This window comes from Balaenoptera musculus, chromosome 3 (assembly GCF_009873245.2).
Source record: "Balaenoptera musculus isolate JJ_BM4_2016_0621 chromosome 3, mBalMus1.pri.v3, whole genome shotgun sequence".
NCBI lineage: Eukaryota > Metazoa > Chordata > Mammalia > Artiodactyla > Balaenopteridae > Balaenoptera > Balaenoptera musculus.
The window spans coordinates 80,644,889-80,789,067 of NC_045787.1; the positions used below are offsets into that span (position 1 = coordinate 80,644,889).

General features: G+C 36.1%; 1 protein-coding gene across 1 annotated transcript; it reads right to left on the reverse strand.

Annotated features, from left to right (window-relative positions):
* Positions 1–10,328: 10,328 nt before the first annotated feature.
* Positions 10,329–115,957, reverse strand: ST8SIA4 (ST8 alpha-N-acetyl-neuraminide alpha-2,8-sialyltransferase 4). The gene is made up of 5 exons (XM_036848398.1): positions 115,524–115,957; positions 109,127–109,258; positions 100,218–100,475; positions 77,477–77,770; positions 10,329–14,685 (listed from the first exon to the last, which is right to left on the reverse strand). Exons 1-5 carry the CDS (start codon positions 115,634–115,636, stop codon positions 14,403–14,405), a joined length of 1,080 nt encoding a protein of 359 aa, XP_036704293.1. The 5' UTR covers positions 115,637–115,957; the 3' UTR covers positions 10,329–14,402.
* Between the last annotated feature and the right edge of the window lie 28,222 nt (positions 115,958–144,179).

Genomic DNA, 144,179 nt, shown 5'->3' on the forward strand with positions numbered 1-144,179 from the left:
AGCTTCAAGATTCATTTGAAAGTTACTCTTTTGGAACCTGAGTTCAAAACAAGGCTAATCCCCATGACTTCAGCTTGTCCCCTGATTTAGGAAGGAGGGTCTTACTATATTTTTTCACATAATTGTCCATATTGTCAAAACCTATAGGAGTATGAACATCTGATGCTGGGCACTGGGATTAATGCAATGTATTTTAGGTCTAAATTGGAACCAGATGACCTAGATGTATTTCTCATACTTCAGATCATCCTGCAAATCCCAAGACAGGCTAGGCTCCTTGGTGCAGGAGGCGCATCACGAGGGTGGGGTAGAGATGAGGGCAGGAGCTAATGTCCATGTGTCCAGGCCTTCTTCCCAGAGCTGGAATCAAGGTTGAACACCTAGTATCTGACTTTTCGGGAAAGTCTGGAGCCCAAGGGGAGGGAGCACTAGCTTAGCTGTGAAGGTGCAGAGCAAGGAGACCAGCATCCTCTCCCACCAAGCCCTGGAGGGCCGGGTTTTAGAATGAGACACTGCCAGGAACCCCTGTGTCCTGGTGCAGCTGCAGAGTCAATATGCACAAGCAGCTTCTGCCTTAAAAGGAGTCCACAACCCCTTCCCTTCAGATGAAATGATATGCCTTCTGGGTCATCTGCAGGTTGTTTCTAGTGTTTTTCTTACTCAAAATTGCAAATAAAAGAATTTAGATTTAAATATATGGTAAAACATTTTTGGTGCAGACAGAAAGGACAGAGTGTTTATGGCCTGAGTGTTGTGGCCAATGCTAGTTTACTCAGTATGAAAACAACCAGCCTCATGGGAACACAATTTTGTTTAAATGATTTGATGATTGATTAAACAAATGTTAACTCATCTTGAAGACTTATTTTGCTTTCTTACAATTTTTTACTACATAGTAGTGTTTCTATTTTTTATTGTATATGTAAGGACACTATACATTTTTAGGGGTAAGTTCTCTAAAGAATGTACTTCTTGCCTGGCTAGAGCTAACTTATGTTCCTCTCTCAAGCTACAAAGATTTTCTTTGTGGATAACCTGGTGATATTAACATATAACACCAGCAAAAAATTTTGAGATCTTGAGTTGATCAAATTTTGAGTTGCAGCAATTGGTGGTATGAGAACAAGCTAATGCTGCATGAAAGAAACAGTTAAGCAACTTCTCTTGAGAATACCAAGATAACATAAAGGATCTGGTCAGTACTAATTGATGGTTAATAATTAACTCATTTTCACATTATTAGTGTACTTACTATTTTTTATTCATCAAACACTACAGTGAGAAAATAATTTCAAACTTCAAGCATTTCCATCATTAATTGCCATCTTTTTGTAGAATCAAATACATCCTCAATTGTAAAACTGTAATTTTAGGTGAAAGTAAAACAAAATAAACAAAACAAATCTTACAATTCATCTGTAAACACATAACACACAGAACCGATACAGAACTGATACAAAACAATCTCTGTCCCCAAGCTGTCAACAGTTTTGACAGCTTTCAATAAGTAATAATAATAAAGTTTGGACAGTGCTTTGATATGGGAAATATAGTTTGATGTTTGAGCTGAGGCCCAAATGAAAAACAGTTGCTAGTCAGAGAATATGTAGTGGATACCAAGAAGGGGGTTCTAGGTAAAAGTAATAGAGTGGAAATGGAAAAAAAGGATGGTGTTGAAAAAATATTGTATGGCTAGAACATACTGTTTGGCCCATGAAGTTTAGGTGTCAAGAATGCAATTAAAGAGAGAAAAAGATACAAATTCCTGAAGGGTTGATAAGGAAAGAGTGATGGAAAACCACATTTAGATCTATAGTAGCTATCATTTCATGCAGTCAGGCTCCTAGTCACTCTGAGGGCATCTTTTCCTTGAGATACCCCTTTTCCTTGGAGTGAATGGAATTAAATGTTTGTGGTAAGAGGAATGTTTGCATGGAGGATCAACCTGCAGTTAAAAGAACTTTTTGACTTGAGACTTACAGATGGGCATGTGGAGTACATCTTGACACAGGCAGAGAAATTTCGGCTTTGCATCTAAAGCTGGAGGGAGGATGTCATCTGAAAATTATTCTTTCATTGGAGTATTCCAACAGATAGGATTTTAAAAATTTACATTCATACAATAGAACACTAAATAGTAGTGAAAATAACTCATAATAGTGCCTACATGCATCAACATAAATATAGCCCATACCTATCATGCTTAGAGAAAAATCCATTGGTAAATTGATAAAGTATGATTCTACTTTTACTCAGATTAAAACTATGCATAATAAACCATATATGATTTAGTGATATAAACATGCAGTAAAATTATCATGGGAAATCAAGGGGTCTATATTCTATTTTGTTATGAACATATGTTAATATATATGTTAAGGTTTCTATTAACAAATAAGGTTATTTGTTATGAGAAACTAGTTCCTTGGCAACATTTCTAATATCCAGTGCCCTCAGTACACAGTACATCACAAATTCTTCTCGCCAGTAAAATTATTTTCTATTAATTATCACATCTTAGCATATCTAGGTGTCTGACTATACGAGGGTATGATTATTCTCTCTGGTTAACAGATAGTTTGAAAAGCAGAGATTTCACAGCAAGTGCAACAGCCAGGCCAGGCCACGCCAGGCCTTTTGTCTATAGCCTTGGGATCTTTCCTGAATAGGCACAACCCAATTATTGACTGTGAAAGTCCCCCACAATTTATCATAGAAGGACTGTCTGGAGCTGTGCTCTCCAAGTCAATAGTCATTAGCTCTGTGTTGCTATTGAACACTTTAAAAGTGGTTCAGGAAAATCTATGAGTTCAATATTTTGGGAGGCGTCAACCTATGTGTCCCTGATGTTTTTCCCAACCAGGGCCCTGATTTTGATAAAAACAAGCTTCCTTAGTTGAGAGTTTTACCTTCTTTGCAGCTGGGGTAGTCAGATGATTAAGTTTTGGACCAGGTCCTCAGCTTTCTCTGACTTCAAAAGAAGAAGGCAACTGTGTGATCTCCCAGGGAGTCCCTTTCTTTATCTTTCGTATTACTTTTCAGTTGCCTGTCAATTAGCAATAGCTTTTTATTATGTTTTTCTAGGGCATCAGTTATGGTGCTTAACAATAGCCATTCAATCCCATTGTCCTTAAAATGACCATTTCCCCTTTACCTGTTACCTGAGGTAGTATACCATCTGAATTCACTGGGTGGCCCAGAATTCCATATCAACTACTTTATTTTTATTTATTTATTTTTTGGCCTTGCCACTCAGCATACGGGATCTTAGTTCCCCAACCAGGGATGGAACTCGAGCCCCCTAAAGTGGGAGGGCGGAGTCTTAACCACTGGACCGCCAGGGAAGTCCCATATCAACTACTTCTAATGAACTGTTGTTTATCCCTCAACTCACATCTATGGCCTCTTAGGGAGTTGCCTATGACCAAGTGACAGAGGGGGAAAATTCTGGTCTGGTTCTCAGATGGGTCAGCTTAATAGCTTGATGTGAGCTGAAAATGTGCACCTGCTGTACTTCAGCCAGTCTAGGTATGGTCCTACAGGACAATGGTGAGAGAAAATCCTTCCAGTGAACAGAGTTGGGAGTAGTATCCTTGGTCATTCACTTTGTTGAATTGGGACCTAGACAGACAAAGATTGGAAGACAGAAAAAAGGAAGTCTGGAGTATTTTATGCAGATGGATTTGGGGAAGGCACAAAGTCTGTGGATTATTGTGCATCTCATATTAATGTCTGACAGAGACATAAAGCCTCTATCACAGAAGAGATATTCAACTGCTAGGTGGAAAATATGGCCCATCCTGCTGATGTCTGTAAGCTCGTTTCTCAGCCAGCACAATGTTTGCGCAACGGGCCGATGAACAGATTGTCCATGGTGGCTGAGATGGAACTGTGCATGGACCCAACAATGTGGGTTCCCTCTCCCTATGGCTGATTAGCTATTGCCACTGCTTGGATGGATAACCTGTCAATGGCAGCAACCAGTGCAGGCCCTCAAGTTGAACAATTTGGAAGCATGTTGAAATTAGACCCCTTCAACCTTGGAGGAGGCAGCAATTTAATCCCACCAGAAATGACACAATTTTGGATATGAATTTGCTTTCCCACACACAGTACTTCTGCCAACCCTACCATCCAGGCTCTTACAAAATACCTAATTCATTGGGATGGGATCCTGCAAATTTCCTCAGATGAACAAGATGATTTTATGGCAAAAAAAGGTGAGGCAACGGGTGACTTACCATGGAATCTACTTGTCTCATTATATACCTTATCACCACAAAGTGCCAAACTAATGTGGTAATGGAACTACCTCTTAACTGTTCAGTAAAATGACAGCTCAGAGCCAGAGCAGGTTTGGTATGCTGTTCTTTAAGATGTGCAATATCCATTAAACTAATGTCCAATATTTGGTGCTGTGTCCCTAATATCTAGAATATCAGTTTCATAACCAACTAATAAAGGTACCATTGGCTCCTCTTCCCATTACCCTTGTCAATCCATTTTGAAAATTGTGTTTCATGTTCTCACAGTTTAGACTCTTTTAGCTTATAAGCCTTGATTTCTACTGTGGGAATGTTTTTTCCAGGGGACACAGTAAAGATCTCAATGAACTGGAAGCTAGAATTACTGCCTTATCAAATTGGGCTGCTCATGCCAATGAACCAATAGGAAGGGAAGAGGTTCTGATGCTGGCAGGGTATTGACACTGATCATGACAAAGAGTTAGAGTGGGTGCTATTTGATGGGGAAGAGGGAGGGCATATCTGGGACCAGGAAGATTCACTGGGTGTGTCTTGGTGCTTCGGGGCCCAGAAATAAACCTGGGTGGATGATTGCAGCAATCAGGGTCTGCCACAGACAAGTCAACTAAGTGCTCAGACTCCTTGAAGATTTGGGTCACACCTTGGGCAAGAAACCCACACTAGCTGTAGTGAGGGAGCTCTGGGAAAGAAGATGATGAACACCAATTATGACATGGAATGATTTACAGATGATGGGACTATAGCTGCCAAACTAATCCTCACGTATAAATTCTTCTGTAAAGTTTACAGCCAACTAACAATTTGGAGAGTTGGTTATGGATTGGAATGAATGGAGGGCCCAAGCCCATGCAAATGGTGCCCTGGAAGGACTATAGTAAACACCTTGTGTAGTATCTCATTTCTTCTCTGCCTCACTTCTCATTTCAGTCACTAATTCAGCAAACAATATTGTGCAGACATGTCAAGTGTGCATTGTCCACCTTGCATGCTCCTTGGGTGCTTTTCTAGCATATGCTTCGGGACACCTGTGGGAGCTAGCTTAGAATTCACATGTGCAACTCAGAAGTTCAGGGAATTTATGACTCATAAAGAAACTCTCAATGGGAGGTAGGATCTGATGGGTAATTGGTTCCTCTTTACATCCCTTGAATCCTGAGATCCTTATCATAAATTTCCTCAGATAGTCCAAGTGGGATTGCACACTCAGTATTCACAGACGCAGACAATCTGAAAACATATCTTTATATAGGCTTTCTCTCCTTTACTGTTACGCTTTCCCTATGTCTTAGCCCACTCAATATGCTATAACAAAATATAATAGACTAGGTGGCTTATAAACAACAGACATTTATTTCTCACAGTTCTGGAGACTGGGAAGTCCAAGATTAAACCACCAGCAGACTGGTGTGTGGTTTGAGGGTCTGCTTCCTGGTTCAAAAACAGCCATCTTCTTGCTGTGTCCTCACATGATGTAGGAGGTGAGGGAGCTCTCTTGGGTCTCTTTTATTAGGACACTAATCTCATTCATGAGGACTCCACCCCCAGGACCTCATCACCTCTCAGAGGCCCTCCACATACCATGACATAGGGGATTGGGTTTCAACATAGGAATTTTGGAGGGACACATATATTCAGTCTATGGTACCCTGGTTGCACAATTCTGCTTCCTGGAAGCATTTGCCCAATAGCCTATTTACATTAAAACCCCTTTGAGTTGTGTTTTAAAAGGAACTTATACTGTGAATATGACATACATATGCACATCTTTCTATGAATAGATTCCTTAATTTTATTATCTCCACATGTCCATACATCTGCCACTTTACAAAGCATTGGAATTGATAAGCTCTCTAGAGGTGTGGTGATAGAAGAAGATAAGAAAAATCTTACTGAAACACGTTTTAGGTAAGGACATAAAAAAGGAGCTCACAGAGAAGAGAGAAGGCATGGTCATTGAATGAGAAGTAGTATTAGAAAGCTCCCATTCCACATCTTGGAAAGTTTGGGCATATGGATTTTCAAATTCTGGAATCATCACAAAATCAAACTTAAAAGTCATGGTAATTTGGAAACATGTATTGAAGTGACAGAAATAAATCACTTTAAAAAGTCATTACTTGGAAGCAAGCACAAGATGCTTTCTTTTATGTGCATTCCTTCAAGTTGGAAATACAAAGTAAATATTAAGACAGAGACATTTGGAAGTGGAGGGTTTTGTATAGTGGATAGTTTCAATAGGTCTGCGGTTACTTGGTCTTGGTAGTAAGTGCTTGGTTTAGGGTGAATTTCGGCTTTATTAAAACTTGTAATTCAACAATGATTCTGGGGAAGTATGGTCAGGAGCGGGGTGGAAATTGTGTAAATTCCATAAGCAGGGATTGTTGAATATTTCAGTTTTTTAGGATAATAGTTTCTCAAACCCTACTCATTAGATTATAAAAACAAAAAAAGAAACAACAACAAAAAAAACCCCACTGGGTCTTCTGTGTTAATGGAATATTGTTTGTCTTGATTTTACCACCTGACTACAAATCACCTTCAAAGTAGCCTGTGTTCTCTGCCTGGCCCCTTCTGTACTGACCAAACTCTCTGGGCACTCTAGGAATAGGACACTTGCCACCAAAGGATATGATTATTTATTTTCATGTTTGTCTCTTTCATCTAAAATTTGATAACCATTAGAAAAGGTATTCCTCATGTTTCATAGAATGCCTAATAGGTAGTATTACTTTGCAAATGTTGACTAAATGTAACCATTTTATAAGATAAATTATTTTTAGATTTTACATGCCATCAAGATTTGCACATACATATTAAAAGAGTTGATAAACTCACATAAGAAAACATGCCATCAGTGCCTATAGAATTAAATAAAATTACCCCATAAATGAATGCCCAGTATATTGATAAAGAGTAGGACTGTGAACCATGAATACAGATGATTATTCTAACAACTCACAAGAACACTAACAATTACAATGTCCGTAGAAAAGCAGAAAGTATTCGTACTTTTCTTTTACTAAGCCTATGTTTTACCTTTGAGAGCTCAGCAAATACAGTCTTAAAATAAAAGCCCGTATTTTAAAGAAGAAAAACCTTGACTTATTAGGAGAGCCTTCAGAAACATTTCTTCATATATGTACATGGTAAATATTACACATTGGAGCCTGCATCTACCCTGCTATTGTTCTCTACCTGAGAGACAAACGATCTATTTGAACACAATGACCGTCTGCCCAAATCACGGAGATGGACAAACGTAGAATCCAAAGCAGCACAACTCTGGTGGTAGTGATCTTTCCTGGAAAACATCTGCTAGCAGCTGAGTGTGTTTACATTTTGGCAGCACTGGCAGATGTGCTCATAGACAGCCCATCTGTGTGGTGATGGAGGCTGGAGCGAAGGAAGCTGGGTTGGACAGACAGCAGAGACACAGCTTACTATAATACACTGAGTTGTTCCAGAAAATGCAAATTAGCACCTCATAGCATGTTTTTTCCTTCCTGTGCTATTAATGTTTTAAAGCTAACTAATTTGTGTATTGCCCAGTATAAGCAATAAAGTTTAGGTTTGGGACTGCTCTTAGGAATGTAGTCATGGTATGATTACTATTTTAGAAAAGGGAGTAATTGTTACTGTAAAAATTAATGTAAAAAGTTTAGAGAATAAATATATGTTTAAAATATTTTCCTATTTGAAAATATTATTCAAAAAATATTTTGGCCTGTGGGAAAAGAAAACACTGAATAAAGTAAGCATCGACCTTTCTAACTGAAGCTTCTTATCTGTTCTCTTCTTTTGTGTTGTTTGCTGTATTCAGAAGTGTTATCCAAAATCTGTTCTGAAGAACATAATTTCATACTTAATGGAAGTTATATACAAAATTATCCATGACTTTTTAAACAATAGAAATTTCTCTCTTTATCTCAAGATTTCTCTGATCTTTTTCTATGTTAATGTATTTTCTGAATCTCCAAGGAAGAGACATACAGACTTGTCATCCACTGAGCACATTTTTGTGGAGCATGTCCTGGACCAGTGTTCTCTTGTGTTCACTTGAGAAATTCCACTTTGGCGACTGAGTCAGAAATCAGCAATCTGGAAGCAAAAATATTTTAAAAAGAGATATTTATGTTAGCATTAGATTCTTTCACATAATTTGTTGACTGAGATTCCAGAAATTAAGTACCTAAGTGACGGAAAGCTATCTTTTAAGAATGGATTGAGTAATACTTATAGTCTTCTATCTGAGATTATTTATCTATTTATTTGTTTTGCTTTCATGAACTCATGCATGATGAAGCCAGTATATAGGGGAAATCATTAAACTGCTCCTTAATTTGGAGATTAGGTTACTTCCATTCTCAGGAAAAGAAGGAAACTAGTAAAAAAATCAATATAAAATGGATGAACTTAGTCATCTGCAGAATTTCAACCTTAAGATATTTCTGTAAATATCATCTAATGCTAAATTGCTAATGGAGATGAAACACCCAGATTCAATTAAAATGTTTGTATAGAAATCTCATAATTAGACTCTAAAATCACTGCAGTATGATCAATTTTGTGATACATAAAGTCACATTCTAACATAACAGTAATCCAGCTTGCATGAAAAAAATACAGGAAGAGTTTGGAGCAAGAATTATCAGTGTTTATGCAGCACCATCCAGGAGACACTGCCCTGGAAGGCACAGTTCTTCTTGTTATTAGAGATAATCATTTGTTTTTCACTTATTAGACTGCCCCAAAGTCTATATTATATACCCTGCCTATAGACTTACCTCAACTTTTAATCTGTGCTCCATAAATAGTGACTTATTTGCAAACTAAGTTTCCCAGGAAACTTCTTGCCAGTTAAAAAGTATTGGCATCAAAATCTGATCATTAAGAAGGTGGACGCTGAAGTCAGACAGACCACTTGGATTCAAATCCCTGTTTTCTCACTTCTGAGCTTCGTGACCTTCAGCAAATCACATAATCTCACATCTATAAAAATGGGATATTACAGCTCTCATCTCACAGGCTCATGATGAGGTCTGATTTTATCCCAAGAATACATAGGGATTCCCCACTGTATATGGATTTTTGAAAGTAAAAGTTAATTATGCAAATACAAATAAGATTGATATTCATCAACCATTGTTAATGGTTCATTGTTGGTCTCTAGCAAATGTTTCAAAATTACAAAAGGTTAAAAGTGACCTCATGAAAACAAAGTTAATTTCTGGAGAAAATAGTGCAGTCTGAAAACATAGACTAGTCAGTTCTAGAAAGCCACGGAAGATTTTTTTTTTAATTAATTAATTTATTTATTTTCGGCTGCATTGGGTCTTTGTTGCTGTGCGTGGGCTTTCCCTAGTTGCGGCGAGCGGGGGCTACTCTTCGTTGAAGTGCATGGGCTTCTCATTGCCGTGGCTTCTCTTGTTGCAGAGCACGGGCTCTAGAGCACAGGCTCAGTAGTTGTGGCGTGCAGGCTCAGCTGCTCCACGGCATGTGGGATCTTTCCGGACCAGGGCTCGAACCCGTGTCCCCTGCACTGGCAGGCAGATTCTTAACCACTGCGCCACCAGGGAAGTCCCCACGCAAGATTTAAATATGCGGTTTTCAGAATCATCCCCTGGAAGGTGAACTGCAAAGAGCAGCAAGTGAGTGTAACAGCGGTCAACATCACAAGTCACAGGGCAGCCATAAGAACGTGCAGCGTGCAAGGAGCCACTGGCTTCTTCAGCCACGAAGCTGGAGTGACCCACTGACAACAGTCAGTGGGAATACAAATTGGACATAAATGACTGTAACTTGTGTAACACTCCATTCCCTCAGCCACAAACAGAAGGCACTACACAGAAAACTGTCAAGGATCTCCTGATGTGCATGGGCTTTTGATATTGCTCATATTGCCAGGTATGCACTTTAAATAAATGACTTGCCAAATTGCCAGTGGCTGGGGCTGAGGGGGAGGGAAAACAGAAGCGCTAGCTAAAGCTTGTTAAAGCTTTACACTACCTTATGTTGACATGTAAAGTGGAACAGAGGTGTTAGATATAAGAGATAAGAGAAGAATTGAAAAACAAATGGGGGTTTAATTTATTTTACAGTTTCACAAATGATAAAACAGTAACACCCAATTGCTGTACATAAACAAAAGGGAAACAGTGTTGAACAGAATGAACTTGACAGAATAACCCTCATCTTTCAATTCCACAAATGATGTAAGAAATACTCAGTAGCAATTATCCTGTGCAGCAATACTATCTCTGTAAACTCTTTTTTTTTTCCCCTGCTATATACATTTGAAACACTTGTGCTTTTGCCTACACAAAGAAACAGTATTTACTAAAAAGTGCTACTTAAATGGGGAGACACAGAGTCTGGAACCACAATCTGAAAACTGCAATTCGAATACATTGCCAGCTTGAAGACTTTTTTTTTAATTTTTTTTTTTTTTTTAAGATTTGGATACACTTATTGTAACTCTAGGTATGAACAGTGTAGAATTCAGTTATAAATAGATCCCTTTAAAGCAGGTTAGCAACTGAAGTTTCAAAAGAACTTCTTTATTCTAAAGTGGTCTTATCTCCAGAGTGCTTCACAGTGCAGGCCCCGAAGACATTAGCATAACACAAACCTAGCGTGTGTATATTACAGACTAAGTGTGTATACACACAGACACACATATATAACATTGTATATATGCATCACACATGTCTATTTGTACTATGTAGATATATCTATAACACATATATAATAAAATATCTATTTCTAGGTGGGCTTTATTTGGATTTTCTTCCATCAGATAGGAACAATAACCGTCTCTCGCTCAATCTGTCAAACGTTGGTATATTGATGTCTGATGGGGAAACAAACTTGCAGAGGTAACAACTAACTATACATAACTCTTCCTATACCCCTTCCACAATTATAGATACTCCAACAATAACCACATGAAAACAATTCTTTTATGGACCAAATACCACACTGTGTGCATTATGACTAACTGGCTCAATTAGAAATAAATTACTTTGTTCACCCTTTTCCTGTGTAGTAGCTTAATCACTAGTTGGTATGTACACTACCTATAGCATTATTTAAATAAATTGTTTCTGTAAGCATATATGTAGAAATTCCCATTAGCAACTGATATATATTTCATATGATATACAATACATAAAGACATTTGAATGCCCAGCACCTTCTTTCAGACAGAAAAACTTCCACAGTCATTTCATCAGTCTTGTGGGCTGAATCATTAGATTTGCCCAGAAAAGTCTGTTACTGATTTATTATTTTTATTCCAGCAACTTAATGTTAAGTATAGAACAGGCTGGGTAATAATGATGAAGATGTTTCCACGGCCTCTTCATGTCAACAGCACAGTAACAACCATGTTCTCTAAAGGACAGGAATATTTCACAATCAGCTGCCTGAGCATTGCCAGGTACAGGTGTAAATCGTGAAAAGGAAATAAAATATTAAAGAAGTGAACGTATGATAGTCTCAAAAGGAAAAAAAACCCCAGATATTTCAAGTATGTATTTATAATTTGATTTCATCATTATCCCTTTTGCCCCCTGATCGGTTAAATCTCAATTCTTTTTCTTATTCTTGCTCTTAGCCTTCAGTGATTTCCTTGCCCTATCCCCATAAGAAGGCCACAGTGGATCGCGAAGGGGAAGGGGAGATGGAAAGGTATACAACAGGGAATGAATTGGTCTTGTACAGTTTGTCTTCTTTGAACACTAAATGCCTTTAATTGAATTCATTCTTGAGTATTGAAAGTTCCCTGAGATGAACAAAAGTAGTCTCAGTCGATACTGAAGCCCTTTTTATATGCTGAGCATTTTCAGAACTGGGCAATGTATTTAGAGAACACAAAGCATAGGGTAACAAAGCAATGTGAAGCTAAAAAGGCACTACTCAATGCATCTATGAGATAAACAATGCACAGAACAGTGAATGTCTGGGATGCTTTTGCTGTGGCCTTAAAATTGTTTAAACACATTTGTTGAAAATGCAGTAAAAATGGCAAGGTACCTTGCTGCTGCTTTTTAAGACATACTTTTAATGAGTTCTGACATGTATTTTAGCTGTAAGAATTTACTTGTGACTTCAAAATTTTTATTGAATTCAAATTAAAGGCTACTCAAACAAATTGTCTGCAAATAGTCCAAATTAAGTAATTACCTACTTTTGATTCATTGGGTAAATCACTTTTCAACTTTACATTCAAAATATGTATCTAGTACTTTAAAAACTTCCAAGAGGTAAGAGGTTCAATGATAAAAGTACATCATAGTCTATCCATTTTTAGCTATGTGTCTTTATGGATTCTATTTTATGGATTCTATCTTGTTTTCTTAGAGACACATAAATTCTCAGGAAATATAATCTTCTGTATCTCAAGGTTCTATCATATTTTTAAAAAGAATACCACATATTATTAATATATTGAGAACTGTAGTACTGTGAATATTCTTTTTCTTGATAACATATATATATATATATATATATATATATATATATATACTTTATGCTATTAATTCTTTTTCAGACCGTCTTCCCTAAGAAACAAAACATACATATTCCTCATGCTATTTCTTCTTTTCTCAGACTGCCTTCCCTAAGAAACAAGAAGTAATCTATGTTGTTTCAGGTCAAGAGGAGAAATGGGAACGCAGTATTTCTGCTTTTTAAAGAAACAATTTACCATCATAATTACCTACCAGCATAGTAATTACCAGAAATTGGCCTATTGGTCAATTCTGTTATGTGTTAAAATGTTTAAAAATCTCTTTATAAATAATTTCATGTGTTTCTCTGAAAACACATTAATGTGATAATGTGAATAAATTTAACTATAGAAAAAATATTGGTCAATTTAATTAATCTGAAGTACAAAATACTGATGTACAGTTTCATTGTTAAACCTCTTAAAATTAATCATCTCCGTGACGAAAACAATACTCTATTAATCATATTATTTCAGCACTAAGAAAATTTAACAATAATCTAGAGAGCATGCCAATCTTTCCATTTGAATAACAAGGGGGATATCAAAGAAAAGTCACATTTTAGCCCTATCAAACATTTATTCTAATGGGCAAAATGCTTCCACAAAATCATTATGAAGTGTAAAAGCTGTGGAACCTTCCTTCAAATAAAAATAAAGTTTGAATTTGGAAAGTTTAAAATACCTAGAGACAACTTTCGCTTTAGTAGCATAATAATATATTAATATGTTATTTTCATGAAAGGAAAATGGTTTGTTGTGTAGACACATCAGTATAATCTTTGGTACCAAAAGAACATTTTTTTTCCTGCTAATTTTACCATCTCAAATGACAGAGTTTATCTTTCCTTTAGAATGGCTCAAAATTACTGAGTGATACAGTTTATCTGGTACCTTCTACACCGTTGGGAAAAAACCTGGAGGTTTAGAGTTGTGCAAAATAAAACTTTTTTTACAAAGTCATTGTGTGATAACACTTTAAAAATATAAGAACTTTAAAAATGATCACTTGAAGGTTATTTATCTCATTCATTTTTATCTCAGAAGGATTTTCGAAGCACCCCAATACCCAAACCAAAAGAGATTCCAGAAGGCAAACAAGAACAGAAACAAAAACATAAAGTTCATGATCAGACTCAGAATCCTGACTGAAGGCATTTACTTGAGTTGTTTAATCTTATGGATTTCACTGCTCAAACTGTTTCCATCTTGATTTCTGCTGACAGGACGGTTCAGTTTCCCCAAGGGCTGAGTTGTGTTCCTGGGTTCCTCTTCTCATGTGCTTGGCGTTGCAGTGGCAGCCCAACAGTGATGAACATTTTTGATTCATTAACTAATGACGAGTGCATTGTTGGATCTTGTAAACACTACTGATTATACATTCAAACTGTGTTCTTAGTGGAAGTGGCACTTACTAGGACCCTTGAAGTCAAAATACGTAATTTTCAGAGCACTTTGCAGGTATTTCATCAGTTGGTAGTGCATCTCTCATGAACGTCCTTTATCACCTTTCAGATAAGTGGTGGATGCTGAAACCCAGTCTTGTTTTGGATCCTGTTTTCAAATCTTAGGAAGCATCTTCAGAAAAGAAGTGCATATTCAGTCTCTTTGTATGTTTCAGATGTGCTTTATTGCTTTATGCACTTTCCTGTTGTCAGTTTCAGAGCTCCTCTATTATGTAGCACATTTAATGTTTTGAATTCTAATGGCATTCTATGAGGGCTTGCATTGGAAAAGTACCTGTATTTTAAGTCATCATAGTAATGATATTTGACAGCTTTTCCATTCAAATCCTTAGGGAATGGCCAGAATCCATACAGGTGAATTTCATCACAGAACCTTGTGGCTAGGGTATACATGAGCAGACCTGTGCTGGGTCTTTTGATGGGAACTTTGTTTGTCAGCCAGTAACTGGGGAAAAAAACATACACACAAGAGAAGAATTTAGAGAAACGTTCAACATACCCTATAGCAAGTACACTATGTATAATTAAAGTAAATGAAATTTGAAAAGTAACTGTATGAATGACATTCAAAAGATTGCTGAAGAAATAATATATTTCTTAAGAATTTAGAAAGTTGAATACATTTATTTTATTTTTCTTATCCTTTATTTTCTTGCTTATTTTGCGGTCATATGAATAGCCAAGGGACCCGGAATGTGAGTAAATATTACTGTGGAATATTGTATTCAAAAAGAACTAGAACAAAACATTTATATAACCTACAGAGTAGAATCTTCTCAGAAAGGGTTAAATATGACTGCAAAAGGCACAGTAATTGGGCAGTGATTAAGTAATTTTCCTAGAAAGAGAGGATTTGAAACTATGCCTATAGGTTTTCAAAATCTTTAATATTTCAATTAAAGATCCAAACAAATAAATGCTTTGCCTGTATTATACTAACTGATTTATTCAACCCCAATTTCTGTCACATTTTACTAAAGCTAATGAAGAATATTGCCTCAACCCACAGAACAACATAACACAAATAACAGATATTTGTAAATAGTTCACCACTTATGCCATTTAAAATTTTGTTAGATAGGCAAACATATTTCAATGCTGATAAGTATTTTATACTATTCATTAAAAAAGGCAATAAAATACTCCAAAATGTTTGATCCACCACTGTTGCCAAACTTTCTTCACCTGAAAAACATGCACACTCATAAGTTAATCATTACCTCTGGCAGGGAAGGAGGTCGCCAATACTTCTTGGCACATTCATTATCTTATGTGGAATCAGCTAAAAGTTAAGGAAGAACGTGGATTTTCTCTGACATTCAAAGTTGTACAGTTATAAATAAAGTTAATAAATTGTTTGGGTTTTTTATTTTTGTTTTTATTATCTCCTATTCAGGGAAATATATACCTGGTCATCCAAATATGAGGGGAAGATTGTTCAATTCTGGTCGTTGCTGTGCTTAAATACTTGTCTCAGATTTTACATAATATTATTTTCTTTTTCTTTAAAAAAATTAATTTATGAAGCTTTCCAGGCTGGATCAAATACATGTAGACTACTGAATATGAAAAAAAACTAATTTTGTTTTATTTCATTTGGTTAAAGAAATATTGGTTAAAGAAATATTCAAACCTCACTACAAACATCCAAAAAAGGGAAAATATACTTAACCATTATTATCCCTGTTTTTTTTCCCCTTCTTTTTCACCCTTCCTTTGAACCAGGTTTGACCTTTCACATTTTTAATTTTTCTTGTTGGGTGAAGGCCATGTGCTGAATGTTGTGAGCAATGTGAAATGCATTATGAGCCTTTTGTTATCATAAGTGTTTTGAGAAAGCGTATTCTCAGTAAGGAGGATTCATAAGGAATTGTTAGAGAAGAACATCTAAGAATTTTCTCATAACCCAAAGGTATGAGCAAAAGCCATAGCACGTATATTGTTAACATCTTGAAGAAATCACAGACATAGATTTCATGCAAGAATAGTAAAACCACAGTCTGAAGGCTTTGAAGAAACTTTGACACAGCCTGAGGCTCTCTCAGCTCTGAGAAAGCAGGTGTTCTTAACATGAAATGGTTATTATAGGAAAGTTTTGTGAGCATGATTTGTGTGTGGTTACAAATGCCAGCTGAGGCAGTTGGTTAGTTTAAAAAAGTGCATTTATTTATATACTTTTAAAGTGAGTGAAGCAAATTCATACTCAGTCAAAAAAAATGATTATTTCCATCAGGGAATGTCAATTATTGGAAATAGTTTGGTAGTATGAAGGTCATGCTGAATTATCTTATTTCTAAAGTGGGGAAAAAATAGCTAGGAGAATATAACGTAATGCTATATCATTTGTATGGTACTCCAAGGTCACATTATATGTAATTACAAGATCACATTATAAATAAGCTTTGTGATGTGTGGCTTATAACAGTTTGAAAAATTTCAAAGAAAAATAAACTACCCATTTGTCAGGATGTTTTTGGAGAAACAATGCAAAATAAATGGCTCTTATTGATTTCTAAAAAGAAATCAGAGGAAAATAGGCCTTAATAAATGGCATCAATATTTAACAGATAAATTGAAATAAAACCTTAAAGCAGGTCAAGAACTACCGTCATAAGTAGTAACATTCTGTGAAATTAAAAAAACATAAGGAGAGAGGAGCTTCAAGATGGTGGAAGAGTAAGACGTGGAGATCACCTTCCTCTCCACAAATACATCAGAAATACATCTACATGTGGAGCAACTCCTACAGAACACCTACTGAATGCTGGCAGAAGACCTCAGACTTCCCAAAAGGCAAGAAACTCCCCACGTACCTGGGTAGGGTAAAAGAAAAAAGAAAAAACAGAGACAAAAGAATAGGGACAGGACATGCACCAGAGGGAGGGAGCTGTGAAGGAGGAAAGGTTTCCACACACTAGGAAGGCCCTTCGCGGGCAGAGACTGCGGGTGGCGGAGGGGGGAAGCTTCGGAGCCACAGAGGAGAGCACAGCCACAGGGGTGCGGAGAGCAAAGCGGAGAGATTCCCGCACAGAGGATCGGTGCCGAGCAGCACTCACCAGCGCGAGAGGCTTGTCTGCTCACCCGCCGGGGCGGGCGGGGCTGGGAGCTGAGGCTCGGGCTTCGGTCGGATCGCAGGGAGAGGACTGGGGTTGGCGGCGTGAACACAGCCTGAAGGGGGCTAGTGCACCACAGCTAGGCGGGAGGGAGTCCAGGAAAAACTCTGGAATTGCCGAAGAGGCAAGAGACTTTTTCTTGCCTCTTTGTTTCCTGGTGCGCGAGGAGAGGGGATTAAGAGCACCGCTTAAAGGAGCCCCAGAGACGGGCGTGAGCCGCGGCTATCAGCACGGACCCCAGAGACGGGCATGAGACGCTCAGGCTGCTGCTGCCGCCACCAAGAAGCCTGTGTGCGAGCACAGGTCACTCTCCACACCTCCCCTCCCGGGAGCCTGTGCAGCCCGCCACTGCCAGCGTCCCGTGATCCAGGGACAACTTCCCCAGGAGAACACACGGTGTGCCTCAGGCTGGTGCAACGTCACGCTGGCCTCTGACGCCGCAGGCTCGCCCCGCATCCGTACCCTTCCCTCCCCGCCCCCACCCGCCTGAGTGAGCCAGAGCCCCCGAAGCAGCTGCTCCTTTAACCCCATCCTGTCTGAGCGAAAAACAGAAGCCCTCAAGCGACCAACATGCAGAGGCGGGTCCAAATCCAAAGCTGAAGCCCAGGAGCTGTGCGAACAAAGAAGAGAAAGGGAAATTTCTCCCAGCAGCCTCAGAAGCAGTGGATTAAAGCTCCACAAACAACTTGATGTACCTGCATCTGTGGAATACCTGAATAGACAACAAATCATCCCAAATTGAGGAGGTAGACTTTGGGAGCAAAGAATATATATATTTTTCTCTTTTTCTCTTTTTGTGAGTATGTGTATGCTTCTGTGTGTGATTTTGTCTTTATAGCTTTACTTTTACCATTTGTCCTAGGGTTCTGTCTGTCCGCTTTTTTGGGGTTTTTTTTAACTTTAAAAAATTTTTTTCTTAATAATTATTTTTTATTTTAATGACTTTATTTTATTTTATTTTACTTTATTTTATTTTATCTTCTTTCTTTCTTTCTTTGTATTTTTTCTCCCTTTTAATCTGAGCCGTGTGAATGAAAGGCTCTTGGTGCTCCAGCCAGGCATCAGGGCTATGCCTCTGAGGTGGGAGAGCTAAGTTCAGGACACTGGTCCACAAGAGACCTTCCAGCTCCATGTAATATCAAATGGTGAAAATCTCCCAGAGATCTCCATCTCAAGGCCAAGACCCAGCTTCACTCAACGACCAGCAAGCTACAGTGCTGGACACCCTATGCCAAACAACTAGCAAGACAGGAACACAACCCCATCCATTAGCAGAGAGGCTGCCTAAAATCATAATAAGGCCACAGACACCACAAAACACACCACCAGACATGGACCTGCCCACCAGAAAGACAAGATCCAGCCTCATCCACCAGAACACAGGCACTAGTCCCCTCCACCAGGAAGCCTACACAACCCACTGAACCAACCTTACCCACAGGGGACAGACACCAAAAACAATGGGAACTACGAATCTGCAGCCTGCGAAAAGGAGACCCCAAACACAGTAAGTTAAGTAAAATGAGAAGACAGAAAAACACATAGCAGATGAAGGAGCAAGGCAAAACCCCACCAGACCTAACAAATGAACAGGAAGTAGGCAGCCTACCTGAAAAAGAATTCAAAATAATTATAGTAAAGATGATCCAAAATCTTGGAAATAGAATAGAGAAAATACAAGAAACCTTTAACAAGACCTAGAGGAACTAAAGAGCAAACAAACAATGATGAACACCACCAAAAATGAAATTAAAAAGTCTCTAGAGGGAATCAATAGCAGGATAACTGAGGCAGAAGAACTGATAAGTGACCTGGAAGATAAAATAGTAGAAATAAGGACCACAGAGCAGAATAAAGAAAAAAGAAAGAAAAGAATTGAGGACAGTCTCAGAGACCACTGGGACAATATTAAATGCACCAACATTCGAATTATAGGGGTCCCAGAAGAAGAAGAGAAAAAGAAAGGGACTGAGAAAATATGTGAAGTGCTTATAGTTGAAAATTTCCCTAATATGGGAAAGGAAATAGTTAATCAAGTCCAGGAAGCACAGAGAGTAACATACAGGATAAATCCAAGGAGAAACACGCCAAGACACATACTAATCAAACTATCAAAAATTAAATGCAAAGAAAAAATATTAAAAGCAGCAAGGGAAAAACAACAAGTAACACACAAGGGAATCCCCATAAGGTTAACAGCTGATCTTTCAGCAGAAACTCTGCAAGCCAGAAGGGAGTGGCAGGACATATTTAAAGTGATGAAGGAGAAAAACCTACAACCAAAATTACTCTACCCAGCAAGGATCTCATTCAGATTTGATGGAGAAATTAAAACCTTTACAGACAAGCAAAAGCTAAGAAAATTCAGCACCACCAAACCAGCTTTACAACAAATGCTAAAGGAACTTCTTTAGGCAGGAAACACAAGAGAAGGAAAAAAACCTACAATAACAAACCCAAAACAATTAAGAAAATGGGCATAGGAATAAACATATCGATAATTACCGTAAATGTAAATGGATTAAATGCTCCAACCAAAAGACGTAGACTGGCCGAATGGATACAAAAACAAGACCCGTATATATGCTGTCTACAAGAAACCCACTTCAGACCTAGGGACACATACAGACTGAAAGTGAGGGAATGGAAAAACATATTCCATGCAAATGGAAATCAAAAGAAAGCTGGAGTAGCAATTCTTGTATCAGACAAAATAGACTTTAAAATAAAGACGATTACAGAGAAAAGAAGGACACTACATAATGATCAAGGGATCAATCCGAGAAGAAGATAAAACAATTGTAAATATTTATGCACCCAATATAGGAGCACCTCAATACATAAGGCAAATACTAACAGCCATAAAAGGGGAAATCGACAGTAACACAATCATAGTAGGGGACTTTAACACCCCACTTGCACCAATGGACAGATCATCCAAAATGAAAATAAATAAGGAAACACAAGCTTTAAATGATACATTAGACAAGATGGACTTAATTGATATTTATAGGACATTCCATCCAAAAACAACAGAATACACATTCTTCTCAAGTGCTCATGGAACATTCTCCAGGATAGATCATATCTTGGGGCACAAACCAAGCCTTGGTAAATTTAAGAAAATTGAAATCATAGCAAGTATCTTTTCTGAACACAATGCTATGAGACGAGATATCAATTACAGGAAAAAATCTGTAAAAAATACAAACACATGGAGGCTAAACAATACACTACTTAATAACCAAGAGATCACTAAAGAAATCAAAGAGGAAATCAAAAAATACCTAGAAGCAAATGACAATGAAAACATGATGACCCAAAACCTTTGGGATGCAGCAAAAGCAGTTCTAAGAGGGAAGTTTATAGCAATACAAGCCTATCTTAAGAAACAAGAAACATCTCAAATCAACAACCTAACCTTATACCTAAAGCAATTAGAGAAAGAAGAACAAAAAAACCCCAAAGTCAGCAGAAGGAAAGAAATCATAAAGATCAGATCAGAAATAAATGAAAAAGAAATGAAGGGAACGATAGCAAAGATCAATAAAACTAAAAGCTGGTTCTTTGAGAAGATAAACAAAACTGATAAACCATTAGCCAGACTCATCAAGAAAAAAAGGGAGAAGACTCACATCAATATAATTAGAAATGAAAAAGGAGAAGTAACAACTGACACTGCAGAAATACAAAGGATCATGAGAGATTACTACAGGCAACTCTATTCCAATAAAATGGACAACCTGGAAGAAATGGACAAATACTTAGAAATGCGCAACCTTCCGAGACTGAACCAGGAAGAAATAGAAAATATGAGCAATCCAATCACAAGCACTGAAATTGAAACTGTGATTAAAAATCTTCCAACAAACAAAAGCCCAGGACCAGATGGATTCACAGGCGAATTCTATCAAACATTTAGAGAAGAGCTAACACCTATCCTTCTCAAACTCTTCCAAAATATAGCAGAGGGAGGAACACTGTCAAACTCATTCTACGAGGCCACGATCACCCTGATACCAAAACCAGACAAAGGTGTCACAAAGAAAGAAAACTACAGGTCAATATCGCTGATGAACATAGATGCAAAAATCCTCAACAAAATACTAGCAAACAGAATCCAACAACACATTAAAAGGATCATACACCATGATCAAGTGGGGTTTATCCCAGGAATGCAAGGATTCTTCAATATACGCAAATCAATCAATGTGATACACCATATTAACAAATTGAAGGAGAAAAACCATATGATCATCTCAATAGATGCAGAAAAGCTTTCGACAAAATTCAACACCCATTTGTGATAAAAACCCTCCAGAAAGTAGGCATAGAGGGAACTTTCCTCAACATAATAAAGGCCATATATGACAAATCCACAGCCAACATCGTCCTCAATGGTGAAAAACTGAAACCATTTCCACTAAGATCCGGAACAAGACAATGTTGCCCCCTCTCACCACTATTATTCAACATAGTTTTGGAAGTTTTAGCCACAGTAATCAGAGAAGAAAAAGAAATAAAAGGAATTCAAATTGGAAAAGAAAAAGTAAAGCTATCACTGTTTGAAGATGACATGATACTATACATAGAGAATCCTAAAACTGCCACCAGAAAACTACTAGAGCTAATCAATGAATTTGGTAAAGTAGCAGGATACAAAATTAATGCACAGAAATCTCTTGCATTCCTATACACTAATGATGAAAAATCTGAAAGTGAAATTAAGAAAACACTCTCATTTACCATTGCAACGAAAAGAATAAAATATCTAGGAATAAACCTACCTAAGGAGACAAAAGACCTCTATGCAGAAAATTATAAGACACTGATGAAAGAAATTAAAGATGATACAAATAGATGGAGAGATATACCATGTTCTTGGATTGGAAGAATCAACATTGTGAAAATGACTGTACTACCCAAAGCAATCTACAGATTCAATGCAATCCTTATCAAACTACCACTGGCATTTTTCACAGAAATAGAACAAAAAATTTCACAATTTGTATGGAAACACAAAAGACCCCGAATAGCCAAAGCAATCTTGAGAAAGAAAAATGGAGCTGTAGGAATCAGGCTCCCTGACTTCAGACTATATTACAAAGCTACAGTAATCAAGACAGTATGGTACTGGCACAAAAACAAATATAGATCAATGGAACAGGATAGAAAGCCCAGAGATAAACCCACTCACATATGGTCACCTTATCTTTGATAAAGGAGACAAGAATATACAGTGGAGAAAAGACAGCCTCTTCAATAAGTGGTGCTGGGAAAACTGGACAGGTACATGTAAAAGTATGAAATTAGAACACTCCCTAACACCATACACAAAAATAAACTCAAAATGGATTAAAGACCTAAATGTAAGGCCAGACACTATAAAACTCTTAGAGGAAAACATAGGCAGAACACTCTATGACATAAATCACAGCAAGATCCTTTTTGACCCACCTCCTAGAGAAATGGAAATAAAACCAAAAATAAACAAATGGGACCTAATGAAACTTAAAAGCTTTTGCACAGCAAAGGAAATCATAAACAAGACGAAAAGACAACCCTCAGAATGGGAGAGAATCTTTGCAAATGAAGCAACTGACAAAGGATTAATCTCCAAAATTTACAAGCAGCTCATGCAGCTCGATATCAAAAATATAAACAACCCAATCCAAAAATGGGCAGAAAACCTAAATAGACATTTCTCCAAAGAAGATATACAGATTGCCAACAAACACATGAAAGGATGCTGAACATCATTAATCACTGGAGAAATGCAAATCAAAACTACAATGAGATATCATCTCACACCGGTCAGAATGGCCATCATCAAAAAATCTGGAAACAATAAATGCTGGAGAGGGTGTGGAGAAAAGGGAACTCTCTTGCACTGTTGGTGGGAATGTAAATTGATATAGCCACTATGGAGAACAGTATGGAGGTTCCTTAGAAAACTAAAAATAGAACTACCATACGACCCAGCAATCCCATTACTGGGCATATACCCTGAGAAAACCATAATTCAAAAAGAGTCATGTACCAAAATGTTCATTGCAGCTGTATTTACAATAGCCAGGACATGGAAGCAACCTAAGTGTCCATCAACAGATGAATGGATAAAGAAGATGTGCCACATATATACAATGGAATATTACTCAGCCATAAAAAGAAACGAAATTGAGTTATTTGTAGTGAGGTGGATGGACCTAGAGTCTGTCATACAGAGTGAAGTAAGTCAGAAAGAGAAAAACAAATACCGTATGCTAACACATATATATGGAATCTAAGAAAAAAAAAAAGTTCATGAAGAATGTAGGGGTAAGATGGGAATAAAGACACAGACCTACTAGAGAATGGACTTGAGGATATGGGGAGGGGGAAGGGTAAGCTGTGACAAAGTGAGAGAGTGGCATGGACATATATACACTACCAAACGTAAAATAGATAGCTAGTGGGAAGCAGCCGCATAGCACAGGGAGATCAGCTCGGTGCTTTGTTACCACCTAGAGGGGTGTGATAGGGAGGGTGTGAGGGAGGGAGATGCAAGAGGGAAGACATATGGGAACATATGTATAACTGATTCACTTTGTTATAAAGCAGAAACTAACACACCACTATAAAGCAATTATACTCCAATAAAGATGTTAAAAAAAACCAAAAAAAAATCCAAAACAAAACCAAAAAAACCCATAAGGAGCTAATCCAAATGCCATCAGTAAGACTTTACTATGTGCTTATATAACTTTAATGTCATGCTTGAAATTGTTTAGGGCAACCTAAATTATCAAGATACAGTATTTCCCTAGGAACACAGTACAATTTTAAAGTATCTGAGAGTGTCCACTTATATACAAGCTGACATTTAAATACTATAAATTTCTTGTGAAGAGTTCATCAAAAATAGACTATTAAATTTTTAACCCTAATTAGGAAAAAAAGATGGAAAACAATGCATTGATAAAATAATGAACTATTCATACTCTAATTCAGTACAAGCTGTTCTAATTTTTATTTCAAGTTCATATCTGTTACAGTTTAAAATTTAGCAATGTTTTCAATTTAGCAAATAATATAGTTTCCATTGTATGTATTTCTTTTTATAGAAATCGATGTTTTAAAATTATAAAATCCATGCAGGCTCCCTGTAGAAGATTTGAAGCAAAGGAAATGAATGAGGAAGAAAACTATTACCTAAAATGCAACCACATAGAGATAATTACTGCCACAATGTGCTGCATCCTTTTGTTTTCCTAGCTGTCTTGGATCTTAATATATATTACAATCATTCATAGATATACATAGAATATTTTTCATCAGCTAGGCTCAGTTTTACTTCAGTTATTATTAATTCCCTCTCTCCCTCCCTTCCTTTCTGCTTTAATACTCTAATAGTCTGTCTTGTTGTATGAAGCAAACTCACCCTGTATTTGCTATATAACTTTTTGAACATTTCTAACTTTTTATAGATGCAATACTCTCCCTAGGTCTGTCTCACTGCTTCCCAACAAGGTGTCTTATCTACTCTTCCTCCAGCACATCAGTCCCATTTCTTGTTTCAAACAAACTCAACTTGGAATGCCTTTACTCACCAAATTGGTGAGCTATAGAAGGCCATATAGATGGTCACAAGATGTGGGTGTGAATCTGTAATATAATGCTCATGAGTCATTGGGAAAACTACTTCACTTCCTTGGAACTTGGTTAATAATATTTAACATACAAGATTGTTATGATAAAGTAAAAGAGACTGTAAGTATGTAAGAACATAGCATAAAGCTTGACACATAGTAACAGTAGTTGAACTTCAACATACCCCACACAACCCATTCTTCAATCCCACTCACACATCCTACTTTTCTCCTGGCACCATCTATAACTACATATTGGTTGGACAATTGTGGTCATGTCATTTCACCTCAGTGGTCTGCTTCCTTAGGTGAGAAACAGAACCATCTGACTGTATGGCTTTGGGGCTTCCTCCATCTATAAGATTCTATTGCTGTTTCAAATCTTCTCTCCACGAAACTGCACGCTTCCTGAAGCTCTGTGAAACTCTCTTGCTACTGCTCTGTTTCCTCCTCCCCATTCTGTTCCCTTTACCTTCTTTTAGTTTTTAATATACTGCAAAGCAAAGGTACTTGGTGACAAATTGATATTATAATGGGTAATCACAGGCAGGCATACAAAATGGAGTTAGGAGGCCATTGAGGATCTGGTCTCAGACACGTCTCTGCACCACTGAAAACCTGAACTGTCTTTGAACTGTACCAGGCCCAAGCACACCACCAGCCGTATTCAGAACAACACCTGCATCACTGATGAACATAGATGCAAAAATCCTCAACAAAATACTAGCAAACAGAATCCAACAGCACATTAAAAGGATTATACACCATGATCAAGTGGGGTTTATTCCAGGAATGCAAGGATTCTTCAATATACGCAAATCAATCAACGTGATACATCATATTAACAAATTGAAGGAGAAAAATAACATGATCATCTCAATAGATGCAGAGAAAGCTTTCGACAAAATTCAACACCCATTTATGATAAAAGCCCTGCAGAAAGTAGGCATAGAGGGAACTTTCCTCAACATAATAAAGGCCATATATGACAAACCCACAGCCAACATTGTCCTCAATGGTGAAAAACTGAAACCATTTCCACTAAGATCAGGAACAAGACAAGGTTGCCCACTCTCACCACTATTATTCAACATAGTTTTGGAAGTGTTAGCCACAGCAATCAGAGAAGAAAAAGAAATAAAAGGAATTCAAATTGGAAAAGAAGAAGTAAAGCTGTCACTGTTTGCAGATGACATGATACTATACATAGAGAATCCTAAAACTGCCACCAGAAAACTCCTAGAGCTAATCAATGAATTTGGTAAAGTAGCAGGATACAAAATTAATGCACAGAAATCTCTTGCATTCCTATACACTAATGATGAAAAATCTGAAAGTGAAATTAAGAAAACACCACCGTTTACCACTGCAACAAAAAGAATAAAATATCTAGGAATAAACCTACCTAAGGAGACAAAAGACCTCTATGCAGAAAATTATAAGACACTGATGAAAGAAATTAAAGATGATACAAATAGATGGAGAGATATACCATGTTCTTGGATTGGAAGAATCAACATTGTGAAAATGACTCTACTACCCAAAGCAATCTACAGATTCAATGCAATCCCTATCAAACTACCACAGGCATTTTTCAAAGAACTAGAACAAAAAATTTCACAATTTGTATGGAGACACAAAAGACCCCGAATAGCCAAAGCAATCTTGAGAACGAAAAATGGAGCTGGAGGAATCAGGCTCCCTGACTTCAGACTATATTACAAAGCTACAGTAATCAAGACAGTTTGGTACTGGCACAAAAGCAGAAATATAGATCAATGGAACAGGATAGAAAGCCCAGAGATAAACCCACGCACATATGGTCACCTTATTTTTGATAAAGGAGGCAAGCATATACAGTGGAGAAAAGACAGTCTCTTCAATAAGTGGTGCTGGGAAAATTGGACAGGTACAAGTAAAAGTATGAAATTAGAACACTCCCTGACACCATACACAAAAATAAACTCAAAATGGATTAAAGACCTAAGTGTAAAGCCAGACACTATCAAACTCTTAGAGGAAAACATAGGAAGAACACTCTGTGACATAAATCGCAGCAAGATCCTTTTTGACCCAGTTCCTAGAGAAATGGAAATAAAAACACAAATAAACAAATGGGACCTAATGAAACTTAAAAGCTTTTGCACAGCAAAGGAAACCATAAACAAGACCAAAAGACAACCCTCAGAATGGGAGAAAATATTTGCAAATGAAGCAACTGACAAAGGATTAATCTCCAAGATTTACAAGCAGCTCATGCAGCTCAATAACAAAAAAACAAACAACCCAATCCAAAAATGGGCAGAAGACCTAAATAGACATTTCTCCAAAGAAGATATACGGATGGCCAACAGACACATGAAAGAATGCTCAACATCCTTAATCATTAGAGAAATGCAAATCAGAACTACAATGAGGTATCATCTCACAACGGTCAGAATGGCCATCATCAAAAAATCTAGAAACAATAAATGCTGGAGAGGGTGTGGAGAAAAGGGAACACTCTTGAACTGTTGGTGGGAATGTAAATTGTTACAGCCACTATGGAGAACAGTATGGAGGTTCCTTAAAAAACTAAAAATAGAACTACCATACAACCCAGCAATCCCACTACTGGGCATATACCCTGAGAAAACCATAATTCAAAAAGAGTCATGTACCAAAATGTTCATTGCAGCTGTATTTACAATAGCCAGGACATGGAAGCAACCAAAGTGTCCATCAACAGATGAATGGATAAAGAAGATGTGGCACATATATACAATGGAATATTACTCAGCCATAAAAAGAAATGAAATGGAGGTATTTGTAATGAGGTAGATGGAGTTAGAGTCTGTCATACAGAGTGAAGTAACTCAGGAAGAGAAAAACAAATACAGTATGCTAACACATATATATGGAATCTAAGGAAAAAAAAAAAAAAAGGTCATGAAGAACCTAGTGGCAAGATGGGAATAAAGACACAGACCTACTAAAGAATGGACTTGAGGATATGGGGAGGGGGAGGGGTGAGATGTGACAGGGTGAGAGAGTGTCATGGACATATATACACTACCAAGTGTAAAATAGATAGCTAGTGGGAAGCAGCCGCATAGCACAGGGAGATCAGCTCGGTGCTTTGTGACCACCTAGAGGGGTGGGATGGGGAGGGTGGGAGGAAGGGAGATGCAAGAGGGAAGAGATATGGGAACATATGTATATGTATAACTGATTCACTTTTTTTTAAAGCAGAAACTAACACACCATTGTAAAGCAATTATATTTCAATAAAGTTGTTAAAAAAAAAAAAAAGGAACAACACCTGTCAGCTGCAGCCTTACGGTCTCAAGGTCTCTCCCTGTAACTATGCAACCATTTCGGATTCTAACCAATCTCTTTACTTAACACATACCCTTATTTCTTCCCAGCTCCAATTATAATTACTGATAAACAACTCATGTAACTAACTGCAACCTTGCGTTTTTTGCCTTTATAAGCCTCCCCTATTGTATAGTCTTGTGGAACACAATTCAAGTGCTTCTTGAATATATGTCTCCTGGGCCACAATCCTAACAAACCCCAAATAAACACCTTTTTATTTCAAACAGGTCTCCATTTCTAAAATTTTGCTTAACATACTTAATAGATGCTTTTTAATTTTAAAGCCTGCAATATGTTCAATTTTATCTCATAATAAATTAAATAATCACCTTATGAGCCAAAAATAAATGATTATTTCAAGAAACCCATGTTTTAGAAATAAAAGCAAAAAATGTTATATTCAAAAGTAGTAATTAATACACTGATGACAGCTCACACTCAACACATTGGCACACAAGGAATATTAATTTGTATTTATGTTGAAACAGAAGAGCCAAAACATTTAGAAGTAATATAATATTTTTTCCTCTTAAAACATTATTATTCTTCTTAAAATCAGCCATGAAAATGTCTAGAAGAATTTGAATACAGAGTATGAAATCCCACTGTGCCAAGAGTTTTAATTTAGTATTTATACTATATGCAAAGTTTCCATTCATGAGTCCAGAAATTCTTTTCTCTGGGATGGGAGATGGAGCACACAGCATGTTGTGCCTGTGCATTCTTACTTCCGAAGGAGTCTTCTCTATTTTTCCTCCCATATTTATCTTCCCACAACCGAGCTTTGTGCTTGGCTCCAGAGGAAGAGTCTGTTAAAGGTAAATAACATGGCTTCTGTTTGTAAAATAGCTACAGAAATTTGAGATATTATAAAAGAATTAGCTTTCTATAATACATCTTTGCAGAAGATGTTTGCATCTTCCCAATTCTACACTCCACCCCTCAAAACTAATTCTTTTATAATATCTGAATATTATATATGAGTATTATATTCTGGGATTCTGTCTTCCACATTTGTCAATATGTTGGTTCACTGATAGGAAGAGAATGTGTGTACAGGTTATAAAATGTAAAACTTAAAGGCAATCATCCCTGGCATATTGAAATGGAATATCTCTGCTGTTTTATTTTCAACTGTTCAAATCGTCCTTTCATTGTATTCCCAGTCTGCGGTATACTACATAACATGAATTCATTTTTAAAAGTGCATAAAACTTACTTTTTAAAAAAAACTGTTGTGGTAACATTCATGGTACCTTTTAAGATTATGAGATGGCTTATCTTGTCACAAAACTAGGGTTGGTGATAATTTCTTTAAAAAAAAAAAAAAAGGAACTTCCAGCACTGTATTCACTGAGAATAATTCAGTCCACCATGAGTTATTCTTCTGTTATTCCAGAGAAGCAAAAAGTGATAGATCTTACATCCAATTCTTGTGTGAGGAAACAAAAGGACAGAGTAGCATATTTAATGTGATTTGGCAAGCTAGGAGTAAACCCAGGAGTAAAAACATAAGCAAGGGCTTCCCTGGTGGCGCAGTGGTTGGGAGTCTGCCTGCTGATGCGGGGGACACGGGTTCGGGCCCTGGTCTGGGGGGATCCCACGTGCCGCGGAGCGGCTGGGCCCGTGGGCCACAGCTGCTGAGCCTGCGCGTCTGGGGCCTGTGCCCCGCAGGGGGAGGGGCCGCGATAGTGAGGGGCCCGCGCACTGCGATGAAGAGCGGTCCCCGCACCGCGATGAAGAGTGGCCCCCGCTTGCCGTAACTGGAGAAAGCCCTCGCGCGAACCGAGGACCCAACACAGCCAAAAATAAATGGATAAATAAATAAAGTAGCTATAAAATAAAATAAATGCTTATAAAAAAAAAAAAAAAAAAAAAAAAAAAACATAAGCAATTTATTAAATGGTAGTATTAAGAACTCTACGTATGTAGTTTTTTCCATTTAATCCTCACCACAAACCTCTGAATAGATGTTATTTCACAGATGAGGACACCAAGGCCTGGGGAGGTTAAATAAACAGATTAAGGTCATGGAATTTGTAGATGATGCGACCAGGATTTAAGCCCACATCTATCTGGTTATGATGATTTCAGTTTTAACTAAAAAAGAGTTGGATTCCTTAGCTTCTACAGAGCATTCAGCTTGGAAGAGAAAGTCCTCAGGACTATTTGCAACACAGAGTTCACATGGGGAAAAATAAACATCTGTATGGTGTTTGGTGACTAACAGTCTAGTGTCAATAATGATGTGTTTTATGCACAGAGCTTTCTCGGTTTTCTTTGTTTTTTTCAAAGGTAAATAAGAGCTGACCAGTATAAAGGACCCACTTTTCCCATGAACACTCTCAAAAGTGTTTGAAGTCAGAAGATGATTTTGTAGTTTCAACATGTAACTTACTTAACCACATTGCAAATGCCAAAGGCAGTGACACTGAATCAAAGGGTAGGGATTTCCATGCAGATTTGAATAAGGCTTCTTAAAGTATTTTGAAGTGTCATTAAAATGAAAGCAGGAATTTGTAACCTCAAAAGGTCAAATCTATCAATATTTTTTTCTGTGTGTCCTTTATATGCAGAGCTCTGTATGAAGTAGGTGACAAAAAGAAGACAGAAAATTCTTTCTGCTGAAGCCCTTCGTAGTCTACATACAGAAGATGTTTTATGCACCTTCATAAGTCTAATTTATCAGAGGCATAGAGGACTCACGGCATGGGAAAAGGAATAGAGATACTACTTTAGGCCTAAAAATCTCTACATTCTATTTGGTACCTATTTATGTTACTTGATGTCTACTATAGGAATCAGGCTTTGACCTTAACTCTGAATTCATCCTGCTTTTTATCTGACCAGGTACATGGTCAGGTTGAGGGTAGATTTAGTGTTAAGAAACTCTAGATCTACTTACAGTATATTGGTTTTGCCAAGTCTCATATTTTATTAGTGAACATATAACTCTCATTGTAGTGATATTAGTAATTCCACTTCATACAGTTTCAAAGTACTGTCACATGATCCTCATAAAATCCTGTGATATATGCTATAGTATATATTACCATCCCCACTTCACAGAAGGTGCAGTTAATAGCTCAAGAAGTAAAATAACTTGTCCAATTTTGCTCAGCCAATGCTGGTGTTGTACACTGGCATGTTGGTAAATGTTTTAAAGCAGACGCTGGTTCGGGGAGAGAGAGTATTTTTGTAGCATTTGCCAATTTCTGTGGTGTAAATATTCCCATCAGGGCTGATTTCAAGCGACTAACCTGACATCAGTGAGCACTGAGCTGGGGAGGGATAGCAAAATCAGCTCTTGCAAGCCAATACAAGCCAGCTTCAGTACACTACTGGCTGTAGAAAAGAGACAGAAAATATTCCTCTTGACCCATAGTTGCAATCAGTTTGCACAATAAAATTCAACACTAAAGACCTTGCCTTAGAAAGATTCCCAGGTAGTTGTTTATTTATACCCTATTTGCAAAGAGAGAAGATGGGGTATAACTTGCATCTTTGTAAACGTAACTTCACTGCATTAAGAGAGAAGTTTAACATTATTATAGAATGAAAATAGAAAGAGAAGAGTATTCTCTTTCTATTTTTATTTCATAATATTTGACTCAGTGCTGGAGACACAGTAAGTACGTAATAAGTGCTTACTTAATTTATTCTTGCTGGCATCTTAGAGATTTTCAGTGTTAATAAGGTGGAGCATACTCATGGCTTGGCCATCTCTTAGTGACAATAGTCAACAGTGGGAAAGCACTGGAAAAACTGGAGTCTTGGGGCTTTGCTTTACCTTTAGCGAACTATGTGGTTTTGGGCAAACCACTTAAACTTATTCGGCCTCAGTTTACTCACCGAAAAGATGAGATTCTAAATATGGTTTCTACTACTCTCATTTATAAAAGGTCACAGATAACCTGAATTCTGATTGAGGAACATGAGTGTTTATCCAATTGTAGCAGCAGTCCAATCTTTATGTTTTGCTTGTAGCTATTAACTATTCCTAACTTTTATAATGTGTCATCTTATAGAACATGCAGCCTTTCCCTTCAACAACGTTATAGAGCTGTTTGATAAAACTCATCCCTGCTGAAAAACTTAACATCATGTCTAGTTTCCTGTAATAGTTGTAACTAGAGATGGTAAGATTTTATTTACTTTCAAAATCATAGCAAACTGATATTTGATTATCTAAAAATTATAAAATTATCCATCACAATTTCAAAGGCAAAGCTAATGGAAAAGAATATATAATATTATAATGATATAATAGGAAAAATGAAATCTTGCTGAGAAGTGAGAACAATTAAACAGAAATAAACAGAGGGAATCCTCTTGACTTTATCTACCATGTCAGAAACTTGAATGGAATTTAAATAGATCACTCCGAAACTATATCATATGCTGGTTAGATTTTGGTGAAAGAGAATTAATAAAATAATTATATAGATGTTGTCTACCTGGATTTAATAAAATATTAAATTTGGGGACTTCTTGAAGATAATGCTTAAAAACTTGAACTGGCACATGAAGGCTATAGCAAAAAAATAAAGTAGACATAATGCCACAGGCTTTAATGAGTTTCTCTTTTAACCCAATTGAATTCTGAAAGACAACTGAAATGTATAATGTAAACTGCCAGAATGAGGAACTGGTGATGTCCAAATATTGGCAACATAGAAGGGGGATGGGTCTTTTGAAGCATGATGAAGGAATTAAATGAGGTTAATGTTAAAGAGCTTTGTGAACGATCCTTTTTATGAGATCGGGTTACTTTTTGAAAATAAAAAATTATGGAAACCTTACATTTTTCCTATTAAAATTAAAAGGAAGCAGTGAAATCATTTATCATAAGACATGGAGTCTTACAAGAAAAGAAAGAGGAATTAAGAGCAAGTAGAGTAGGTAATCCTAATGCTTATCAAGAATGGCTGATGAAAGATATTGGCAGATGAAAATATTAGCAGTATTTTATCTATGTAATTTTTCCCTTTACATAAACATTTATTCTAAGGAGGCACTTAGAGATTATACTTCCACACTCCCCAGCCAACATAAGGGCAGTTTCTCAATAGAAGTCAATTTTACTATAATAACAAAATGTAAATGACCCTTCTAATGGCCTGATGATCTTATTTTAGCTTCATCTGGACTATTTACAAATGGATATGCCCAGTTTATATCAATAAGTCAGGTTACATTAACCTTCCAGATAGTTGTGCTAAAATCTATTTCAAGAGGAGTAAGGACCAGCAAATGCGATCTATAATCCATTCACTAATAATGTGATCTATAATCCACTCAATAATGAAAAATGCTTGCTAGCAAAGTGTACAAACTAAACATCAGCCAAAGATCAGAGTTCTCCTCAAAGCCCAGTGAAGAAACAGAATCAAGACAATCATAAACAAGTTCAAAGTAGTTATTTTAAGCTTTCTCAGCACTTATCAAAACAATAACATTTGGGGAGGTTAGTCAAATATAGATTATTCTCTTTTTTTATTCTTGTCATAAAGTGTGTGATGCTGAAGAGACTGCCCATTTAGAAAACAGTCTTGTCCTTGCCATGAATTTATCACTCAGTAAAGGGCTTTCTATGAGCATATAAGTCAAGAAAGGGGCTTCCAGCTGAGAGAAAAGCCCCATTAAGGAATATTGCCGAGACAATGCCATGGATGCAGGCATTGGGATCTGTATCATATATTAAAGCTACCTGTCACTAGAAATATTATTGCTGTAATTCTGTTCCACAAGGTTAATTAGGGGATAATTTAAAATTTTTATCTTTAAAACTTTGAAGGCCAATGGGTGGTAAATAATATTTTTCATTATGTCAAATATTAATAAATATTTGGGCTTTTTTTCCCTCCAGTCATCAATGTGCAGTTGATGAAAAGCCAATCTAATCGAATCAATGCTAATTTTCCTCCCTTTTCTTTTTTTCAGTCTCACTTAATGCTGATCCCTTCAACATGTTTGTAGGCAGAATCAATTTATAAATCACAATTATTAAATAGTTGCTGAATGGAAGACCATTAGTAGATATTTTAAAAAATAACGTTCTTCTGAGGAAATAAAACAATCAGAAACCCAGCTGTAAAGACAATTACATTATGTAAATACTATTTTTTGCAATGGAAAAGTATGGAAGTGAAAATAGTACTACAAAATCAGGCTATTGTGTAACAAAATTGTATTTTGCCTAAGACTTGCCCCTATTATGATGTTTGTCATAATATTCAGCTAAAATGCAATGTTGAAAAAGTGAAGTTGGACCCCTCCATCATACCACACACAAAAGCAGAAAAAAACAACTCAAAATGGATCATATACCTAAATCTCTAAAACTCTTAGAAGAAATACAGGAGTAAAATTCCATGACCTTAGGCAAGGCCTTGTTAGGTATGATACAAAAAGCTCAAGCGAAGCTCAAGCGACAAAAGAAAAAATAAGTTGGACTTCAAAATTTAATTTTTAATCAAAATTAAAAATTTTTGTGCTTCAAATGAAGCCATGAAAGTTAAAAAAAAAAACCCACAGAATGGGGGAAAATATTTGCAAGTCATATATCTGATGAGAGACTTGCATCTAAAATACATAAATAACTTCTACAACTCAATCATAAAAAGACAAAAAACTCAGTGTAAAACATGGGCAAAGGGATAGACATTTTTCCAAGGAAGACAAACAAATGGCCAAGTGCACCTGAAAAGACAGTAAACATCACTATCCATTATGGAAATGTGAGATAATTTTTGCAGCAACTAGAATGGTTATAATAAAAAAGACAAATGATGATAATTGTTGGTGAAGATGTGAACAACTGGAACCCTCATACATTGCTGGTGCCTGTGTCTGAGAGTAAAATGGGGTAGCCCCTTTGGAAAACAGTCTGCAAGTTCCTCAAAAGGTTAAACATAGAGTTATCCTATGACCCAGCAACTGCACTCCTAGGTAAATGATTCTCTCCTCAACCAAACTTTAGTTAGATTCCTCAGAGCCCTTCTCTCAACTAGGCCTCTACTTTTTGGCCTTCTGTGTCCATCCTTTCTGAGTCCAGTTTTAGCAAAAATCCTGCCAAGTTAGTTTAATGAGAATCCCTCTACCCTTCATATTTGACCACCATTGATATCTGATCAAATTTCTCATACCCCAACTTTGATGTCCAAGTTCTTGGCCTATATTTAGCAGAATCTCGTTAAGCCTGTTCAGTAAGAATCACCTCCCCCACCCCCACGTCTTCTCTTAGAATTTTCCATCCCTTACTCTGCTCGTTGGCTGTAGATCTCTACTTGTTTTTTGCTGTATTCAGAATTGAACTCAGTTCTACACTGAAGTCTCTTTTCCCTTGCTGCAATAGTTTCTGATTAAAATCTGTCATTACCACTTTTGGCCAGTGCCTGGCTCTGTTTCTCTTTCATAATTATCAAGAGAACTGAAAACATACAATCATACAAAAACTTGTACACAGATATTTATAGCAGCATTATTCATTATAGACAAAAAGTGAAAACAATCCACATTTTCATCAACTGATTAATGGATAAGTAAAATGTGGATATATCTATACAATGGAATATTACATGATAATTAAAATGAAATACTAATACATGCTACAAGGATGAACTTGAATACATTATGGTAAGTGAAAGGAGCCAGTTACATAAGAGCAAACATTACATGATTCCATTTATAGGAAATATCTGGAACAGACTAATCCATAGGGACAGGAAGTAGATAAGTGGTTGCCAAGAATTGGAGTTGAAGGTTTGGGGGGGAATAAGGATTGGCTGCTAATGCTGGGGTTTCTTTTCGGGTGAAGAAAATGTCCCAATGTTGATTGTGATAATAGTTGCCCAGCTCTGTCAACGTACTGATTTAATTGTATACTTTAGAGAGTGCACTATATGGTATGTGAATTACATAGCAGTAAAGCTGTTATATTAAAGAAAATGTAATACCAAACATTTATACCTCACATTGGTATGGAAATAAACTCCTAAGTCAAACATGTTATTTTCCTTTAATGTTATAAATTATTCACAACTCCCAAAATTAAAGAATAGAGAATTATAACGCTACAGGACCTAAACAACAAGTAATTTAAAATTAGGCTATCTATCATCTATTTATCTATCTATCTATGTCATCTATTATATACATCAGTTGTATGAACCATTTCTTCAATATTATAGCATTTATCAAAACAAGAAATGGAAAAAAAATGCAGAAGCAAGTATGAAACTGGCCTTATTATGTTGTACAACTGAGCAGCTTTGGTACAATGGAAAATCCTAGGACTCAGAATGGAGTCAGCTATCAGAGTGAGCTCTGCTCAAATTAGAATTCCCTTTGTGAGACTTGGTTGCTCCTTGTCATTTCTGTTTCTGTTTCCTATTCTAAATTTGGGCTAAAACATCTTATCTTCTGGGAATACTGGAGGAATTGAATATGATACAAATAAGACTTCACTGTGAACTATTAAGTTACATACAAATAAATCTTAATATATTATGTTGATGCAATTTCATTAGGTAAGATCAGTCACATTACCTATGCACACACCTATGTCACACTCAACTAGTGAATCTGAGTTCAGTTTAGTTTAGTTCTTTCTTTGTTTAAAGAACTTGTTGAATTATTGCCTGTGTTATGCAACTAGGGCTTAAAAATCATCTAGCAAAACAAAATAAAACAAACGAACACACAAACAAAAAACCCAATAGTTACTTCTTTTAAACCTGATAAATTTTAAGAGGCAGGGAGCAATGAGCATTAGGTTTCCATCTAGAATATGAACTATACAATTCGACTGAATATAGCAATCATGAAATTCACATAAATTTAGAGGCACTGCCTAAGACAAACATTTATTTCATACGATTTGTTTTCTTTTAGCCATACTGATATAATAGAAATTCAGGAATGAGAGTCACAAAACTTTCTTTCCAGACTCTTTGAAGAAGAATATAAGTTGATGGAGATAATTAGCTCAGACTTCATAACAATAAACTTATCAAGAGGGTGAAACATAACTCTCTTTAAAATGAAAATGTAATTGAAATGGCTTTTTGTTGTTGTTGTTGTTCAAGAGGAATATTTCCATAATAAAGCATCTTAAATCACTTGTCTGATGATTGATTCTACTTGGGAAAAAAAATCTGAAGATAAGCAATCTGTGGGAGTTGGCTTACAAAGCATGTGTACAGTATTCTTGACCATCTGCTTTTCTTTGTGTTAGAACATTCACGTAATATTGTTTTGTATGCTGACTTGAATTTCATTTATAAACTTCTATAATGCATGAAACACACATAGAGTGCAGAAAGCAAGAGATGAATCCGGGGAATATACAGGTTTGGAAAAGGAGTATGCACTACTTGAGAATAAATTACATTTAAATTTTGGAATAAGAGTGATCAGGCTTAAAATATTGAGAAATCTCACACTGAATCTCTCATGGTCTTGCTTGACAAATAAAACATCTCTGAAATATCTCAGTTGCTATCTTACCATTCATCCTTTCAAATACAGAGATAAATGAAATGAAATACCAAAAAGGCTGCAAATCATTAAAATTCGTGGGCACTCTGTAAGAGCTGTCCAGAGGGTCCTTCATTTTGTACAGGCATAAAAACAAGCCTTTTCATCTTTGGTCTAACAATTGTGTATGAAAGCAAACTCAGGAACTCAGGGACAGAGCGATATATCTGAGGAACATTAAATTATAGACTCTAAGTGAAAAAAAGGAGCCAATGCAGGCCATTCTGGAGAGTTCCCCAATTAAGTAAGAAAACATACCTAATGAGTTCTTTAAAACGGCTGCCTACATGAGACACTCGGTAAATAAGATCTTTACCCAGCTTATTAGAACCAGTGATTATTCACTGAAGAAGGGGAAACAGGTAGATTTCTGGAGTGAAGTAGAAATAGAAGAAGATTAATAAATACTATAGTCTTTTTGATTGGGTTTAAGTCATACTATTTAATTTACTTTGAAATTGCAAATATAATTAAAGGGCATGAAAGTTTGTGGTTTTCAAAGGCGACAAAGTTTAAAAATGTTTTGAGGATGGTCTGTAAATTCTACCTAAAATATTTTATAATATTAACATTAAGCTTTCTATGTCAGGGATGTTGAAATGTAGTAATAAGCACAGACACAAAAAGTGCATTGATGACTGTCTTTAATAGTTCACATTTTGGTTATTAAACTCTGTCTGTAGCATGTGAAGCTCCCAAATTCTTAAGTGTTTAAATATTTTCAGTTCTCTAATCTAGACCAATTTCTGATTAATTTAGTCTCACAGACTTTAAAGGAAGCTAAAAATACTCATTATGATTGTTCTTTTGGAAAGAGCTATCAGGTCAGAGACAGGATCCGGAAGTACAAGTCAGTGACTGAATTCTAGACATTAAAAGGGCTTTTTAGGCCTGGCAACCGATTATTATATTGCTTGCAAGTAGATTATCAATATATAGATAAATGTGCATTTTAGAGCTATCGAATTAAGAGCTACCTGTCTTAGGTAGTTTTTTAAAATCATTTTTTTAAAACAAAAGTGTATTTAACTAATTTATAGCCTGTAGATAGCTTTCCCTGAAACTGAATTGCCAGTAAGGCTCAATTTAAGTTGACTGTATGAAGGTCAAAAACATAATTTTAATTTGTATAGTTTACTTAAAATATAATTTGGCAGAATAAACAAATCCTTGCCAGGAGAATAATTCATTTCCTTTTCTATTAACATTTCATCAGCACTTTCTGCATTTCTAGAACTCTAGTTCTTTGAAGAGTATTTTGATGAGAGAGAAAAACAGGCAATTTTTACACTAGTTAAAAACACTCTTTTCGAAATGCAATGTAAGTTTGGTTGGTTTGGAATGACTTAAACCTATTTTTTTTATATGTGGTTCTACAGATTAAAGAAATTGGAACTCCACTGCAATGCTAAGTGATGTTCTTCCAGTTTTCAGTCACACACTGGCCAGTTTCCCTGTTGACTGTCTCTTGTCCATATTTAAGAGCTGACTACATATTCCAATGTGGGAAAACACTGTTCCTTTTCAAACTAAAGTTTTACGTTAAGTTTCAATTTCTAGCTGATTCATCAAAACGAAGCTGGTTCAGAAAGGGGAAAACTTATAAACTGCTTACATCTGTTTAACCTAAAACGTTATTCATAATCTGCCAGTGATGATGGCTAAGCCCTCTGGGGAATATGACAGGTATTTGGGGGGAAAAAAATCCGTCACAGTGCAGTGAAGAAATGACATGTATGAAAGTCTCAAGGTTACCTCATAGTTCAGTGATGGCTTTCAGCCCTGAATTTATATACACACAAACTACAAACATTTATCTGCTAAACAATTTTACATAGTAAGCATGGACATACTTGTTAAATAAAATAACGAGTTATTGGAAGCAAGAGCTTCTGAAATAAACAAGTGAAACAAATTACTATAGGTTATGATTGGGAAATAGGACATTTCATTCTAATTAATAAAGCGAATCTTTAAGTATAATATTAAGTATGGCTATATAATATATATAGCTATATGCTGCACATTACATTTACATATATAATTATATATAATACATTAATATGTAGAAATACACATGTAAATAAACATATATACATATATACATAAATATATGTAATTATCACTAGTTTGGTATGCAAATATGTATACACACAAATATCTCACAGGTATATTAAATTCAGAATACACAGTTGACACTATTGCCTTAAAATCAAAAATAGTTTGGAATAACAAGTTTTTTGAACTGTAGTGTTAGTTGAATCAAATGTTTCTCTCCTTTCCTTTTTGCTATTGGAATGAAGTTAGCTGGCTGACAATACAGATCTGTATAATTCTGGATAAAACTTTGGCATTTTTGTTATGAGACTTGTTTCAGCCAGTTTTATCAAGAATTCATAGCTGAATTTGGTACCTGACTTTATTTCCTACTTTTCAGAAGCTTTAAAAATGAAATAAAGAAAAGAAATTTGCTCTAACGTTGATTTACTGCCACCTATTTGGACACACCTGAGGGACCATGTATGTTAATTTCCTATTAAGAAAATACTTATATAATCACAAATCTTACTCTCTGAACTTCTGTTGACATTAATGGTACAAGTTAGAAGTTTTCAAACCCTATTATACATTTTGGTTTTAGTGCTATAAATTGATAAAAATGTTGAATAAGTTCAGTATCAAGGAATAAATATAAAATAATTCTTTTAGATCTGGGTTACGGAACCATCTCTCCTTCAAACATTTCTTTAAAACACCTTGGGGGATCCATAGCAATTTTATCTTCATTGAGGAAAGAGAAGGACAACAATGTATATTTTAAATCTGTCTGGCTTCCAAATACTCCCTACCCACCTCAAATATAGACCAAGAGAAATACTGAACAAGTTTGCCTCCAGAAAATGCTCAGCAATCAAAGATGAGAAGAGGTACTGGGGTCACTTCCACTCATCTGCATATTTAGTGTAGACCATCCTGTTGGAAAAAATCACATTCAAATGTGACTGAGCTGTGCATTTGTATTCATTCCACCATGGAAACAGTTTGAATGCTTTTCTCTGGAGACTTATGTATCTCAGTGACAGCTGCATTGCCACAATATGCTGAAGTGGCTCATCTTGACAGGTCATATCCTGGATTTCACATTCTGAATGGCAGCTGGGATACCAGAGAGTTTTCTCACAATGGGTAGGCCCTGTATTTAATCAGGCCCTCCCTGGCTTCAGCGACAAGCTGCACGTGTGGCTACAGGCCATTCTGATAAGTTCAAGATGTACCTTTGTCACTCCCTAAATAGCAGTGACATTCACGGCAGCAATTTCTGCAGCTCTGTAAGAACCATGCTAAGTGCCTTTTAAGATCACAGATTTCCCGCGTCCCCTTGTAGCACTTTTCCCTGATGCCACATGCAGCATCAGCCCCATGCACACTGTTGGTAAACACTGGTTAAGTGGTTCAAGTTTCAAGCTGAAATCTATATCTACATCCATTTATCTGTGTCTATACAGATGTATAAACTGAAATAAAAAATCTTAACTTAATTCTGGGATATCTTGCCAACCAGAGCAAATCTGTGATCGTAACAACAAAACATGAGTCCACTCCCATTCACTGGAAGGTGAATTACCTGTCCTAGGTGAGTCCTTGCTTCCTTATGGGGGTGAGTGTTCACTCCTTGAGTTCATTACCAACTGGGGCCTGCATAAACCAATCACGGTGCAAAATCCTAATGAGCTGATACATTTAATATGTGCTGAAGTAAGGGGTATCTCCCTCAGCTTTTCAGTCCCCCCCGTTGTGCCAGACAGGCAGCTTTTCAGGGCATTCTCCCAGAGCACATGAGAGAGCAAATCTCTGCTACTCCTTTTGCACACTTGGAGCTCCACTTTTCACTCCCTGAGGCCTCAAAAAGCAGCACCTCTTTGAAAACCTTTCTGAAAGCAGCTTGTAATGGAGTCAAACATTTTTCTGTTAGATGGGAACATAGGTTGAATTTCAGATTTCTAAGCACATCTTTGCAAAAAGACTCCTTTCAGGCCAAAAGCCTAGACTGTGCCCTAGATTTTCTCACTGGCGGGACTCCAGAGACATCTAGGGCCATGTTTCATGATTAAACCTGCAGTTCACCTGTGGAAAATCTAGGTGAAAGGTTCCAGCATTCTCATAGAGGAGGATCAGCAATTTGCATGGGGTGTGGAAGATCCTTAGTCTGCAGGTGTCAATTCAAGTCAACAGAGGTTAAGGCCTTCGGTTAATAGCACTCCCTAACTGAGCAAGGGATGAGAGCTTGTGAACCAAGGGCTCTGGCCCAGCACTGTCTCTCTCTTCCCTTCAAAGCAATCACCTTTAGGCTTGATGCCCTACCCTGTCTTTTTTCTTCTCCTGGATTAGAAATTAAACCTTAATCTTTTTTCAAACATAGGTACGTATGTCCTGTTTGATCCATTTTTCTTTACTCCTCCCAGCTACTGCCTAAATGCTTTGATAAATCTTTTCATTTACTCGAAGTTTTTCTTTGCCTTAATTGTACTTTAGAGTAATAAAGAAATGGTTGAAAAACAAAGGCTACTGACAGTGATAGATCTACAATAGGGAAAGTCATATAAGTTAAACAGAAAATGGACATAACGAATTACCTGTGTTCTTAACCTCTAAGATGCTTGAACCTATCTTTTAGAATTACAACAACGTTTCCACCTAGCAGCATAGTCTCTGCTAAGCAAAACTGATTTTTCTAAAGTACAATTCAATAGGATAAAGAGATACAAAATCTTATCTGTTTATTATTTATGCTGTACTATTGAGTTCAATAGTGATATTTTTGCAATCTTTGGCCATGACTGTGAAACATTAACGATAAGGGGGACGTGTAGCTCAGTCTAAGAGTTTAGCTCTTTATAAAAATTTTTAAAATGTTGGATAAGACTTGTTCCAAGGGACAAACAAGTGAAAGGCAGCAGAGTTTAGCAAGATGTATCACTGTGCAGTAGTTACAGGCACACTGGAGCCAGGCTGATGGGGTTCAATGCCCATTGCTAGAACTTACTGTATGAGCTTGTACAAGATGGTTAACTTTGTTGTGTCTTACTCCATCATCATCACTCCATCATCAGTAATATTTACCTTATAGGTTTGTTAGAGAGACTAAATAAGTTAAAGTTTGTAAAGTAGCACAAACAATGCCTGGCACATAGTACTATACTACTTATTGTTGAAAATAATAAAAACAAGAAAGCAACTTTTTAAAGCTCAATCCATTTTTAAGTTAGAAACTGGGAATATGCAGCAGATATCTATATAAAACAAAGACTTTATTCTTCTGAATCCAAGAAACCCCTTCTAAATCTCAAGAGACCTGTTTTATGTCTTGTAATATCTCCGGGTGGTAATATATTGTAATAATGTTTGTGAGTTTAGGCAAGCAGTCAAGGACACTTCATCAAGAGTGATATGGAGAATCACTGTTGCGTTATTTAGACAAAGATATCCTCTAGAATGATTGCGTTATATTTGTCTACGTGTGTGTACGTGTGTGTGCGTATGTGTATAGACATGCAAAAAGTATATGTGTGCAAATATAACTAAAATTGATTTTTAAAAGAGATACAGACAGGGGCTTCCCTGGTGGCGCAGTGGTTGAGAATCTGCCTGCCGATGCAGGGGACACGGGTTCGAGCCCCGGTCTCGGAAGATCCCACATGCCGCGGAGCAACTAAGCCCGTGCGCCACAACTACTGAGCCTGCGCGTCTGGAGCCTGTGCTCCCCCAACGAGAGAGGCCGTGACAGTGAGAGGCCCGCGCACCACGATGAAGAGTGGCCCCCGCTTGCCGCAACTAGAGAAAGCCCTCGCACAGAAACGAAGACCCAACACAGCCAAAAATAAATAAATAAATTAATTAATTAAAAAAAAAAAAACTAAAAGAGATACAGACAAATGATTTCTACAGAGGACTAAGTACATAGTCATATGTATTTACATAACTGTACTTGCATATGACTTCAAATCTATGTATTATTTTTTATTACATTTGCTTAGGTTGTAACTATAAGTAGTGTTTCAAGAACAAATTGCTTAAAAGATAGTATGACCAGCACATCAGTTCTTAAAATTTAGACCCAGAGTTTCTCAAAATAAATCCTACTGTAAATACATATAGAACTGACTTTGAGTGTCCACTGACCACCCCCTTTAACGATATAAGTTGAAACTGAAGTTCCTGGTTTTACCAGTGGATCATTAGTTACATTATATAAATATATTTATATGTTATAAATTACTTTTAGAAATATTTCTCTTTTTTGCATTTATGCTCCAGTCCTTCAGCAACCACTTAACTTTGAAGGTCTACTATCCGCCAGGTACTCTGCTGGGGAGCAAGTGCAGAGCAGGATGTGCTCTTATCTTAAAAAAAAAAGACTTATAAAATCCACCTATTAGGAGGATTAAATGAAAGAATAAATGTTCAGTAAATGGAGTTATTCTTATTGCTATTGTCCTTCCTCCTGTGCAGAGACACACAACTCTTCTCCAGCGTATTTTCCAATCTGCATCCTGCTTCATCGTATTCTTTTGTCCTTCATTCTCCACTACTTCTGCTCTACTACTTAACCTTCCACTGGAGCTGGAGTCCAGTTATTAGCTAGGCAGAGTGCTCCTAGATGGGTCAGATGTGATTATTTCTGAGGGGACCACCCCCAAATATTATTTTAGTTTTAAAATTCTCATCTGACTCGATCTAACTTTTCTACATTTTTTTTTGCAGGGGGGATAGATGGGTGACATAGGAGTTCAGACATGATAGGCATCTGTATATGCAAGTGAAAAATATTGGAGTATACTCTCAGGATCTAGTACCATAATTTGGTCTAAAACACTGATTCTTGAAAACACTTAGCATTTATCTCTGAGTTCTAAACAGAAACTAGTTTTGTTTAAATACAACACTATTCCTATTGGTCTAAATAGATACCAATTATCAATAACAGAGACTTCATATCTAGATAAGTTAAATATGTTGTGTTCATTCATACTTGAAGTAAGAGCTCAGATACAAATCAGTCCATGCTTTAGGTTTTATCATTTTTATTTTAAACTTAACTCCACATGGACTAGTTTTTCCTTTCGAGGTTCTGTAGGCATACCACAGTTTTTTCAATCAGACCTAAAATGTGCTACTGTATATCTGGGACATATGTCTGAGGGAAGCCTTCCCAATTCTTAAAAAATATTGAGGATATTTCTGTACCACAGGTGTTTCATTACTAAAGACATTTCAGTATCACAGATGTTTCATTTTCAAATATGCTTTGGACCACAGCAACTATAATAATAAGAAGAAAGATTTGCTATTCCCTTCAATGAAGTGAAGGAAATTGTTCTTACTGTCAGAGTGTGACTCGCCCTTTTCAGTTAATGTAGGTTAGTGCACTAAAACGTATCACAGCGTTCTAAAATATAATATACCCTTAGCTAACTTCCACATCTTTCTGTTTCCTTCTCTTCTTGTTTTTATTGGCCTGCTTTAGACCATCAGTAATTCGCACACAGTTTAACAAATTAGCCTTTAAAATAATCTTATACGCCCTCGTTACCCAATACAAGACTAATTTTATGAAAATACAGCTCTGATCTTATCACTTATTGCTCACAAACCTCTCCTGATTCTCTACTTTCAAAAGAATAAAGTTCCTTGTTACATGGTTCAAAGCTTTCTAGAATCTTACACTAGTCAAACTCTTTAGTAAACTGTCTCACTCTCTTACTCAATTATTCTCTCACTGTTCTTACTCAGTTATTTCTACTCTAATGATTTTGTTCATCTCCTCTCTGTGTCAGGCAAGTTTCTTTTACCCTGCTAATCTACCATCTCCGATTAGGGAAATCCAATCCACATTTCAGGGCCCAAAACGCCCCCTTTTAATGAAATAGCTCATGATTTACATTGATGAAAGTAATTATTCCCTTTACAATACATTGTTACATTCATGCATTCATTCTGTATTTAATCAGGTGCTAGACACTGTGTGATGAATTCAAAGGTGAATAAGGCAAATTCTCTGCCCTCATATTACACAGGCATTTATTTGGTTGTATTTGTTGTTAAGTTTTATATACTGTTTTTGGTTACTATCTCACCTTACCCAGCAAAATTGAGAACCCCTGGAGGGCAGAGATCAAACGAATTGATCTTTATATCCCTGGGTCCTAACAGGGAACTTGCATTTGGAGGAAGGCAGTAGATCTTTCTTGAAGTGAAGTGAATTCCTAGTCTGTTATGGACTTCTGATTCATGATAAATGACACACGGGCTTCTTGGTGATTCATATTACTACAGCCCTGGTGAGTGGTCTCTAAAATAATCTTACTGGTTTTATTAGACTCCAAAGTGAATACCTAGCATACTAAATTAAATTTTTATTTTAATGCATTTCTAGTGTAAAAAGGCACTAGAGAGTACAGATTATGAAATCAAGCTGCATGGCTTGGATTCTGGCTCTGCCTTTTACTAGTTGTGTAAACTTGGGCAAGTTACTTACTTACTCAGTTTCCTTATGTGGAAAATGAAAGAAACAACAGAACTAGCTTAGTGGGTTGTTTACAAAGTGTGAAAATCACTTGTAATAGTGACTGGTACATAGTGTTACATGAGTGTTACAATATCATACAATGAAATGACTGCAAAAAGGCATCTGTCTTTACACATGTCATTTTCTCTGCCTGAAGCACTTTCCCCCCATTCCTTACATTAACTAAAACACCCATTTCTCCAGCAGGTCTTTTTCTTTTAACAGAGCTCCCATTCTCATTTCTTTCAGACGTGATCCTCCCACAGCACCTTTACCTCCCCCATCATAGAATTTGTTATACTGTCCTGTAATTTCCTGCTACTAATATAATCATCCAAGTGAAGGTGAGAAACGTGTTTTTAGTCCAAGTTGGAACCCCAGACCTGCAAAGTACCTGGCACATAGCATATGTTCAATAAAAGTTGAATGAATGGGTGAAATTACTAAAGAAAACTGAAGTTTAGGAAATCATCTAAGTCAAGTGAGTACTAATATAATAATAAGGGATATTAGTATAAAATGCAATCTAAATATATAAACATATACAAAATGTATATGTGAATATAATATTGAGGTCTATTTTTAATAGAATTAGAGAAGTCGAAAAAGGAAAGAATAATAAGTAGAAATAAAACATGAAATCCTACAGTGACAAAAGGAACAACTGTTAATTTGTGGGGATTAGAAAGAGTAGAATAGCTTAGGATTTAGCATTTCTTAAAACTTCACTTGGATATTAAACACAGTAACCTCATGGTTGTCTATCTCACATAAAAAAGAAATGTCCTTACTTTTGACAACGCCTGTAATTTGGTATCTAATGGGGACATTAAAACATATTTACTGGAAGGAATTATTGTGACTTACTTTAATTTGATGGTTTTGAATTTCTGAATGCTTACAAATTTTTTTTCTCCTTCTCAAGTTGTCACACTTGATGAAATTGACCTATCTTACTTGAATTAATTTTTTCAAAGCCATAAAACAAAGAAAAATGGGAAGAAGTCTTTCAATTTATATTCTTACACTTATGGCTATAGCACTTTTGCATCCCAAAAGGGATACTAAAAGATACTAACTTGGTCTTTTCAATTTGTACACAAAGTTCTCATCACAAATCCTAAGAGACCCATAGGTTTAGATCTATTAGCAAGTGGTCATTTCATTAACTACACAAAGTGACATTTCTCTCTTAGATTATGTGTTACAATAAGAACTATATTTGGTCTTTGTCCCCCAGTTCCTGGCACAGAGCTCCTAAACCTTGGAATTTCCTGAGTGATAGGAGTGTCTTTTGTTCTAAATAAAGGTTACTAACATTAGTACTAAGTTTGTACTAAGGAGGTGACTTAAGGTGAGGCCCCTAGATACCTCATGACTAGTGCTGGTGATTAGAAAGGCCAATTCATTAGAGGGTGAAAAATTTCCACCCACCCCTGACCTCTAGAAAGGGGAGTGGGGCTGCACTGGGGTATAAAAGGTCCTGAACAAGGCTATTCAGAGAGCTCCCTGGCTGGTATACAGTCCAAAGTGCTGAAAGCCCCCAGGTATCCCAGTTTTCCCACTCCCCACCCCATACCTTGCCATATGTATATCTTCTATTTGGCAGTTCCTGAGTTACATCCCTTATAGTAAACCAGTACTAGTAAGCAAAGTGCTTTCCTGAGTTATATAAGTTGTCCTAGCAAATTATCAAGCCCAAGGAAGGGGTTGTGGGAACCCTTGATTTACAGCCAGTCTGTCAGAAATACACATGGCCAGAGACTTGTAATTGGTGTCTGTAGTGGGGAGGCGTGTGGAACTGGGCCGTTCAGCTTGAGGGATCTGATGCTAACTCTGGGTAGATTTTGTCAAAATTGAATTGAATTGTTGGACACACAGTTGGCGTCCAGAGAATTAGAGAATTGGTCCTTGGTATCAGAAAACGCTCCAGAGATTATTGTGTGGGGAGACAGTCAATTGTTTATGGAAAAGTTAGATATTCTGACAGCCAATGTTAGATATTCTATTTATTTTGAAAGATGTTGCCATTTCCCCCAAACATAACCAGATTATGTGGCTGAAGAAATAGGAAAATACATGGGAAAAGCATTAATTAAAAAAAAAAATGTCTTTCAGTCACAATAAATGTGGCCAGCTGAAATCGGAACATGTATGTTACAGAAGGTAAACACTCGACAATTTGCTTCATGCAGTATTGAAATTACTGGTATTTGAAATATATTTCATATTTATTCTGACCAAATTTTGCACCAGAAGTTTTACTTGTCACTCATGTGAAATGTTTAAGATAAAGTTTAAAATGGAAAAAGACATTATGGATGCTGTGGTTGCCAAATAGTATTTCAGAAATAGCGTAGTAAAAGACAATAGAGATTTACCAACAACTAATGCAGAGCTGTTTCACCTGCCAAGTTTAGAATAGACATATTTCCCCTTTTAGTATGCAGTAGACATATTTATCCATTATTAATATTCACCAGAATGGAAAGATAAACATCAGTTAACTTCAAACCAAATTGATGGAGATAATAGAAGTGAAGAGGAAGATAAACTCAGACATCTGGAGTACAGTACATTCTGACATCAGGGTAAGGCATAAGATGTAATTACTGGTCACCTATTGGTTTTTTTTTAGCCAAAGGTTTTCTTTATGTCAATATATTTTATTAGAAGCACGTGCTCTTAATTTAAATAAACCAACAGAAAGAAGGGGAGGTTGCCAGGAGAGAGGGGGAATATCTGAAGGGAGAAATAAGCTTTTCTGCATGGCAAAGGAAACCATAAACAAAGCAACAAGACAACCTACAGAATGGGAGAAAACATTTGTGAACGATGCGACCAACAAGGCCTTAATTTCCAAAATACGTATACAAACAGCTCATACAACTCAATCACACACACACACACACAAACCAACCCAATCGAAAACTGGACAGAAGACCTAAATAGACATTTCTCCAAAGAAGAAATACAGATAGCCAATAGGCACATGAAAAGATACTCAACATCACTAATTATTAGAGAAATGCAAATCAAAAGTACAATAAGGTACCACCTCACACTGGTCAGAGTGGTCATCTTTAGAAACTCTACAAATAACAAATGCTGGAAAGGATGTGGAGAAAAAGGAACCCTCTTACGCTGTTGGTGGAAATGTAAATTGGTACAGCATTTGTGGAAAACAGTATGGAGGTTCCTCAGAAAACTAAAAATAGAACTACCATATGATCCAGCAATCCCACTCCTGGGTATGTATCCAGACAAAACTCTAATCCAAAAAGATACATGCACCCCTATCTTCACAGCAGTACTATCTACAATAGCTAAGACATGGAAACAACCTAAATATCCATCGACAGATGAATGGATAAAGAAGATGTGGTACATATATACAATGGAATACTACTCAGCCATAAAAAAGAATGAAATAATGCCATTTGCAGCAACATGGATGCAACTAGAGATTATTATACTAAGTGAAGTAAGTCAGAATGAGAAAGACAAATACCATATGTATCCCTTATATGTGGAGTATAAAATATGACCCAAATGAACCTATCTACAATATAGAAACAGACTCATGGAAATAGAGAACAGACTTGTGGTTGCCAAGTGGGAGGGGGCTGGGAGAGGGATGGAGGGGGAGGTTGGGGTCAGCAGATGTAAGCTATTATATATGGAATGGATAAACAACAAGGTCCTACTGTATAGTACAGAGAACTATATTCAGTATCCTATGATAAACCATAGAATATTCTTTTCCGTGATGGAAAAGAATATAGAAAAAGAATGTATATATATACGTATAACTGAATCACTTTGCTGTACAGCAGAAATTAACACAATATTGTAAATCAACTATACTTCAATAAAAAAAGAAATAAGCTTTTCTTAATTACCCAAAGGGTAATTTATTGAACTTGTTTTTCAGTGATGCATTAATTAGAGCCAAGCCTTGTTGAGTACGTATAAAGTGTCAGGCACTAATCTCTATGCTTTACATATAACTCAAATGATCCTCTCAGCAAGCCTATGAAGTAGATATTCTTAATAAGCCCATTTTACAGATCAGAAACCTAAAGCATGATGAGCATGAAGAACTGGCCCAAAGTAAGAGCTGGTAAGCTGTGGAACTGGGAAATAATAAATGATCTCCCTCCAGAGTCTGTGCCCTAAGAATTATGTTGAGCTGAATCTTAGTAATGCTATTAATTTGGCCATGCCGTTTTTAGTTACATGAATTCAATTTGAAATTAAAAAAATAAATTACTAAAAAGTAAAATGTGACTGAGGGTCCAATACTCCATGTTGTAATTTTCGTGGGCATTATTCTGAGATTAGTTATTAGGCATGTTGCATTAACTAATAAATATTGCAGAGAAGTAGAAACACTTCTAAAATCTAAAGTAGAAAAAAAAGGTTAACATGCTTTTCTCAGTTAAATCGATGGTACTCCTTACTAAGTATAACCTGGAATTAAACTACTTTCACTTTTCTATGGCAAATGTTAAATCCCAAGTTGACTTCTTAGCTTGTCAAAGTTATCATTCTCTATCTCTGAAGGGGACAAATAATTTTAGGAATAAAAAATAATTTAAACAATCAACTTGAATTGTGCATGATTAGAAAAAACATTTCTAGAAAGTATTTTATCATCTCTGGATTCTGTTTCTACTTAGATTTGGCAGAAATAACACTGATACTTGGGAAAGAATAAAATCCATCAGAGAAAATTGCTACTGTTCTGTGCTGACGTTAAAATGGAATACTTTGGAGACCAACTTTCCAATTCCCAGGTAAAAACACTCCTATGTCAGTTATGATCACTATTGACTTTACTCACAGGAGCTCTAATGGAAGTTTAGGGAATTTTCTCGTTAGTGCTAAAACACACACACACACACACACACACACACACACACATGCATATTCACTATACCTGAGGGAAATAAGAGGCCATTCTGATTATTAGCTCTACTTTCACTTGTAAAATCTGAGTCATTGTAAGTGTCAGAGGTACTTCGGGAGTCAATGCTGAATTGGTTTACAAAGAAAGAAAGAAAAAAGATAGGACAGATATATGATAGATAGGTAGATACATAGATACATGATAGACAGGTAGGTAGGTAGTAGATAGATTCCTGCAGCTTTATTTTCCATATTTTCTTCAAATTTGGGGAGAACACATAAAACAAAATCATAAGCCAATTTATATCTTAGTCTTATGCACCCATTTCTATACCCAAATTCTGTCTTGAGGAGAATTCTAAAATATTAAAACATAGGAAATTTTACTTTTATTTTCTTTTTTTTTTTCACTGCTCACCCCAAACTCAAAGTCCTAACCTTCTCCAAACCACTGGGAAAAAGAGATGATTTCCTTTATGTGATAGGTGAAAAGCTATAAATAACAGAAGATAGAGTTCAACAGCTGTGCCAAGTGATTCTCCCAGCACAACACACACACATACATACACACACGTGTGTGCAAACACATGTTCTTCCATTTTGCCAGTGTTCTCACAGACAAAATAAAATAAATGGTGTTCACAGGTCCTGTAAGCAGCAGGAACCTTTCACTAGGATTTAATTGTTCAAATCCAAAACTTATTTTTCTTGCTTTTCCTAAATCAAATACTATATTTGCTGTTTCTTATTGCTTCTCTCAATCAGGTAAGACAATTAATGGAAACGAATGGCACAGATTTGCTGTCTATAACACTTACTGGTTCTGTGGCAGTGGACAAGCCATCTCCCAGCACCAGCAGTGAAATATTGTAGATGCAATGGTTACAATGGAACGACATTCAACCATGGAATGAATTTAAGAGATGTTAGATGCAACGTCCACTATACTATTTTGCCTGTACAGCTCTATAAAATCAGTTTTCTTGACAAAAATCATCCTCCTCAATTATAAGATTAAAACTGCTATAAAACAGAGTAATGATGAATTCTGTATGATCTCAAGTATTGCTGTAAAAGGTTTGGTTCTAATTCTCTTTGCTGAGATGCTTTTTTCTGGAATAAGGAGGAAACAATATTTCAGTTTCTTAACCTAAAACATCTCGGAAATAAATAACTAGGAGTTATAGTAAAATGTAGAGTAAATGAAATATTTTTCCTATAAATCTCAACTGCTACTTTGCACACATACGTTTTTTCTATTTAGAAATGAATCTTAATCTGTAATAACAATTAATTCAATTAGTTCAATAGAAAACTCCATTAGAGTTCTGGAATATCTAGTACCTAATATAGAATTGGATGCACATTAACACACACATATATACAAACGTGTAAATATATAAATTTGTTATAGTGTTTTAATCATGTGTTATCAAGTATTAAAACTTATTTCTGTTTTCTTTATAACATTTTTACCAAAAATTATTTTTTCTTCCTATATTTTTAGTTATGACTAAAGGAAATGACAATAAAATTTTACTTTCTCAGATAGGTTATTGTCATTTTTACATATTATTTTTGTTGTTAGGTTATGTCATTAAGAAATCAAAATTTTCCAATTATGTAAGTAAACATATTTCTTACCTGTGAGAATCAATGTCAAAGCTACCAAGTTTCTAGGATAAAATGGAAAATTTTAACTCTTGTCAAAATGCTTTCAAGCTTTTATAATAGAGAAATTAGAACATAAGAATTTTGCCATATCATAACTATCATTAATAAGATTAGGAGTTCTTCCATTTTAGAAAAAAGAACAATATGTAGGTAAATAATAAGTTTAGAGTACATATTCATTTCTGAGAAGCATCATAAAATTGAATGCCATTCAAAGCATTTAGCCAGGCCAAACTCAATAGCAGGGAAAAGAATTTGAGTACTTTTTGTTTTGTCAGTAACATTCAGAGACTCCACTTTAGAAATTACCATATAAGTGATCCATTATGCATGCTTATATTTGATTAGAATAACAAACCAAAGAGATGAATTATATAAAAGTGATTGATTTTTCTTTTATATATATCAGTGCTGTCAGTGCATTTGCATTAGCTGATCTAAACAATGATGACAGATACAATAAAAAAAATATTCTAGTAAGTGAGATGGACATTCCTGACAGAGTTACCAGTGTGATAGAAAGGATTTTGTTTAATAAGCATGTATTGTTAGTGGCCTGAATTTCTCTGTAATATACACAAGATTCTCCTTGAATCATACATGTATTCTGGTTTGCTGGAGGTGGCTCTTAATGATTCACAAGAGCCATTGTTAAATTTTCTTGAATTTTATGAGCTGGTTGATGTCTCATAAGTAGCCTGAAATTCAACATGGTGGGAGTGTTTACACTATGGAAATCAGCAAATGCTATAATCCAGGTTTGTCTGTTTTCCTAGAGAGCTGATTATTAAACATTTATTAGCACACACTGCCTGAAAAGAACCTCTATTGGTGAAATGCTGAGTAATTTTCTGCAACTATTTCACAACCAGTTTCTTAAGACAGTGAAAAGAACATGACATTTGGTATCAAAAGATGGATGTTTGAGACTAAACTACTGTATGTACAGTCTCAGTAAGTCACTTCACCTGCCCAAATATGCATTAATGTCATTATTTTTAGTGAGACCTTTGATTAGATGATACGCAAAGTTTTCTCCAGTTCTAAGACTGTCTGAATCAATTGCCATATATGTGTATACCTCATTCTCTTCCCCAAGAGTAGAACAATGAAACTAATGGTTAAGAGCTGGATAAAGCAGAGAACCAAGATAAGTTAATCAGGGTAACTGTCAGGATGGAAGAAACAAAGGGGTGTGTGTCTGGTGAAGACTGGATAACAAAGCCTAGACACAGAAGACAGGACAACTCAGCTCTGGCTCACAGTTATCTTGAAGAAATGAAGATCCAGTATTGCCAGATCTTCTGATATTTAAAGAATCAACAGAAATTGAAATTTTTATTTGAAAGCTCATGGCTCTTAACTATTAGCAAAAAAATTCATTTTTAAATATCTGTGTTGTTAAACAAGTCAGTGGACTGGTCAGTCATCAGTTTGATATCCTTATTCCATAATCAGGAAGAGGAACAGAAACAGCAATAGCGTGTTTCTACAAGAGAAATGAAAGGAATCAGGTATTTTAATGAAAACCAACATTATATTACTTATGCCACTAACAAAGAGATGAGTGCCAAATAGATGCCGAAAACAATATATTTAAAAGAATCTGTCTTGACCAGAAATAATATCTAAATTATACTTTTCTCATTCCAGTCCAAACATTAGTACCTGATTATGTTGGGAATACTACAGGGAGCACTAGAGAAAAAAACCTGTTAAATTAAATACTAAAATAAAACAGTATAACAAGTTGTTTGCTTATTTACCTATAAGAATGCAATTAGTTTAATCTGAATTTAAAATAAACACTTAAAATAAAGACTTGAGTCCAGAGATTCAAGTCTAAGTCATCAACATTGTAGCTAGTTAGAATATATTCTCTGGCACTTTCCTCAGGTATATCTTCATGAACATTTGCTTTGTATGGACTAATAAATGCGTACAATAGAAAACATAATTGCCACTAGGTAATTTCAGCAAATTGTGAAACAAGTCATCCACATTAAGCTTCCCAGGAAAACTGTTTAAACTATGTTGACAAAGCTAGTTCCTAAAACAGATTTTTTTTATTCCTATAGCCTTTCACCAACTTAGAATGTGTAAGAATTGATATTTAGTTATAATACAAATTTCACTGGTTCTCTGGACAAATAATTTTAAAGTTCCTTATTGTATTTCAAATTTCACTTAAAATAAAATATTTCAAATTTAGATGGTTTGAGTTTTACAAATAATATGGCACACCATCAATCAATTTTCTAGAAGAGATCTTGATTTTGCTCTGCAGATGTCAGCTGAAAGCCTGAGTAGATAAATGAACTTAAATTTAATGAAATGCTTCAGAACCCTCCTATAAGATTTGTGTTATCTCTTTTGGAGTTGGAAAAAAATTGGAATTCTATTTTAGAATTACTTAAAAACTTGTGCCTGAAGTTTGGGGTATAAATCCTTAGCTAGACACACAGTTTATTTGGTTGTTTCCTCTTGTCTATGAAAAATAATTTTCTTTTATCTCTGGCCAGGAAACACAGGCCAGAAACAGCTCAAGATCTGTGATAACATATAAACAGGAATGAATTCACTTTCTGAATATCATTTTGGTAAAGAATACAAAGCTACATAAATTAATAGGTTTTATTATATTGAAAAATCATACATCCAAAAGGAATGATAAAGTGGCACAAATATTATCATACTAATATAAAGCTACACTTTTCTATAGAGATATGGGTGGAAAGTGAGCTACTGGCATCAGCAGTTCTGGCTCTGCCACTATCTGCATGTCTAGTCTTGGATCAGACTGGCTCTCAATAACCTGCTTTGTAAAATAAGGGTTTTAGCTTGATTATGTCAAAGGATCACTACAGTCTCTTCAAGATATATTAATTAGCTATGCAAAACATATTTATATATTTTAAAAATTATATCCTTTAAATATTTTCACTACACCTCAAATCTTTTTTTAACTATTCCTGATCCCGAACTTTATATTATATATGGTTTTATCAGTGAGACACAGCAAAATTTTCTGGTGTGTGAAATGACAATCTTCAATGCTTTTCAAATGGGTTAAAATTTTCTAAGCAGTTATGAACTTCCTTGCACCTTTTTTAACATTTTCAAATATTTTCTACTTATTTTAGGGAGGAACATAGTGCTATTTTTAAAGAAATCCAAAGCAAAGGATATAGTTGCTTGATGAACATACTTAAATACATGGCGATTTTAGAGGTCCCTTTAGGGTTAAAGATGGGGGATTTTCAAAGAAACTACAAAACTTGTTTTCAATGTATTACTACAATGAAATGAAGAACAAGCTATGAAAATGTTCCCTAATATCATCAACCATCAGCTTGTTTAGAAAGTCCCCAATCAAACCTAAGTGTTAAAAGGTCCAGAACACTGAGTGACGATGCCAAATTCCCCAAGCAGTTCATGTCATCGTGAGTCACAAGGCTTGAGCAATGCAGTCATTTCCTAGCACACTAACTGCTGGAGAGGAAACTGCATGTCTCCTTCATCTCCTGGCCAGTCAGGGCAGCATCACATTTGAATAGTCTGGTCTGCCTTTCAGTCTCCTTCCCAGAAAGCCTATGCTTGCTCTTGTGACTTTCCTGTCCCCAGGTTTCTTAAGGATATAAGAAAGCCAGTCTCCAAAGTTTTCCTATTACATAGATCCAAAAGAATAAAGTGAATGAAAATAGTGGTGTGTCACCTTTTTTTCTTTTTTTTTGTTATTGTTTCTTCCTCTTCTATTCTCCAGTAAATCCCTGCCATCCACCTAATCTATCTGCAGTCCCAGTATGCCTCCTCCTCATCATATTCAGTGTCTCACATGCTGTGAAAAATCCAAGGACTTAGTTCCTGTGCACACCAAGTAAAATGAGAAAACCAGAACAAGGGAAATGTCAAACCCACCAAATATCATGGTGGACAAAGAAGAGAGATTCATAAATCCATCTGAATAAAATTTTGTTCTGTTACCTTGAATTATTTCTAAACAGGTTACTCATTTTAATAGTTGTATACCTGTTTCATCACCTTCCATCCCTTTCTAGAATAAATTTTAGCATGTGGAATAATTGTTCAGATCTTGAAGCTTTTTGTAAATTGGGATTCTGATGAATAGTCTTTTATTAAAAATCAAGCCATAAGGTATCGAAGTCATTCTGTTTAGTTCTTTCAGAAGAGGACTATTATGCAGTATTTAGCTATGATACAATTAGAGAACAGGCACTGCTGTGAGTTCTTGGTCTATACTCCTAGCTAACCTTTAATCCAGCTTGGAAACTGTTTTGTGCATCTCTGCTCAGTGATCCCGCTCAGCTCATATATCCCACTGGAGATATTCCAGGCATTTGCCAAATCCCTTGGGCTAGCATTTCCAAATTACCTTGTCTCTTCCTTATATGAATCTCTGGATTATGAAGGAAGGGATTCCATCACTTGAGGAAGCCCATGCTCTTGTTACTTTCCCTGCAGCTTCAGACCTAGCCCAGCTCCTGGCACAGGATGCATCTATAAGTGTTGAAGGGGTGAACATGCAGAAACACATCTATTCATATTTTCCAATTGTGGAATTATGTAATTTAAAGTATTTTGCCACTTCAGTATAAACTTTTTAATGACAAACTTCGTACTTCATTTTTTTGTGCACTCTGATAGGAATGCCATGCTTTCTGCATTACTAAAATATTTGTATGAAACATATTCTGTGTTAATTATTTCCCATAAAATAATTAGCTTACTAATTTGGAGACTGACAGCAATACTGTTGTAGGCATCTGTTCTAGGGAAAAAAGAGAGACAGTATTTGCCAGCTGAATGAACTACAAAATGTGCTTAGCAGCACTGATTCTGCCTAAAAATGACTTTTATTAATGGAGACCTGCTGACGGATTATATGACTACAACACTATGAATTCACAAAGTATCAATTTATTTTTTGTTAATGGTGACTACCAAGAAGCAAAAACAAACGTGAGAGTTTTGGGAAAGTGCCCATATTCCACCCCAACACTGTTCCTTTAATTTTTATTATTTTAAAATAGATGCTGTCAAATATTTATGACTGTGCAATTTTCCCAAGCACTACAGAGAAACAGATATTTTAATGCAAGATCAGGTTGTCATATTGCAAAAATTTTATATAAGGCTATAAAATAATTTCTGCAGAAAGTTTGCAGAATTCTCTTGAGAAGAGTAAGATGATCAATGGAATAAAATGCAAAATTATAACTTTAGCTGTAAGTAATAATTTTACTTTAAGTAAGATCCATTGGAGCAAAGGGAAAAAAATGAAGTTAAATTCTATTAGACTAAATCATCAAAAAATATTAGTAGTGTAATACAGAATCCCTTGCATTTTAGATCATGTAAGAATATCCAGATGTCATATGATTGTTTTAGCTATTTAATTTCATCCAAGTTTGAGACTGGCACAAATATCATTGGATATCTGAAACAAGGAAGCTCTAAATCTGAACTCAGTTGCTTGGTGCTACAGCTTTATTAATTCTGGCCAATTTCTCTGATTTTATTGCAAAGGCCAAGGAAACTCAGTCCATATAATTCATTCAGTGGAATCTATACAAGCTAAGTATCCAAGAATTCCTAATTACTTTATTGCACTATTACTTTATTACATTTTTTTTTTAAAGAAGAAGAAATGAATTCTCCCACTGATATTGCTATCTCTAGAGTGACATCAAAGGGCAATATTTTCTTCAAAAGCATGCTTTCAATGAGTAATTAAAGACTAGGACAAGCAATATGACCCATACTTTCATTATGAAAACAATTTGGTGTTGACAATGAAAATGTATACTGCCTGAAATAAAACCTGTTTCTTTTTGGTAAGGAATTAATGATAAGATAGCAACTGCCAGCCCAATCTCTCTGCAACACATTTCATCTGACTGCCAACATGGCCACTGGATGATGGTTTGGAAGATAAAAGTTAAAGCAGGGTAGGATTGAGTGATTGTAACTGAGTTCTTAATACACTAGCATTCGACTGATATTCTCTCCAGGAACCTTTAATCAGGGAATATAGCTAAATAATACCACTGCTGTGGCAATGAGATCTTGTTCTGAAAACTCATGTAAAAGCAAGAATACAGCAGGCATTTATCCAATACAGAGCAGTGACTTGTCACCTACAGTTTTTTGGTACTGACCTTATCTGAGAGACCTAACTTCATGATCCAGCTGGATAAAGACGCACAGACAGCATAAGAACAACATCAGCACAGAAATCAGCAGTACTGCTGCTCCTAATGTATATTCATTGGGCCTTTACGATTGCTTTCTTTTAATCCCAACAACCTATTTGCCATTAAGTAAAAATTACTTATCAGTTATGTGTACCTTACTGCTTATCGAAGCTGCTCTCTCTCCTGAATATGTGAAGTTTAGGTGGCTATTTCTCATTGAGACAAAAATCTGTTCATATTGTGCAGAAGTAAAGTCTTTTGAGGAATCAGGAATCTTTCATGGCATATACAAAAATTCTACCATATAGACGGAAACTTAATTTATGGACAAGGCGTAACAATGGTGTATTAGAAGGCTAAAGTTCTTAAGATATGATAAAAACTATCCATTCTTAAGAACGGAGAAAATACTTTAGGATTTTACCTTCACTTAGGCCCATGAAGTGGGAGTCCCAGTATAATACCATTTGGAGGAAAGGATTGTGACAATGAACACTGATCTGAAAAAATAAGTGTAAGAATTTGCAACTTATATAATATGATTTGATTGGTTTTCAAAATAAACTACTGAACAATATTTCCCACATCTATCAACAAATATACACTGTGTTTAAATACAGTCTTCAGAAAACCATATTGAACCACGAATGTCCTATCTTCAAGGGAGAGCACACTCACTTATTAATACATAAAAAGGAACACCATTCAGCATATTAGTGGGGAACAAAGAATAGCCCTGGCTTTTGGGGATATGCATTGATGAGGACAAGCTGGCAGAGGTATCAGACTCAGATCACTGCCATGTGGTTTCCCTTCCTACCACTGAATATGGGTTGTTACTAGGGTTCTATGGTTTTGATTTTTCTCTTGTCTCTCTGAGCACTCTTCTTCACTTATTTCATCCATGAGGTATGAAAATGTAAATGTCATTTCTAAGAAGTCAATCCCAGGTATCTGGCTCCAACTGGAATCCGTAGGAAACAGAGCTTCCTGTCTGCCCCTGGCCTATGTGCTTTCCAATTCTTGGTTTGTATATAAACACAAAACCAGAAAGAATTGTTAAAGGGACTTTAAAAATATAGTCAAAAGTCCTTATTCTTGTACAACATCCTTACTTATTCACCCAAATTTTTACATGATTTGGGGGTAAGGCTGAGAAGAGAGAAAAAGAAGAGATGGCCTTTTCCTTGATCTCTTGCCAACAGGAATCATGGTGTGCTGGTGCACGGGCCTTTGAAATATGCAAAAGGCTCTCTCAATAAATTGTTTCCCACATGATAATTCGAGTGGTCAAGCCCCAAGTCTTTTGCCTTATTCTCTTTGTATACATTACTGTTACCTGGTGTCATTTCAAATATCTATAGCCATAATTTGGAAGTTGTAGCTTGAGGCTGTGATCATGTGATCAATCATATGAGGAGCTAGAGTTAGCTGACTATGATCAAACAAATGGAAACACTTAAACTATTTCCTTCAAGCTAAACCACATCTAAATTATTCTGAGGAGCTAAGAAACTGTAAATTTTAAAAGATTTTTGGGATACCTGATTCAATAACAATTCCTCAGCAAACTTAGACTGTATCTAGTCATACGCACTGTTTAAAAGTTTATTATTATATATTTGCCTTTTATTTTAAATTCACAACTAATTATTTTAATGTATATAAGAAATCTCTGAATGTGGTCATTGCCAGATCACTTGGATTTAAATTACAATAGTTTTATGCAGATTAATTCAAGACATTCATATTGAATTCAATTCAAGACATTTTGCATACTGATCAGTGTTACTCTTTTTTCCTTAAAGGTCAGAGAAACAAGGGAATTTCTAAAGTTATTTATGTACTTTCTACCACTCATTACAAGATTGGGTCTTGAGAGTAGAAAGGCAATAAAAGAACAAAAAGCATGTAATGAATACAATCCATGAAGTAAATTCATGAATTTTTCCTGTAGCTCTTAAATATGGCAGTATAAACCTTTGAATATGAAATACTGAATACTAAATGTCAGTATATGAATTTTAAAAAATGATGAAAATAAATTTCTTTCCTCGGCTAACGTGTTTGAAATAACCATTTTCTTCTAGAAAGCATCATAATAAATAAATAAATAATAATAAATAAATGTATATATATAGAGAGAGCTTTTGAAAGATAATAATTGAATAACATTAAGTTATTAAATTATGGAACAAAGGCAATTTTCTCAGGTGGCCAGGATGAGTTTGTAGATGTTCAGTCTGGATGTTCCCAAGTGTCACACTTCATTATTATGATCCATTTACTTTTTAATTAGAACTTATATTTTCATTCTAACAACGTAGGTAGGTAAAATTTAGTAAGCATTGCTTTCACAATGTTGTGAATACTGGGCACAAGTTGGTTCTTGATGTATACCAGTTGATTAATTAATAAATTGCTGTAAAGACAAGTTATTCACATTCTATCCTCATTATTTGAGATTCAAGCCTTCTTACTGGCATGGTTTCCTTCTGTTTCAACATAAGCTGAATGGTTAATGTGATGTGCAGTGGTGCCCAGATTTATATTAAAAAACCCTTTCCTCCCTTCTGCTTGCTGCCTTGCTTCTTTGATTGCTCTCAATAACTAACCCTAAACCCAACTTCAAAGTCTTTTTTCAGCACAGTTTTGCCCTTTTTTCATGACTCCATTCTCTACCCCCTTGCACCTGGGCCCCAGGCCCCACCATAACAAACACAGGGCTTTCATACTTTTTCTTAGGTATATAAAGGGATGAATAAATCAACCTTTTCTCTCATGAAATATACAATATAAAAAGACAGAGAAAAATATAAAAAAATAATCATACATTTTGATGACTGTTTTGTTTGAAACATACATCCCTTGTGAAGAGAATACAGAGAAAGGATACCCAGGTTAATTTCAGAGAAAGGGACAAGAGTGAGGACCTGTGCCCAACTGGAACTAACCTTTAAACTGAAGAAGTAGAAATGATCTAGGTAGAGAAGAGAAAAAAACACATACCAAGGAGAAACCCCAGGATATGTCAATATCACTGAGTGCCATGAAGGCTTCCCCACTCCTTAGAAAACACTCTAAATACTTTGCAAAAGCTTTTCATCTCAATGAGAGAGAACCAAGAATTGGGAAACATGTTGGCTAAGGGCAGCCTGGCAGCTCTGTTTCCCACAGGGTCCTGTTTGGGCCATACACCTATGAATGACTTCTCAGATACAAGCCATTTATATTTTCATATTCCACAATGAAATATGAATGATGGGAGCTGCTAGAAAATAATACCATGACTCACGGGTAACTAGATTAAGATATCAAGAAACATTGCAGTGCAGAAGGGTGGATATCAGAGTCCCCAGTGAGGGAAGAAATATTCCATCATGGAAATATCATGAGGTTTAAAATACCTATTAAGCAGTTTCTAGCTACTCAAAAGCATTAATGAAGGACACATGTTTTATAAAGAAGTATTACAGCTGTGTTGCTCATTAGTCAAAATGGAAACCATATGGAAATGTTTTTGGCATAAGACTAAATTTAAAACAAGTAAGCCATTTTCAGAAAGCATTTGGAGTGAATCTCTCCATTTTCAAAGTTGTTTTTTAAAATTGCTTTTCCTTATGCAACTTTGAGTTGATTCAATACTCTAAAATAATCCACTTGAACAACAGAGGTAATTTACTCAAATTTCCTGAAGTCTACTAATGGTCTGTTTCAGCTTATATTTTTACCAGGGATTCTACTGGAAGCCTGGTCTGATTCAACTTCTTCTGCAAGTACATGCCATTCATATGAATTTAGCCTGCAGAGGATCAACCTAATTTTATACAGCCTTTTATCTCTATACTCATTTAAAAGTGGCAGATTTTCACATCTGAAATATAAGTTCAGAAACTAAAGTCTGAGATACGGTATTTTTGTGTTAGTCTTAAAACTGGAATAAAAGTTGATGCTGGAAGATGTATGAAAATACAACCTGTTTATTTGTAAGAACCATATAGAAAATCATGCGCTGTAACAAAGAAACTAATGTGTGCTTCTTTTCTTTTAATAGAAAAGTATACTTTACCAATAAAATATTTTACAACAGACTGACAGCTACACAGATAGGAGGTGAGCTAGAGACGTCACTTGATATAATTTCTGTAAGGCTTGTTATTCCTTCCTACGTTGAAATCTACAAGCTAGGAATTATGACCTTGATCATTACATTGAGAATCAAATACTCAGCTAGTTTCCAGGCTGAATGATAAAAGAAAACATCAGTGATTCAGTAAAACCCTGGGAAACTTAGGAGGTTACATTAAGTGATATCCCATTGCTCAACATAATTTTATTTAATAACAAAAATGAAGAAATGAGTATACTGGACATGAAATATGCAGATTAATTAGAATATTATCTTATATTCTGAATAAGAGGAAAAAATTCAAGTTATTTAGACACTGTAATATTATAAAAGAATACTTAGTCTCCCAATACAAGATGCAATTACTAGAAATAATAAATTCAAGATAGCCAACAACATAAATATACAGTGGGAGACTTTTGCGCTATATTAAGCATGGCAAATCAATTTTTGAAAATCCAAGCGAGGACATGCTGAATATAAATCAACAATGTATCATCATTATAAAAAAAGACAATGTATTATTGAATATTGTTTGATACACTCAAGGTCTAGCAGAGCAACTTGTATGGAATAAGTTGTTATATATATATATCACTAGTATACTGTATTATATAACAGTGTATTATACATTATATAGTTTGTAAATATATGTAAGATCCTAATAGTATATTAAATATTGTATTTTGTGAGTAATATATAGCCTATGTGTACGCTTTTACTTTTCATATGTGCAACAAATAAACACTTCTCCAGAAATAATTTTCCATAATTTACATTTATAGAAAGATCTATGCTTTTTAAAAATTTAATAATTGTAGAAATCCAAAGAAAGAATAACTTCAATAGAATAAATAGCCCCATAACAAAGATATATACTTATCTCTTCTATACCTACTTATATACATATATATACACATGCACATATACATATTTGTGTGTGTATATGTGTCTGTGTTTGCCTGTGTGTATCTTTTACTGTCAACAGGAAACATTTAGATGAGGGTGGATTAGCTTAATTATGGTCTTGAAGAATGCGGAGAATATTTAAATTCCTAGACAATATTTAAATTCCAGACTTTAAAGCAGGAATATTTTAGTAAGCTACCTCAGTTAGTGACGATCAAAAGTTAAGTGAACCTCCTTTAGGTTACAGAGAAGATATTCCTGAGGATGTTTATGAAAATTAAGTACAACTGTTTGTGGCATTTTGAATATTCATGTGAGTAAGAACAACTAAAGTATAGAACAAGTGAAAAGCAAAGCCCAAGGGATCTAAATGATTATTTATGTCAATACCCACAATTCAAAGGCTACAAATCTGAGACTCAAGATTGTAAATAGTCTTGTCTACGGTCAGAATAAGAAGGGTTTGTTTTGACCTTCTTTGATCAAACTCCTAAGTAATTCTTAAAAATTCTGTAAGCCAGTGTTCTCAGCTTGGATCAATGTAAAAACACGTTTTAAAGGGAGTAAGAATATTTTTTCTCAGAACCAGCAAAATACATCTGTCAACTCCAATTTGAGAGACATTGTTGTAGGTCATGAGGGTTATATCAAGCATTTCAAATGAAATTCTTAATTCCAAGCAAATTTAAAGCAGTCATATAGTCAACTTATCTCACACTTGCACATTTCTTTTGTAGTTGTAAAATTATCCCTCTAATAAAAAACATTTGGAAGATTTGTCAACTACAAGGTTAGCATATGTATTCTAAACTAAAAGATAAAGAAGAAAGTCAGAAGTAGAACTCATATAGAAATTTTTAAAATCTATATGAATTGAATTTATCTTTTCCTTAAAAATCATTTTGGTGAAGATGTTTGTTTACAAAATTGTTGGATAACTCTAGAATTATTAACTATGAAGGAGGTGACATCGCTCAACACTATGTATTTTTATCAATCTCAATGATCACCAGTGAATTCTCAATCCAAGTATTTATCCTGATTAATACAAAGTTATTAGCTTGTCATTTTAATGAGTATAGTTCCTATTATAGGAATATTTATATTAAAACAAATTAATAATTAGAATGTGGTGACAAAATAGGGCAAAGACATCATTTTTGTTACAGTAGAATTAAAATAATAAAACTAATGGACCATAAAAATTTATAAAATAATTAAGGGAGATATTTTATTTTTGGTTTAAATACTTTAATAATAGTTCATAATATTGCCAAGGGGCAAAGATTTCAAATAGAATTGCTTGAATATTTTTTCCAGAACTAATTATAAAGAAATCTAAAGTTTAAATCAATTAAGCTCTAGTATAGATATCTGAGTAGAGATAAGAGCATTATAATATAAGGGAATAGAGATGAGAACTGCAAGAGCAAACTCCCCAAAGTACAAACTTCAAAAAAAATGCAGAAAAGTATACATGATTCTAATCTAGAACAGTTTACATATAATATATTTATGCATATAAAATATAATTTTAAAAAATGCTTATTTATTTGTCTATTTCCTGGAAGAATTCTTAAGAAATTATCTACGGTAGTTGGTAGTGGAACTGATGATCTACTTTGTGCACTGTTTAATTTTTCTTACACCATGTTAAAAAAATGAGAAAATAAAATATAACCATCCCATTATAAAAAACAGCACTTGACTATTATGAATCAAATTATAGTAACTATAATTTTTTTGCCTAACATTATATACTTTGTAAAAATATATTGTAATACATCTTATAAAACAATTTAATTGCATATTAAATTACATCATTGGGTTAAATGTTTTTTTCAGATTTTAGGTAATACATTGATAATTTTGTCATCAATGTATAAGGAAAAAACCTTGATTTTTATATCTTGTAGCCACACATTTTTAAAGTTTCAACAAATAATTTTAATGTTTCAAAATCCCCTCTTCACTCTTAAAGTCTTATGAAAATTGTTCCATTCTTCACAAGAAAATTACAAAATAATAATAATAATATTGGACATGTGGGGTTTCTGAATAAATACGAATGAAAAGCTTGCAATCCTAAACCAGTGTAATACATTGATGTATTCACTTTAATTTGTAACTATAGTTTTTAAAATTTGTCCCCATTAGACTACTCTTTCATTATTTGGTAAGACTGTTTTAAAATTAGAATCTTGCAATATCTTCCCTTCCTGTTTCACTTAACATGGCTTGGGAAGAATGACCATACATTAAAAAACATCATTGAGTTTTGTGATTGATGGTTATATTTTCAGAGCTTGAAAAAATCTACAATTAAATGGATGCTTAAAGTTGGTAAGCCATCAAAATTTTCAGAGAGGAAAAAGTTTAAATGATGAGGCTTGACGATATGAAAACTAAAGGATTCTCATAGTGTTCAAGGACTTTTTTGCTTTCCAAATCACTTAAACTTTCTACTTGTAACTGCAGTATTTGGAAGGACCTTTGCATTTTAACATTGTGATTACGTGCATGGTAAAACGCATGGACTGCATGAAGACCTGTCACGAGAGACAACAAACTCTGGTAATCAACAGAGGATATGAAACTCTCTAAACTATTTTCCTGAATTGTATTAACCACAGGGTTTCAGAGACATTTAAAAAAGATACTTAAAGAACAGATCTTAGGGGATTTTGCTCTTGCTTTCATATCATGTGAGTCTTCTTTGTTTCACCAGTGTTCCCACTTCCTTATTTTCTTTCTGAGTTGTAGTAGCTTTGTGGAGTACAAACATTATGTTGAAATGCTACATTTGCATGCATTAATGTGTTAATTTCACTAGTTCCATAAATGAAATTACCTTTCACATACATCATGTGTACAAATTTCCAACGTATTTGAAAGGTGAAAGGCAAATTTAGAGCTACTTTTTATACCCTGGGCCACAGTTTAGAACTCAATCACTTGACCCTGAGGGGAAAGATGTAGATGTGTAAGCAGGAAAGTCGCAAGTTAAGTTCTTTCTGGAGAATTCAAAATAAGTCTTCTCAAAAATACCTAAAATATAGTAATCAAAAGGAAGCATACCATTAACTTCACCAGTAGTCAGAAGTTTGGCCCTGTTGTTCTTTGGAATAAACTGTTCAGGAAATAGTGAAATAGTTTATATTTATAATGTTTATGGAAGAAAAGTAAATAAGACAAAACATAAAAGGAGAGTATTGATGAACTAATTAGTAAAAGGTTCTGCACTTTCTATGTTTAAAATAAATGTAAAAGGGCGATATGAATTCACTGTTGGTAATCATATATAATCCTATCTAGATTCTAATTTACTGAAAATGCTCTATTTCAACCATGCTTCTTATTAAGTGTTTTGCTGTTGTAGTAAATGGAGAAATATAAACCAGAATCTAAGGAACAAAAGTACTAATTTCAACATTTATGCAGAGATGCAAAGACCCAGAATGCTCAACACAATATTGATGGAGGAACAAAATCAGAGGACTGACACTACCCAACTTCAAGACTTACTATAAAGCTACAGTAATCAGGACAATATGGTGCTGGCAAAGAATAGACAAATAGATCACATGACACATGAAGAGCCCAGAAATAGACCCCCATAAATATAGTCAATTGATGTTTGAGAAAGAAGCCAAGGTAATACAACGAAGAAAAGGCAGTCTTTTCAACAAATGGTGCTGGAACTATTGTCCATTCCCATTTAAAAAATGAATCTTGACAAAGAACTTTACACCTTTCACAAAAATTAACTCAAAATGGATCACAGATCTAAATGTAGAATGCAAAACTATAAAACACTTAGAAGATAATATATAAGACAATCTAGATATCTCTGGGTTTGGTGATGACTTTTTAGATACAATACCAAAGGTGCAATCAATGAAAGAAATAATTGATAAGCTGGACTTCATTAAGACAATGTGAACAGAATGAAAAGACAAGCAATGGTATGGGAGAAAATATTTGCAAAAGGCATATCTGATAAAGGACAGTTATCTAAAATATACAAGAAACTCTCCAGTAAGAAAACCAACAACTTGACTAAAAAAATGGGCCAAAGACTTCAACATATATCTCACTAAAGAAGAGATATAGAAGGCAAATAAGCATATTAAAAGATGTTCCACATCATATGTCATAAAAGAAATGCAAATTAAAACAATTAAATATCACTATATACCTATTAGAATGACCAAAATCACCAAAATGACAGTGAAAACACCAAGTGCCAGTGAGGATGTAGAGCAACAGGAACTCTCAATCATTACTAGTGTGAGTGTAAAATGGTACAGCCACTTTGGAAGACAGTTTATCAATTTCTTACAACACTAAACATACTCATCATAAGGTCCAGCAATCTAATGAGTTGAAAACTATGTCCACCCAAAAAACCTGCACACAGATGTTTTCACCAGCTTTATTCATAATTGCCAAAACTTGGAAGAAATAGGTGAACGGATAAACAAACTGGTACATCCAAACAATGGAATATTATTAAACTCTAAAAAGGAATGAGCTATCAAGCTATGAAAAGACATGGAAGAAACTTAAACATATATTACTAAGTGAAAGAAACCAATGTGAAAAGGCTATATACTGTATGATTCCAACAATACGACATTTGGGAAAAGGCAAAACTATGGAGACAGTAAAAGGATCAATGCTTGCTATGGGTTAATGGGGAGAGAGGGATGAAGAGTCTGAGCACAGAGGATTTTTAGAGCAGTGAAACTACTTTATAAGATACTATAATGGTGAATACATGTCATTTAACATCTGTCAAAACACATGGAATGTACAACTAAGAGTGAACTGTAGTGTAAATTATGGACTTTGGGTGATAATAATGTATCAGTGTAGGTTCATTAATTGTAACAAGTGTAGGTCTCTGGTGGAAGATGTTGACAATGTGGGAGACTATGCATGTGTGGGGGCAGGGAGTATATGGAAAATCTCTGCACCATCTTCTCAATTTTTTCTGTTAACATAAAACTGTTCTAAAAATAGTCTATTAAAAAAACTACTAATCCACAGTAATCTTAAATTTTCTTATTAGTTTCCTATAGTCAAGGAGTACTTCAAAATATTTTTTTTAAACTTAATATCATTGGAGTGTGTGTGTATGTGTGTGTATATATTTGTATGTGTGTGTTAGAGTGAGTGTGTGTGTGTGTAAGATAGGACAGAGTGACTTCTTTATTTTTCTATGAATCAATGATACTCAACTTTTAACATATCAAAAAAGATGTGTGGAAAAATAAAGATCTCACTAAAGGTAAATTCATGGGCAATTATAAAAGCTAGTATTACTGTAACAAGAATTCATAACTATTTTTCGTTTGTTTCTACATAATTTAAGAGACTAATACATTAAAAAAATTGTTAGTGTAAAATCTAGTATTACTGTAACTTTGGTTTATAACTCCAAATATTGTTTTCTACATAATTTAGGACACTAATGCATTAAAAAAAGTATTAGTTTGTGTTTTGGGACACACTATATATACAAACATAATTTTGTGATGTCAACAATGGAAAGGGGTGGGGAAAGAACATTTTGTACGTTATTGAAGTTAAGCTGGTGTAAATTCAAATAAGAGTGTTATAACTTTAGGATTTTAAATGAAATCCCCATGGTAACGACAAAGAAAACAGCTCTACAATACACACAAAGGAAATGAGAAAGAAATTCAAATGTTTCGAGATTGGTTCAAGATGGCGGAGTAGAAGGACATGCTCTCACTCCCTCTTTCGAGAGGACTGGAATCACAACTGGCTGCTGAACAATCATCGACAGGAAGACACTGGAACTCACCAAAAAAGATACCCCACATGCAAAGACAAAGGAGATACCCCACATGCAAAGACAAAGGAGACAGGCAAGCATCCAGAAAAAGAATTCAGAATAATGATAGTGAAGATGATCCAGGACCTCGGAATAAGAATGGAGGCAAAGATCGAGAAGATGCAAGAAATGTTTAACAAAGACCTAGAAGAATTAAAGAACAAACAAACAGAGATGAACAATACAATAACTGAAATGAAAACTACACTAGAAGGAAACAACAGCAGAATAACTGAGGCAGAAGAACGGATAAGTGACCTGAAACACAGAATGGTGGAATTCACTGCTGAGGAACAGAAAAAAGAAAAAAGAATGAAAAGAAATGAAGACACCTTAAAAGACCTCTGGGACAACAATAAACGCAACAACTTTTGCATTATAGGGGTCCCAGAAGGAGAAGAGAAAGAGAAAGGACCTGAGAAAATATTTGAATAGATTATGGTCGAAAACTTCACTAATATGGGAAAGGAAATAGCCACCCAAATCCAGGAAGTGCAGAGACTACCATACAGGATAAATCCGAGGAGAAACACGCCAAGACACATAGTAATCAAACTGGCAAAAATTAAAGACAAAGAAAAATTATTGAAAGAAGCAAGGGAAAAATGACAAATAACATACAAGGGAACTCTCATAAGGTTAACAGCTGATTTCTCAGCAGAAACTCTACAAGCCAGAAGGGAGTGGCATGATATACTTAAAGTGATGAAAGGGAAGAACCTACCACAAAGATTATTCTAGCCAGCAAGGATCTCATTCAGGTTCATTGGAGAAATTAAAAGCCAGCTCTACAACAAATGCTAAAGGAACTTCTCTAAGTGGGAAACACAAGGGAAGAAAAGGACCTACAAAAACAAACCCAAAACAATTAAGAAAATGGTCATAGGAACATACATATCGATAATTACCTTAAACGTGAATGGATTAAATGCTCCAACCATAAGACACAGGCTTGCTGAATGGATACAAAAACAAGATCCATATATATGCTGTCTACAAGAGACCCGCTTCAGACCTAGGGACACATACAGAATGAAAGTGAGGGGATAGAAAAAGATATTCCATGCAAATGGAAATGAAAAGAAACCTGGAGTAGCAGTACTCATATCAGATAAAATAGACTTTAAAATAAAGAATGTTACAAAAGACAAGGAAGGACACTATGTAATGATCAAGGGATCAATCCAAGAAGAAGATATAACAATTATAAATATATATGCACCCAACATAGGAGCACCTCAATACATAAGGCAACTGCTAACAGCTATAAAAGAGGAAATTGACAGTAACACAATAATACTGCGGGACGTTAACACCTCACTTACACCAATGGACAGATCATCCAAACAGAAAATTAACAAGGAAACACAAGCTTTAAATGACACAGTAGACCAGATAGATTTAATTGATATTTATAGGACATTCCATCCAAAAACAGCAGATTACACTTTCTTCTCAAGTGCACACGGAACATTCTCCAGGATAGATCACATCTTGGGTCACAAATCAAGCCTCAGTAAATTTAAGAAAATTGAAATCATATCAAGCATCTTTTCTGACCACAACGCTATGAGATTAGAAATCAATTACAGGGAAAAAACCGTAAAAAACACAAACATATGGAGGCTAAACAATACGTTACTAAATAACCAAGAGATCACTGAAAAAATCAAAGAGGAAATCAAAAATACCTAGAGACAAATGACAATGAAAACACGATGATCCAAAACCTATGGGATGCAGCAAAAGCAGTTCTAAGAGGGAAGTTTATAGCTATACAAGCCTACCTCAAGAAACAAGAAAAATCTCAAATAAGCAATCTAACGTTACACCTAAAGGAACTAGAGAAAGAAGAACAAACAAAACCCAAAGTTAGCAGAAGGAAAGAAATCATAAAGATCAGAGCGGAAATAAATGAAATAGAAACAAAGAAAACAATAGCAAAGATCAATAAAACTAAAAGCTGGTTCTTTGAGAAGATAAACAAAATTGATAAACCATTAGCCAGACTCATCAAGAAAAAGAGGGAGAGGACTCAAATCAACAAAATTAGAAATGAAAAAGGAGAAGTTACAACAGACACTGCAGAAGTAGAAAGCATCCTGAGAGAATACTACTACAAGCAACTCTATGCCAATAAAATGGACAACCTGGAAGAAATGGACAAATTCTTAGAAAGGTATAACCTTCCAAGACTGAACCAGGAAGAAATAGAAAATATGAACAGACCAATCACAAGTAATGAAATTGAAACTGTGATTTAAAATTTTCAAACAAACAAAAGTCCAGGACCAGATGGCTTCACAGTTGAATTCTATGAAACATCTGGAGAAGAGCTAACACCCATCCTTCTCAAACTCTTCCAAAAAATTGCAGAGGAAGGAAAACTCCCAAACTCATTCTATGATGCCACCATCATCCTGATACCAAAACCAGACAAGGATACTACAAAAAAAGAAAATTACAGACCAATATCAATGATGAATATAGATGCAAAAATCCTCAACAAAATACTAGCAAACAGAATCCAACAACACATTAAAAGGATCATACACCATGATCAAGTGGAATTTATCCCAGGGATGCAAGGATTCTTCAATATATGCAAATCAGTCAATGTGATGCATCATATTAACAAATTGAAGAAGAAAAACCATATGATCATCTCAGTAGGTGCAGAAAAAGCTTTTGACAAAATTCAACACCCATTTATGATGAAAACTCTCCAGAAAGTGGGCATAGAGGGAACCTACTTCAACATGATAAAGGCCATATATGACAAACCCACAGCAAACATCATTCTCAACGGTGAAAAACTGAAAGCATTTCCTCCAAGATCAGGAAGAAGACAAGAATGTCCACTCTCACCACTATTATTCAACATAGTTTTGGAAGTCCTGGCCATGGCAATGAGAGAAGAAAAAGAAATAAAAGGAATACAAATTGGAGAAGAAGAAGTAAAACTGTCACTATTTGCAGATGACATGATACTATACATAGAGAATCCTAAAGATGCTACCAGAAAACTACTAGAGCTAATCAATGAATTTGGTAAAGTTACAGGATACAAAATTAATGCACAGAAATCTCTTGCATTCCTATACACTAATGATGAAAAATCTGAAAGAGAAATGAAGGAAACACTCCCATTTACCGTTGCAACAAAACGAATAAAATACCTAGGAATAAACCTACCTAGGGAGACAAAAGACCTGTATGCAGAAAACTATAAGACACTGATGAAAGAAATTAAAGATGATACCAACAGATGGAGAGATATACCATGTTCTTGGATTGGAAAAATCAATATTGTGGAAATGACTATGCTACCGAAAGCAATCGACACATTCAATGCAATCCCTATCAAATTACCAATGGCATTTTTTACAGAACTAGAACAAAAAGTTTTAAAATTTGTATGGAGACACAAAAGACCCTCAATAACCAAAGCAGTCTTGAGGGAAAAAAACGGAGCTGGAGGAATCAGCCTCCCTGACTTCAGACTATACTACAAAGCTACAGTAATCAAGACAATATTGTACTGGCACAAAAACAGAAACATAGATCAATGGAACAAGATAGAAATCCCAGAGAAAAACCCATGCACCTATGGTCAACTAATCTATGACAAAGGAGGCAAGGATATACAATGGAGAAAAGACAGTCTCTTCAATAAGTGGTGCTGGGAAAACTGGACAGCTACATGTAAAAGAATGAAATTAGAACACTCCCTAACACCATACACAAAAATAAACTCAAAATGGATTTCAGACCTAAATGTATGACCGGACACTATAAAACTCTTTGAGGAAAACATAGGAAGAACACTCTTTGACATAAATCACAGCAAGATCTTTTTTGATCCACCTCTTATAGTAATGGAAATAAAACCAAAAATAAACAAATGGGACCTAATGAAACTTAAAAGCTTTTGTACAGCAAAGGAAACCATAAACAAGATGAAAAGACAACCCTCAGAATGGGAGAAAATATTTGCAAATGAATCAATGGACAAAGGATTACTCTCCAAAATATATAAACAGCTCATGCTGCTCAATATTAAAAAAACAAACATCCCAATCCAAAAATGGGCAGAAGACCTAAATAGACATTTCTCCAAAGAAGACATACAGATGGCCAAGAAGCACATGAAAAGCTGCTCAACATCACTAATTATTAGAGAAATGCAAATCAAAACTACAGTGAGGTATCACCTCACACCAGTTAGAATGGGCATCATCAGAAAATCTACAAACAACAAATGCTGGAGAGGGTGTGGAGAAAAGGGAACTCTCTTGAACTGTTGGTGAGAATGTAAATTGATACAGCCACTATGGAGAACAGTATGGAGGTTCCTTAAAGAACTAAAATTAGAATTACCATATGACACAGCAATCCCACTACTGGGCATATACCCAGAGAAAACCATAATTCAAAAAGACACATGCACCCCAATGTTCATTGCAGGACTATTTACAATAGCCAGGTCATGGAAGCAACCTAAATGCCCATCGACAGATGAATGGATAAAGAAGATATGGTACATATATACAATGGAATATTACTCAGCCATAAAAAGGAACAAAACTGGGTCATTTGTAGAGACGTGGATGGATCTAGAGAGTGTCACACAAAGTGAAGTAAGTCAGAAAGAGAAAAACAAATATCGTATATTAACGCATATATATGGAACCTAGAAAAATGGTACAGATGAACCGGTATGCAGGACAGAAATTAAGACACAGATGTAGAGAACAAACGTATGGACACCAAGGGGGGAAAGCGGCAGGCGTGGTGGTGGTGGTGGTGTGATGAATTGGGAGATTGGGATTGACATGTATACACTGATGTGTATAAAATGGATGATTAATAAGAAAAAGAAAAAAGAAAAAAGAAACATTAAAAAAAAAAACACTTCACTATGCCAGATATGTTATTTTTTAGGTTCACCATAATAATAATCCAATTTGTTAGACAATAAATATCTCAAAAAGTATATAATTTTTTTAAAAAAAGAAAGAAATTCAAATGTTTCACCATACACATACACATACACAAATCCCCCCCCCCCCAAAAATGATGGTAATACAAGAACAGGAGTGGCTATGCTAATGTCAAACAAAACAAAATTTAAATTAAAAATAAATCACAAGAAACAATGTACATTATGCTAAGTGAAATAAGCCAGTCATAAAAAAGACAAATACCGTATGATTCCACTTATATAAGGTACTTAGAGTAGTCAAAATCATAAAGACAGATAGTAGAATCGTGATTTCCAACGACTAGGGGGAGAAGGGAATGGGAAGTAATTGTCTAACAGGTAGTATAGAGTTTCGGTTTTGCAAAAGGAAAAGAGTTCTGGATATCGATGTTAGTGATAGTTGAACAACAATATGAATGTACTTAAAAGCACTAAATTGTACACTTAAAAATGGTTGAGATGGTAAATTATATGTTATGTGTAAACTTTACCACAATTTTTAAAAGAAGAAAAAATATAGACAAATTAGATTTTTTAAAAATTAAACTCTTGTTCATCAAAAGACAGCATTACGAGAGTGAAAAGGCACACCAGACTGGGAAAAATATCTGCAGTACATGTAATCAATAAAAACTTTAAAAAATTAAAAAGATGTGTTCTTAGAACAACACGTTATGAAGCTGCTCTCTATCAAGAACGCACCTTTTTTTTTTCAGCCGCAAATTGTAATTTCAGGACTCTGTTGCTTAAAAAAATTGCTTATCTTCCAAATGCATTATTTTATGTTACTTTGTTGAAAATTCATGCCAAATGTCAAGAGAATGAATGTTGAATAACCAGGATCTAATTATAAGAATGCAATTTAGTTGCGTGCAGAATAACAATTCAAAAAACTGTCTCAAGGTTTAAACAAGGAAATGGTAAATCCTTGAAGGAAAATATCTCAGTAACAAAACAAAACAAAATGAAAACACCTTAGTCCAGTCCCAGTGACAGTATATAAAGCAAACTATTTTTAACTCTGGGTTTTGAAAGCTTTTTCTTTTAGGACTTCTAGCCATTGTATTTACTTGGTCCCCTGAACTTGCCTATCCTTTTTATGTCCACTGATTTTGCCCTATGTCTTTATCATCTTATGAGTAAATTAATCAAAAGCCTAAATGGCCTTCATATCTCTAGCACCTCTGCTTGTCAACAGAGTCTGTAGTTACAAGATTTACTCTCCTAAATTCACATATCTAATTGTGCTTCATGATTATCTTCCCAACCAGATCACAAGTTATTTTTCCAACTTTGTATTCCAATGCACCACAATGGACTCCATTATTCCACAAGTCTACAGTGTAAATAATTATTTTCTTGCCTCAGTTTGCTCTAATGATGCAATACATTTCCTTCTGGTTTCTTCTCTCTCTCCCTCTCTTTTTCCCCCTGAGAATCGCTTTAAAGTTCTTTAAAATCATTTTCTGCTTTAAAAGTTTAGTTCAAATGTTAGATTTTTTAGGACTTCTTTGCTAACCTGAGGAACAAATTCTACACTTCGGACAATATACCCCCTTACCATTTGTTTATACCTTACCTAGCTATACATGCCTCTGTTTCTACCATAAAGCCTATGCATTCCTTTAAAGCAGTGATCAGCTCTTCCATTGCGAATCTACAGCATTTGACATTAAGGAGATATCTAATAAATATACAGTATTGCTTATCTTTTTGTTACATATCTCACACACTTATACGTATGCATGACTGAATTTAGCCTTTTGGCCATTTACAACTTTTAAACAAGAGTCTACTTCTTAGGTCTTTCTTTTGAGCTTGTATTAATAAAAGGGAAATGTTGACTTAATTCATAAAAATGTCATCTATGACTTCTGGGGGGAAGCATTAAGGCATATTATCTCAGCCAGCCTTCTCTACCACTAGTTGGCCTCTTAACTACAGATGGGACTTAATTGCTCCTTAAATACATCTAACGTTTAAGCTTCCACAATATTGCCCACTAGCCATTTAACACTTCTGTTGGTAGTTTTTACCCCAAATTCATGAATTATACTATGAATTCTTATTACTCTTTAACACAGCAAAATATAAAAATCAGTAGTTTCTTCATGAGCAGATATAAATAAGTGCCAAGTTCAAATATTTGCTTTTTCAAGAAAGGGAATGAGCTAAAATAATACAGCACGTGAACGAAATTCAAGTTGGTAAACAGAGCAGCCATTATAAAACAATGGAAACATATATCCATTGGGAAGTTACTAAGGCTCCTTCCTGTCTAGGGAAAATGTGTAGTTATGTGTACCATGTGCCAAGGACAGACTGGTCCTTTCCAGACACTTACCCTCTGACAGCATGAATAAGTCTCAGTGACGGATAGGCAGTTCGCACTTTCAGTTTATTCTTAAGGATTAACGCATTAACCCACTCCACGTGCTTCTCTCCTCCTTTGACCATGAAAGCAGGGATCCAAAGGACACTGTCATTCAGCATGGAAAGTCTATGCACAAATTTTTCTCTGTCACTCTCATTCCGAAAGCCTCCAAATGCTCTTTGTACAACTGATGGATTCATGGTAATAAAATCTGATTTAGTTCCCACATCTGCAGCAAACTCCACCACAGGGGCTAGATTACACCTGAAGAGGAAAAAATTAATGGACAAATGAAAAGGAAATATGAAACAGTCACTCCTAAAATGGTGTGCATGAAAAGAAGAATGGGGAGTGAGCATTTTTTTTTTTTCCACCAGGTGGAAATAAAAAAAGATAATCTGCCTGGTAAAATTACATTTTCAGTAAGTCACCACACGTTCAGGAATGCTGTCTTCAATAAAGATGTGCACTCCTAGTAATGGGGCTCAAATTGTCATTTATATTAATTCACTCTGCTGTTGAAGAGTACTCATTGCTGTTATCTTCATAAAACCACATGATATGAATTCCTAATAGGTGAATTTATGATGGTAAATTCACAAGAGCTCTGCCATGTAGTAGGCAGTCTAAACCACATGCTGTTCCATAAGTAAGTAAAACACACTTGACCTGATACTCCAATCTGCACCACTTGTCAAGCTTAAGTCATTTCGACAAGCTTATGAACATAAGTAAGTGGAGATGGCTTTTCTGTACCCTGAGGTTAAGGGAAAAATATAACTCCTTATGACGTTTTCCACATACATATTTGTAATTGCCTTCTATAGGCCTAAATGTGAAGGAAAAGGGAGAAAAATGGAGTTATCACATTTAATATGCCTTTTTGAGATGTTAACTAACGCAGAAAAGCCTCTACTATAGGATCAAATATCTTTCTGTTCCTCAAAATGCCTGTTTTCCCTACTAAGAGGCCATGTGCCCTTTGTGGAGGAGGGACAGAATTTGTTGCCCTGTTCTCACTACCAAAGCTCCAGGGCCTCAGAAAGTACCTGGGTCAGATTTTATTCTCATAACCTGATTTCATTCTTGTATTACAAGGAAGCTTTGGAAAGCACCTTGAATTTTGCCTTTAACCAATTTTTGATGCTTCTTTGATTCTGTCACATAGACCTGTGGATTTGATGTAACTTAAAAAATAGCTTTTTAATTTTACAATATTTTAACTTGCAAAAAGGGCCCATTTTAATTAGTTGATAAGTGAAAAATTAGATTTTTAACAAACAAGAGTTTACTAATTTGGAAAAAAATCAGTTGAATCTATACATTCATGAAAACACTCACACACACACAGATTTTTTTCTTTTCTTTTTCGTTGTTTATATCAGCCTTTCAAGGGAAGGGAAGAGAAACTAATTTCCTCATTCTGCATTTTTGCAGGTTTGACTGCATTATGAAAGTTTCTCACATTTCTCTTCCTTGTGCATTTTGCCACACTAATTAAATTCTCAAACAAGTTAAATTTAATTAGAAAGTAAAGTGTGTGCTCTGCTATTAAAATTACTGGTTTATATATCCTTCCTTATCTCTCTTAATTAATATATCTTATTACTTCCTAGATCTCTGACAACATTTATATAACGCAACAAGTATCTTTCATCTCACACAATTAAGCAAAGTCTATGTTATCTAGGATAACCTACTGAGAGAAAACAAATAAAAGTTAACACATATTATTTAGAAATAATCTTTTCAAGTTATATAACTTTAATTATACCCACTATATTATATGATAGAGTATTGTCTCTATCCATGATCCATGCACTACTGGAGATTAGTTATTATTCACTCCCCTCACAGTAAGAATATTAGGAATGGGACTGCCCTGGGAAAGAACAGCTACATGTGAACAGAAGCAAACTGAACATTTTACAGTGGAACTCATGGAAGACTGAGGACATGATAATTTTTAAAGTCCTAAACTGTGCTCCACACCAACTTTAAAAATAGTCTAAAATTCTAAGCAAGCTGATTAGAAGATGAATTTGGATACTGTGAGGAAATGCTTTCTGAACAACATTGGTACAAACACTTCTCCTTCCTCAGGTAAAAAATAAACAACACTTGTTAACATGACAGTTAACATGTTCCTGTCATGGGAGATGACTTCAGACAGATCTTCTTGCTGTAATAATTCCTCAGCGATTCTTTTCAGAGGATTTCTACCATAGGAAAAAATATCTATACTTCATTTTCTCTATAATTGTAAAAATAATCAGAGCCAACCCTGTTAAAGAAAGCCAAAATAGCATCCCACTGAATTATCTTTTCAGGAAAAAAAAATCACTTCATTACTTCATGCTTTTCATTACTTTTTCTTATGACATATTTAAAAGCCCCTCCACACCCATGTTTGCTAACACCCACTCTTTTAGGACTGATTCAGCATGTTTCTGAAACAGGATTGTCTGGCCATGTGCCATTTAAGAGCTAATAAGATAGTCATCAATAAAATTGGGTGCTGAAAGACGGACTTTCCACCTTGGAAGCAAAAGGAAACAAACAGAATAACAATATTTCTGGAGAATAGGGTTGGATCTAGGAGAGGAACCAATATATTTGGTGTAGTCAAAGAATGCTAAATGGCTGTGATGTAAACTGAAAGAGCACCAGGAGATCAAAGAGTAATCAATCCACCTGAGCTTTACCGTAAAGTTTTTATGACCTAAGCACAGCCCAACCAGACTTTGTGAGGGATGGAAACAGAGGTACTGGAAATAGCATGACAGAAGGACACACTGTAAAATATGAACTATGCTGGCTCCACAGACTTCTTGTTCATTTTCCTTGGAGTGACTATGTCTAATTTTTCACTGGAAGGAAAGATTAACATCATGTCCACATGTGGCCAGCAAATTAACTTCTCTGTGGTTGAGTTAGATATCTAGTCATATAATTAGCTGAATGTCACATAATCAGGGCAAGCATTAAGGAAGCCAAAATAACCAACCAGCTGTGTTACACTCCAGCAATTCAGTAGACTTGTTGTGAACTTCACAGCGTTACTAGTAGCAATACTGCTGATTGAGCAAGATTATAAATAGATTTGCAATCACACATTCTTCACTCTCCTCTTTAAAAAATCTTCTCAGGGATTACAATCATCAAAAGTATCCAGAATGTGTAGCAAGCATTTATGAAGCATTATTTCACATGTTATTCTTAATCTCATAAAAGTGAAGTGCCCAATTTTTAAATGATGGATATCTGTGAGTCAAAACTACCGAGTGCACGAGAATATTTACTACACTCAAGTTCTGTTTCTTTAGCCAAATTAAATTTTTGTACTGACCAACTATTTTGACATATCAAAAACATGAACACATATACACAGAATTAGGTCTGTTGGCCAAACTCCCTGTTTACTCTAAGCTGCCCGATTTTCAATTTGTTTGTTTTTATTTTCCATCACTGATTAAAAATCCTTGGGAAGGCAGCTAGCTCCACTTGTACTCTAGACCAGTGGTTCCCAACCTTTTTGGCACCAGGGATTGGTTTCGTAGAAGATAATTTTTCCACAGATGGGGTGGGGGGGAGGATGGTTCAGGCGGTAATGAGAGTGATGGGGAGCGATAGGGAGAGATAGGGAGCTGCAGGTGAAGCTTTGCTTGCTCGACTGCCACTCACCTCCTGCTGTGTGGCCTGGTTCCTAACAGGCCGCGGACCAGTAGCGGTCTATGGCCCAGGGGTTGCGGACCCCTGCTCTAGACCTCTGAAATTTCTTCTGTGATCTCAAACTAGATGTGCCTCTCAGCATTCCTTTTATGCAGAACTGAAGGCACTTTCATCTATTTCACAGCCATATAAAATGTTTTTAATAAATTTTAATTCACTTAATTATTTAAGGAAAGATGTGTTTATTTCATGTATGTGTGTTTATTTCATGTGCTCAAGACCACTCAGTTCTCTAGCAAGACATATCTCTTAGATTTGTTAGTATTCTCTGCATGTCCCTTAAGTCATGGCTCGACAGTGTAAGCAACTAGGAGGTCCCTCTTTCAATAGCTCAACAGATATGCTTTGAGAGTTCATTGCGCAAATACTTCACAGTACTCAGAACTCTTTTTCCAGCTATCTTACTATTTGTGCTAGTTTACAATGATAGATCCTGGCCAAAATATGATCTTGACAATTATTATTAGTAATAGCAATAAGATAATACTCATTCAATTAGCCACATGCTTATGTATCCCACAGTGTGTGTTAAACATTTGTGCTACCTACAGAACTAGTCATCTGAGATACTGAGGTACGACAGCATGTACTGTGATATAGGAGATGGTTAATTACTTCTTTACACATACAACATAGATTAAATGAGAAGGGAACAATACTGAGTGCACTACAGCCTTATCTCTATTCTTTCTCACCATTAGTTAATGTTCAAACAAGTTCCCATCACACAATTTTCCAAACACATCCTTTTTTTTGTTGGCCAATCTCATTGTGTGTTTCTCTGTACTAACACTGAAATCCCTCAGCCCAAACCATCGTTGCCAATGGAACCACATTTGTCAACTGACTATGAAATGAGAGATAACCTCTTCTCTTTTCTGCCCTCAGAGGAAGCATATGGTTCCTATCTGCTCCCATCCTGTTTTTGAGCTTGAAGAGCCAAGAAAGAGAACAAAGAATCTCTAATACCTGGTTTTGTTTTAGGCTTTGTGGTTACCCTCTCAAAACTTCTAGGGGAAGCTGAAACATGCAACCTATGAGCCTCTTTGACTTTCTTGAGGTGAGGATAGTAGACCTGAAACCAATAATTTTGCAATACTTTGAGGTAAGGAGTAGTATTATCTCCACTTAGAGGTAAGGAACTAGGTCAAGGTGATTAGGAAACATGTCCATGGACGTAGCACATATAAAATAAAAGCATAACTATTTAAAAATGACTCCAGGACAAGAGTTTTAATTGACACTACTTATACATTGATTTCTTTCAGAATCAGCGAAAAATGTCTGTATGTTCATGTTTCACCCCAACCTTCCTGTAAGAGAAAGAATGCCTTACCATTTGGTCTTAAGCATATTATACAAGTCCATTCAGCCATGACATTCCCCAAATCCTGAGCAGTTATTAAACAAAGGGCTTTTAGGTATCTAACACATAAAAGTAATACTTATATTTCAGATCTCTTGAGGGAAAGGATTTTCAAAAAATGCTGGTAAAAGGATTGAATATCTAATTGATGTGACTTTTTGAAATATGAAGCCTAGGGTTAACAGATGACTTATATGTTGTATACCATTATGTAGTAAACAAAGTAAACAAATCCTCAAGTTGATAGAAATAAATACAAAAATGACACATATCATGAAAATAACTAAGTGATTAAACAGAAGAGAGACGTTTTTCACAAACCCAGATTTGTTTACGTATTTGGCAAGGGTGAGAAGAACAGTGTCATATTATTTCTACGGAAATCACAGAATGAAAAAAAAATTAAACTCATTCTAGAAAACGAAGATCCAAATACCAGAGAAATATGTTAGACTATGTCATTCCCACACTTCAGTCAAAATCAAAATAGAGTTATTGGGCAAATTTGCTACAACTGCACAGATATTATTCAATAACTTAGTTTTTGGGGGGGGAGAGGGAAAGGTATGCCAAGGAATGGATATATTGTGCTTAAATCAAATAAACTTGCATGCATGTGATTGTTTTCTTTTTCACAAAAGTGAATATATATAGTAGCAAGACTAATATTTATTTGAATTATTATAAATGTCAAGTTTCTGGAAAATGCAAATAAAGGAATATTAAGGAAACCCTCTAAATCCTTCCTTTGTAATTAAAAATGAAGGATCATTTCTACTTTTCTGAAGGGGGTATGAAGAGGAAATTCTGGCAGCTGTTGAGAAATTCCCTGTTCATTGTCTCGGGTAAAAATTCATTATTGGGATATTTCAGACAAGGGGGTGGGAAACGAAGCAAGATCTTAGAATGTATTTTCAAGTACTCTTGTCCTAGTCAGGGAACTGGACTACTCCATTGATCAGTGGTTGCTGAGCAGTTACTACTGTTTTACAGAGGGAAGAGAACTGATTCAGCATGGAATTTACGTTCTTAAAAATTATGTTGTACATTAAAAGGAAAGAAACAGCATTCATGAAATATTATGGCTGATACTTTAATTACCCATGCCAGAAAACCCAGGCAGAAGAACTATAACATTTTCTCTTTGCAATTCTTGGTGTTAATAAACTAGGTACAATGCGGTCATCACAGTGGCTGTGGGAAACATACCTGAGTTTTCTAACTTTTAGTGATTACACCAGCAAACCTGTCACAGTAACAGTGCGTTGACATTTAACTTTCTTGTTTAAGAAAACAAAAATATTTTTGATTTGTCGCTCTAAACTATAAATATATTTTTTCTTTTCATTTTTTTGAAAGTATAATCCAAGACTGAAAAATGATTTCTAATTTAGTATATATAATTTACTTGACACTTGGTCCTGGAAAGACAGTTGGTATAATATTCAGAAGAGTTAGCTATTCTGATACCATCAAGCATTCAGAAAAGTATCATATCATGAGTGGATAAAAATGAATGTTTCATTTTCTAATATCACAAGGTAGGCCAAGGCAACTTCACATTCATTACATCATATTTATTCTAAGTGGATCTTTCTCATACTTTGTTTAGTAGAAAATAACATTTTGACTGGTGGAAAGGCCTTGATCTCCATAATTCTTTTATCTTCCATATCTGGTTCATCACAAAGCCCTAAAAATTCATCTCAGAAAATTCCTCCTGAATATATTCTCTCTTCTCTATTTCTATTGATATTTTCTCAGCTTAGGTACCACCATGTTTTTTTGAACTATCATTGGAATAATTTCCTAATTAATTATTTTTCAAACTGTTAGCTGGAACAATTGGTGGATCATGAATTGATCTGCAATTTTTAAAGAATGAAAAAGAACAAAACGGTCTATAATAGAAAATGACAGTGTTCCATGCACATAATTTTATGGAAATTTATTTCAGATTTACGTGTGTGTGTAGTAATAGTAGCTGAGGAAGCAATAGCAAGAGTATATCATGATGTAAGTTGTATTTCTTGCTATGCATTTTTATTTAAACAGTACTGAAAAACATTGCTCTAACCAGTTCTGTAACACAAGGACTCCAGCTTGATCATTCTCTGTTTCAAGGATGGTATCATCTTATTAATATGCACATTTGACCACAACACTATCCTAACCAAAAACCTTCAGTGATATCAGTCCAAGGGCTTTCATAATCTGCCCCTACACTTACTTTCCAGAATTTTCTCTCTATACGTTTGCCTGTCTTAGATCCCAGTGGCATCAGACTACTCCACGTACTTTTCTGTCTGTGTCCCTTTATTTATGATGATACCTCTGCCTGAAATGACTACCTCTCTAAGACACTCTAGCTTCCAACCTCAAAAAGTCCTATTTTTTCTTAAAACTCAAAGGTTAATTAATATCCATTGCAATGTTTCACATGATTTCTTTGGCAGAACTAATTGCTTCTGCTGCACTGTTCTAAAATATTTACTTATATCTTTATTCTACCACGTATGAAACCTGATTACATTTAGTTGCTTGTATAGGGTTGATACCTTTAATGCAATTAGTCAAGCTAACCATAATAATAATGACGGTTACTCTGTGTAGGTGAATTGAGAACCTGTTTACAATGGTATTTGATCTCTCAGTCTTCTAGGAGTGCTGCTGAGTGTTTAAATCAAGTCCTGAAAATTCACAGGCCCCTGGGCCACAGGTTAACATAACTCTGAAAAATGGGCAATTTTGCTGGGCTATTTCCCCATTTAAAGGAGACAGGCTCTCATGGGCTTGTGATGATAAATGCCAAAGAAAACATATCTGCCACCTGGTTTGGGCCCTGAGGCTGTCAGTTTGTGAGCTCTGCACTAAATCTTCTGATTCCCTGTACAAACACTTCAATTTTTATTTTTAACATGTATGTTCTGTTAAACATGTTAAACATGTTTCATTAGAAAGTTGATACAGTGTGTGTTTTGGGAGGTGAATTAAGGAACACAAAAGGTACTAATAAATATGTGTTAAGCTGAAAACTGCATTTTAACTGTAGTTGTTAAAATATTTAACTCTCAGAAGGTGTGCTAACTAAAATACACAAAAATTGAAAAAAGTCATCCTTTTAAGTTGGAATTATTTAAATTACAACAAGAAATACAATCTGTTTCACTAATGTGAATGTATGTACATGTTTAAAAGGTAAGTAGGATTATTGTTAATGATCTCAGTCATCGAAGCTTAAAAAGCATGAAAGGCACATTCACACAATGCTTCAGTAAAATGATGTATGCCAAGAATAAGGGCAAGAATATCCATACAAATACAACATTCCTGGAAAGGGAATTATTTTCCTGTCCCAAACTGAACTGCCTTAAAACTTAGTTTCACTCATTTTTATAATTAGTTCCTTCTGTCTCCCTGGCAGCAATGCTTTGTTCTTAGTTCTCTTATTACTGTCACTGTACTATTTTGTTATTCCTCTCTCCGTGTCTGTCTCCTCCATCAGACTGCAAACTCCAAACAGAACAGACCATGTAATTTATCTTTATATCCTTAATACCCAGTGGAGCCCCTCAGAACTTGTCATCTAGTGGGTGCTTGATAATTGTTTGTTGAATGAAGAAATACTTGTTGAATTAATGTGACTACAAATTAATGGAACCACTGCTTCCATTTTTAAACTTCAAATAAATGTTTTTTATTTTTTAAAATCGTCATATTTAGGAGCCATACATTTATGCCAAAGGATACCAGTACTTAAGAAATAATTATGGGACCCTAATTTTGAACTGCTTTTCTAAACAATTCTTAATCACAATAGAAAAATCCCTCTCAATTCTTTATAGGATCACATGCTTTTGACTCAAGACCATGTTGTTCAGTCTGATCATTTATATAATTCACTAAACATAAGAAGAGCTATCAGTTACTACCTTATGCAAGATACTATACATATCTAAGTTATTCAAACTTTAAAGAACATCCATATAATTAAGTATAAGTAATCATATTCTACAAATGAGGAAAAAAAATTCAGTTTACAAATCCTCAGAGCTGGGATTTAAATCCAACTTTGTATCTAAAACACGATGAGTCCAAAATTTACTGCACGATACCGCAGGTTCAAATGATTTTCACTGTCCAAAATACATATTCATTTTCTCCCTCTCGCCCCGCCCACGCACACATACACTACACTTGACACTAATGACAGAATACTCAGAACTAGACTACAAAACTATAAGTTGCATTTTTATGTGTTTGTTTAAACAAAAAACATATTTCCTGCTTAATATCACTCAGGTAGCGCTAGAGCTGTAACATGACCCCAAATTTCCTAACTCCCATAGATATCACTCTTCTTATCTATACTCCAGAACTTTAACATAATTTTCAAAATTAAAATTGTTTTCATTTCCAATTTAAAAACAGCATTTGTGTTCACATACAAACACTAACAAAAAGAGAAGTTAAAATACTTTTCAAATATAGAACACTTGTAAGTCTCCCTCTAAAATATAATCACTATTAACAGTTGGTACCACACTGACTTCTAATATTTTAAATAAAAGTTTCCAGTAATGGCATAAGTCAAGCTGTGGTTCTAAGAATTTTGATGGATGCCAGTGAAATAGATATGGGAAGTAGGAGATCTTATCTCCCAGAAAAATGTCAAGGTCCTTTCCCCAAAACTATACTAAATGAAGTTGCTATAAAACAATTTCTCTCCCTTTTGATAATGCTTGTATTCACTGGTTCTTCTTTATATATTTTGTACATATGGTGAATTCCCAAGGCTCTGACCTCATCATACTTACAATAATTCGTATGAATCATTAAAACGTAGTCTTGTTCCATAGAAAACAAGCTTATGGTTACCAAAGGGGAAAGGGGGGGGAGGGATAAATTAGGAGTTTGGGATTAACATATACACACTGCTATATATAAAACAGATAACCAACAAGGACCTACTGTATAGCACAGGGAACTATACTCAATATCTTGTAATAACCTAGAGTGGAAGAGAATGTAAAAAAAGAATATATATATATACACACATATATATATATATATACATATATATATATGTATATATATATCTGAATCACTTTGCTGTACACCTGAAACTAACACGACATTGTAAATCAACTATATTTCAACCCAAATTAAAAATAAACAGACAAAAACTTAGTCTTGTTTTTCTTTGGCTAAGAAGTGATACCCTTCCCCTGATTTTAAGTCTTAACATTGGCTTGCATACATCAGGAGGAAAGGCAACACTCCTGGACCAAAGGAAACAAAAAGCCAGATTAGAGGATACAGTATTAAGTAGAGAATGCTATTTCCACAAGCTGACTGATGAAAAGGAAATTTATTCATAGAACATGGCAACCAGAAGGAAAAAAAAAATCACACAACAATGCAAGTTGACAGGCTCTATTCCAAAGTTGTCTACTGAATCATAAGAAAATAGAGTCATAGAGTTTCAGAGCCAGAAAGGAATTTAGGAGTCCAACTAGTTCAATCGCTAGATTTGGCATATCAGGAAAACTGAAGCTCAAAATGGTTTATATTACTTGTTCAAAGTCACACAGCTATATTTAGTGGCAATACCAGCAAGAGGATCCAAGTTTCTGAACTCTCTCATGAGTATTATTTCAACTACACTCTTTGGGAGAATATATACTGCTTAGCAACAATGACCATTTTAGTGCAAATATTTACATCTTCTGTGTACCTGGGTCACAGATATAATTTTACTACCATGAATATACAATACCACCAATATGTTAATTCTAAACCATCAAAAGGAAGAAAAATTTACATTTATTGAATAACTGATTTGTACTTGGATTTATTCTAGACAATTTCACACACATTATCTCATTTACTTCTATACTCACAAAAAAGGGAAGATAGAGATTATTTTCCTCCTATTATACATAAAGAAACTGGGGCTTAGAGAAGTAAATAAATCACTTAAGACTGAATATAAATTAGATGGAAAAGATGGAACTTGAAACTAGATTTACCTGATTTAAAGGTTTATCACATTTGATTAAGATGTTAGCTCCCATGAGAGAAAAGGTCATGAGTCTCCTGGTTGATGATCTGTCTCTAGAATATTTTGACATATATTTTTGGAACATAGTAAGTGCTTAATAAAAGAAAGGAATTCTCACAGGATGGTCCACAGACCACGACTGGAGAAAATGCTAAACGTTATAAAGTCAGCTTGGTGTTTATTTAATTTTTTACTGTTTTTCCCCTAGCTTTATTGAGATATAATTGACATATAACATTATGTATGTTTAAGGTATACAACATGATTATTTTATATATGTACATATTGTGAAATCATTGCCACACATAGTTACCATTCACACAGTTACCAGTTTTTGTGTGTGTGTGATTTTATTTGTTGTTCAATTTGTTTTGCTAGCCTAGACTTTGAAGAATGGCTGGTAGTTTGTGGAAATGTCAGACATTAAAATGGCCTTCCCTCTTCTGGCTTTCATGCTAAGTCACGAAAATTTGAAATGTACACTAATTAAGACCATTTCTCACTGGTCGTCACATTTCAGAATAAACATACAACTAAAAACTTCACACTCTAGTGCAGCACTGACTGCTATTTCTAATTTAAAAGATAAGTGTTTTCAATCTTCATTTGAAAATAAAGTATTGGACTTTGAGTATGAGAGAAAAAAGTTCTGTTGTTGCTTCCTTCTTCAACTTACCATATACACGCAGGAAAGTCACTTAGACTCTCTGTTCTATGGAAAAATGTGGTTTGTTAACCTAAGCCTAACTTCTTCAGAGGAACCAAAGGGAACCAATTTGGATTATTCAAGACTCATTTTCCATCATCCAAAAAATGTTACACTTTAAAACGTGCCATATTTATATTCACTATCATTTACCCTTTCCATGTATTATACACTTCATAAAGTTCTTGATTTTCTTAAATTGCCTTCCACCGTCTATGCCCACTGTCTCTATCTTACTTTCCCACACATTATCTCCATCTTTAGACTATTTTCAGTATTCCCATCTTTGTCCCCCTTGTAATTGATCACCTAAAAATCTTCCTGAAATTTAAATGTGATCATGACATTCCTCTCCTGAGTGGCTCCACAGACTACTTGATAAATTAGATCCAATCTCCTTAGCAAGATACAATGGACTCTGCATAACCTGTCAGCTTCCCTCTCCAGCCTTACCTGCTTCTTTTGACCCACACAACCTTCTATTCCATCATACTGAAACTACTCACAGGCCCAGAAAAGCCACTCATTCCTACATCCAGGTTCCTTGGTGCATCATAGATCCAGTTTGGACTAGGTCTCACTCTCTTTTCTCTCCTTTCCTTACTTCTTCAGTTTTCACCATAATTTAATTCGTGTTGTTTCTCTCAGGAAATCATCCTTGACCATCCAGCTTATGTATCCTCTCTGCCTCATTATTAGTGCCTAGTTCTGTGAGTACCTCTAATAAAGCAATTTGTGCATTATCAGTTCATTACTTTATTTTCTTTACAGGACTACAATCATCTCAGATGTAAAGAATTGATCTCCATTTTTGTATCTTCCTGATAAATAGGTGAATAAAAGAGTGAAGGAATTAATGAAAAAATTATAAGAAAGATCAAAGCTATGCTATGTATCACCTGAAAACAATAGGTACTGAAAAGTTCAATTGTGTTTGGCTTTGGAGTACATATTTTGGGCTGATGTCCACTTACAGATGAGTTTAATAGTAGACAAATAACAAATGCTTTAAACCCAAAACTGAAGGTATATTTTGAAAATCTATGGAATGACCAACTGCCCATTTGCTAATGCTCCTTTGATGTCAGGAAAGGATGATCTCTACCATATTTTACATTAGTATGAAGTTTATCATCTTACTCTGTCCTATGATTTGGATTTCATCACATTTGCCTCCTCTAGTATCTTCCTTATTGAGTGTTCTTTCTCTTTCTTATCTTTGATTTATGTATTATCATGGTCCTTCCATCTGCAAATATGCTCATGCTTCTATACCTATACATTCCTCTTATGCTTATAATAAGAACAACAACAAAACCCCAACAAGAACAAACAAATAAACCAACAAACTGTAAGGACCTCTCTTGGACTACAGGATACCATGTAAATCCTTAACATGGTGAAACGATCCTTCATTATTTAAGGCCAACATACCCTGCCATTTCTCCTTCCACATTGTCCTTCAATATGAACCTAATAGTAGAGTAGTCCCAAACACTGCCTTATCATAAGACCATTGAAAGCATTTGTCTTTGTGCTTACTGGTTCTTTTGCCTGACATTCCTCTTTTCCATGTGTTGAATGACTAATCATCCAGATGTACAATGATTTACTCATCCTTTCTTGCTGTGTGTTATAAAATGCATTTATACTTCAACAACTGTTCACATTTGGGTAGATTCCTAGAACTGGAAATAGTAAATAAAGGAATCTACTATTTTTAAGGGTTGGGGGACATTATAAACCTGATTTTTGGAAAAGTTGTATCAATCTATATTTTTAAAAGCATTTCAAAGGAGTGCCAACATCAGTATAACTTTATGCTGAATACTAAGAATTTTAAATATCCTTGTTAGATTGATAGATGAGATACTGTAGTTGTTTATAATACTGCATTTTTAGAAAACAGTAACCCAAGTCTGGGAAGTGCAGAGAGTTCCAGGCAGGAAGCCTAAGGAGGAACATGCCAAGAGACATAGTAATCAAACTGACAAAAATTAAAAACAAAGAAAAAATATAAAAGCAACAAGGGAAAAATGACAAATAACATACAAGGGAACTCCCATAAGATTATCAGCTGATTTCTCAGCAGAAACTCTGCAAGCCAGAAGGGAGCGGCATGATATATTTAAAGTGATGAAAGGGAAGAATCTACAACCAAGAATACTCTACCCAGCAAGGCTCTCATTCAGATTTGATGGAGAAATCAAAAGCTTTACAGACAAGCAAACGCTAAGAGAATTCAGCACCACCAGACCAGCTTTGAAATAAATGCTAAAGGAACTCCTCTAGGCGGGAAAGAGACTAGCAACTTAAAACAACCTGGTACATACATAGACTGCTATATCAAAACCTCACGGGAACAGCAAACCCAAAAACTACAATAGATACACACACAAAAAAGAAAAAGCAACCCAAACACAACACTAAAGGTGGTCATCAAACCACAGGAGAAGAGAATAAAAGAGGAAGGGAAGAAAAAAAGATGTACAAAAACAAACCCAAGACAATTAAGAAAATGGCAATTGGAATACATATACTGATAATTACTTTAAATGTAAATGGATTAAATGCTCCAACCAAAAGACATAGACTGGATGAATGAATACAAAAACAAGACCTGTATATATGCTGTCTACAAGAGACCCACCTCAGACCTAGGGACACATACAGACTGAAAGTGAGGGGACGGATGAAGGTATTCCATGCAAATGGAAATCAAAGGAAAGCTGGAGTACCAATACTCATATCAGACAAAATAGATTTTAAAAATAAAGACTACTATAAGACATAAAGAAGGTCACTACATAATGATCAAGGGATCAGTCAAAGAAGAAGATATAACAATTGTAAATATATATGCACTCAACACAGGAGCATCTCAATATATGAGGCAAATACTAACAGCCATAAAAGGGGAAATCGACAGTAACACAATATTAGTGGGGGACTTTAACACCCCACTTTCATCAATGGACAGACCATCCAGATGGAAAATCAGTAAGGAAACACAGGCCTTAAATGACACATTAGATCAGATGGACTTAATTGAGATTTAAAGAGCATTCCATCCAAAAGCAGCAGAATACACATTCTTCTCAAGTGCACATGGAACATTCTCCAGGATTGACCACATGCTGGGCAACAAAGCAAGCCTCTGTAAATTTAAGAAAATTGAAATCACATCAAGCATCTTTTCTGACCACAACGTTATGAGATTAGAAATAAACTACAAGAAAAAAACTAAAAAAAAACACAAACATGTGGAGACTAAACAATATGCTACAAAACAACCAACGGATCACTGAAGAAATCAAAGAGGAAATCAAAAATTACCTAGAGACAAATGAAAGTGAAACCACAACAATCCAAAACCTATGGGATGCAGCAAGAGCAGTTCTGAGAGGGAAGTTAATAACAATGCAATCTTACCTCAGGAAACAAGAAATATCTCAAATAAACAACCTAACCTTACACCTAAAACAACTAGAGAAAGAAGAACAAACAAAACCTAAAGTTAGTAGAAGGAAAGAAATCATAAAAATCAGTGCAGAAATAAATAGAGACAAAGAAAACAATAGCGAAGATCAATGAAACTAAAAGCTGGTTCTTCGAAAAGATAAACAAAGTTGATAAACTTTTAGCCAGACTCATCAAGAAAAAAGGCAAGAGGACTCAAATCAATAAAATTAGAAAATGGGATAGTCATTTTAAAACAACGTTTTAAAATTTAAAATAGTTTGTCAAGTCATTGTCATTTCCATTTAAAAAAAAAGTATCTCTTGTAGATAAAATCTTTTTATCCAAGGAGTGACATGATTGCAAGAAAAAGTTAGAGCCTTACCTCACATCACAATCCATAACAAATTCCATATTTAGTTTTCAGTAAAATTTTAAAAACCATAAATAACTAGAATAAAATAGAAATTCTGATTTCTACCCAGAATATGAAATTTATGGTTAAAATCAATAGAAATGACAAAGATAATTAGTTTTTTTAAGACTATAAAACTTCAGATTAAAAATATGAATAAACCATTAAGTAAAAATAAGGTAGAAAATATACATAGCAAATATCACATAAGCAATGTTGGTATTTCTAAAATATAAAGTGGTTATTTTAATTAATAAGAATTTTAAAATATCTTTCTAATGCCTGCACCAGTCTCCCTACCAGAAACTTAGTTGTTTGCAGTTAAAACATTTTATTTAAGGACAAACATTCTCAGTGAGATTGCAAGGGAAAAAAATAAGGCCATTTTTGTGAACACGTAGAAAAGTAGGCATATTTTTTCTCTCCCAGAGAAGAGTCTATTTTGCTATAAAAGAGTTAGCATTCATAGAAGGTCAAAAAAGATGATTTAAAGTTTGCCATAAATTATCCACCAGTGGAGAATCGAACATTGAGTTATAAAAATGTATTGTATCAGTCAAGGTAAGTAAATTCTTCCATCCTTTTCTTTTGTGAAGCATCTCATCCCTTCTCTTAGGAAGCTAGATCATCATAAAGTAAAACATTTTTATCTTATTACTTTGGTTTCCTGAAGAAATATATCTCTTCACTACAATTCTTTCTAATTTTATATACTCAGATTTTATAGACACTCCTATCTCAGTAGTGTTCCTGTGTCTTCACATTTCATATTATCTAATACGTTATTCAGTGTCAACTATATACACGTTTGATATATTTGATAAATTTGAGGAAGGTTTGACTTCTTGTTTATATAAGACAAAGAGAATTTGCATTTCTAGCCAATGGTCATGGCTATTAGAAAAAGTGGTAATAAATTTAACTTTCAACTACAACATTTGACTCAAGCAAGGTGTGCTTTAATATCAGTTGACATTAGTTTAGATTTACAGTTTATGCATTTCTTTACTATTTATATTTCCCATCTGATACTTAGAAAATCACTTTGAAATGATAGGCCTATTATTATTATTATTATTATTAATATCATTGGACGTTGGAAATAATCATGTTTAGAACCTAAGGTATTTGTCCAATACTACATTTCCTGGCTTAATTTTTTTTCATTTTATTTTTTATTGAAGTATAGTTGATTTACAATGTTATATTAGTTTCAGGTGTACAACATAGTGATTCTAGTAATTGTCAGGAACCCAGCTTTTCTGATTCCCAATATCTAGGACATTTCACTATACTACTCATCATATTTCTGTATTTTCTTTTTAATTTTAAGGGTTTAAATGACCATAAATGACCTTATATATGACTCCTCTTACATATTAATTTTGGAATTCAATGTTGTATTCAGTGTCTAAGGCAACAATACATGAACACAAACCAAAATTTTCTCAATTCCTACATTAATTCTTTCATTCAATAAATAAATAGCACATACCTTAATGTATCAAATTTGGTACTAGGTCCTAAAGATACAGGCTAACTAAATCAGACATGTTGGCGAGTCCCAGCTTCCCTAGAGCATACTGTTTAGGCATATTGAGAATTCCAGAACATTGCAAACCTTAATGCACATAAGAATCACCTGGGCACTGTGATCAAATGCACATTCTGACTCAGCAGGTCTGGTGCAAGTTCTGACATTCTGTATTTCTAACAAGCTTCCAAGTGATGTTAATGCTGGTAGTTCAGAACCACAATCTGAATAGCAAGGATTTACTTACATAAATATGTATATATTTAAATGGATATTTTAAGTGATCTTTCATTGCTGTTCCTATATTTTAAGAAAAAAAAAATGAACCAAGAGGAAATTAGAAGGGAATTGGTCAAGCACTGCAGGAACTGAGGATGTTGATTAACAAAGGAAAAACGAGCAAAGTTGCCTAGGCTAGAAGAAGATGGGGACAAGACAGAATGCAGAAAAGGAAGGTAGAAAGAGAGAAATAAACAAACAAAATTAAATTGGGAATTCCAGCCAGCCAGAACAACAGCAACAAAAAGTGTTTTGCAGCTCTTAGTTAACCATTTCTGAATCATTCAAGTCATACTCATTATTTCTAGTATCTCTGTTTAAGCACAGTGAGGAGTGGCATTTGATGGTCAAAAAATATCAGTTGCCAATTGCAACTGTTAATTAACCCCTCCCCCAGTGTTCTCTATATAACATCAAAGCTAGTACACTGTGGGACCAGGTTTACTTTAGATGAGGCTGGACAAGATCCCTCTTCTATGGAAAACCAGTACTGACAGGCTGCCTGACATTTCCTACTACCCACAGACAGCCCAGAGAATGAAAGAACGCCCCATCATTCTTACCTGGGGGGAAGAGAAGACCAGGGAAGGCGGAATGAGGATTTGTTCTCCACCACCTTTCAGCATTAAAATTAGGAAATATCTGATTTTTTTCGTTCTCATTAGAAGACCACAATTGTTAAGTTCTGATTTTTTTGGTTCTCATTAGAAAACCACAATTGTTAAGTTTATGAAATTCTTGAGTATAGACAGTACAGATATTAGAATGTACATTTTTGTAAATATACATGGGACTAAAATATCCAAAAAATGTGAAAAATAAAGGCAGGAAAATTGAAAAGCACTTTATATATCATTTTGCAAAATCCAAAACAATTTTCACCACTAAATAGTTGTATTCTTTAATGTAAGATATGCACTGTTACAATAATTTTACACCTAACACAAAGTAAAAAAAAAAAAAAAAAAGACCCAAGAAGGGATTCAAAGATACTTTTAAACAGATTGCATGAAGGGAGCTTTTTAACCCTGTTTTCCTTTACCTACAGTGATATATAAAGGACGTATTATGTCTTCAAAACTCTAGATTCTTGAAATATTATAGCAAACCTTTAGATAAGTAATTATACATGGGGTAAACTTAGGGCTGAGACTTCGTAGAGACAATTCTGTGGTTTCTGTGAGTAGGTAAGTTGTAACACTCTAAGGAAGAAAGGAATAGTTCATACAATAATCTCAGTTTCTAAATTAGAAAACTAAAGTATAGCAAGGCGTACAACTTCATCCAATATCACCTACAATGAACTCTCCTCAGACCCCTGGAATCTATATTGGGTGATGGTTTTCCTCTGCAGCATTGACTCCATCTCTTTCCAATATTTAGCATATGTCACGCCATCCAAATATAAAATATAGAATTTAATATCAATAGGACAGTGTCTCTAATGCTTACCAGGTGAGAGAAGGTTTATAACTGACACAGCAATGCCAGATTAAACTAAATTTTTGCTTATCCGGAGCTGTATGACAAGATCTTTAACATCACAAGAACTTTATTATCCTTTATGAATTTTCCCTATCAGACAGGATTGCAAGTCAAGAAAAGCATGATATTTTCAACCTGAGTGAGTGACTGACCACCCATGTTTCTCTATCCTGGCCTCTTCCTTACAACATGGCACTCGCTAATTGAGGAACTATAGACTAAGTGTCTTGAGGGTTGCACATATAGAAAACACTGATCAAGTGGACATAACACTATTATTTGAATTATGATTTTAGGCATTTTTATTAAGAAATAAAATTATTTCTCTTATGTCCAGTTTTCTGTTATTTAGGTAATATGAAACCTAGATTTTACAAATTAGTTCAATATTTAATCAGTAATTAGAGAATCGAAGTAAGGCTTTAATTGATTTTCTTATCCTCATTTTTTCCCTTTAAGCTCCTATTTTGTATGATATCCCACAAAACCCAGCATTTAATTTAATTGATTAACTTATGATACAAACAGCCACTGAGGGAATATCTCTTCTAGGAGAGGAAATGCATGACACTGTGTGTGTGTCTGCATTTGTGTATAGTTACCATTACATGGGCAAAGATACAACATGAGCACTTTTCACTGGCTTATTTAAAAATATTGTGGGATATTAAAAATAACTTTCTCCAGAACTACACTTCACAGGACAATAATGCCATGTACCTGCACCTTGTCCTCCTCCTCAATAGCACAACTGTTTGGAGTAAGAGATTCCTGTTTGCATGTGATAATGCATTCTGTACATCATTAAACAAAGAAGATAGCATTTTACTTCTTTAAAGTACTTTCAGGAAAAATAAAGTTTAAAATCTAACTAATGCTGAATGAAGATACTATCTGAAAATAATGCTTTGCTTTATAAAGTTAGAGGTCAACTTGAACATAATACCTGGGTCAGTCTGATCCTTGAGGGGGTCACTGAACTAGCAGTGCCCTCTGCAAGCTGATCAGGTGTAAGTTATCTCTCTCATAACAAACTTACTATCTAACAAGAAAAATGGGAAACAAACAAACAAACTGGGAACAACAGGTTACACATGCAACCAACCAACCAAAACTATCTATACCTATGCTGATATGCATACACACAATACAGCTCTGGGAAGGTGGGAAATTTGAAAGATTTTTAAAGATTGTTACTGCAATTTGTAACAATATTAACCAGTTTGACATGGATGGCAAACTATTTCAAGGAATAGGGCTTTGATTGAGGTTTAAAGCACAAGTCCTCTTTGATGTTCTAGAGTAGAATAGACACATGGACAGTAACAAAAGGTCATATACTCTTGGGGAAGGAAATGATATTTGGCACACAGATGATGAGTCAGATGCCATGAGAAAGATTAGAATTTTAGGAAGGATGGAGGTCTGGTAGTGATATGTCATTGAAGTCCCTTGTGTCCATGAGACTCAAAGGGATGAATTTCCAAACTAGGTATTATTACAAAAGAAAAAGGTTTTTCTCCAGGGATTATTTGTTTCTAATGCAAAATGTATTCCTGCCAAAGTTTACCTGGAAAATCAGAATCCCAATCCTGGGCTACACTTCCCTAGTACATGCTTTAATCTAGAACGTTCCAACTTCTAATTTTGGAAATCAGTAAAAATAGGAGGAAAAGAAAAAAAAAACAATTACGGCAATAATTTTCATGCCTTCATTAAGATGCTTATCCTCATTTTTTTATACTTCTTGGTAAGAGCATAACAATTATAGACTCAGGATTGGTCACTATTGTGCTCTTGTTAAATAAGTTTTTAAAATAATCATAGCTTAGAAAAGTATAAAGAACCTCTTGAAGTTCGATTATGCTCAAACACCAGTGAGTGACTTACAACAAACAGATAACTTCTGGAGATCTAATGCACTGCCTAATGATTATAGCCAACAATAGTGTATTATCAACTTTAAAGTTGCTAGAATACTAGATCTTAACTGCTCTCACCACAAAAAAAGAGAGGAGATAATTATGTGATCTGACTGCGGTGTTAGCTGACACTGCAATCTTAATTTCAGAGTTAAAGGTGAGGCTGAATCTAGTGGGTTATGTAGATCCCAATGCTAAAGCTTAAAGGGGTGCAGGAACAAGGAGTCAGTCACATTCGGATCCTGTAGCCCTCCAGGATTAATCAACCTTACAAATTCTCTTCACCTTGCAACAATTTCTGCTGTGCTCTAAAATCTTTTCCTCTTCATTTAATCTGCCCCCTGATTGTAATCTCTTCAGAAATTCTAGAAGCCTTACTCTTCCTTCACAGCCATACTTCACACAGACTTCAAAGTTTGAAGCTCATTACTTCCACTTCCACTGTCATTCCCTCATCAAATATTTTTGTCTCCTCTTTGGACACAATTTTCTTTATATATCTACATATTGACAAGGTTTTTTGTTCAGTTCAATCAATTTAAAAGTTCAGGTTTTTAAAGGCTCAACTGATGTCAAATCAATCTCTGACCCTGCATCCAACTGAGAAAAGATAGTATGGCAAAATATTTGCAGTTATATTCATTGTTATGAATTGTATTCCCTGAGAGTATTCTCTTATGATTTTTCATGGTTATTATTCTTTTATAAAAAACTGTTGCCTATTTATGATTAATACTTATATATGATTGTATTTATTTATTTTTTTAATTGTATTTATTTTTAATAGTATAGTTCAGAAAGATATTTTTCAAGATCTATACTTTCAATGGCGGGATTCCAGCATAGCTTCAAGACTTCAAGTTATTTGTCAACATGGCAAATCAGCATACTTTCCTATCTATCTTTATATTGCAGTATTTCATATTTCAAAATACGTTTCATTTATTCAGCAAATATTTCTGAAGAACTAAAACAAGCCAAAAAATCTATTTAGATATACTGAGAATTAAAAAGTGCTAATTAATATCTGTTGTCATTACAACCTTAAGTCTACTGTTGTCTTTTTTTCAGTTAATCACAAGCTAACTAAACACATGACTCATCAAATATCTGCTGACCATCAATGAAAAACAAATAGCTATGTTTAATTTTGTGAGAAAACTAAAAAACTAAAATATACTACCATACACAAGTACCATGTATAAAGAGTGATGAAAGCAATTTGGTCCAAGCTATCAAATATAACCTTGTTAAATTATGTTCTTAGACTACGCTAAATAGTTGTCATTAAAAAAGTAAAATTAACTTATATCTGTTACATCATTGCATAGTAATGTTCATAATTTTATGAATAAATAAAATAATATAATTTATTGAATATAAATAGGATTATGAATGTAATTAATTAAGTGAATTAATTCATTCACTAATAGAAATAAATAATTATTTCTATTAGTGAATAAAATAGTTTTTCTGTGTATTATATTTAATAAAATTGTCATTTGGCCAAAAAGGAAAGCTGGTGTGAATCTTATTGCTATGAGATCATCTTTTCTTTCAATGATATAATAATTTTAATTTTACATTCCAGGGTAAGTGTAAATTTGGATACTACACAGATAAATATTTGTTTGAGATTTCAATAATTCATAATATTAATATTAGATTTAAACATTTCTGCCAGTGTTCTAGTCCTAAGTAAAGGGTCTTTGAAGAAATTACAATCTTTAGGAACAAAAGAAAGCTCACCTTATTACAAAATTGTGACTGTCAATCTCTTTTCCACATTCACTATCTAGTAGAATGCCAGAATTTCCAACAACTGCACAGGTCTTAAATCTTCGATTTTTCATTGGTGAAACTTCAGGTAAGAGGCTATGCAGATCCTGAGAAATATTTAGTGTCCGGCGTCTGTCCAGCACATAGTGTATGACATCACCAGGCTTAAAACTGCTCTTGACCACTGAGACATCTCGTTCTGCATCTAGGAAACGAAGAATGTTCTTCCTATATTTGAGATACAAGCAAAGTTTTCCATTAATGACAACATGTCCAAGGACTGGTAATATCATTTACAAAGTAACATATGATAAGATATAAATTGGTAAATCACTAACCTTTAATATTCAGGTGGTAACTAAACCAACCAATTAAGTAGATTCTAAAGGAAATAAAATATATTTTTGAAACATCATTTGCACATAGTTTTTCAATGATTTTGTAAATAGATGTATAGTATACACACCTATCTGTGGAGTGAAAAAGGCCTCCTATCAAAATTTATAGAAAAGTTTATTAAATGAAATACTATTGCCATGACTTGACTTGCCTTAGCTAGACAGTATTCTGCCAGCCTTAATTATCTATAATCATCTATTTTGTTCAGTGTTGTCTAGTTAAGGTGAATAGAAAAACTTGAAATTGTTTAGAACCATAATTTAGTTAACTCTATTAAAAGGATTGAATTTTCCAATAAAATTATTAACATTTATTGAAATCATGTGTATATTATAATTATTTGAAGTAAAGTTAAACTACAGCACTATATATATGTGTATATATATGTATATGTGTATATATATATATATATATATATACACACACATATATATATATATGAAAGTTTTCTTCCAAGCTCAAGAATTCAGGAAATAAGATGGCCATATTAGAGGAAAAGATGGACAGATAGAACATTGGACCTTGCAGGGCAGAGATAGCTAACTGTTCCTCAGTGTTCTTTCTTCCCTTCTTTCTTTTCCTATTTGAATCTTCTAAGTTTTACTTGGCCACATTGATGCTCAGCTAGAACATTTCCAAATTTCCAAACCCAAGTGCAGCTGGGTGTGGTCACATGAATTAGTTTTCTTAAACAGGATATGAGTGGATCAAGGGCATCACTATAGGAGAAAGAAATAAACTTCTGACTTGTTTGATTCACTGTATTTTAAAGTCTCCTTTTTTATGGAAGCTTAGCCTATCCCATAACTAATAAAGAAACTGATAAAAGATATGAGATACTACATACACATATACGCATATGCTAAGTTAGATGACGGAAAATAAGAAAATAGATATGGCTGCCTGGAAAGCTGGTGACTCTTGGCATGATACAGAATAGCACCTGATAAAACTGTGGTCCATAAAAACTTGGGAGTCATATCCTATATGTAATAAGCTTGTTGCTCTTGGATAATTGGTTAAAAGGTGCTAGCATGTTGTTTTATGTTGGTTACCCCTTTTAGCAAGGAACTAAGAGGCGAAGTCAGACATGAAATAGCCAAGTTGCAAGTTGAGTGGAGGAGAATATCTCTGACAACGGCCTATAATCTAAGCTGTGTGAGAGTCCAGTAATTGGGACCTCCTAAATGACTCCAATAATCCAATTAGCAAGAGGTACAACTATAAATCAGAGCCATGCCAGCAGCAAGAAGGATATTGTCTTCTCCCCTAAGTCTATAGATTCAAACGTCTTAAGAGTAGCTGCCAATAAACTGAAGAAAAGGAGGGTTAGGTCAGAAAAATTAGGGGAGAATCCGAAGGCTAAAGAACTGTGTTCAGAAGCAATCTTTAGGTGGGGTTATTCATACCAGGAACAAACTCCAAAGAAATAGCTCAGGAGCCTAGTAAGTTTTTGAGGGAATTATATTGACAAAGAAATCTATGAATCTGGCTTACAAAAGTTTGGGATTGCTTGATCCTCACGCTACCAAACATATACCACCCAGAAGCAATCTGAGAAAGCAGTCTTCTGGGTTGGAAGTTGGATATTACTTACTGAAGTGCTCTTAACTGCAAGCTTGAATTTTCAGAATGCTCAAAACAATGTCATTATTATAACATTCATGATAGGACAGACATATTTTCCTCTAATGCTATTATTGTTTAAGCTCCATCACTATTTATAAATTTTATTATTAAGCACAAAATATGATCTCTTCCTATCACTCCATCAAAAGGGCAATTCCCCAAATCATACTCCTAAGCCAGAAGCATGACTAGCAAGGAGGGATGTAAAATAACTAACTCATCTTTCCTTTTGTTTTCTTTATTTTGGTTTGCTTTAAATAGGTCCCACTTTAATGTGTGATCTAATTAGGAAACCAGATGACTGAATACTTTATTTGGCCAGATTTTATACACAAGGAATACACCCATCAACTCTCTGAAAGAGACCATTTAAAAAATTTTTTTCTCAAATATTTGGAATATCAGGTTTGCAAGGAGTAAAATTTGTACAGGAAAATCTATATAAATGCCCTACAAATGAAATTTTAAAACTAATAGAAATTATCAGGCATTATAATAATCATCTTAACAAAGTACAGACTGCATAAGAAGAGAATTGCTGGTGAAATCAGCAGCCATAGAGCATATGAATTGCAGAAAATTGAGAACTCTTTCATTATGTTAAGCACATGTGATTCTTCACAAAAGTTAACAGCTAGCACCAAGAGCAGCAATCAAACTTTGTACAAATTAACTACCACTTACTTGTTTGGTGAAAAAATTAAATAATGCCTGACACCTGTATTTCAACAAAAATTTTTTTTTTCATTTCCTGTGAAAATGACAAGCTTGACTCTAAAATGAAGACTGCACGGATGTGGTCAGATCGCCAAACTAGATGGTGTTATCATTTTCCTTTGAACATAATTTAAAGGGGTTGCTGTAAGTATTTGAAGATGCAACTCACCAGTAGTGGCATGTTTGCAAGCATGAAGTGAATAGAGGTCCAGATTTCAAAGAAGACTCTTTAGCTTGGAAATCCAAAAGAGGAAAATCCCCTTTCTCATAAAGTTAACACTTAAACGCTTGTCAACTGATAGCAAGAGGGACTTTGCAATCACAGAACCTTTGCTGTGTTATAGAAAGTTAGCAGCAAAAATATTTTCAAACATATGTCCTCTAAATCTGAGTATAAGAGAACACCTTTAATTTATTCATTCTTAGGGAAAATTGATATTTAAAAAGTGGACTGTAAGAGTTCAGGAAGAAAATAATGCTTAATGTGATAAATAATTATTAAGTACAGATGATACTATTACATGTATTACTCCAATGCTGTCTTACAGGCTCAACAGTAGTTTATTTTTTAAATGGAAGCAGTAAAAAATAGTAAAAGTATTTTCCAAGACAGAATACAAAATACCAATTCACACAGACTAATCAAAATATAAAAATGTAAGTTTCTTAGAGAAAACTCAGAACAATTGTTAGTGTTGAATTTGCTTTTTTAAACTGAAAAGGGAGGAGGGGGACCTTGAATGTGTCTAGTTTGTTCTTTTTCCTGCATTGAACCAAACTTTCGTTTCCATTTTAGGGCTTAGATCTATACGTGGAAAATTATCTGAGCTAAGATTCCTGGTGTAGGATGCAAGAAAGACTGAAAATAATTACTATGAGTGAATATATTGATAAAATGCTTAATATTTTCTGGTAACAGTAAAGTTAGTTTTTTTTTTCTCCCTAGTAGGCTGTAGGTATTTTTAGATTATAGATTTAATGGACTGTAAAAGTTCTATGGATTTGCTAAGTCTAACTGTTGTTCAGACTGTAAATCTATTTAAAAAAAAAACAGAAAGAAGAAAACTAGTGCTTAAATGTAATTAACTAAATGTCACTGGAAGCCTGAAAAACTCTTGTACTTATGCTGAACTGAAAAAAACACGTTAAGTACTACCAAGGAGAACATATATGCTTCGCTCAAAAGGTACTTGATATGAATGAAAACAGCAAGTTAAAATTACTTCAGAATGAGAGAGATAGAAAGAAAACTCTAACTTCTGGGCTCTAAGGAAGCATGAATCAACAAAAGCTGATGTTTAATATGCAGGCTGTACCAGTATAAGTTTTTGTAATAGGTGGTCGAGTTACTACCAGATTTTTAAAGCAGAGGATTGTGTTTTCTGTGTGTGACTTAAAAGAACAGTAACAACAAAAGATTCCTTACAGGTCTCTGTCATTCTGTTAAGCATAACGTAACTTTTGAAACCCTATTCGAAAAGCAAACACCTAAGTTCAGCAACTGTTTTAACGATAAAGATAACTGACAGAAATCAGGAAATATGCTTCACTTTTGGTAAGACTAAAAAATTAGTCATAAAGATTATTTTTTGTTAGGCAATGCTGGCTTAAACTGAAAGACTGGTTTAGACTGTGAAACTGACAGGAATAGATTCTATACAGAAACTTTTCAGCTGAAATTTCAAGTAGAACTTCCCTTTCAACATCACCCACCACTTGAAATAGCAGCTGCAGAGTCCTGGGGAATTAATTTTCTAAACATTGTTTTCACTTGTGAAATGTTACATATAGCTAACCTATCACCAGGTGCCACTCTTTCTTCTCTGTAGGTTTCCTGTCAACAACAAGCACATGTGCTGTGGCAACTAAAATTTAATCTAAATGACATTGTTGACTCCATCAGCAAGTATTGTGAGGCAAATCTTACAGCTGGAATGCATCACAAGTTGAGAAACAAATTAGGTAGTGATACATATATTAGGAATCAGTTTTTGCAAACTTTTGACTCCAGACAAAAATCAGTGAATCAATTCAGTTGTTACTGACATAGTTTACTAAAAAGAAAAAAAAAAAAAGTTTAAGAAATGCCAAGTGTTTCATTATGCCTACAAAAAGCAGACAGAACACACTTTTTTGTCTCAAAAGATTATTTCTGCAAGGCAATATGCCTCGAAGCTCTGAAAAAAACATAACCTATAGCTTGTTAGGGCTTCTGAGCTAAGGGTCTTAGCTGTTATAGGAAAAATATTCTAGTTAGTATTAAAAGAAAAACCCTGAACACAACCAAATGAAAAGGCAAAATTGTCTCAAAAAAGCTTGAAGAAAAGCACTTTTTAGTTTAATTTACACCTCAGATAGACATTTGATATTTGGCCCAGCATTTGGTAATATTGGATGAATACTATCTTATATTTTATTATTTTAGAGCAAAAAACTCAACTTCTCTGTACTTCATAAAGACGCATTTTAATAGTATGCATTTTTAGTATTAAACAATAGTCTTTCAAAAGATTTATCTCATAATAAGAGCTCTGGCTCCACAGTCAGGCCTGGCTTTGAAGCTTGACTCTGGGACTAACAAGCTGTGTGACCCACGACGTGCGCTATTGAATTGTATGTGGACCTTTTTCTAAAGTAAATCAATGCATGCAACAGCAAATTCTTTTTGACAGGTGAAGCACATATAAATTTGCAATTATGTTTAGGCAACCTGCAAACCTTATCTGGTTAAGAACTTCGATATATGATGACACTAAGAGTTGAAAATATTTTTGCTGACTAATTATGATGTGCTTATTCTGGTCCTGATGAGTAGCTGAGCTCATACATTTCTATACATCCATATCTGGTACTGTACGTAATTCTTTAGGTTTCTATCCAACATATGAAAAATGAAGGGGAAAGAAAGAAACAACACGAAGATAAAAAGAAGTCAAGTCACAAGTGTTGAACATGACTAGATAATTTCTCAGCACAATGTTCACAGATATACTCACAATATCTGATACATCTTAAATGTATCCTTTCTTAGCTTACAATAATAAAGAACTACTACCAATAAAATCAAGCCTTTAACCAAGCTAATTCGTTTAATTGTGAAGTTAGCTGTGGAATGCATGAACTTCCCTAAATGTTGATGAATTTTCCAAGTACAATGAACTAATACATGAAACCGTCTCTCTCAGACAACTCCCCAGAGGTACAGTTGTTTGATGAATATATATGAATCAATTCTTGATGTGCTTATGAAAGCGGCAGAGTGCATATAGGGCTGGAAGAATCAGTAATAAGAAAGAAAATCATGTCTACAAATGTAGGGAAAAACAATTTATCTTCAGTGACTGTTTCACATTTTAATGCAAATAGATAAATAATTTATTAGGAATATCACAAGTGCATTATTAAGTTTAATGAGATTTTTAAAATGAGAAAGATTTGTAAGCATAGTTCAATCATGTAAGATCAAAAATGATTAGTTGTAACGTCTTAATCAAAAGCTTCAAAGTAGAATTTTGAAAACACTTGTAAAATATGCCCACACCCACTCATAGACACAAAATAATGTGGTTCTTCATAAATGCTATAGATGTGGGGAAAAAACAAAGGAAAATAACCAAAATACTTTAAGATTAGTTTCAAGTATGACTTAAAAAGAAAGCTAAGCCAATAATCAGGTATTTTTATATTCTAAATGTTTTATTATAGGTGTCAAATTGATTGATACTTACTAGTCACTATAGCTATAGGCAATTATAATTTTTATGAACTGTTTGTACATTGTACAGTAATGGTTTTACAAATTATTATTTCCTTGTAAGGAAGTGACAACTTTGTATGTCTTATTCAATATTTGCTCACTGTTTTATTGTTTACTTCTTTATCTGTTAAGGAGAACCATATGAAGAGTACTAACATTTCATTCATATAATTAGCTGTTATAATTGAAAACAAATCACCCTCAAAGATATGAATGCAACCCTCATTAATTTGTAAAGTTGCAATAATAAATTGCTTGGGTCAATTTATGTTAAATACCCTTAGCTTGAATATCTTAAAAATAGCAATAGATATAGCCTCATGCACATCTATAGTATCCATTTTTTCATAGAGACTAGGAAGACATGGCCAGATATATTGATTAAACTATTGTTAATTATGTATTTAATTTATTTATTAGACTTTATCTGATATATCATTTAGCATGGCTAGATATATTAAACTGTTACAATTTCTTATTTCACTTTACTTTCTTCCATTACTTTCCTTTACCTGATCTACAGAGCCTTACATAATTGACACCTTTCTTGCCAAATCATTCAAACTTGAAAGTTCTCTTTATAGGCATCCTCAGAGATCAAATATTTTCTTTTTTAATCCCCCATATTTCTCTCTTTCCAATCTACTTCTAAGAAACATAAATCCTTACTCTGTGCTAAACTCAACCACACTGTATTTATGGCCCCATCTAGCTCCATATCCTGTAGCCTTTTCCTCATAATTATCTCATCTCTTACAGGGTTTCTAAATTCAAATGTGGGTATAGGAGTATGAGTTAGTGAGGAAGACACCAGGTAGGTATCATGAGAAAAGGGAGCTCCAGGTGTAAAACTGTCAAACTGGAGAGCTCGTGGTTAGTGTTGGCTTCAGCCAGAGTTCTCAGGAGGAACACAGGTCCAGAGTTGTCACATTTTAAAATTTCTTAAGAGTATATGAAAATCTGTACTTTTATAAGGAATCTGCTAATTTTTTAGTACTGCTTTAAGTTTCTTTTTACCCAGTTGAAATAAATATTGCTTGCTGAACATATTCTACACAGAAGACACCAATTTATAAACTCTGTCAGAGTTGCACTACATCACATGCTACTCATCTCACTGTTCTTGCACTCTGCCTACAAATACACAAAGTTCACCCTAAACTAAAAATAGCCAGACATACACCACTTGACATTGCCATGGTTTGATTCCTGTCTCCATTCCAGTCACTTTGAAAGCTTTAAAACAAAGTAGTCTCACCATTCCTGCATTTCCATGGCACCCATTTCTTTTTAATTTCCAAACCTTCTTTCAACTATATTTCAACATGTAGTGAGTGCCTTTGCTGCAATGCATTCTATGAATTGCGATGCATACTCTAAAGATGAAGGTCGTAGACTCTTCCTTAAAGGGGCTTATAATCTACATTATATGTACATGTGATCCAAGAAGTGAGGAGGTAGAAACCCCAGCAGATCAGCAGCTTACCCTCTTAACCACTAACCTACTCTTACAAAATCTGTGTGTTCATATCCAATCATGGAGTAATTAGCATTTTGCCAATACTAGAAAAATACAATGATTTTTTTATGTAAAGGACGGCTGTTCTCTTGAACTTTTTTAAAGAGTTCTGATTTACTGAAATGCTGATTTAAACATACCAACCAATACAGCAACTTAACTGTAGAGAAAATGATCTGCTTGCTTCCTCCATAATTAGGAAGGTCTGGCCCTAACTTTCTTATTAGAGAATTATAATTGAAGAAAACAAGATGTAATGGATATATGTAGGCACTGAGTTTGATTTCAAGAGCTTATCTAAGTGAAAATACCAGAATCTTACAGAGAATAAACCTGTACTCTGGAAGCCTTATTTGCTAATTGTTACCTATTTAGGGTGTAATTATTGAGACTTTTATTACAGGAGCACACATAGAAATACCCCTTCATAGAATAAGTCAAATTTATTTATAATTGTTGGCTAAATGGCAGTTGAATAGGTTCTGCTTATATCCAGTGTGAGAAAACACAAGATCAGTATAAAGACTTTAGAGAAGTTAAAGATAATTCTCAAAATATACGTCCATCCTGAGTAATAAAGAAAAGTGTGTTAAACATTAGGATTCTGTCGAACATTTTATTTCATTAGTATAAAGACAGTATATTAAAAACTCACATATTCATCCTTATATTTCTGGCTGTATAATGATTTCTGTTTTATAGTTTCACATCCTTCAGTGAGAAACATTAAGAGCCTGTTCACTCTTACTGAAGTATTCATACTTAAACTATAAATGAAGCATTCAATATAAGTTTGCCAAGCCCAATGTATTCTAGAACATGATATGAAATTTATTATGCCTTATTAAAGGAACTCACCTTATCTCTAGGACCAAAGAGGAATTGATTTTCCAACCTTCTACAGAATGCTGGAAGACTGAAGAGCCAGCCTTTCGAATGATTTTATCCGAACTATTGACAAGTGATCGACTCAAACACAGCTCACCATCTCTGAAACAAATCACAATGCCAGCTTTGTGAAAGTAAGAAGCATTTTGTATAAACAGCATAATACATAATTTGATTTAGATTACTGGTGACAACTTGTAGATACAACTTTTTCTACCTGTTGGAAGAAGAGGTATAAGCATGATGAAAGGTATTATAAAGATTAGGTGAATATGACTTTATCAGGAGAATCATTTACACTTATTATTTTACTTATTATTTTTGAAATAAAACTTTTTATATAAAGAAAAGACCTTTGCAGTGTTTAAGGAAAAAAATTCTCATCAAAGTTCTGTTCCCCTTTAGTCCCTCCCTCCCCTGCTGTGTTTAACAATAGAGACAGGATGTTTGGCCAATTCTCCTACATCTGTGTAACTGTGACTCCTAAGATTGTCACAGAAGACATACAGACATAATGGAAAGAGCTTTTGTTTTGGAGTAAGAAGACTTTGAATATCAGGTGATCTGGGCATGTTTGTGATTCTATCACTTGCTAGCCCGTATGTCCTTTGACAATATTCTCTTTCACGGTGGTAAAGCCACCGTGACTTTACCTTACCTTGAAAATTGCAAAAACATTATCTAATATGCTTTGACTTTGTGAGAAGTGGAGCTCTGCACGTGAAAGTAATTTATAAAACACAATTGAAGTGCTAATTCTAAAATTACATCGGTCTCAAAACATCTCAACAATGAGATGCTTCCCTGATAGTTGGTGGTGGGGAGATAGAGATTGCCATGCGGGGAAAACTCATTCAGTAGCCATTATTACTGGTATTTTCTGTTTTATCAAATAATTAACTATGCTATCCCCACCAGTTAATAGCAACAGGCAAGTATATCATGCTGCATGCTACTAGCAGGGGTGTTGGCGGTAGGTGACAGACACCTATGATCGCATTTATACCATTAGGACCTTTATAGACGAACCTCTTCATTGTTCAGTAGACTACTCCTTGGTACTTTATACATGTAAACCCGGATTCAGAGAATAAAAAAGCCACCTCTCTATGGCATAGCCCTTTCAATATCTGTATTTCATTACATGTCACCTCAATTTTTTAGAATCTCAGAAACATAGTTAAAAAGTAACATGACTATTTGCTCAGTCACAAAGTCTAAATCTGTGTTTATTATGTAGGCAATCCTCCCCTACTATCAATGGAAACATTGCCTGTGCAACAGCTGCTAGATGAATTCTGTAATTGGAGGCTGATAGTTTGGTATTTTGGTTTGCATTCTTTTTTAAACATGAAGTTCCAATTTGAAGCAACTCAAAGCATCAAATGCAACTACTCCCTGTGAAATTTAGAACTCTATAAAAATTAATATTTTAAACTGTGCTACTGATGAAAATGATACACTTGCATGCCTAGGCATGGCTAATAATAGTCATTTTATAGAGGTCATTTAGGATGCAAGGAAACATAGGGTGCAATTACTACTCAGTAGCCCCGAGTCAATTTTTATATTACACGTCTAATGATAATAACTATTACATATGAATGAAAATGTGGATATACACAGAGTTAATCTTCACACTTTTGGAGATACGCCTTCAAGAGTAGGGACACAAACTCGCACCATTTCTAGGGGTAGGGACCTTCCCCATCTTCATCTTGTTAATAACTAACTGTCCTGTCAATATCATCTTTTTCTAACCACAGATTGCTACAATTAAAATAATTATTTTCACCACCAATAAACTTTTATAGAAGTAAGCTGGCATTTTAAATATCTGTGGGAGATTGCTTTACTGACGGGTAGATAAAGATACATTTTTATAAGGCAGAATGATTGCTATGATATTGTATGGCGCCTTTTCAGAAACTCTAAGATTTAAAAAAAGTGCTTTAAAAGTGTAAATCAGTTTTATATTAATGAAATGCTACCACATTACTCTGCTCTTTGAACTGTTTTCATTGAACTGGTGATAAGTCAAATTTCAGACTTTTACCACTGGAAAGAATTTTGAATGAAAATAGCTACAACTAGTCACACTTCTTGAAGTCAATGGAATTCATGGGTGAGAAGGCCAGACTGCCAGCAACCTGAGGCTCCGGAGCAAATTTCTTTGTATAAGGCTAAATGAGTCCCAAGGGGTTTTTCTGCCTGTGACCTTGGTAGTACTCGGTCTGGAATAGGCTTTTCCTTCCTGTGAATGCAAGGCATGAAGGATGTTGCCACCCCCTACTAGTTTCTCATCCCAGATCAGACACGAGTGCTAAACAGCTGCACTGAAAACATTTCTCGGATGGGGCTGTATACAGGAAGATTCAATACGTACTTCTAAAGGGATAATTACACAACATATAAAAGAAATAAAGAAATATATATTATAAAGTATCCCTGCTTATATCGAGCTAAGAAAAACCCAGTTAGATGGTCATCTATGCGATACCAGTGACAGAAGCTAATCAGCAGTTATATTACTAGTCTTTACAAAGATTTTTCTTTGAAGTATGAGTTGCCAGGCATCACTACAATTTATTCTATTAATTCTGCAGTACATAACACACATGATTAATTTTGGTTCATGAAATTAGGTCCCCAAAAGCCCTGCAACGAACCCCACTGGAAGCTCTTCTTGACTTGGCTTTGGAATGAATGTGTTCCCTTAGGTTAAATTTTCTCTTTAATATAAAAATTTAAGTCATTTAAATGAAAAGAACTTGCATCAAATTAAGCCTGAACACAAACAGCAGGCAATTTTGTGTTTTCATTCCCTAAGTGCCAAACAACTAAAAATAAAGATGAGATGTACTACCTTAACTTACAGCCTATGGCTTTTAGTAGAATTCCAAATATAACATATGAAGTAACATGCGGATTCTGGTTTCCTGAGTTACAAGAGTGTGTTCCACCCTAGAACAAACTGGAACTAACATTGCTAACAGTGATAATACTCTAAGTATGAATGCTTATCTCCACTCTCACTTCTATCATAAGTTTCAGAACTAATACTGCTGATCATCTAGTGAGACAACCTAAAGTACACAGTCAAATTAAAAAGGAAATCTGTAGATAGTAAGAAAAGTAAGTTAAAGTGTCATTTAAAGTCACCCAGGAAAAGAGTATGTAGCAAGTTTTAAGGAATAATAATCAAAGCAAATATCTATTTGGTATTAAAGTTTGTTACACTTTCAAATACATTATTTCATTAAATGAGTATACCCACATATTTTTATCTGTAGGGCCCTTAAGTTAACATATTTCTAATTACACCAAAGAGCACACAGAGCCAGTAAAATTACAGGCCAGTTGTGAGGCAAGTGCCATTTTTCCCATTAAGAAAAAAACATCAATTAAGAATAGACCACTTCATACCCCTCATGCCCTTTCAGTTAAACTTTACTAGTCAACAGACCAGGCAATTGATATGTTAGCTTCGAAGGAAACAGTTTTAAATGTCCAATTATTACTTGACCTGTTCTCCAATAATTCCTTATTACAAACATGCTGCTAGTACTCCTCTGGAGATGCGAGAAGGTGGATGGTTGGTAGGAAAGCTGGGCTGCTGTTCTTTTTCCTCCTCTGTGGAATGACTGCTCTACATTGCGTACAAAAACCATGTTAACACTGACTCTAGATGGGACCTCCAGTGTTAAAACGGAGGCAGGTCGAATAGATAAAGAAACTGCTGCTATTGCAAAATGGTAGCAGGGAAGCTAAACATGAATCTAGGAGGATGTTACAAGATACAAGGACTGTGGAACTGTCCTTAATTGAATCCGCTGCCCACTCGCAAGGCACGCAGTGTCCCCCAAAAGGTCAGGGACTGCCGTTTACCTCACTGCTGATTACCGGCCTGGGTTCTGGGGCCAAACCGCCACTCTAGTTTACTCATCTCAAAACGAGTGCCTCCACGTGGCTTGGGTAGAAAGAGTCAAGGAGAAGAAGGCCGTTTGATGAGTCAACTCCCCCACCAGAAGCACTATTCTGGAGTTGAAACGCAATTATAAATTGGTATCACAAGCGTTTCCTCTGAACGTTTCATGTGAGGGAAAAGCGAAACAGCGCTCAGGGGGAACTAGCTGTCCTCACGTTGCCGCCGGCAGCCCCAACCCCAAGGGCTCAGGGAAGAGCTGCCGGCGGCAGCCCCGACGCTGCGGGGCACCGGGAGACGCGCGCCGCCTCGCCCTGCACGGCCGTGATTGCGGGATTTAATTAGGAAGGAGGAGCCCGGTTGCCGACTGAGCAGCAGTTATTATTATCTTTTTTTTTTTTTATTTTTAAAGGGGGCCTGATTCCTGCAGTAAAGGCTTCCGCGTCTCCTCACTCATTCTTCCACCCTCGCGGCCAGCTCTCGCGGAGCCGCAGTTGCTCCGCCGCGCACTTCTGCTTCTGTTTGATGAACCCGCGCCCGCCCCGCGCAATCTCGGAAGGAGCAGGGAAAGCAGGCTCAGCCCGAGAAAGGTGCAAGAGAATCCCCTCACCCCCAGCTGGCCTGACCGCCGCGCCCCTGCCTGCGCCCGCCTCCTACTCCTCCTCGGCGCCCTGGGCAGCGCGCACCGGCCGGCGGCGTCCGGGAAAGGCCACGGGAGGAACGTCGCCCGGGAAATGAGGAGCATCCCACGTCGGTTATTTGACCCGGAGGACTCGGGATGCGCTCCTCCTTCCTGCCGGCGGCTAAGGGAGGCCCGGAGAGGGCGCCGGGGTGGCGTGTGGCGCCTCCTCTCGCCTCACTCGTCCCTCCCACTCTCGCTCTCCAGGGTTGCCAGCCAAGAGCCCGAACCTCAGAGTCCTGGCGAGGCTCGGCCGCTTTGTCTGGGCTCAGGCATATCTTCGGAGCCCACCAGCCGGGAAGGGAACAAAGAGCCTCGACCCCCACGCCCCAGCCTCCGCCTCTCCCCCACGCGCCGCTTCACCACCTTCCTGAAGACCCCTTTGTCTGCCTGGGAAGCACAGGTCTACCGGGGGTGCCCACACCCCCGCCCTTTCTGACAATCGAGCTAGGCTGAATTTTCAACCCACCCACTCCCTGTGTTAACGACATCATACAGTTCGGCGTTTTTCCCCCCCAACATAGACCATTTAGAGATTTGTTGATGCATAACAATCAGCCAGCCCATCCCTTATTAGCTTTTTCATTCTCTTCCAGTCCCTTTCGACTGTACTTCTATGTTAATTTTCTATAAAATAACAATTTCTTCTGTAAAGATAAGCCGGCGTCTTGCTCACTTAAATTCTCATTACTTAGGGAGGAGCAGGAATATTAAGTAACGGAGTGCATTAAGTTTGTGTGTGTGTGCATGCGCGCACACGTTTTAGCAGTCCCGTCCACCGCCCACCCCCGACCCCGCCCGCCCCAACGGCAAGGGTTCTATCTTGGTTTTCATAAATCTTAGGGAAAATAAAAACCAGGCTGGCATCTCTGCCAGTGTGGAGTTTCCGATAGCGATAGCAGACGCCTCCGGATGAGGCAGGATTTCCGAAACAGGACTTTGAACAGAGTTGACAACCAGGTTCACATCCTCAGAAAACGCTTCCAAGCTATGTAAGCAACACAAAGTTGCCACCACCTCCTGGGTAAACTTCAAAGACACGGAGGCCGGGGGGAGGGAGGAAGGAAGTGTGATATTTAGAGAACTTACTGCGGTGGAGGAAGATTCTGAACTCATCTAGACAAACTAAAGAGCAGAAATATATAGTCTGTGTGAAGCTACAGCACCCAGTTTCCAAAACTGTAACCGTGACGCCCATGGGTTTTACCCACGGACAGCAAATAAGGAAGTATCGTTGGCTGACCTGGAGTTTCTACTCAAATTATGATACACAGAATCTACCCGACGCCAAAGAATTGTAAAGAAACAGAGGAGACACATTTCCTGCTTTCTGAGCTTTAACTTCAGCCTTTCAGGAAGCCAGCTTTCTCTAGTACCTCCCTAGAGTGATAGGGCAGAGAAAGAAGGAAGGGCAACCAGATGGTGAATAAAGATATCTAGATTGAGTTCTGCCCTGGGACTAAAAGGACAAGGGCACCCATTCTTTGTTGACACTTCTGCAGTGACTTCTTTGGCGTGCGAGCCCCAGCACCAACACAACTGTCACTATCACCGCACAGGGCAAGTTGAACTCGTACTGAGAACCCGCTGTAGAGAATCACAGACACCTCAGCAACAGCCTTTGTTATTTAATTCACGAGACTAAACACTCACAAGCTGACACCAACACAAATACTACCCCAACCCTCACCCTGTCGTCTATATTCACATTTCATTTATGGCTTGACTTTTTATCATATCCTAAAATGAAGCTTTGCATTTACCCGATGAGTTGCGTCTCCTGGTGCTCCTCAGTTCTTGCTATTTCTTTTGTTTTATAAAAGATCAGGAGCAGACTTATCGTGCAGATCGTCCACCTCTTCCTAATGGAGCGCATCTTGGGTGCCCGGGAAAGTCGTGGTTGCCCCAGCTCCCTCACCTTCTCTTCATATAAAGGCTCCGTTTTGGGGAGATGTAGTCGCGGGGAGTGGGGGGGTGGATCTGTAAAATGGGAGGAGAGCGTGGAGCTGGGATCTCAGAAGCAGGTCTCGAGGGTCCTCTGCGGCCAAGCTCCCACTGGTCCTCGAGCGCTGCCCAGCGCACTCTCTCGCGGTTCCCGCCAGCCCTAACCCGGTCGCTCCTCGCCGCCTCCCTGGGGCTCAGGTTTTTTTCCGAAGAGACACCTTGTACATTGGAGGTGGCGGCCGCTTCTGCAGCCGGGTTCGGGGGCGTCACTGGCCCTTCCCTTTTCCTAGCATGGAAATGATGAACAAAACCAGCCAATCACGGGACTCAGGGGCGGAGGCTGCTGTTGCCTTTCGTCGCTGGCGGCTGCTTGGAGAGTAACGTCGCCGGCCTTGCCTGAACTGTGCAGAGAGAGGAAGCTCACAAGCTCACAGTCGTGTACACACACACGCACGCACCAGTGCTCGCACACCGTGGGAAGAGAGCAGCGCACTAGGACGTCAGGTCGCCCTCGCGGGACACCAAAGCGTTAGCTCTGTGGACAAGGAAGCACCGAGATAGTCCGCATCAGCGTGGAGAGGACACCTCAGCTGGGGACAGATCGGAGACGCCTGCTCTGTCGGATAGAGCTGGTGGTGGGTAGCAAGAGGGGTACCTTCTTCCAAGCGTCTTTGCACACACACGCGCGCGCGCACACACAAACGCACGCCCTCTTAAGTGGAGTGAATGGGGGAGGGAGGGGGAAGGAGTTGGAGGACCTTTTATATTCCGTGCACCGCTCAATCCGGAAAGTACAAATACACACGCGAGCAGATCAGCCGATCGCCCACTCAGCGTGGGTGGTGGATGACGACCCCGACTCAGGATTCTGCAGGAAACAAGTGATGACAGAGGTGTCATTAGGAACTTCATGGATATTTATGTGACTCGTTCATTGCCATTTGGAAACTCCTCACGCAGGAGTCAAGGAAACTCCAATCCCACTTGAACTTCCCTGCTGAGAGACAGGATTCTGAGAAAAGTAGGACCTCCTTTTCAAACGCAAGTACACCTATACACACACACACACACACACACACACACACACGAAGGAAGGAAGGAGAAAAGAAATGAAGGAAGAGAGGAAGGAAGAAAAGAAGGGAAAAAAAAGGAAGAGCAAGCTTTTCTCTGAAAGTCTTAGTAATGTGCATTTAGCCTGATTTTCACCCTCTCCTCCCCTCTACTCTTTGTTTTCTGTTTTGTTTTTTAGTTCTATTGTATTGTGTGGCCGGGGCACTTTCCCCGTCCTAGGTTCTAGTCTTCAGAGTCCTTCTCCAAGTCTTGGATCTCTGCCCTCACCCAGAGAGAAGCTTGCAACTCAGGTTGTACCATGCCTTGGCTTGGCTTTTACTGAGGGGTGGTGGAGGTGGGTCGGGAGCCACTCCTCCGGTGACATAGTGCCTGGAAGCCAGGATTTCCCCCATCTATTTGAGCGGGTCCCAAGCCCTCCGCCTCCACCCCTTCCCCCAGAGCCTCTCAATTCAATTTCTTGTTCTTTCAGGTTGAGCGGTGTCTCCAGCTGTCATCCACTCTTGGCCCCTGGGGTTTACACCTTCCTAAACCCAGAAACGGTGAAGTTCACCACCAGTCCTCTGCTGGAGGGGCGCAAGAGTGGCTATTCCGATTTCCAGTCCCTTGACAGCTTAAAATAACAAGGATAACAGCCAACACCTTTGCTTGAAATCCCGAGAGCCCTGGCAATGTTTGCCATTCTTCCCCTAAGATGTAGAAAGTTAAGAACCTCTCAGGTCTCTGCTCACAGCAGAGCGAATAGGAGGTTGGGTCTAAAATACTCAAAGGAGCAAGTAATTATGAACCTTTATTGACACTACAAGTGGCCTACCGGGAGCGTTTCGAGTTTAGTGATGTCTAGGCAAATCCCACTTGCATTAATGCAGCTCGATCACACTGCCTTCTCAATTAGCAGAAACTGCAAGAATAAAACAGCTTCTTATTTAAGTGAAAAGGGTACTGGGGTGCAGAGAGGGTGGGCAATGCATGGTTAGGATGCTAACTTCTCTAGGTTAACTTTTGATTTTTAAGCAGTAAACAAATATATTCTGGATTTCAAATAAAACATTACCTGCTGCTGCTGCTGGAATAATATGTATCACTTAATTAAATTCATCCAACATTTCTTAAGCAATTACTATGGGCCAGACAATACATGAGGGCATGGGAACATAGAGATGAATAAAATACAGCATCTAACCAGACAGAAAGATCACTCACTCAGAGGGGGACAGATTGTGAAAAATAAATAAATAAAAATAAGTTGCAATATGGCACCATGAACTAAGCAGCATTTGAAGTACCTATCGTGTATCTGGGTAAGCTACTGGATGGAAGCAGATAGAGTGTTTAAGTCTTTGGGAGCAAGGAAGGTGAGTTTCCTAGGAAAGGGCACACATAAACTGGGGTTTGCAAAACTAAGGGGTAAGCCAGGCAGAGGGAGGGTAGAACACTGCATGCACAGGAAAGAGGATGTATGCACAGAGAGGAATACAATGCAGGAGATTTGGGGTAGATCAGTACTGTTGGAACAGGAAATGGGAAAGGAAAGTAGTGGACATAAGTCTTCAGTGTGATCATAATAATCTAAAGCTCCACAATGTCAAATTGTCTTCTCTAATGGGAAAGTTGCAACATGAAAATCTTCAAGAGCAAGGTGGGTTTAATTCATGTATTAAGATTTAAGTTTGGCGAAACGGTTCACATGGGCCAAACAAAACAAAACAAATCCACCAACAGCAAAACTAAAGCAAACCAAGAACTGGTTATAGGAATACATGACAGATTTAAATGCCTAGGAAAAAAAAAAAAAGAACTCTCCAGTTGTATAATGCTGCTGCTTCTGAATTTGTTAAGCATAGCACATTTTATTGATACATAGAGGTGAACACTTCTGAATGATAATGGTTCAGTGGAACTCAAGAGATTCCCCTTCCCATATTTGAACAATTAAGGGTTTTTTTAAACATCTTTATTGGAATATAATTGTTTTACAATGGTGTGTTAGTTTCTGCTGTATAACAAAGTGAATCAGCTATACATATACATTTATCCCCACCTCTCCTCCCTCTTGCGTCTCGCTCCCATCCTCCCTATCCTACCCCTCTAGGTGGACACAAAGCACCGAGCTGATCTCCCTGTGCCATGCAGCTGCTTCCCACTAGCTATCTATTTTACATGTGGTAGTGTATATATGTCCATGCCACTCTCTCTTCGTTCCAGCTTACCCTTCCCCCTCCCCATGTCCTTAAGTCCATTCTCTACGTCTGTGTATTCCTGTCCTGCCCCTAGGTTCTTCAGAACCTTTTTTTTTTTTTAAGATTCCATATATATGTGTTAGCATACGGTATTTGTTTTTCTCTTTCTGACTTACTTCACTCTGTATGACAGTCTCGAGGTCCATCCACCTCACTGCAAACGACTCAGTTTCGTTTCTTTTTATGGCTGAGTAATATTCCATTGTATATATGTGCCACATCTTCTTTATCCATTCATCTGTCAATGGACATTTAGGTTGCTTCCATGTCCCAGCTATTGTAAACAGAGCTGCAATGAACATTGTGGTACATGCTTCTTTTTGAATTATGGTTCAAATACATATACTGGGTATATGCCCAGTAGTGGGATTGCTGGGTCATATGGTAGTTCTATTTTTAGTTTTCTAAGGAACCTCCATACTGTTCTCCATAGTGGCTGTATCAATTTACATCCCCACCAACAGTGCAAGAGGGTTCCTTTTCTCCACACCCTCTCCAGCATTTATTGTTTGTAGATTTTTTGATGATGGCCATTCTGGCAGGTGTGACGTGACACCTCATTGTAGTTTTGATTTGCATTTCTCTAATGATTAATGATGTTGAACATTCTTTCATGTGTCTGTTGGCAATCTGTACGTCTTCTTTGGAGAAATGTCTATTTAGGTCTTCTGCCCATTTTTGGATTGGGTTGTTTGATTTTTTAATATTGAGCTGCACGAGCTGCTTGTATATTTTGGAGATTAGTCCTTTGTCAGTTGCTTCATTTGCAAATATTTTCTCCCATTCTGAGGGTTGTCTTTTCGTCTTGTTTATAGTTTCCTTTGCTGTGCAAAAGCTTTTAAGTTTCATTAGGTCCCACCCATTTGTTTATTTTTGTTTTTATTTCCATTTCTCTAGAATGTGGGTCAAAAAGGATCTTGCTGTGATTTATGTCATAGAGTTGAACAATTAAGTTTTGAGAGTGTAATTTAATGTCATTTATTTGATATTATTAGATTCATGAAATATGCATCCATAACAATTTGCCAAGTTTAAAAATACATATAGACCAACACTATGGCCAAACTGAGGACATTCTGGTTCAATATGCTATTAGGTACAAGAACCATAAATATATATGTTGGGTAAAAAGTCTTATCCACAGAAGTGTCTTTGGACTTACCTCCCTCCATTAGAATGCCTGTTTTGATGACCTGAAAAATTAAAGTTGTTCCTAAATTTCCATTCTATCTTTGGACTGTAAGTTCTTCAATAAAGAGAACACATTTGTCTTTATTCAGCACAAATCTGCAATTACACAGTAGTACCCTTTGAATAAATAATGCAAGTAATGGCAGATGGTTTTAAAATGCTACTTTATCCTTTAACTTAATGTAAATCATGTTTTAATTGCTGAATGTGCCCTCAACTTCAGCTGGGAAGAAATGAATAGACACTTGCAATCTCATAGTGGGGTTTTTAATAGCCCATGACATTTTTTAATAGGCTATTTTTTAGAGCAGTTTTAGGTTTACAGCGATACTGAGTAGCAAGTTACACACTTACCCAGTTGGGAGGTGGAGATATGGAATAATATCCTCGGAACTGAAAAGGAACTTTGAGATCAAAAAACAAAGCAGGCAACTCCATAAAGTGCAACTATGAAGTTTATTGTGGGTAACTTACATACAGGCAGGAAGGATCCCACACACAGATGATCCAGAGACACTTGTAGCTGCGTTCAGCACCACCAAAAGGGGTACAGGGGGATTTAACGGGGCCAAAGCTAAAAATAGAATCTGACTACCAAGTGAGAAGCACATTCACACGAACTGGAACTGGAACCAGGGGTTTTTCCTTCCCCTCGAGGTCTCATGACCACGAACCAACTGCATTAGCAAAAGGCATTCTTCCAGTTTTCATGTCTGGTGAAGGCAAGGGTAAAAGTTGACAGGGAACTCATCTGGCTTGGGTGCATTCCTTGTGAGTAGACAAAAGTTTAGCCCTGAGGAAAGGGGGATGTGTAGGACTGTGGGCCTAACATGGAGCTGATGTTTGTCAAAGTCAGTGAAAGTACAGTGAAAGTGGCATCATTGTCACCCACAGTCCGTAGTTCACTCTTGGAATTGTATATTCTATGGGCTTTGACAAATGTACAATGATATCCACCAATATAATGATGGTATAATATCCATCATTATAATATCATACAGAGCAATTTCACTGCCCTAAAAATCCACTGTGCTCTGGCTATTCATGCCCCCCTCCCCAGCCAGTTCCAGGCAACCACTGATCTTTTTACTGTATCTATAGGTTTGCCTTTTCTAGAAGACATATAGTTGGAATGATAAAGTATGTAGCCCTTTCATATTGGCTTCTTTTACTTAGTAATATGCTTTAAAGATTCCTCCGTATTTTTTCATGGCTTGAAAACTCATTTCTTTTTAACACTGAATATTCCATTATCTGCATGTACCACAGTTTATTTATCCAAATGCCTACTGAAGGACATCTTGGTTGCTTCCAAGTTTTGGCAATCATAAAGCTGCTATAAATGTGCAGTCTTTTGTGTTTGTGTGTGGGCATGTTTTCAACATTTGGGTAAATACCAAGGAGCGCTGTTGCTGGTAAGATTGATTGTAAGACTATGGTTAGCTTTGAAAGAAACCTGAAGTGATTTCCAGGTGGCTATATTATTTTCATTTCATCAGCAGAGAATGAGAGTTCATGTTGCTATACATCTTTACCAGCATTTAGTGTTTTTGGTGTTTTGAATTTTGTCCATCTAATAAGCATTTAGTTGTATCTCACTGTTGTTTTAATTTGCATTTCTCCGATGACATACAATATGTTTATTTGCCATCTGTATATCTTCTTTGGTGAGATGTCCAGATCGTTTGTTCATTTTTAAATTAGGTTGTTCATTTTTTAATTGCTGGGTTTAAGAGTTCCTTGTATATTTTAGATAACAATCCTTTATCACATATGTCTTTTGCAATATTGTCTTCCAGTTCATTCTCTTGACTTTCACAGAGCAGAAGTTTTTAATTTTGTTTAAGTCCAGCTTATCAACTATTTCTTACACTGATCATGCCTTTGATGCTATATCTAAAAAATCATCATCAAATCTAAGGTCATCTAGATTTTCGTGTGTCATCTTCTAGGAGTTTTGTACTTTCCCAAATTACATTTAGGTCTATTATCTATTTTGAGTTAATTTTTGTGAAGAACATACCTAAGGTATTTTGCATGTGGATGTCTAGTGTTTCAGCATCATTTGTTGAAATGACTATCTTTTCTTAATTTTGTTGCTTTACTCTTTTATCAAAGGTCAGTTGAATACACTTGTATGGGTCTGTTTCTGGGTACTTTATTTGTTCCATCGATCTATTTGTCTATTCTTTCACCAGTATCACATTGTCTTGAGTATTATAGCTTTATAGTAAGTCTTGAAGTCTGGTAGTGTCACTCCTCCAACTTTGTTCTTCTTCAATATTGTGTTGGCTATTTTGGGTTTTTTGTCTTTCCATATAAACTTTAGAATCGGTTGTCAATATCCTCAAAATAACTTGCTGTGATTTTGATTGGAATTGTGTTGATCTGTTAAAAGCTGGGAAGAATTGACATCTTGACAATACTGAGTCTTCCTATCCATAAACCTGGATCATTTCTTCATTTATTTAGTTTTTCTGTGATTCCTTTCATCAGAATTTGGTAGTTTTTCTCATATAGATCTTGTACATGTTTAGTTAGATTTATACCAAAGTATTTCATTTTTTGAATGCTAATATAAATGTTTTTTTTCCACTTCAAATTCTAAGTGTTCCCTGCTAGTACCCATGACATTTTAATAATGGGAATGTTGGTGTAGTAATCAGGAATCTCGAGAGAAAAAGAACCAATGGAATGTGTGTATATACAGATATAAAGAGATTTATTTTAAGGAATCAATCACACGATTGTGGAGGCTGGCAATTTCTAACTCTGCAGGATAAGCCAGCAGGCTGGAGACTTGGGAAGAGGGAAGAGTTGATGTTGCAGCTCACGTCCGAGGTCATCTGGGGGTAGATATCCCTCTTTCTTGGGGAACCTTTGTCTGTTTTTCCTTAAGGTCTTCAGCTTACTGGCTAAGGCCCACGTTACGGATGGTAATTTGCTTTACTCATAGTTTATTGATTTAAATGTTACTCTCATCTAAAAAACACCTCACAGCAACATCTAGACTGGTGTTTGATCAAATATCTGGGTGTCTGGCCTAATCAACTTGGCACATAAGATTAACCATCACAGATGAGCTAATTGAAGGTCTTGTTTATGACCTAGCAATATAGTGAGAATTATTCATACAAAGCCTTTTACCTATGAATCAATGATCAAGAAGAACAAGAAGCATATTAATGAGAAAATTCAGCTGTTCACCAACAGGCAACTCAATCTCTTTATTTGTTTCTGGACAAAATATCTAGTTTTTAAAAATTTATTCTAAATTAATTCATTTTGCCCGTGTAAATATTCATAAAAGCTTCACATATTTTTCTGTATGTATATTCATTGTCCTTTTGTTACTCTTTTTTTTCATCCATCGTAACCAAATATGGTAGGCTTACAGCAGAAGGGTGATTTTGACTTCAGGTACAAGATATAATCATGAATCTAGTATAATTTCTGGAACAACAGGAAAAATCCCATCATTGCCATTCTCAATTCTTCCCCATTATTTAACCCACGTCACTTACATCATCCTTTGCGTTTAATACTTAATCTCTATTTAAACATGAATGTCCTTAGAAGAGACAATTCTTACATACTGTTAGTCAAATATTTTTTAATTTTTAATATGCATTTGAAACGTTCTCTGACACCTTGTAACTACTGCTGGTTAAATATGCCGCATTTTGAAATAAGCACTTCAACTGCTCACAGCCCACATTTTAACTGTTTATAAACTCTTATCTCTTTCAGTTCTATAGTCCTCGTTCTTGGTGTTTTATTTCCTACTGCACACACCCCCGAAATGTTAAAATAAACAGGCACACTATCTCATACGTGTTTTGGCAACTCCTAGGTACCCTACCTTATCACCTAGTGATATTTTTTGTGTTCTCCTTTTGCCGTTTTTCTGTGCTTAATGGTGATGGGAGAAACTATCTCGTAGGAAGAGAATAACCATCAGGCTAAATATTACTCCAAACTGGTCAGCTATTGACTAGTGGTCACTTCATAGGCAATTGTGCGTGTCATTACCTAGGGAATTTACTGTTTGGGGTTGTAATTTCTTCAATCTTTGTGTACCTTCCAAAAGTCTCTCTTGGGCTTCCCTGGTGGCACAGTGGTTAAGAATCCGACTGCCGATGCAGGGGACACGGGTTCAAGCCCTGGTCCGGGAAGATCCCACGTGCCGTGGAGCAACTAAGCCTGTGCGCCACAACTACTGAAGCCCGCATGCCTAGAGCCCGTGCTCCGCAACAAGAGAAGCCACTGCAATGAGAAGCCCACGCACCACAATGAAGAGTCGCCCCCGCTCGCCGCAACTAGAGAAAGCCCGCGCACAGCAACGAAGACCCAACACAGCCAAAAATAAATTTTAAAAAACAATTAATAAAAATAAAAAATAAAAGTCTCTCTTGTATCTGATTTAACCAATTTCTGTTTTCCTCTCTTATCTTTATTTTCTTAAATTGCCCAATCTAATCACCCACTTAATGTCTTCTTTAATGGAACTCACATTCCTTTTATATTATTTTCAATTCATCATAATAAAAGCAAAAGAGAAATAGTAGTAAAACTTGTTCATGGCTAAAAAATTATTTCTGTAAATCTATCTCTTTCTAGATATCTATATCTATGTAACTTTTTATAGTTACAATAGTTACAGTGAGTATCTCTGGAAAATATTGCTTTGATATACATATACTGTTATAACATGGAACAGTTCTATGTAAATTGAGTTTTGTGAAGCATTTTAAATGATTTTTAATGTTTGTCATTTGAAGATTTTAAAGAAAAATAATATTGAGGTCATCACTAACTGGCAAACTGGTGATCGACATAGCCTGCAGAAGACATTTTGTTTTCCTTCAAAATGGATTGAAATAAAATACACACACATGCATACACACGCACACACACACATACACACACAATTAGTTGTCAATACTTCAAATTTATTTTCAAAAATATCAGAAGACTTGTTAATACCAGATTCACCTACTCTGATGGTAACAATTAGGTGGAGTTAAGTAGCAGCTGTTTCATCTCTCTGTAATTTGTGTTTATCCCAGAATTTTAAAATTCATTTATACTTTAGCTTCTTGGCCCCTGCAGGTATTTGAGTTTGCAGCCCTTCGAGTAAGTAATTCTACTAGAAGATATACACTTCGTGATTTACCTGTCTAATGTATTGAAACTTAGATAATTTCAGCTTTTTTTGTAAAGTAACTAAATAAAGCCCCTATTAACTAAAATTTTGAATGCCAAGTCTAGAAGTGCCTAACCTGTCAGCAGGAGAAAGTTGCTCTGGGAGAATGAATCAATAGACACTCACTGGAGGGAACCTGTGGGAATAAAGGAAAAATAATGAGTCTAATTCACGTATGACCTGTGCCTCACAACATAAATAATTGATCTGTTTTCTGCATTACCACTATAGTATTTCCCTACATTCCACCAGAAAACTTTATGTAAATAGCTATGGATACCGGAAGCATTGTGGCTAACCACATGCTCACAAACAGGCAGCTTATGCAAACTGTGATAGCTTATGTTAGTTACAATTGTGATCCTATCATTAGAAAAATACAGAAATGTGTTTTAGAATTCTACTGGGAAGATCAAAAATATCTGGGGATTTTACCCCTCTTGTGCGGCCTAAATGTAAAACTATTTACCTTTTGACCACATGTCTTAGATGGAGATAGGAAGAAGGAAGTAGATTGGATTTATCCACTTAGCATCTTTTTGACAGAGGAGTAAATTTACAGAGAATTCTCAAAAGTGAGTGGATTATGACTATAACATTTATGATGTATGGAAGTCCTGTGGAGACTCACCTAGAACCTATGAAGATTTTGAATGTGTGTCCTTGGTATTAGAGACATCTGTCATAGCTCTGTTGAGGTGAGCAGAGATGTTTGGGCAGTTGATGATTCTTGTCCATGGATGCTGAGATCCCTTTGAAGATGAAGTCATGTATAGAAAGCATTAAAACTAGCCTTATATAGTTCTCTGGTGACAACTGGTAGAACAAGCACAAAAAGACATGTCAAACTACCACTCCAACTGGTATTCAACTACCCACCTAATCCCATGATAGTTACTCATAACTTACAGTTAAGGGGTTAAAGAGATGAGTAGAATCTTTGGAAATCTAGTCAAAATATTTATTGAATAATTACATACTGTGATTAGTGTGTGAAGGAGTCAACAGGGCAATGTAACAGAGGGTAATAAAGGAGTTCTTTGAACAAGATGGTCAGGCAAGGGCTCTCTGAGGAGATGACATTTGAAATGAGACTTGCAGAATAAGAGGAATATAGCAATACACAGAACTGGGTTTAAGAGCATTATAGGCTAAGAGAATAGCAAGTCAAAAGGCCAGGAAGTAGAAAATGGCTAGGCAGAAATGTTAGAAAATAAAGAATACAATGGCAGTCATTATATCGTGCATAATAAATTAAGGGAAATAGAAGATACCATATAAGAAGGTATTTGAGGAAAACAAATTTCTGAAATATTTATACCAAAGTCTGTGAAAACAAACTTATTTAGGACATGTAGTATTATTTTTAGGCAATGCTACTTGTCTATTTGAGGCCTGAGCTCATGAATTTAAGCAGAGACCTGTCAGTATGGTTATATGACTATTTCCAGTAGAGTTGAGTTACACAGGTGTCAGACACAGAATGTATATACTTGAGTTCAACCAGGGTTGAGGTTTTGCCAGACAAAATGGCAGAGGGAGAGAGTTGACAGCATTTAACAAGAGTTGAAAGGGCTACCAAATCTAAGATGGGAAAAAGGGTGTCAAAACAGAAGGGCGCAGATGCATAAAGTCTACAACCCAATGGGATGAAATTTCAATACAATGAAATAATTTTAAGGGGCTATAGGAGAAAGTTAGCTGAAAAGGTGAGAGGTAGTACTCAAAGAGTGAGATACTTGCAACTTGGATTTCAGGGGAAAATAAGTTAATGGCAGTGCAAGATACAGAATTTCTATGGGAATGGGAGACTAGATTGAAGTGAAACCAAATTTTGCTAGACATGGGAAAAAATGCAGAGAAAGACTAGGGTTTTGGATGGATAATTTACATGATTATTTGAAAATCACCAAGAATGACAACAGGAGTAAGTATAAATTGCATGAGTTGAGCAGGCCTTTAATTACTGGGAGTGAGTAGGTGGTCTGTAGATGACAGCATGAGGGTTGGTAGAAGAGGATACCATTGATGGCATAAGTGTCAAAGGAGATGGAGAGATGTTTTGTATATGTAATGGGGAACCAAAAAGGATATCTTTCCTATTACTGGCCATGATTTATATAACATGTCAAAGAAGGACAGCCTTCACTTGTGAGGACTTGCTGGAGAAAGAGAGACCCCTTCTCAAATGCTCTGAAGTGATCATTAAGTGATGAGAAGACAAGTTACTTAATCTTAAATTATTATAACCAAAAGACAAAGAAAGCATTTTTTTTAGTAACTCTGGATGGTAGACGCTGTCATACTTAAGATTTTTTTCTTTTTTGTGTTAATTTTAATATTTTTGCTTAAACAGTATATTCTTCACTCTTATGTGATACATCATCTAAAAAGGATTCAAATTTGCTGTTACAGTATATCATTTTGATAATCCTAATCCAGCATATGAATTTTGTTAGTTAGCTTTATTAATAACAAATGACTCCCCCAAATCACAGTGACTTACAGCAACACATATTTATTTCTTGCTCATGATAGATGTCAGTGGCCTGGGTCAGGTTCTGTGGTTCTGCTCCACATGTCTTCTCATTCCAGATTCCAGCCTCAGGGAGCTGGGACATTCAGAAAGACAGCTGGCAGGAATTCCTGATGCCTCCTAAAGTTCCTTCTCAGATATTTCTGTATGTTATGTTCTCTCACGTTCCTTTAGCTACAGCTTGTCCTGTAGCCAAGACCCAAATCAATAAGTCAGTACTGTAGGGCCCTGCATGCCATGTGTCCATAATAAGGCAGGGTAAATCCCTTACTAGGAAGAGAGTGAAAATTTAGCAGAAAAATAAGATCTACCACTGGGAGATCTAATACCTCACACAAGATAAAAAGATATAATAATAAATCATTAAGAGATGAATACTCAGGAGATAAATCCACATTGGGCAGGTAGAGTTGTGTCTGTCATGGATAGAAATCCAAGCTGACAAAGTCTGCAGAGTCCAAAGGGATAGGAGATTTAAAGACAGAGTAAATGTCAACAATATTTTTTTCTGTAAAAAATCACAGAAAATAAAAGCAGGTGAAGCAATGGGAATAATACTGTTAGAAAAGAAAGGTTAGCTAGTCCATATCCTAAAACCCTCACAAAGTGGCAACTCTTCCATGGTAAATTTTTCATGATCCAACATCTAGCCACCAAATTTACTGACCCTGATATATGAATTTTGTCATCACTATACAAATGCTCTGTGTGTCAAAGAACAGACACACATTATTAAAGTCTAGAAGCTAACAGCTTGTTTTATCCATCTCAGCATAGGGCTGGTTTTGCCAGTGGGCTAAATGTGTTTGAAGGCTGATGGCCAAGGCCCTCTTTCCATAGGACTATGCTTGGACTGCCAAAACTTTTATCTTCAATTTTCTTTTCTGTAGTATTTCTGGTTTAATCTTGACCCTTTCTGATTGGCACATTTATTATTTAGCATTCTTATCCCATATAGTCAGGCTACATTTATGTATTCACAGCTATGTAGCTATCCTGTAATTCCAAAGAACCAACATGATATACACATATTCCTGAATTTTAAACTTGGAGAAAATTTTCCCTTGACTATATTGCCTTAGTAAATTAATAATATTTATAGAGTAATATAAACATATTAACATAAATTAATATGTTTATATCTTTTGAAGATAGGCTTCAAAACTCTTGAATATCAAACCAACAAACCTAAATAATTATCTGATCAAGGCAGAAAGACTTAATTAAACAAAGAAGCAATTAGCTATGAGAATTGAGGTGTTCATAGAGGCATAAAAATGAGTTAGCTATTCTCTCTCAGGGTCCACTGTGGACTTTAGCAAGCATCATTTTTATTTCATTATCAGTATATCATAATAACTGACATTCGGTGAAATGTACTATTATAAGGGGTAAAATTTGATGAGTTTGGTAAAGTCTATAAGCAATAACCAACACTCTGATCAGAGCATAGAACATTTCCATCATCCTGGAAATGCACTTTGTTCCTCTCTCCAGTCAATCTCCATCTACCAAATGCAATGATTCTTTATTATTTATCTCACCATACATTAGTTTACCTTGTTCTTGAGCTCCATAGGGATGGACTTACGCAGTACATAATCTTTCCTGACTTGGTTTTGAGAGTTTTCAGTGTTGTGTTACAGCAAACTGTATTCTGTTTGGCTTCTAATTTCCTGCATTTTAATTCAGAAAGTGGCATGCATTCAGAAAGTAGTGTGAACATGAGGCTCACCTTAAGCATTTCCCTTCTCTTAGGGATCACATATGTGTTAGTTCATTTCCTCTGAGAAGCAGACGCCAGGACAGGATTAGACATGCAAAAGATGTACTGGAGGAAGGGACTATGCGGAATCCCAGGAGGCAGCCAGAGGAGGCAGGGGGATCCATCAGACTGTTATGCAAGTCTTATCTCTGTGAAGGAAGAGGGAAGGAAGGCGGGCTGTGCAGGAAAATAAATGTCAGCCTTTAGAAAAACTCTATGAGAGTTTCAGTCAAGGATATGAAGAATCCTTAAGACAAAGTTGCCCACTGGAAGACAACTGTATTTCTGCCATAATCACTCATTAGCTGGGAGCAGCCCATAGGAAGTGGGGTCCTGGCAGGAATGTGGCAGTGAATTCAGAGTGTAGCACCTGGGGTCTTCTACCATTTATGCTTTCTGTAGCAGGATATATGAGGGGGACATTTTCTTCTTCTTTTTTTTTTTGGCGTATAGTTGATTTACAATGTTGTGTTAGTTTCAGGTGTACAGCAAAGTGAATCAGTTATACATATACGTATATCCACTCTTTTTTTATTTTTATCTCATTTAATTTTTTTATTGGAGTATAGTTGCTTTACAGTGTTGTGTATCCACTCTTTTTTAGATGTGAAGGGACATTTTCATGGCCACTCACCTCTACCCATCCCCACCTAGCCTCCCACCCCCACCCCGGCCCAAGATTTACTTCTCCATACATGTTCAAGCAGCAGTCCTTCTATGATTATCATGGGCCTCTCTTTCTGAAGGAACCTTAGAAGACAGTGGTTGGTAGAACAAATAGAGTCCGTCACTGCTGTTGGTCACAGGGCCATATCCTGTACTCATGGTCTCCCTCCTCTCACCCTCAGCAGGCACCTTTGAAGGTCTTGATGGCTTAACTAGTGGTTTGACTCAAACCTCCATTCATGAGGGCTCCAACCCCTTGGTGATCATGATCTTCCGAGAACAGGGTTGCTGCATGTGTCTCTTCCCAATTACGTTAGAGGAAAGGAGCAACAGAAGTGTCCAAGTGGGTCACATGAATTCCACATTTATTCCTCCCTGCCCCCAATAGGTGTATCATCACACCTGCAAACGTATTCTCTTCTGCAAGGCCATTTTTGCAGATCACCACTGGTGTGATTATCAGGGGTTGGGCCACACCTTGCACCAATGTCCCACCTTCCATTCCGGATTGTATTTTCTTTACTTGCTGGGTTCCAAATCTTGGTCTTATCACATGTCTTTTGGGGGCTAATACCAGTACTATTTGCATTATTTCACATTGTCTGAAAGGTAACTCTCAGATAGGCAGCGCCTGTGGCAGCCACACCAGTTTTGCTACTCATTATGGCAGCCCGCTTTGCTTCTGATGGTTAGATGCTACCTTTGACCTCTAGGTTTTCAAGATTCCATCATCATTCTTACCTTCAGCAAACACAGTTCTGTAACAGCACTTATTTCCACGAGCCCTACCAACAGACCACAGCTGCCCTTGAGCTTCTCAAGGATGATGGTGTTTCTTTCACCAGTGTATTACTATTGCTTTTGTAATTGAGGTGTACTCCAAGCTCTCCCTCAGAACATGGTTAAATGGTGGGTTTTCTGGACTTAAATAATATACCCAGTAGCTTGGCAACCTTTGTGAATTTTTAAAATTCCTTTTTTCCATGTCTTCCATGGCAGTTTTGGCTTTTCTACTGTACTTATTATGGGCTATCACTTTCTCTAAGTTTCCAAGAACCATCTTAATAGTGTATCAGCACTATTTTCTGAGGTCTTGTCAAGCTGCCAAACCCTTTATCACAAGATAGTTCTCCCTTATCAATAAACTAAGGAATCCTTACCCCATCTCATGTTCTACTGTTTTTGATACAGGATCATCAGGACGCAGTCTCAATAAGATTGTCCCAACTCCAACCAGTGTATACTGACTAGCTCCTGCAGACCCACTAGAAGTCTACTGGGAGGTGCCCACAGGGATCACAGTTCCTTATCTCCTTTAGCCTGCCCAGCTCTTCCCCAGCTTGGAATCGAAAAGGGGAGCTACAGCCAGGTGCTGAGGGGTGTTCATGTTGTCTTGTGCAGCAGTGATCACTCAATCATTTTCAAGCAACGGAGGCATGCAGGCCCTTATTAGGAAGGAGGAGGCCTCTTCTTCAAGTCCAAAGGATTCAAGGGATCTGGAGTTAATATAATGAGTTCATCAACCCAAATGTCCCCAACTCAAGCCTCAGGATCTCACTCTTTCCAAACAGGAATCCATCACTGGCACAGTCTTTGCTGGAAAGACTGACAATTCAACCATCTCTGGAAGGCTCTAGGCTATTATTGTAATTAATTCCTGGGCCGAATACTCAGTTTTTTTCCTGTCTCCAGCTGCAGGAGATAAGAGTCCCTTTGCAAGCTGCAAAAGAGGCCCTCTAAATTTTACACTTCGCCGTCAATTGGTGATTAATCACCCACAGCCTTTTATTGGCCTTCTCTGATGCATCAAAGTCATTCAGTAAGAGACACCTGATGTGATTTCCTTCTAATACTTCTTCAGCCATGCAAAAGCCTGAGATACTGCACCTGTGAGTGCATTCATTTGCACCAGCATACCAAACCAATTCACCACAGGTGAGAGTCTTAACAAATGCACTGCTATAATTGTAGGGCTGCACCTACTACCAGTGATGGAGTCCTCCTTGCCAGCTTGCTGGCAGGGCATCTGGCTTCAGTATCTCATATTAAGAACTATTTACTTAGACCACTGCTGACACTAATTGTCTTAAGTCAGAACTTTGGAAAACAGACTCTGAGATTTGCAGGTCGAAAATGTTTGGGGCAGCACCCTCAATACCAATATTTAGATATAAAGGCACTAGAACTAGGCAAAGAGGGAAGCTGAACTTCAGTGAGTTACAAAGGATGAACTCATATAGTTTCACGGGAAGCACTGGAGTTGGGTTGGTCCTTTAGAGTGGCCTTGGCTTGAGACCACTTTGGGATGGGACCTGACTTGAGTTTAGATGCTCACTTGAGCTAAAGGAAATTTCTGGAGAGGGACACAGCTGTTGGCATTCCCAAAAGGTGGAGGAATGAGTGTCTCAGTCTTGCAGGGAGAGTCTGGGTGGTCCATCGTATTATCTGCTATAGAAAGTGATTGAGAATGACATTGTGTTTGTTGGTCACTCCTTGATTTTTCATTCCTAAGAATTTTAGGACCTTTATTCTTTCCTATTTTTACTGTAGTTTCTGGGAGTATTGATTCAGGTTTCATTAGGTTTATTCTGTACTGTCATTAATGTTGATTCACGTGACAGCTATTTTAAGTGACACATGTCGGAGTTTTGTTACTTAATATTTCTCTGAGAATGACAATATATTCCTTTCAAGAAACCCTGGATTTTACAGTAAAAAGGCAGATTATGTCTGACACTTCTTACAAAGGCTAAGTTCAGCAAGCCCAGTATCTCTGTAGGCTTTAGAAAAACTGGCTATTTAATTAATTCTTGGAGGCTTAAAGGAAAATAAAAAGAAGTGAAGATAAAAACAAATACCACCTACAGTTTTAAGTGGATTTTGTTCATCTTGCTGTGTGAAGCAGCCCATAGTTAATTTCAGAAATGCTTTACAATATTTAACTTGCAGATCACCCTTAATGACACTGAGACTTACTGTCTAAGTGAAACAATCAAAATAAGAGACAGTCATGTAAGTGACAAGCACCTCTGCTCTACTTTCTCTTTGCAGTGGGATAATAAAGCTCAGGTCCGCTGATCCAGGCAGTGGTGTATAGGAGCATCCCACGGCTCATAGCACAAAATCCCAAAGATGATATGTGCAGAATTACACTCTAATATATTAAAAGCCCCATGGTAAAGTAATATGTAACATTATGGTTTGAAGAAAGAGGATTTTTTGTGCGAGATTGCACATTCAAACGTATTGAATGCTCAATGTGGCATTTATTTGGATGGGCAATGAAAGATTCATATAAATGTTCATGAATTACCACATGGTTACACATAATGTTCAGCTACACTTACCTAAATGTTTTCATATTGTGTGAGATAGATTCATCTATAAAGCCTGAAAGTGCACATTTGAATGGATGATTAATGAAAACAGATCTAATTGATATTATTCTAGCATCATCTACTCACTCTAATGTTTACATATGTCTTTGTATTGTTTCCAAACATCAAAATAAAATGTTGTATGAGAGCTATAAGAATAGTTTACAGGTTATTCTGAAAAATGAAGAAATAAAATGACAGATGAATTAGGAGCCATCTTATGATATTTTCATAGATTAAAGAGAGAGTGTTATTCTGTTTAGAACCTTGTGATAATGGAGGTGGCTCAGTTACCCTTGAGTACTCGGGAGAGTGCTGTGTTTGACACGAAAGGCACAAGATTCTGTTCTTTATTCCCCATTTCACCCAGTGTGACTGCAGAGTTGAACTAAAATATTCCTAATCACTGGATAGACCACTTATCTTTGAGGGTGGAGGATAAGGAATGCTCAAGGGAGCATAGGAATTTTACACATTCTAAGTATCCTGGGAGAAGAAGAAAGAAAGTAAGGTAGCCAGGGAAAATTCCTCACAGATCAATGAGGAACACATTCATTTTTTGGCTCTTGCTTTAGGATTGATAAGAGAGGTTCAAAAAAGCCAAAAAAAAAAAAAAAACAAATCGATCCGATTGCTATGGATTGGGAGGCAGAAAAGGAACTCTTCCAACACAGTTTAATTATTTAACTATTGCTGTGTATAATATTACTTTCTCTTTAGGAATGTTTACACCAAAGGCTAAGGTTAAAAAATCTCTTAGCCCTTGTGTGATTAAAACTGTTAATTAATTGTCACATAAATTAATTGTAGGGTTTTCACATATGACTCTTTGAAGTATCTGCTGTCATTAGCTCTCACAAGTCTTCACAGCTCTCCTTCTATGCCACTGGCATGTAAGGCTTTGGGACATTAGGTATTTGATAGACATTCAATAATAGAATACAACAAATATACCACATTTTCCTTTATTGCAACCTCTTGAGTATTTCCCATTCTAATGCATATTCTTTAATCCACAACTTCACCTTCTCACAACACCTCTTCTCCATTTCATCCTATAAAATGAGCATGTCTTTGTTAGTTTATCAAACATTTTCATTGTAAGTTGTCTATCTTGTTAGTATTTTAATAGGCCTAAGGGATTAATATAAATGTTACTGTGATGGCTACTTTTATATGTCAACTTGGAAGGTGTTGTGCATGAAATTAACATTTAAATTAGTAAACTTTGGGTAAATCAGATGGCCCTCTATAACCTGGGTGGGCCTCATCAAATTAGTTGAAGACCTGAATAGAGTAAAAAGATCAGCCTCCCTGAGCGGGGGTGGGGGGGAATATTTAGCAGACTACCTTTGGACTTCATCTGCACCACTGGCTCACCCATGCCTTGAGCCTGCTGGTCCACACTGCAGATTTTGGACTCACCAGCCTCCATAACTGTGTGAGCCAATTCCTTATAGTGAATCAACCTCTCTCTCTCTCTGTCTCTCTCTGAACATATATATCTTATTGGTTTTGTTTTTCTGGAAAACCTTGACTAATAGAGCTATCATATGAAACTTGGATATTCGAATTTAGGTAAAAGTATATTTCAGAAATTTAATTGTGACTACATTGTTAGTTTCTCTCTATGGTTACATCTAGGCCCTTAAATATTGTCTGCTTGGATAGCAGAGCTTGCTTAATGGAGATATTACATCGCTAATTGCATTGCCAGGGCAGGTTTATGCTGCACAACAGCTATCTCTCTCAAGAAAGTGACAATAAAACAGTTTATTGAATATTGGAAATCTCAAAAACAGCAACAGCAAACGGAAAAGGAAGAAAGAGGGAATTACATAGAGAAAGAGCTCTGGAGATCTACAGAAGGATCTCTTGGAGTCTTAGGCTGAATACCAATCTGCAGGTGTACAATGAAACTCCATGAGAGCAGACAAAGAAAAAATCCAGAGGAAAGAATAATTGCCAGGTACTCATAAGCCAAACAATTGCTATACCTTAAAGAGGTCCATGGATCCTTCCAAAACCCAGAAACCAAAGTGAAGAAACCTTATTAAATACATGAGCCATTTAGTAGAGATATAAGAAAGGCCATGCTTTAGTAATTGGGCTGAACTACTCCTACAGAATAGATTATTCTAGACCAAGGTTCAGCAAACAAAGAACCAAATCTGACCCACTGCCTGGTTTATTAAATAAAGTTTTATTGGAACACAGATATTCTCATTCATTTATATTTTATCTATGAAGGGTTTTGTGTTACAATACAGATTTGTTTAGCTGAGGTAGAGAACATAGGCCTTGCAAAGCTTAAAATAGATGCTGTCTCATCCTTTACAGAAAGTTTGCTGATTCCTCCTCTAGAATTACCCTGATCAAAAGAACTTTCATGAAAAAATGCTCATCTTTGCTAATTACTAGAGAAATGCAAATCAAAACTACAACGAGGTACCACCTCACTCCAGTCAGAATGGCCATTATTAAAAAAGTCTACAAATAATAAGTGCTGGAGAGCATGTGGAGAAAAGGGAACCCTTTTACACTGTTAGTGGGAATGTAAATTGGTACAGCCACTATGGAAAACAGTGTGGAGGTTCCTCAAAAAACTAAAAATAGAGTTGCCATATGATCCAGCAATCACACTCCTGGGCATATACCCAGACAAAACTATAATTCGAAAAGACACATGCATCCCTATGTTGATAGCAGCACTATTTACAGTAGCCAAGACATGGAAACAACCTAAATGTCCATCGACAGATGAATGGATAAAGAAGTTGTCATACACACACACACACACACACACACACACACACACACACACACACTTTGGAATATTACTCAGCCATTAAAAAGAATGAAATAATGCCATTTGCAGCAACATGGATGGACATAGAGATTATCATATTATGCGAAGTAAGTCAGAAAGAGAAACACAAATACCATATGCTATCACTTATATATGGAATCTAAAATATGACACAAATGAACTTATCTATGAAACAGAAACAGACTCACAGACATAGAGAACAGACTTGTGGTTGCCATGGGGGAGGGGGGTTGGGGGAAGGATGGATTGGGAGTTTGGGATTAACAGATGCAAACTATTATATATAGAATGGGTAAACAAGTCCTACTATATAGCACAGGGAATTATATTCAATATCCTATGATAAACCATAATGCAAAAGAATATGAAAAAAGAATATATCTATGTATAACTGAGTCACTTTGCTGTACAGCAGAAATTAAACACACTATTGTAAGTCAACTATACTTTAATAAAATTAAAAAAAAAGAATTTTCATGATTTCCATGCAACTCAACAGCCTGTCAGAACAAAGTCCAACATTATTAAAAGTCAGACAACAAAATTCAGTAACCAACAATTAAAAATTTACAATGCCTGTCATCCAATCAAAACAATTTTCAGGTTTTGATCAAGATGGCAACATAGGAAGCTCTCAAACTCCCTCTTCCCATGGATGAATGAAAAAATAACTTCAAAATGGGTAGGAAAGACTGAGGTCTTCCAGCACAGCCCCATACAACTGGGAAGGAACTCCCAACTCCCACCTTCACTGAGCTTTGTGTCCATGAAACCTACAAGGCTATAGCAAACAAGGGAGCAGTTGTTAATGAAGGCAAAGGCACTCCCATTTCAGTGCTTTCCCGCTCCACCCAGGGCTCAGTGTAGAGGGAACAGATAAAATCACCCACCTCCCAGTCTTTTCCTGAGAGGGGTCCATCTGCATACTTTGAAGGCACTATCCAAGAGTTGGGTTTCTAATTTAGCATACATCTCTATCTCTATCTCTATCTATCTCTCTATCTATCAATCTTTTGTTTCTTATTTCTATCTTTAGATGTCAGGGCTTGTGATTTTTATTCTCATTTATATATAAGTTCCATAGTGATTTTTAAATGGAATTTGGAAGATAGAGAATGAAATACTCTTAGTAACCTGCCTCATAATTGAGAGATTTACTATATGTATTTTTGATAGTTGTCTTATTGGCATCATCGTCTTAAATTTAATGGTTACACTGCTATATTCATCCTACTAAGAACTGTTCTCAAGTTAATAAGGTCCAGTCTGCTAAATAGACCATTCCTTTTAGGTTTCTTCCCATTTTCCCACAGCATGTTGGAAAGGTAATCTGTATGCTCTGGCTGCATATTATTATTACAATTTTACTTTTAGATAGTTTAATACACTTACATGATTAGTTGTATTATGTTACATTTTAATATGACATTCTCATTTTCAGTAGATTACATGAGTCAGGTACTCTTTCCTAAAAGATTTAGCTACTTATATATAAACTTTTGCCATAATTTTACCAACACTGTGCTGTCTGTGAAAATTTCATGGCACCTAACTGGTAAGTGATACATTAAATGACCTCAGACCCTGGTATGGAAGACATATTTTGAATCAAGTTCTAGCATTTTGTTTGAGCTATAACAATGCAAATTATAACACTGTACTACAGTTCTGAGACGTACTAAAAAAATAAGAGGCATAGCACTAATTGTGCCAGGTGGTGTATTTCATTTGCAATGACAAAGCTTATTACTATACAAAATGAGTTTACTGTAAAAGAATGTTAAAAATTTCTATCTAGTGCATCACCAATTTCTTTAATTACCTACTGTTAATGTACCTTCAATAGCAATACATGGTGCAGACAAGCTACCAGAATTAAATATTTAAATGAAATTGTGCATTTTTTATTAAAGGAAGTATTTAAATAAAGCAAAAGTAACTTTATATCTAATAAGCCTCACTTATATGAATGAAGATTAAAGCAGTTCATATTCTCTCTTAGGGAACTTGATGGCAATTGCTGAGTTTCTTTAATAATGAAAAATTGGATTCAACAAAATTTAAACAATACAAATAATCATATATTTTAGTGCTTCAACATTTTAGTGTGTTAATTACCTTCAAAGATACATTCTGCCTCAAAGCCTCCTTACATGCTGAGGAACATATTGAAGAATTATAAAGGTGTCGTGTAAAATATGTTGTCACATATTCTGCAGTAAGTGGGTTTCAGAAAAACCTGCCCAAGGCTTAAGGAAAAAATAAAAGAGTTTAAAGGGTTATCTGTCTACATCAAAAGCAGTAGCTCATCAGTTAAATGAATTATGGTAACTTTGTGAAATATAGAAATTAAGATGCATCCGTGTAAAAGAATAATGTATAACCAGTAGAACAGTATAAGAATACCTGAAGTTATTAAAATGTTCATGATATATTAAATAAAATGCAGTTGGTATAAAACAATATGTACCTTATGGTAAAAATAGCATGGGTAAATGTAGTATGTGTGTGTACATGTACATGAAGAGTGCATGTAGAAAATGAGAGAAAGACTGCTAGTTAGCATTCTGAAAGAATTATAACTGAATGGTAACAAGCATCATCTGGGTAGTGGGGTTATGTGTTCTTATTTCCCTTCACATGCTTTTCAAATATATTTAAAGTTTTCTTTATGAATGTGTATGACCATTAAAATAAGACAGTGATAATTGCAAGAGAAGTATTCATTAATGATTGTAAAAAATTTGTTATTAATTATTTAATACATACTATACTGATATGTGCTTATTCCAACAGAAAAAATAGACACAATAGACACAAATATCAACCAATTAGTAATAAGATATTATTATATCTTAAAATTATTATAACTCCTAGATTCATCTGCTTCATTTTATACTCATTTTTCTATATACCTCCAAGAAAGGAATCCTGTTCTTTCTTGTACCTCTAGTTTCTTTTATCTTGTCTTTTCTTGTTACTCCCATAAATGCATATGAAGTTTGTGGTAGATGTTGGGTGTGCCCCAGGAGACTCATTCCATTAGAAACAGGGAGTGTTGCATGAGCTGAGCACTTCCCTCAGAAATGCCTTTGTTTGAAGAGAGTTGAGCCACCCGAGATTTGACGATCCCTCCCGTGGAGTGGCCAGAGTCCAACGATGGCTAATGTGGGGCTACAGGTGGCCAGCCCCTGTGCCTTGATTCAGGACTTCTCTCAAGGGCCATCCCCATCTCAGGTCCCCTGTTGGGTTGTCGGAAGCTTCTGTTCCTTCTACATCCAATTGCTCCCTCTTCTCTTCCCAACCCTGCCTCATGTATTCCCTCACAAATACTGTCCCTCAGAACATGGCCCAATACAGTTACCGCTCACACATCTCTGTTTCTGGGTCTATTTTGCAGAGAACATGTCAAACTGATGATACAGAATTGCTTCCAGGGAATAATTTATTGGGAAATGTAAGGCCCTCTATAAGAAGAGGAGCCCATTTTCAGTTCAAATCCCTCATGAGAGAAGTCTCTTTCTCTTGCCCTCACACTTAACATAGGAAGGGAAGTTCAGAATAGACAGAGCTGCAGCCAAAGCTGCCAGACAGACACTATTCCTGTGGAAAACAAGTCAGGCTGTTAGTCGGCATATTGCAGAACATCTCAGGGGGAAGCAAAGTCTCTGTGGAAATCAACTGATGTAAATTCTGCTTAAAGTGAACTGTGGTCTTTTATGATTTCAAAGGCTAACTTTTAGTGGTAATGGCTCATAAAATCATTGTTAGAAGGAAAAGGATCAGCAAGTTGGGATAATTTAATTGAATTCAATTAAAGCAATAATTAGTAAATTCTTACTATATTTTTCTAGCACTGTTCTGATGCTGGGAACAGAGAGGCAATGCATAGTGTAAAATAAAAATATTTTTACATAGTGTAAAATAAAAATCTTCTTCATTACTAATGATTAACATTAAGGAGAAAAACAAAGCCAGGAAAAGAAATAGGTAGTTCTGGGTGGAGTTTGGGATTTCAACAGGATGAAGAAGGAGCAGGTGATATTTGAGTTAACACCTGAATGAGTTGACAGAGTGAAGCATCTAGTTATCTGGGGAAAGAAAATGAAGAATGAGTTTTAGGAAAGATTATAATAGAGATTTTATGGTGAGTAACATGGGTTAACGTCTCTTTACTTCCATAGTGAGGTGAAATGCAGAGCCCCTTACCTGTCCATTCCTCACCCACTTCTCATTGTTCAATCCCTTCACTTGCTTACCTTGCATTCTATCTAGCACTCAGCCAGTCCTGTCTTACATCCCCACAATTCTTGAAGCCTGATAGCTAAATTTAAATATTATTCACCCTTAAAAAAAGAAGGAAAACCTGCCAGTTCTGACAACGTGGATGAACTTGGAGGACATTGTGCTAAGTGAAATAAATCAGACACAGACAAATATTACATGATATCACTTATATGTGGAATCTGAGAAAACTGAACTTAGAGAAACAGAGAGAAGAATGTTGGTTTCCAGGGGCTGGGGGTTTTGGGGGAGATAGGGAGATGTTTGTCATGAGGTACAGACTTTTACTTTTAAGAGGAATAAGTTCTAGAGATCTAAGGTACAGTATGGTAACTACAGTTAATAATCTATTGCATATATGAAATTTGCAGAGAGTAGATCTTAAGTGTTCTCCACACATATGCACTCACAAATGGGAATTCTGAGGGTGCTATTGTTGCCAGGTCAGAAATCTTCCTTTCCTTTTAACGGCATGATGCCCACTCATCTTCAGGTCCCAGCATTAACGTCAGTTGCCTTGAGAGACATTTCCTTGACCTAAGAATAAGGTAGTCCCCACTGAGGAAATGTGTCCTTAGCATCCTAGGTCTTCTATAATCTTATTTAATTATTCTATTAGTCAGTGGTTCAGTTGGGGTTAAGTCAGGAGAAGCATCTACATGACACAATTTATGGAGGTTTAGAAGAGCTGAGAAGACAAAAAGGGGATAATAAAGCTAACAAGATATTAGTAGCAATTGGAATCTTGAGGAACAAAAGGAAAACGTGGTGCTGTGAGAGCTCAAAATCCAGGATGACCAGTTGAGAGCCGAACACATGCAGAGGAAGCTCTCATGAGTCCATGGTCTCATCTGGGACCATGCTCAGCGTGGCCCTTGGAAGAAGTGGGAACCACTGAAGAGGTAGAGTAACAGCAACAGAGGTAGAGTACGAGGGCAAAGGGTATCCTAGCTTCTGTCTCCCTCCTACTTCTCACCAGTGCTTCTCTGTGGCGGGACCCAGACTGGAGTCCGGTGACCTGGGAGCCAGGGAGATGCTGTCTGCAAGCATCAGCCCCACTGTGGTACAGAGAGTGAGGGGAAGGAAGGGGATACATATGATGAACACTGTATGTTCTGGGAGCAGAAACACTGTGTCTTCCTTGTTTACTAATTGATTTTCAGAATATGGCCTTGTGCTTAGTTCGTAGCAGATGCTCATAAATATTTATTTGAAAGATTAATGATACCGGTGTCCCCATATATGTGTATGTATTTTACCACACACATAATTGATTTCTAGGATTTCAGATATTCTCAGTAAACCTTTTTTCTTCATAGCACACTGTTTAAGAAATTCCTCTAGACAGAGTTTGAGAGTTTTCTGTTCTATATCTGAAACATATTTGTCTATGAACATTCAAAATTCAGGTATCTGAAATGGATAAAACCAGATAAGCGCTACTCCTTTATATATGCCATCTTAGTTCAGGTTGTTTCTGCCTGAGCTTCTTATGTCTACACAATTTACTTCACTTCCTAATGTATCCTTCACTATCTCATTCCCTCTTTCATCTATTTCTTTGGGTGATTTTTGCATCCTTAGTGAATGCCATCCTTGATACTTTCTTTCATAAGACTCGCATTGGCTTGTGGCCCAGGATACAGCAAGTTATACTCGGTTTTTTAATGTATTTCAAAAGCTCTGAATTGCATCTTGACATCCAAGAGCTACAGAATGATAGAATGACAGCCCTAGATTGTACTTTGAGAAATCATCTAGTTTAATCCCTCTCCTAAAAGGTTAATAACTGCAGTCCAGGTAAGTCTATTGTATACATTTTTATCTTTTCCTTTTACTCAAGCCGACATGGATGGCATTCCACCATCTCACAAGTTACCCTATTCCAATATTTAAATACTGACAAAGAACTACTTCTTTTTCTTCTCCTCCTTCTTTTAGGCATACTTGCTGAGTATTTTCTCTTGTCCAAACATTCTGAAAACATGAGGAACAACTTGTCAGTACTGCTGTCATATAATGGTACTAACTTTATAAGTTATGTGGTCAATATAAGATGACCATTATTGTATTGAGATGTCTTCACTGGTAGAACAGGTGCAAAGTTCGTAGTCTGCAAAGACAAATTGCCAAAGTAAAACTTTGTTTTTCATAAATGTCCTTAGGTATTGCATCCTAATTTCTGCTTTTATTAAAAAATTAGTGCCCACTTAAGGTAAAAGCAGTTCTCTCTGTCTCTAAGTCTTCCCCCTCCCTCCCCCTCCCTCTCTTCTAGAGGTTAGACAATCAGTCAATTCAGTATTTTCCATTCTCCTTCATTATTTTTTCTCCTCTCTTCCAAGTTTGGAAGGTGAGTGAGGTGGGCAGGGACTTACATGCCAGCCATTGAACTGTCCTCACATTTGTTCTCCAGTCACCATGTCAGTGTGGCTACCTTTACCCATAGAGAGGCCTCTTCATGCCTGCTTTTCTGCTCTCACCCAGGTTCTGTGGATGCAGAATACTTGGAGATGTTCTGCCATGTTATTTCAGATTCAAAAGGAAATGGTGGTGGTGATAGGTAAGAGTGAATTTTTAAAATGTCTTTGTTTTGCTTTATTTGCTTTTTAATTTTGTTTCCTCAATTTTCACATGGTATACACTTTTCTTTACCCCAGAATCCTTAAAAAATTATATGGATTTATCTCCTGAAACCTACTTCCCTAAGAAGCCCAAAGGATAGGGGGAGATGCAAGTTTGCTTTCGGTATGAACATCCACTTTGATCCTCAATCTCTTGCCACATGTCAAGCTATTTTCTCTTTTGGGCTTGGCAAAATGACCTCACATTACCATAAATTCTCCTTCAGGCTATGGTCTACAGCAAAAAAAAGATTTTTTGTGCTGAATCATCCAGATCTGAGAGCGATATGAGTACTGGCTAATGTTCTGCTCCCATGGACTCCACAGGGGTCTGCAGTCTCTGGTCCTGGGAGCTCCAAACCATCATGAATGTTGGCTGTATGGCCATGGGTTCTCCTCCCACGGTCTTGCTGTTTCCTCAAAGTACTGTCTCTTCCAATTTGCCCAAAGTCACCAAATTTAAAATCTGAAATCGTCTTTTTAGGATTAGTATTTCTTTTCTATTAAGACATTCTGTTCCGTTAGCTCTTCAGACTTTCAGATAGAGACTATACATCACCAAGACTCAAGATAACTTATCTCTATGCATACATTTTTTGTTTTGTTTAACTTTGTTGTGTTTTGTGGTGAAGTTATGCTTTGCATAACAATTCTTTTGAAAGCTACTGAGTTCCCTTTAAACGTCACAGTT

What these genes read in the sequence shown, in the direction of transcription:
- ST8SIA4 (XM_036848398.1), bottom strand. Translation starts at nt 115,636, where the DNA reads ATGCGCTCCATTAGGAAGAGGTGGACGATCTGCACGATAAGTCTGCTC. An exon ending in CAGGAGACGCAACTCATCGG is followed by an intron (nt 109,259 to 115,523) that starts GTAAATGCAAAG and finishes GATTTGTTTCAG; the next exon opens with AGATGGTGAGCTGTGTTTGA. An exon ending in TCTTTGGTCCTAGAGATAAG is followed by an intron (nt 100,476 to 109,126) that starts GTGAGTTCCTTT and finishes TCTCAAATATAG; the next exon opens with GAAGAACATTCTTCGTTTCC.